At 54.5% G+C, this 129574-nt stretch overlaps 2 protein-coding genes across 5 annotated transcripts; one reads left to right on the top strand and one right to left on the bottom strand.

Annotated features, from left to right (window-relative positions):
• Positions 1 to 21747: 21747 nt before the first annotated feature.
• On the bottom strand, positions 21748 to 34086 carry KLHL36 (kelch like family member 36). Of its 3 annotated transcripts, none has more exons than XM_042920565.1 (5): positions 34011 to 34086; positions 31655 to 31733; positions 26231 to 27304; positions 24534 to 24691; positions 21748 to 22496 (listed from the first exon to the last, which is right to left on the bottom strand). In XM_042920565.1, the coding sequence occupies exons 2-5, from the start codon at positions 31715 to 31717 to the stop codon at positions 21851 to 21853; spliced, it is 1941 nt and encodes a 646-aa protein (XP_042776499.1). In that variant the 5' UTR covers positions 31718 to 31733; positions 34011 to 34086; the 3' UTR covers positions 21748 to 21850. The 3 variants fall into 3 exon arrangements, with proteins under 3 accessions (XP_042776499.1, XP_042776500.1, XP_042776501.1); XM_042920566.1 differs by lacking the exon at positions 34011 to 34086 and adding an exon at positions 33812 to 33929; XM_042920567.1 differs by lacking the exon at positions 34011 to 34086 and adding an exon at positions 33624 to 33675.
• Positions 34087 to 58290: 24204 nt separating this feature from the next.
• Positions 58291 to 93819, top strand: COTL1 (coactosin like F-actin binding protein 1). Of its 2 annotated transcripts, none has more exons than XM_042917861.1 (4): positions 58291 to 58531; positions 58794 to 58876; positions 78862 to 79019; positions 85644 to 88280. In XM_042917861.1, exons 1-4 carry the CDS (start codon positions 58455 to 58457, stop codon positions 85974 to 85976), a joined length of 651 nt encoding a protein of 216 aa, XP_042773795.1. In that variant the 5' UTR covers positions 58291 to 58454; the 3' UTR covers positions 85977 to 88280. The 2 variants fall into 2 exon arrangements, with proteins under 2 accessions (XP_042773795.1, XP_042773796.1); XM_042917862.1 differs by lacking the exon at positions 85644 to 88280 and adding an exon at positions 92658 to 93819 and having other exon boundaries at positions 58307 to 58531.
• The last annotated feature ends 35755 nt before the right edge of the window (positions 93820 to 129574 follow it).

Below are 129574 nucleotides of genomic sequence, written 5' to 3'. Positions count from 1 at the left end.
TTCTGAACTCACAGGATTTCTGGGAAGGTCCTATTAGATGAGTGTGAACAACTTGGCCAACTCTCAAAAGCAAAAAAAAAAAAAAAGAAAAAAAAAAAGTAGCTTCTGTGATTCTTATTCACAACCCTTATCCCTGGTCTCGCTTGTTCCACGAACGTGCACGGAGAGAGCTTGCTATTGCCAGACCTCGTGCCAAGCAGCAGAGGTCAACAGTATGATCCATGGTTACATTTCAAGACCGAGGGCCTCGCCTTCTCAAAAATGGGATGCCATGAAAAATAGATCAGGGAGAGGGAGGAAACTGTTCTAAAATGAAAGAGCTAAAAATATAACCAAATACAGTGGGTGAATCTTGATGGGATCCTGATGTGTTTTTTAAGCCGGTGAATATCTTTTGGCAGAGAAAATTGGAGTATGGCCCGGAGATACAGAGGCGTTCAGTGAATTATTGGTAATGGTCGTGGCATACTAATGATATTATGCTCACGTGAGAGAATGTTCTTATTGTTAGAATATGCCTCTGAAGAATTTAGGGGTCGATGTCATAATGCCTGTGAGTTATTTTTTAATGGTTCAACAAAAAATGGCGTATAAAGACGCACAACTGTACATGGAAGGCAAGCGAGGCGTATGTTAGCAATCGGATCAAAGGGGTACCATCAACTTTGCCGTGCGTTTGAAAAATTATATAACAGAAAGCTGGGGAAGCAATATAATATTGTATCCATGCTATCCAGAAACATAATATATGCGCATGGATAAAGTCAAAGGCATGTGAAAACCCACTGGTGTCTTGGGGTGGTTGAGGTCTGATTTTTATTGGAACGGTGCTTGAACAAAAAATAAAAATTATAATAAATAAGACCTAATCCTAATCTTCAAATCACTCGTAGAGATAATAACACACGGTTTCTCGATACAAAGGAGTAAATAGTAAAAAGAAAATATCGACAATCATCATGGGCCCTATAGTGCTGAGCAGGCTCTGGTCTTTGCAGTGAGTTTAGGGACATTGGAGGAACCCAGAGTCAAGATAAGCCTGAATTAAAATCCTGACTCCCCCAACTCACCGGTTGTGTGAACTTCAGCAGGTTACTTCACCTTTCCGTGAATCTTTTGTCAAAAGGGGTACAGTTGGCAAAATAACGGCAGCCCCCCTCCCATCCCCAAAGTACCCACGTCCTAATTCCTGGACTCTGTGACTACGTGACCTCATGTGACAAAAAGGATGGGATTAAGTTGAGGACCTTGAGAATTAAGGACCTTGAGAGGAAGAGAGCTTTCTGGATGATCTGGGTGGGCCCCTTGTAAGCACAAGGGTCCTTATAAGGAAAAAAGGGAGGCGGCACCAGAAGCAGAGTGGGGAGGGAGAGGGAGATTGCTTTGAAGATGGAGGAAAGGGCCATGAGCCCAGGAATGCACGCAGTCTCTAGAAGCTAGAAAACGGAAAGAAACAGATTTCCTCCTACTTCTCCCAGAAGGAACAGAGCCTTGACCACACCTCGATTTTCGTAAATCTTCTGACCTGCAGAATGGTCAAATAGTCATATGTAAACCAGTAGATTTGTGGTCCTTTTTTACAGCAACAACAGGACGTTAGGTGACACGGGGGATAAAACCGCCACTTTGCAATATCATGCAATATCGCCACTTTGGAATATCGTGCCTGGCACTTTTTAACGGTCGTTAACATTTGGAAGATGTGTATAACTCAGTGAATCGATATTTTCCATATGACCCGTGTGGGATGTTATAAAATCATGCACAAGATAGACTGATGGATTTCAATCTGAGTACAATAACGTTCATTGATATGATTTCACACGCCAATTTGCATTTTCCCTTAAGAAATCTGTCAGCTTTGGGCAGAGCAACGAAGAAAGATAGCCACAATTATCTGCAAACCTCACTTCTTAAAAAAATGAATGGGGGCGCCTGGGAGGCTCAGTCGGTTCAGCCTCCACCCTCAACTCAGGTCACGATCTCGCGGTCCGTGAGTTCGAGCCCCGCGTCGGGCTCTGTGCTGACGGCTCGGAGCCCGGAGCCCGCTTCGGATTCTGCGTCTCCCTCTCTCTCTGCCCCTTCCCCGCTCCTGCTCTGTCTCTCTCTGTCTCAGAAATAAATAAACACTTAAAAAAAAATTTTTTTTTTTTAATGAATGAAGTTAAAAAATAAAAACATCACTCCTTTTGAGGAATATACTTTTTCGGACAATACCCCTCCCTCCCTGCCCCCCCCCCCACATTCCCTGTGCGAGGCTGGATTTTCTCCATACGCTTCAGTGAAAGCAACATATCGCAACAGACTGAATTCGGCAGCAGATACAAGAACCCAGCTATTTTCTTATTAAGCCAGACGTTAAAGAGCTTTACAGAAACCCACCATATACCGCCACTCCCCTCACCCAAATTATTTGCCTTGGAAAAGTTATTTTCCACTTTTAAAAAAAATACGTTATTTTTATGTTGATATACAATGAGTTTATGATTATTACATTATTATACTTATTTTTAAATGTCTCAGTTTTCATTGCCCCCCCCTTTTTTTTTTTTTTTGAGAGACAGAGAGAGAGAGAGAGAGAGAGAGAGAGAGAGAGGGGATCCCAAGCAGGCTGACACAGAGCGAGAGCCCACAAACCATGCGATCATGACCTGAGCCGAAGTCACGAATTGGACGCTCAGCTGACTGAGCCCCCCAGGGACACCTCAGTTTTCATCCCTGAATGATAAATAACAACAGACATAACTTATAAAAACAAAGGCTTTCTGGAGTCCCGAAGGAAAGCAGTTTGAGAATGACAGCCCCAAGGTACCAGGCTGCCTGGAACTTTCTTTCCCCTCACCCACTCGGGTCTCTGATGGCCACTGTCTCTGAGAAGAGGTCATGGCCACTCTGGCCCTCATGGCCACCTTCCGTCCTTCCCTCCTGTTAGCCTGCTTTGTTTTTCTCTACGGAACTTCTCACTCGCTGACAGTCTGTGGGATCCCCATCTCCTCCACTGGACCCTAAGCTACGGGAAGCTGGTGCTCACTGGTATTTTTCCAGCGTGTATAACAGTTCCAGACATTGGACTCAATACATGTTTGTTGAATGAATGAGCGAATGAAAGGCCTCATTTAATTCTCAGAAAACCCAGTGGGGCGGATGCCACGGGCTTCCCCGTTTTAGGGCTGGGCAAACCGAAAGAAGTCAAGCGACTTGCCTACACTTGACCTTCCAATAAATGGGGCACACTGCAACGGAAAACATGGGGTTGCCAGATGCAGAGTTGGGATCTCATCTGGAAATTGAGCCAAGTACCGTAAGGAGACATTTTTGAGACCACCTGGGAGTGTAAGCAAGGTCTGGTGGGCACCCAGGAATCACTTATCACTAAACGTGACCGGTGTGCCAGTGCCCTTGTGGTCGTGTTCGAAAATGCCCCTTCTGGTTTTAGGAGATGTGTGCTCAGGTAGGTAGAGGGGAAACAATGCGATGTATGAGATTTGTTTTAAAATGTTGGAGGAAAGGGGCGCCTGGGGGGTTCAGTCGGCTAAGCGGTTGACTTCGGCTCAGGTCATGATCTCGTGGTCTGTGGGTTCGAGCCCCACGTCGGGCTCTGTGCTGACAGCTCGGAGCCTGGAGCCTGCTTCGGATTCTGTGTCTCTCTCTCTCTCTGTCTCTGGCTCTCCCCCGCTCACACTCTGTCCGTCTCTCCTTCAAAAATAAATAAACATTAAAAAAATATTAAAAAACGGTAAGTTTCCACGGGACCGTTGAGGAGCCCCTGAATCACGTTTGCCCGACAGAAGGGTCCCACGTGTCTCAGGAAAGAAGCCACCTCGTATAACTATCCAAGGGCTGCTATAACAAAGCACGAACCAGAGACTTAAGACCCCGGGAATCTGTCCTCTTACAGTTCTGGGGGCCGGGAGTCTGGGATGAAGGCGTGGACAGGCTGGGCTCCTTCTGGACGCTCCGCGGACCGTCTGCTTCAGGCCTCTCTCCAGCTTCTGGCATTGGCAAGCCTCGGCTTGTGGCCGCGTGGCTCCCCTTTCTGCCTCCGTCGTCACGTGGCCTTCTGCTGTGGGGCTCCTCTGGGCCCCTTAATAAAACCAACGCAGAGGACTTTTCATCCAGAGCCGATTGGAGCCTGAGGTTGTCCACTTGAGCCCCGGCTGCGGCTCGCGGCGCAGGACGCATTACGTGAAACCTGCTTAACGCTACCCATCAAGGCCGCACTCCGGCCCGGCCGGCTGCCCTGGGAGCGCTCGGGGACCCAGACTGCCACCTCCCAGCCCGTGCCCTTGCAGTGGTGCCCATATCTCCTCTCGTTGTCCTGCCGTCGCTCTCGTTTTGGGTTGGCAGTCGTGATCGAGTTGACGTATCCGTGCAAAGCAGCAGCACACCCACCCACTGTCCCTGTCTCCCCCACACCTGGCACCACCCCAGGCAGGGACATCCCCGTCGCCAGGGGAGACACCGGTAAGGAGGGCGGAGACAAGGGGAGAGGCACCAGTGGTCTGGATGGCACTCCCCATTCTGAGCCTGCCTGAGAAGGCACTGAACGCTCGCTCACAGGAGGCTCACTGCCATTCTGATTTTCCACTGATTTTCCGGAACGTCCAGCATATCCTGCCGGCCTCAGGGGACCGGGCCCGGGATCGGCCCAGAGACGGATGTGCCGGCGACTTCAGTCTCATGAAACGAGCCATTAACCACGGCACCTTCGCATTAGCGAGGAGTTCAGGCGGCAACGTTGCCATTTAATGCCCTTCATTTGTCTCCGTCCCGTCGCCCCTGCGAGCCCTTCCTTCCCCACTCGGCCAAGCACAGCTTCGTTTTTCATGGGCTTTTGTCGAACTTAGGTTTTTCTCTTCGGCCAGACAGGCAGCTCGGAGGGGAAAAGAAATAATCTTCAATCTCCTGCAGCCTACAAAAATAAGTACCTTTTCTACCCTAAAGGCAAGATTAATTATTATGACAAAACCAAGAGATTTTGAAAAAAAAATAATAATAATCCGTGACCCCAGCACCCCAGCACAAATACTATGACTTCTCAATTTTTTTTTTTTTTTCTCCCGAAGGCTGTTAACATGGATGGGGCTGGGGGCACCCGGGTGGCTGAGTCGGTTAAGCATCTGACTCTTGGTTTTGGCTCAGGTCACGATCTCACAGTTCGTGGGTTCGAGCCCCACACTGGGCTCTACTCTGACAGTGCAGAGCCTGCTTGGGATTCTGTGTCTCTCCCTCTCTGTCTGCCCCTCCCCTGCTCACCATCTGTCTCTCTCTCTCTCTCAAAAATAAATAAGTGAACATGAAAAAAAAAATTAATAAAAATAAAAATAAATTATGGGGGGCCTGGGCGGCTCAGTTGGTTAAGCGTCCGACTTCGGCTCGGGTCATGATCTCACGGTTCATGGGTTCAAGCCCCGCGTCGGGCTCTGGGCTGACAGCTCGGAGCCTGGAGCCTGCTTCGGATTCTGTCTCCCTCTTTCTCTCTCTGCCCCTTCCCCCGCTCACACTCTGTCTCTCTCTCAAAAATAAACATTTTTAAAAATTTAATTAAATAAATAAATAATAAATAATAATTTAAAAAAAAAAAAAAAAAAAAAACATGGATGGGACAGGAATCTCCAGAGTGGACTTCGGGGTCCGATGGGTCTGACCTCATCTCCTAGGTGTCTGTCCGCTCAGCCGCAGGGGATCCGTGGGCAAGCCCCCTGCTGGAAGTCTCCATTTCTCTTCTCCCAGGGTCGGCAGGGTGCAACAAACATCCTATCCGTCGGCTAGAGTGGGGCGAGCTGAGGATCGCAAAGAGGCGTCAGCCAAGGCGTCCCAAGCAGCCCATACCAACCGACCCTGCGAGGGTTGCGGTGGGGCCTCAGCAGGTGGAGAGCAGCTCGGTCCAGGAAACGCTGGAGGAATCCACGTAGTACCTGGAAAGCCGGGCTGGGCTGGCAGTGAGGCTTGGCAGAGAGGAGGCAGGTCGTATAATGACGTCTACCGTGTACTGAGGGCCGTGTGCTGGGCACTTGGATTACATTGTTTATTTGCCTCAGCCCGCTATTTATTCATTTGGCAAAAGTTCATGGAGCTGCTACCATTCGCAAGTATTAATCTAGAAGCTGGAGACGGGAGGGAAAGTGATGCGAAATGTATCCATTCACTGACTGCACCTACATATACACGCGCGTTCTTAGCTCATGTTGTCGGTGTAGTTTGTTCCCAGAATGTCACCGACGCTGAGGACACTGCCGTGAAAGGAGTGTTTCTTAACGCGTCTCCATCTGACTTTATTTTTGATTATTAATTGAATAAGCAATGACTGGGTGGCCGGCGAGCACAGTTCAGCTGGGGGATCACCCAGGGGTTTCCTGACAGGTGTGACTTCCCATAGAGGAGGCCACGTAGCGCTGAGGACACAGAGCAGGAGACTGATCATCTTTTGTCCCGTCGCACGATGCTCAGCCAAAGCCGCGAGGTTCCCCCATTCTGCCCCGATAATTATGAAGCTGCCCTGGGGAGGTGAGGTCTGAGGTCCACACACGCCTTGCTTTCTATTAGAGCCTCAACTCTAGCATGATCCCTGATCCGTGGTGGGTGTCCCACTAATATCTAATGAATTAATGAACAGTTGGAGCCCCAAGAATATTAGAACCATAAGCTAGAGTGTCCAGACAGGGAGGCAACAGCTTTGAGCCTTCCAAGGCTCACGCTTTCTCCTGAGCAGAGATTCTCTTTCTTCCGAGCCACGACCGATTAGATCTCCCAGACGTGACGAGGTGACCCAGCTAGTTAGCAACGGAAAGATTAGCCCCTCGCACCTTGGCTGGGTGATAGCAATACCCTATAATGCAATACCCCACCACTCCAACCTGCCGCTTCCGTCTAATCCCGAGGCAGCGGCCAGAGAGCCTGGTAAAACTCACACTTGATCCTGTCCCTCCTCTGCCCGGGACTTTCCACGGGCCCCCATCGCTCTGAGTAGAAGTCCACACAGTGACCTACGAGGCCCTCCACGATCTGGTCCTGACCCCCAAATCCTGTGCTCCTTCCCCGACACCCTCTCTTCTCTAGCACACCAGCCTCCCTGCTCTTCCTCCTGCCCCAGGACATTAGCACTTGCTCGGCCATCCGCCTGGAATGTCCTCTCCACATGTCCGTTCTCTCTCACGAGGACCTCCCTGGTTGCCCTTGATAAAGTGGACCCGACCCCCAACACCGTTTATCCTCTTTTTTGTTTCTCTTGTCTCCTTAGAACATGTCCCTGATATGCCATATACTTATTTTCCTTAACACATGTCTTTCTCCCCAAAACGGAAGCTCCATGAAAGCAGAGACGGTTAGGGTGTGTTCATTCTAATATCCTTACAGCCTAGAACAGCGCCCGTCCCATAAGTGTTCAGACACCAAGTTTATGATCAATGTGCTGATTTAATGAGGCGCTTGGCTAATGAATGCAAATGGGGGTCTCCTGAGGGCCAGGACAAGTCACTTTCTTTGGGGACTTCTCTGGAGACATAGGGAGGATGTCCCCAAATCTCTAAGATCTCTTACCTCCGGTGACTTTACCTCCAAACATCAAGATTTTGACTACTCATCCGATGGTTCCAAAACATGGTTTTGTTGGGGTTTTTTTTTTCCCCCATTTGAAATGTGCCCTAAAAGCACGCTGGCCTATATTGCCACCACACCCCAAGTCACCCTGGGGATTTCTTCCTGCGTTAACTCCCCCCAGAGCCATCTGTGTGGAAGATTACAGACGGCTGCCAGCTCTTTGACACTGTGCCCTGACAGACGGAGCCAGCTTCCCTCCCCTGAAATTGCTGGCCCCGTGACTTGCTTGACCAACAGAGCGCGGTACCAGCCCCACTTTGTAAATTCCAAGGCTGAGCCTTTCTCTCAAGTACTTGGAGTGTTTCCTCATGGAAACCGTGAGCCCACAATATCATGACAGATAATTGTCCTAAGCCACTCTATTTCAGGCAATCTGTTACGCGGTCATAAATAATCAAATGCCCCCGGTCTGCTGGGGCTGCGATGACAGAATAAATACGGTAAACTGGACGGCTTGTAAACGGTGGAAAAGCATTTCCCGCAGTTCTGGAGTCTGACACGTCCGAGATGAAGACACTCACGGGTTCAGGGCCGCCTGGGGAGCTCAGTCGGTTAAGGGTCCGACTCTTCATTTCAGCTCAGGTCATGATCTCACGGTTCGTGGGTTCGAGCCCCGTGTCGGGCTCCGTGCCGACAGCTCGGAGCCTGGAACCTGCTTCAGATCCTGTGTCTGCCTCTCCCTCTGCCCCCCCTTCTCGTTTTCTCTCTCTCTCTCTCTCTCTCACACACACACACAAAATAAATAAATAAACATTAAAAAAATAAATAGTAAAAAAATTGAAAAAAAAATTCCAAGGGAAAAAATAGTAATAAATAAATAAAACCTCCTGAGGTGTTTTTGCCTCTTGTTTTTACTTATATTTTTATTTTTTAAGTATTACAACATTTTTTTTTTAATTTTTAAACTTTAAAATTTTTAATTTTTTTTTTTTTTTTTTTTTTTTTTTTTTTTTAATCAGAAGCAGGCCCCAGTCCCTGAGCTGTCAGCACGGAGCCTGACATGGGGCTTGAACTCACGAACCGTGAGATCATGACCTGAGCCGAAATCTACAATCAGGCGCTTAATTCACTGAGCTACCCAGGCGCCCCTACCTGTGTGTTTAAAACAATGATGCCAGATCCCATCCTAGACCGAGTCGGTCAAAGTCTCCAGGCATGGGCTTGGGCACAGGTGTTTTATGAAACTCCCCCCGTCCCACGTTGTTCTAGCAGGCACAGCCTGGGATGAAACCCGCTGCGTGGGCTCTCCGGCCTTGGCCATGGCCTCACTGGCTGGCCAGCCGCTAGAGGCCACACGATCTCTCACAGCTCCATAGCTTAGCAGTGCCCTTCCCTCTGTCTAAAACACCCTTCCCTGTCCCTCCAGGCTAGCAAAGTCCTATTGACTCACTGTGGGCATCCCAGTACCAGCATTATTGGAAACCACACAAGCTTGGGATTCAGGTAGATGTGGGTCTGACGCCACAACAAGCGATTTACTCTTTTTGGAAGCGAGGGAGACAGAGACAGAGGAAGAGAGAGGCCTGATAACTAGAGACAACGCACGTTTCCACGTGAACTGAGACCCTCCCACCCACCCCCCCCCCCCATCTTTAAACGTTCGCTACTTTGTGAGGTCTGTTTCGTTTTCGTTTTTTGAGAGAGAGAGAAAGAATCCTAAGCAAGCACCGCACCCAGCACAGGGCCCAACACGGGGCTCGATCCCACTACCCCGGGATCGTGACCTGAGCCGAAATCAAGAGTCAGACGCTCAACTGAGTGAGCCACCCGGGCGCCTCTAGACTTGGGCTACTTTGGACTGGGACCGTGTCACTGGCCACCAAAGGAGCGCCATGAACACACTGTTGCTATTGTTGTGCACCTATCATTTCAGGAAGTTAAAACCACGACCTCATGTGAATACACCGCGAGCCATGTCAGAGGTTGACTCAGCTCACAAGTGAGGGAAGCGGCAGGATGGGAATTGGGTTCCGGGAAGGACAAGAGGGACTGACATCGATGAGGTTCATGAAAGAAAGAAAAAGCCATCGGTAACTTACCGATACTCGACAAGCCCTGCGAGTAAACAGTAAGTCAAACACAACGACCTTTCCCTAGAGCAGCAAAGCACCGTGGCCCACATGGGTGACCAGATTTTCATTCTAGAAAGATACCTCAGGCATCGACAGGTAAACCATCAGGGGTAGGGGTGGGAAGGCGGTGAGGTTAGAGAAACACAAAAAATGGGAGGACTCGTGGCTAGTTTAGAGCCTGTAACTGAATCCCAAGCTGGAGCCACTTTGTGAACTCCTGGATGCAGCCATGCCTGAAGCTGGCAAGAATTCACAGACTTCCCAATGAAGCCATCCTGAATAGGATACCGGAGAAGAGGTAGGTAACGGGACAGAATTGGAAGATATTGAGCTGATGGGATCCAGCAACTGATGCGCCAGGCGACAGGCAGCCAATGTTATCCTGTAGCCAATGTTGCCATATTTTTGATTTGTTGGACTGGTTATATGGGGCAGCCCGGGAGGAGGTGTTTCACTGCACGTAGACCCTCTCTGATTGCTTCCAATATGCTGGGAGAGAGAAACATCGGCCAAGGGAACGACAGCGCTCTTCAAACACAGTATACACGTCTCGTCTTTCTCTTCACTTCCATCAACACGCTTCGCGAACACCACCGCCGAAGTTAAGAACACCCTTCTACTGGCAACAGCACGGCGGCTGAGATCTCCTCGCTTCTGAGTTAAATGCTCTCAGGCTTCAACCACGCTAGCCCTGCCCCCCAACAAGAATTTTACTCACGGCGGTGAGGAATATGTCTGAGACATCGAATGCAAAGTGCTTTGCACGGTGCCTGGTATGTGCTAAGTGCCTCCTCAGAGGTGGGGGTTTTGATGATCCTTCTGGGGACGCCAAACAGACATTTTTTGACTAACTGGCTTGTGACACGGATTACTTCTTTCCAATTTGAGATGCTTTTTTTTTTTTTTAATGGACGTTGAAAGAAAATAAGGCATAATTTCCATTTCATAGGTAATTTCTATGCGGTGCTTGCTCTAGGATTAAATAAAGGGATTTGCATGTAAGGCAATATTGGTCCTGTTAGCACTACTGATATATCAGCTTTATGATAATACTGACTTTAAGTTCATGGCTAGATTCTGGGGATGGTAGCCTTCCGGGCGGGGGAGAGGGGCGCCCCACCCCCCTCCATCGCTGGCCCCACTAGTGCTGTGACCTCAGAAAAATGGGAAGGAGAATCAGAGGTAGGAGACTGAGGCTCCAATCCTACTTTTAAAAATCCAGTTTCTTGGGGCGCCTGGGTGGCTCCATCAGCGGGGCGTCCGACTCCGGCCCAGGGCATGATCTCGCGGTCCGCGAGTTCGAGCCCCGCGTCGGGCTCTGTGCTACCGAACAGCTCGGAGCCTGGAGCCTGCTTCGGATTCTGTGTCTCCCTCTTTCTCTCTCCCTCTCCCCCTCCCCTGCTCATGCTCTCTCTCTGTCTCTCAAAAATAAATAAATGTTAAAAATAAATAAATAAGGGGCGCCTGGGTGGCTCAGTCGGTTGGGCGTCCGACTTCGGCTCCGGTCACGATCTCACGGTATGTGAGTTCGAGCCCCGCGTCGGGCTCTGTGCTGACTGCTCAGAGCCTGGAGCCTGTTTCAGATTCTGTGTCTCCCCCTCCCCTGCTCACGCTCTGTCTCTTTTTCTCTCTCTCTCTCTCAAAAATAAATGCACACTAAAGATTTTTTTTTAAAAATCTAGTTTGTTCTAATTCTTTCCAATCATCAAGGCAATTCGAGCCCATGCGGTAAAGACAGTAAAGCAAAGTAGAAAAAAGAAAAAAACCTCATTTCTCTTTAAAGACAAATGCGGTCGGCGCTTTGGTATATAACCTCCAAACCTTTAAAAAAAACCAAACAAACGTATTTTTAACATAATAGTGACAACTTCGTTTCGTTCAATGAGGCATATAAAACATCCAATACTGTGCCTGGCATGTAGCTACCACGTGGGAAATAAGAGTTACAGTGATTTTTATTGGATATTGGATTTGTGTGCTGGCATCTCCCATGCAACTATTTGTCCATTTTTTTAAAAAGGAAAAAAAAAAAGCTCCTCAACATTATTATTATTATTTTTTAATCTTTATTTATTTTTGAGAGACAGAGTGCAAGAGGGGGAGGGGCAGAGAGAGAGGGAGACACAGGATCGGAAGCAGGCTCCGGGCTCCGAGCTGTCAGCACAGAGCCCGACGCGGGGCTCGAACCCATGAACCGTGAGACCATAACCTGAGCCGAAGTCGGACGCTCAACCGACGGAGCCCCCCAGGTGCCCCTACATACGTATTATTTCTAAATGTTCACTCTTAGGAACAGTAATGAACATCTTCAAGCTTCACGTCCCTTCTATGTTTCGCGTTATCGCGTTGTATTATTGGTCAGGGTTTTCCAGAGAAAGAGAACCCAAAGGGTTCTCTCGATCGGAAGGAATTGGTTCGTGTGATTATGGAGGCTGGCCAGTCCTGAATCCGCAGGACAGGCTGGTGGGCTGGAGACCTGGGGGAGGGGCTGATGTTGCATTTCAAGCCTGAGGACAGTCTACTGGACAATTCCCTCTTGCTCTAGGAAGGTCAGTCTTTGTTCTCTTAAGGCCTTCACCTGATTGGATGAAGCCCACCCACACAGTGGAGGGCGATCTGCTTTCCTCACTGCCCACCAACTTAAATGTTAATCACACCCGGGGCGCCTGGGTGGCTCTGACTTTGGCTCGGGTCATGATTTCACGGTTCATGGGTTCGAGCCCCGCGTCCGCTCTGTGCTGACAGCTCAGAGCCTGGAGCCCGCTTCGGGTTCTGTGTCTCCCTCTCTCTCTCTCTCTCTGCCCCTCCCCTGCTCAATCTCTCTCTCTCAAAAATAAATAAACATTAATTTTTTAAAAACCCCCAGTAACCGCATCAAGCCACTAGCCTCCGTGGGGAATATATCTTACAAAGGCAGCTGACCGTCTCCCCTGATGTCTCTGTGGCACCTCTCTATGTGGCTGATGAAACGGTCGCCTGATCTTAGACTGTCAGAGGGGATGGGACACAGAAATCGTCCAACTTCCCATTTCCCAGAGGGGGACGTGCTGACACACGGCCTCTGGAGTCGTTGTCACTACTAACAGAGTAGCGAAGGGGGGTCAGGAGCAAACGAGCTTGGGGGATCCTGGTTTAAGCGAAGGTAGATGGGCGTCCTTGGTGGGACTTTTGGAGGCTGTAATACGCACGCGTGTACCCTGCTGTGACTCCCCAGGAGGCGGATCCTGTCTCGGGCATTTCCCAGGCCCCTCCTGACCAGAACTCCCTTAGGCGGCTGCGTAGGGGACGAGGGCTCTCTGCGGGGCGCCCCGCCCGACCCGAATCGTCTCCATCCGTCTCGTGTCACAGCCCAAGAAACGGAGACTTACGAGATGGGGTGCCTCGCCCCGGAGGCACGGGACACAGCCAAAGCGAGAATCCGCGTTCCTGCCCATCACGGAGACGTGGTCTAGGCCCCCGTTCTACCAACAGGAGCCGCTGAGCGAAGCCACCCCCTTGCTGGTCACAGCCACCCGATCTGTCGGAGACTCGCGGCCCAGAAAGGTCTGTGGCTGGAGATAGGACACAGACACCTCCAGAGGGCGGCGGTCCCCGACGGAGCACGGGCTACACTCGCCGGGAGGGCTTGTGACAATACACGTGGCTAGGCCTGATCCGGCAGGCCTGGGGTGGGGCCTGAGAATCTGCGTGCCCGGCGAGTTCCCTGTGATGGTGACGTCGCTGGTCCAGGGGACTATGGTTTGAGGACCAGTGCTCTGGGGCCCCCCCACACACAGAGGTGCTGCCCCACAGGCCTAGAACGAATGCTGCCTCTATTCTCATCGTTTATGTAATTACTTTCAGAGCGAGAGACAGACGGACAGACAGTGTGAGTGGGGGAGGGGCCGAGAGAGTGGGAGACAGAGAATCCCAAGCAGGCTCCACACTGTCCGCACAGAGCCCGACGCGTGGCTTGAACTCACGACACCGTGAGATGGTGACCTGAGCTGAAGTCACTTAACCGACTGAGCCACCCAGCCGCCCCCGTCCCCAGTTTTAAAACCCAGGTAGGGAGCTTTGTCTCCTGGCTCTCAACCTGTGGCCATCTGGGGGACCAAACCCGGAACTCGGAGAGTGGGCTGGATTATTGCTCTGATGCCTTAACCAACTCTATTGAGATGTAACTCACACAACATGCAATTCACCCCGTTGAAGTGTATTCGGCGACTTTTCGAGGTCACGGGGATGTGCGACCGTAACCACGCTCGGTTTGCGGGCATTTTCATCGCCACCAAGAAGAAACATCGCCCCCCTCTCCCCGTCACCCCCACCCCAGCCCTAAGCAACGCTTCATCCACTTGCTGGCTCCGTAGATTTGCGCGTCCTGGCTGTTGGCATGTTAAGTGGGATCCTGCAGCGCAAGCCCCCTGGGTCCCGCCTCTGTGACTCGCCACGGTGGTTACTGGCTTACCCATGACGCAGCCTGGATCACAGCTTCACTCCCGTTCAAGGCCATGTAATATTTCATGGACCAGTTAGAGTCCGTTTAGTTTGTCCGTTCGTCCGTGGTTGGGCTTTAGTTTCTGCAGAAAATGATTGCTTATCTGTTAAAATTCATGGGACTGTGCACACAGGGTACGTCTTACCGTCTGTTGATTTTTGGAAAAAGGACCCCAGCGGCTTCCACTTCCTGTCTCAGAACGGGGTTGGGCTGAGCCCAACAGTTCGGGCGTCTCCGCTCAGAGACCACCTTGCAGGAAAGGCTGGGCCGGCCCAGCTGAGGCCAGCCTCCCCTCTGGAGTGGCTGTGGAGTGAGGCCGGGCCACCAAGAGACACCCCCTCCCCCCAGGGAGCTGCGGGGAACAGTACAACCTCCCAGGTGCCCCGCCCCTCCCCTCGGAGCTGTAAGATACAAGTGGTTATTGTGAAACACCAGGAATACGTGTGGTTTGTTTCAGGGCCTTAGGTACCGGGGCAGCCGTGGCGCCTCCCTGGGGGAGGGGGGGTCTGTCAGGGACGCCTCCCCGGCCAGCAGCCAGCCCTGCCCACCCGCAGACGGCCGTCTCCCTCCTCCTACCTTCCCCAGCCCCCCATGTCCCTCCATTCCACCGCGGCCAAGGCTTTGCTCTGAAGACGGGGGATCAAGTCGCTTCCCTCCTGAGTCCGAGCCCCAGCTCCCGACCCTCACCGCGTCCCACCTCACTCAGAGCTTTCGCTCTTCCTCGCCCGCCATGCAGGAGACATGGGGACACAATCCACGCACGTAAAAATCGACCCCTCTGAAGGGTGCCGTTCGATGGGTTCCAGTACGTCCGTTCATGTGTCGCTAGCTGACCTGCATTTACTGGTCTGTGACTCCCCACCAGGACTGGCACCTCGGGGGTGTGATCAGCACCGTGTCCCCAGCCCCCCCCCCCCCCGCCACCCCCTCCCCCCCCAGCGGTGCCTGGCTGGCACAGTGCAGAAGCCTGGTGAACGCGTGTCACCCTCGTGAGCACAGAGTTGTCTGGGTCCACGGAGAAGGTGACCTCCAGGATTGAGGGCAAGTCCTTGAGACGATGGCACGGCCTCTGCTGACACGCGGTGAGGACCAGGCCTGTGCGGGGCTCTGAAGTGGTAGGTGTGCGTCCCCCACTCTGCCTTCCGCCCAGCCCCTCACGGACTTACCTGTGTCGTGCCTCCTGCCACCTGTGAGTCAGGGCGCATCTCAGAGCCTCTCTGGTTATCCCCTTAGGTCACATGCCTGCATCCTACGGGGACCTTTGGGAGACACGATACCTCGCATGGAGGCTTTGAGTGGCGGTGGTCACTTAAACCAATTTTTTTTCATGTTTATTTTTGCGAGAGAGGGAGGGAGAGAGAGAGACAGAGACAGAGCATGGGCGGGGGAGGGGCAGAGACAGAGCGAGACACAGAATCGGAAGCAGGTTCCAGGCTCCGAGCCGTCAGCGCAGAGACGGACGCGGGGCTCGAACCCGTAGCTGAAGAGAGCCGGGTCTGTGTTAGAAGCTGTGCAGCTGCTAACTTGGGACGTGGGGTCTGGGAGCCTTTGGCGGCCCTGTGAGAAATCTGGATGCGGCCACCATGTGGAGGAACCAGAGAGAGCAAGGGGCCTGGAGGGGTAGGGAGGCAAAAGGAGGAGGAGAGATTGGGAGCGGGGTGCTGGAGGAACCCCACCTCACCGTGAGCCTCGGGGAATGGATACCTGACCCTGACCCTGACCCTGAGTGAGACTCCTGGGGGGGGGGGGGGGGGGAGAGGGCTGCCTAGTGGAGCCCAGTCGACTCTTGGGTTTGTCCCCAAAGTAAATGCTCATTACCGTTTATAAATTTTTTTAATGTTTGTTTTTGAGAGACAGAACGTGAGCAGCGGAGGGACAGAGAGAGAGGGAGGCACAGAATCCAAAGCAGGCTCAGACGCTGAGCTGTCAGCACAGAGCGCGACGCGGGGCTCGAACTCGCGGACCGCGAGATCGTGACCTGAGCCGGAGCCGGACCCTCAACCGATGGAGCCCCCCAGGCGCCCCGATGCTTGTTATCATTTAAAGCCACTACCTGGGAGTGGTTTCTTACTCCGCTGCAGATAAAACTCCTTGTCATCCGCCTTTCTTCCCCGCCCCCCGGTCTCACGCCCGCTTCTTGTGGACCACCTCCCCAGATAAATCACCTGCCTCGCGTAAAGTTCTGGGTTCCAGAGAACCCAGGGCAAGACAAGCACCGAGCAGCTGGGCGGGTAAGGTAATTCACCTTCGGGAAGATGATGCGGCCCAAGCCTTGGGTTCCTCATCCAGGAGATGGAAAGAGCGCCCTTTCTAACCCCAGACTCTTCTCAGGCTGAAGGAAGGGGTCCTGGCGAGCTTGGCATCTGCTGGCCTGGGGCCTGCCTGGGGCAGCTCATTGGCTCAGGGGCAAATTCTAGGCCAGGTTCCAGGTGTGATGGGCACGCGGGTACCTCCCACCGTCCTCCCGATGCCAAACTGCTGAAGGCACAGGGAAAACGTGTTCCCAAGCGTGACTGGGCTTGTCTGATGGCGGCCTCGTGAAACCCCGGCGGGGCAGAGGGGCGACAGTCTTCTTCTCGGGCCCGTGGGACATACAGCAAACTCGGTTCTCACAGAAACGTTCTGCTCTTTTTCTGATAAAGACAACAAACTGCGGGGCGCCTGGGGGGCTCCGTCGGTTGAGCGTCCCAGTTCGCTCAGGTCATGATCTCGCGGTCTGTGAGTTCGAGCCCCGCGTCGGGCTCTGTGCTGACCGCTCGGAGCCTGGAGCCTGCTTCATGTTCTGGGTCTCCCTCTCCCTCTCTCTGTCTCTCAAAAATAAATAAACATTAAAAAAAAAAAAAGATAATAAATTGCTTGCCATAAGCTATGCTCCTTTCCCCTGGTTTCTGTTTTTCTTCTCTAATCAAATTACCCCCACTGACACAAATTTAAGCAAATAGCTTCATTTCAGGTCATAGGACTTCGTGGTGCAATCAAGGATCTGAATGAAATTCCTGGCAAAATATAGTAATTAGGAGCACAATGAGAGCAGCCTCAAAAGGTCCCAGCCCCCCACCGTCCTAAAGGGCAGTCTGGTTAATTTCCAAATTATATTTGGGCTTAACATGCAAGGGGCTCTTTTTCACCCGGGCAGAGAAAACAGGCCTGAAGATCATTACAATAACCACACAAGGCTGGGACTATAATCATAAAATAAACCATACCCTAGCAGGCAAATCATTTTAATGCGTTTTGAGAAGTGAATATTCTGGACGGAATCAAAAACAGACGGGGGAAGAAAATCAACGCGCAGGAAATGAATTAAAAAGAGGTGAGACACAGAAAACCTCCGAGTGTCATAAAATCACAAATACAAAAGCAACGAATCAAAACACACACTCACACACACACATACAGTTACAGATTTTGAGAACATCAGTAGCCAGAACGTACCAGGGAATTACTTAACGGTCAAATATCTTACTGCTTTTCCGAGGGGGCGCTGGTGGTGGTGACGGACTTCAGTCGACCCCAAAGGATTTGGGTCTCCCTTCCAATCAATGCCAAGCGAACCTGTGACGATGACGTCGGGTCACTGAGTTCCTTTTCTCCAAGAAAATGGACACGGGAGGTTTATCCCCTCGGCCCCACTCTACCGCCGAACCTGTACATTCATTCACCTCTTTTAACCAAGGCAACCAAGACTTCTTGAGACCTCGACGCGCCCTCAGAAGCCACGGATTCTATTCGTGTTAAAAAAGAGAGGAAGGGACCTCCGAGCTGAGGGCGGTAATTCTGTCAAGAGCAGGACGGTTCGCTGTTACAGACTTCGCGTTGAAGTGTCTTTAAAAGAAGGGATGGACGGGAGTGGATGGGGGCCCCGGCGAGCAGTGACCCGTGTGAGACAGGTGACAGACGGACTGGACCGGTCCTCGGGGATGGTTTCACCTCTGTGCATGCCACTGAGGTAGGAGCAGCTTCGGAAGAAATACAACGGTATCTTAAGGGAGTGAGGACGTCTTCTTGGCCGATCAGTGCCCTCTAGCTCAGCGGGGGGTGGGGCGGGGGGAGCTAAGGTGGTCACAGCCATGGGTATCAAAAAGTATCAAAACATTTCAAACAACTTGAAAAGCTGCCAGGCTGGGCGGCGGTGCAGGGCCGGACCTCCCAGTACCCTTGGAGCTGCCCTGCGCTCCAGGGGTTTATGCTGGAGGCAGGACACCGCCCCCTCCCCTCCCCTCCCCTCCGGGGACACTCAGAATCCGTGGAGAGGCCAAGGATGAAGGGGCCCCTCCCGGGGGGAGGGGGGGGCAGCGGTCTGAGATTCTAGCCGAAAGCTCAGAGACACAGAAGGGCCGTGAGCTGCTCCTCAGGCAGGTGGTGGCCAAGCCACGCGCCACGAGGACCAGGGTAATGGTGGAAGGTTGACAACTCTACAAGGGGGTGGGGGCGGGCGTCCCTCACTTCCCACGGTGCTGCGAGCCCCTGAAAGGTCGCCCTGGCTCAGGGGCCAGGGACTTTGAACCGCAGGTTAACTCGCTCGAGCAGAGCGGGGACCCCGGACCTCAGAGGACAGACTCCACTCCCTTTGGCATTTGGGTTTGCACCCCGCACTGAAGACCCCTTAGGGCTGGCTTCTGGGGTTTCTACTAAGTCGCCAAGAGGTCACCTTATCAGTAAGCAGCAAGGGGAGGGGCATTCACGATACAGATACACACGCACCGAGGTTTTCTGCTCAGATGGAGACCTACAAAGCCCCATCCGGGCGCCTTTCTAAAATGGGAAAATGTTAACGCTTAACATCTAACGTGAGAAGCACTGAGAGCCGCACACACAAAACAAGTTGCTGAGACGACCTCCGTATGTTCCGACGGCAGGAAGAACACGGTTAAGTCACAGCGCTTTCCACGTTCCTTCCAATTCTGGTGTTACATTTAGGTCTTCAGCAAACAGGGTTCTGACGTCGGGAAAGGGGCAAACTCAAGACGTACGACTGTGAACTTAAAACTCTAGTTCTTTCAAAGTGAGAAAAAAACCAAAACACCAAAAAAAATACCAACCCCAAACCTGCACGGAAGCCCGCCACGCTCATTTCGAAACATCGCCAGAAATGACCCGGGTGCCCTCTGAGACCGAGAGCGGTGCCGCTGTGTCTCAGGAGGGCCGCCAGCCGGAGCCCAGTCTCTGTCGCTGCGCTGGGAAACCACACTCCCATGATTCTGCAGTTCTACCGGCCACCTGCAGGAGTACCTCCCCAAGCTCTGCCCATCCGGGGGGAAAAAGCATTTCCTCCCATTCTCGGCTGGACACGCACAGCAGAGTGACTTCTATCTTAACACCTCGGACAGCTGCCACGGGTCCCATCGCTGCGCGGTCTGGTGCCCAGATGCCGCTCCTCGGTCCCGAGACTCTTTTCCACTGACCCCTAAGAGAGGCTCCAAAACCTTTCGTGGCACAGGGAGACCACCCCCAATTAGGTGACGTTAGTTTACGAGAAGGAACTTCTCAACCTCACCTTTAAGAGAACGCTCCCAACGCTAGTGATGTTAGATTCTAAGCCACGTAAATAACAAAGTGCCTTCAGAGCGGCAAGAGTGACGTCACGAAGCGTGAGGTGCGGGACACTGGACGTAATCCACAAGGCGCAAGAAAATCAGAAGAGTGACCAGTGCTGCGCCCTTATCCGGGGACATGCCCTGGTGGTCAAAAAGAAGAGAGCTGGCTTAAGCTAAAAACTGACGGTTCGCCTCTTCCCAAGGTCAAAGCCATCCTGCTGCCCAAAGCACACGTGGAATCTATGTTGATTCCCCTGGAGTCTGGTTGAACCACCAACCACCTCTCTGTTCACGAGTTAGGCTGAGCTGGGGAGAAAAGACCATGGGTTCCATGCCTTCTAAAGGGTCTTCACGTAATGAAATCTTTCCTGGAATAGGAAGGGGGTAGGCTATCCCAAAGTTGGGCAGAAGTTCTGCAAAACAAATGTTGTGGAGGGCTGTACGAGATAGAAGACACACACACACACACACACACACACAAAGGGTTTCAGGCTCAGTGAAGTTCAGAAACGTGGGGTTGATGGAATGCTAAGTTAATGCAGGACTTCTCAGAGCCTTTAATACAGCAAAGTATTGTGGAGCTCCAAGAAGAGTATAGGGTTTTTGGTTTGATTGTTTGCATGCCTTGCAGAACCTGTCAACAAGCCTCTAGGGACTTCCACGTGCACAGAACTAGCTAAGTCAGCAGACCCCTCACGCCACTAACAACAGAGGGCCACGATTCGGGTACTGAAGCTTTCAACGCCCAAGCTGCTCAAAATCACAATAACCCTTTCTGGGAAAGGAAAAGAAGTACAAAGGAGATAATTTTTCGTTTTAAAGGAAGTTAACTGAGAGTCATATTCTAATGTCAAGGTTAACAATAAATCTTAAGGTGTTCTCGTCACTGCAATCTGATCTTTGTCAAGGCATAGATCACGAACGCCTCCCTTGGCTCGTGATAAAAACCGAGCACGCTCTTATCTTCCCAACGTCCTTGTGTCCACAGCAGCTTGGGCAAGAGTCCCCAGCTCACCTTCGAGGGCACAAACCGTTGGTGACACCTGCAGGAAATCTGCACAGGACGGTCACACATCTCAAGAGGAGGGGTTGAGCACGCATTGCCAGCTTATACAGACTGAAGCAGCCGGGCCCTCGGATTCTGACCTGCCGCTTATATGAGGGATCAGCCAGGGCCTGTTAAAACTTGCCCAGCAGCACAAAACGGCTGAGCAGCGGACTGCTGAGCTGGGGTGGGGGGGGGGCGGGTGGCGGTGTGCAGAGGGGGGTACCTGACAGCCTCCTTTGGGAGCAACGTGTACTCGGCCGGCTCCCAGAGGGGCTCCCGAGGGCTTCTTGGTGCCGAGCCACAGAAAACAATGGCAAGTTCTAGGATGCCCACTCTTTCTTTCCTGAGAAAGGAACATAGATTTTGGGGGCTCAGTACATCAGTAAGTTAACAGTGGGTTCAGGAAAAATAAAGCAAAAAGCACAAATTACAGAAAAATGTTTATAAAAGAGCTTCATGCTTTTTTTTTTTTTTTTTTTTTTTAGTTTTTGGATTACCTAGACCCTTTCAGAATTCGGGAAGAGCTACCCATCAGGAAAATGGGATTACTCAGAAACAAGAGTCACCTGATCAGGAAATCCCGGTGGGAACACCTCCCTGGTGAGAAGTCCCAGGTCCTGCCTGTCTAGTGAGCGTCACTCCGTCACCCACTCACCCTGTCGGGGTCTCTGTGTCCCCACTCACGACACGAGTGCACTTGGCCTTTCCTGCGGTTTGCCAGACGTGGCCAGTGCTCAGTCATTCCGGGAACTGGTTGAAATACAGTCTCCAGGCACCCCCTCCGCCCTCACTCCTGGTACTTTTACAACGGATACTTCTCAAGTGGGGCTCCGGAACCTGAATTTTGCACAAGCTCAGCCAAGTGGAGGGAGGTGCGGACTGGGGGGGGGGGGGGGGGGGGGGGGCGGCACCCTCGGGGATTCGTCACGAGGGAGGAAGGGGCCCTGCACAGAGAGGAGGGTTGTGTCTCCTGCCTGGGCCCAGGTTTAATGACTCGAGCAAGATGATCCGTAAAATGATATAGAATATTTAATCGGTTACTGTGATATCATAGAAACACCAAGCATCATCAAAGTAAAAAAGGCTGCTAGGAGGTACGTGATGGGTCCGGACGCTACGGGGTCGTGGCTGGTCTACGGCCTCCGGCAGGGGGCGGCGGGGCCCGGGGCCCTTCGAGGCCCAGCGGGGGGGGCGGGGCGCGGGGGCGCTGGCCCCGGTCCTGGTGCCTCTTGCCCTTGCCCTTCTTCTTCTTGTCCTCCAGCCGCGGCTTCAGCGCGCACACGCAGGCAGACACGCCGGCGATGGCCTTGGGCAGGTCGGTGCCCCTGCTCCACGCGTCCTTGTCGCGGTCATAGACCTGCACGGTCTTGGAGAAGGCCGTGCTCTCCCAGCTGTAGCCGCCCAGGACGTAGATGCGGCCCTGCCACACGGCCACGCCCGACTCGCTATTGGCGTGCAGCAGGGGGGCCACGCGGGTCCACTGGTTGCACTGCGGGCTGTAGGCCTCCACGCCCAGCACGTCGAAGCGCTCCATGGACTCGATGCTGTCGTCGCTGCCGCCGATGGAGTAGATGCTGTCGCCCAGGCTGCACATGCTGTGCCAGCCGCGCGCCGTGGTCATGGGCCGCCGCTCCTCCCACACGTCCGTCCGGTGGTCGTAGCACAGCAGGTTCTTGCGGTAGGGGCCGATCTGGTAGTCGTGCCCCCCCGAGATGTACACGAAGTCCTTGTAGATGGCGCCCGCGTGGCCGTAGGTGAACCTGCGGAGACAGACGGACGGACGGAGACATAGAGGGGGCTCAGCGCCGCGCCGGGGCCCCGCACTTTCCCTCTTCGCCCGGGGGGGGGGGGGGGGAGGGGGGGGGAAGGGGGCCGCGGGGCCCCGAGGGGATCACGGAGGGCGCGGGCGGCCCCCGCACGCTTTGCAGATGGCAGCTGTCACCGGACAGAAAGCGGCGGAGCCGGGCGGGCAAGTGCGCACGTGGCTCGGCGGCCAGACCGCCCGGCCTGTGCCCGCAGCCCATTTCCCCGTGTCAGGACGGGGATAATGACACGGCAGATCCCTCGCGTAAGAGCTAAAAACAATGGGGCCGTGTGACTGAGGCACTCGTAGGTTCCCTTCAAATTATACAGCAAACGGGAACGAAACAAAGCACAGCCTCAACTCTGCAACATTCCAGAAAAGACTCCAGGGGCAGTGAAAAAAACCCTTGGGCCGTCGGGGACCGGGGCTTGGGTGGGATGAATGTGGGGAGCACAGGAGGCTCACAGGACAGTGAAAACACTCTGTGTGACACGCGCGGGCGGAGGCGCGCCCCTGACATTTGTCCAAACCTACAGCACGGGCGACACAGCGAGCCTTCGCTTAGCGTGGGCCTCGGTGAGTGTCTTGTAGCCATTTGGGTGCGTCAGTTGTAACAAATGTAGGGCAGAGGAAATGAGCTCAGGGGAGAGAGTCTATGGGAACAATCTGTACCTTCTGCTCGATTTTCCGTACACCTAAAACTGCTCTAAAAAGTGCCGTGTGGGGGCGCCTTGGTGGATCCGTCGGTTAAGCGTCCAACCTCGGCTCGGAATGTGATCTCAGTTGGTGGGTTCGAGCCCCGCGTCGGGCTCTGTGCTGACAGCTCAGCACACGCACTGACGATTACAGCATCACGGGCTATGTTTACTCCAACCTCGGACCCCTAAGGCCCATTTAGAAAGAAAAAAATCAGGTTTGTTTTAGCGTTTAGGTACGTGAATCACTCCAGCTGGCCCACAGCGATGGCCGCGGAGGCTCTTATCACTATCGTTGAGCCTCACTCCTCCATCTGTAAAATGGGATGATTAAAAAAAAAAAAAAAAAAAAAAAAAGGTACCTAAACCTAAGAAGATCACAGGTCTTGGTCTGCCTGTGACGGGGTCGGTATTTACAGTTAAGGTTCACTGTCATCCTGGTTTGGATGACAGATTACATGGGCGCCTACCCCCACCCCACCAGGTCCCTGGGTATCAAGGGACTCATCATATCAAGCACTTGGCCCAGAGGTGACACATGGTTATCCCAATTGCCAAAGGCACTGCTCCACCGGCTTCTTACAACCTCCACAGGAAGGTGGTAGTAACTGGGGACCGGAGGACGGTGGGATTCACCATCAAACGCTCACACCGCTCACCCGTCTAGCTCCTGGGGACGCACCCAAGACCGCCAGACGCGTTCCACAGCAAGACTGGTTCGGAACGCGTGCCTGCACGCTCAGCCACGGGGAACTGCTAACGTTAAGTGGCAGGCACCTTCTGCTAAACCCATCAGGGTGACAGGGGCTCCCCGAGTGCACGCCGGCATGCGGGGCAACCGAGGAGGAGGAGCTCCGAGCCCTGGGACACCCCGGGGAGCCCCCGGACGCTGGATGATGTGGACCGGCGGGGGGAAGGCTCCTTGGGAACATCTCGCTCCCAACAGCCCTATTCTGTCACCTCAAGGACCAACCCAGGTCCACGCTCAGGGACGTTTCTCGGGAAAGCCCTCGCTATCTGAACCTAACACTCTCTCCCTGAAGCTCCAGGAGTGAACAGACTTGGAAACTGAGGGACGTCTGTCTTGGCGGCAGAGGGGACACTGCACTTGGATGGTCTGTCCCCTGACTTGTTACCACCACGCCCTCTGCCCCCACAGTCTACCCAGAGTTATCTACAAGCCAGGAGATTTTTCCTGAAATTAGAGGCCAAGACGAGGTGGACAACCGGAGCCCCAGAGTAGAGCCCGCCTGAGGACTCTGCCCCCCCACCCCCACCCCGCCCCGGCCCCCAGTCACCTCGGCAAGCCGGCCACGTAGGACCAGGAGTCGGTCTTGGGGCTGTAAGTCTCCACTGAAGAAAGAGCTCCGTTCTCGTTCCGGCCACCGACGGCCACCAGCATGTCTTCGATGGAGGCCAGGTAGAAGTCCACACGGCGCTGGTTCATGGAGGCCACCTGCGGAGGCGGGACACCTGTACCTTCCCTTCCCCACGCTCGGGACAACGTCAACATCGGGCACTCGGCTCCCAAATGCGTGCTGTGGAACGCACAGCCCAGGAGGGTCAGGCAGTGGCCAAGCGCGTCTGGGGAAGGGAGTCACCCTTGACGAAAGAGGGGCTCTTCGGACAGGACTTCTCAAGAGCTCCCGGAACCCTTGAGACCTTGTCCCCCGAGAAGGGGACAGAGAACACAGTCCCCCAGCCGGCCTGGGCAGTGGCTGACCTTGTGGACTCGAATTCCGCAGAGCATACGGTTCAGAATGACCGGTTTAGTGGTTTCCTGGAACAAAAACTCATCTCTCCTCTTGCTCCTCCCACACCAGACACTTTTAGAATTAATGCTGATTGCTATCGTGTTGACAGACAGAAAGGGGCAATCAGTGGGAAATTAAAAAGCAGAAGTCTCAACTTTTTCTTTTTTTTAAATAATCCAAGTAGAACACAGTCCCAAAGGAGACCGCACCTGCAGGCTGCCCCTGCTACGGATCTCTCGAGGACGGGCTCCAAACAGGGGGCCTCTTTCGAGGGGCAGGACCTACACGCTGCAGGGTGGTTTGCAGACTTTCGAGAATAAAACAGAAAGGTCACCGGAGCCCATTCCGAGTTTCGCGCTCAGATAAAATCACCGAGTTAAGCAAAAGCGCAGAGGCACGGGCAGAAAGGCAGACCGGTTTCTGACGGTCGTGATCTGGGGAGGTGTTTGTGGGAGGAGAGGACTGCCTTCTCTGTGCCAGGGGCTTGCCAACCCCCACGGGCCCCAGCCCCTGACCTCGGGATGTCCACGCCCCCCCCTGCGGACCCCGTTTCCGGAGGCGGAAGCTGGGAATCTGGAGGGCAAGGAAGCAGTCTGAAATCCCCAGCAGCGACTCAGCGCAGCTGGGGTGTGAACTCGGGCCTGACACCGAGACCCAGCCTTGGCCACGGCTGCCACCAGGCGGGAGCCTCCGTGGCCTCCTCAAACGAGCTCCAAACCTTTCCCGAAGGGGGAGCTCTGGGGCGACTCTGGGGGAACACCGTCCGAACCCTGGGTCCAACCTCTAGGCCGGCACCGTCCAGCATGGCAGCCACCAGCCTCGGGCGGGCATTTACACTCGGACAGACGTCAGTTAGTTTAAGTGAAATACAACCCCAAATTCAGTCCTTGGGTCCCACTGGCCGCATTCTGAGCGCTCAGTCACCACACGTGGCTGGTGGCCGGGGTATCAGCACAGGCACAGAACGTCTGTGTCGCCCGCAGAAAGTTCTATCGGAGGGCCCCGCGCTGGACGACGACTGCGACTGCGCCTGCGCGGTGGCCGCTCGGCCCTCCCCCGCCCCTCCCCCGCCCCGGGCAGGGCGCGGGCTCGGGCCGGGCGCGCCCCTGTGTCCTCACGCCTCCTCCGTCAGAACAGAGGCGGGACGGGGGCCGAGGCCCGAGAGCAAGGGGGGCAGTCAAGGCTAGGTTAAGAGAGCAAAAGTCCTCAAGAGTAAAGAAATAATCTGGCTTTAATCTCACCTTGATCCACTGTTTACAGCGGGGGTCATACCTATAAAGAAGATTGGACGCCGCATCCCCTCCGTTGTCCCGGGAGAAGCTGCCGCCGGCGATGAAGATGAACCCCCCCAGCACGGCGACGCAGTGGTGGCTCCGCCGGGCCGGCAGGGGCGTCTCCTTGACCCACTGCTCGCTCTTGGCGTCCAGGTAGCAGGTGTCATCGCTGAGCTCCAGACACCGCTCGGAGACCTCGCCGCCCACGAACAGGAGGCGCTCCTCGTTGGTGCGGAGCGCCGTGCGCTTGGTCTGCATGACCGGCTGGGCCGCCAGGCTGTTGTGGTAGCGCACCGCCTCCTCGATGAAGCCCTCGCAGTTGGCCTCCCGGGGCAGCAGCGAGCACACGGCCGGCTTGACGCGGTGCAGCAGGTCGTTCTTGGGGATGAGCGGGAAGTGGATGTTCTCCAGCACCTGGTAGGCGTGGGCCTCGCGCTCCGGCTGCTGCGTCAGCCACTGCAGGGCGGCCTGCAGCAGGTCGTGCTCGCACTCCCGCTGCACCTGGCTGCTGCTCAGGTAGACGCACAGCTTCTGCATGGAGACGTTCTGCAGGAAGTCGGGCGTGAAGGACAGCGTGCCGAAGTGGCTCAGGATGAAGCCGTCGATGAAGGCGTCGAGCCGCTTGAGGCTGTAGATGGAGGCCAGCTCCTGCAGGTACAGGTAGTTGTCCTCGCTCACCTCCTGCTCCAGGTACTCGCAGCAGAAGTCCACCACCGTCCAGATCTGCAGCAGGTGCGCCGTCTCCAGGATGTAGTCGATGTTGCCGCCGTCCAGCGCCAGCTCCCCGCCGTACAGGAAGTCCACCACGGCCTTGAGCCCGATGTACGAGGCGCCCACGAGCTCCACCTCCTTCTGGAAGGCCTCGCGCATGCCGATGGTGAACATGGAGTTGAAGTAGTCGCTGCACACGGCCAGCAGGTTGCGGTGGGCCGGCACGCGCTGCTCGTCCGCCACCAGGACGATGTCGCAGAAGAGGCCGCGGAGACGCTGCTCGTTCAGCCGCTGCAGCACCGTGGTCGAGTGGTCGGCCCAGTGGTACACCTGCGGCCGAGAGCGCGTGCGCGCGCGTCAGGGCTCGGCCGGCAGCCCCGCCCCCCGGTCCCTGGCCCCGCCCCCCCGCCCCGCCCCGCAGGGTCCCGTGGTCAACCCGGGGCCTCAAGACCCGACCCACACTTAACGAAACGAGAGCAAAACGAGAGCGATTCGGTGCACACCCTGTAGGGTTCCTTCTTTCTTTTCAAATGCCAGCTCCTAAAGGGGCGTCCGGCTGGCTCAGTCGCCGAGCAGGACACTCTTGACCTCGGGGTGTGGCTTTGAGCCCTACAGCGGGGGCAGAGATCACTTACCAAACAATGTGGCCTAGCAAAGGCAATTTCTAAAAACTTACCGTTCTCCTTTCCTTCCTACCTACCGTCTTTCTTTATAAATACAATCCCTAAAAACGTAATCTCTCTTCCTCTTTCGTCTTTCCTTTTTTTTTTCTTTCTAAACACAGTTCCTCAAAGTTGTATTTTTTCTCTCCCTGCCCCCTTTCTTTCTTACTGTGGGTCCGGAGCAGATAGGTTTAAAAATGGCCGTCCCGTAGGGGCAGCCCAGTTGCTCAGGTATAGCCTGTAAACACGGACAGAAGCTGGGTTTGAATCCCAGGTCTGCTACATACTAGCTGTGTGATCTTGAGAAAGCCCTGAGAAGCCTCTGAGCCCCCTTTTCCTGGTCTCACAAGTGCGGAGGAGGGCGTTTACCGCTCGGCATGGGACGTTAAGAGGACGGGGCGCCGCTCCAGGAGACCCAGGGTTCCCACGGAGGCCTCCCACCAAAGAAGACTGCTCGCTCTGTGTTGTAGAAAATGCTTAGCGCCCAGCCATGCAAGGGGCTCCCACTTCTATCGATGGGTCCAGGGATGGGGCGGGTCCCAGAGACTCCGCGATGCATCCCGACTAAAGTGCTCTGGGGAAAAAGTGCAGGAGCGTGGCCTCTTCCCCAGGGCGGGGCTTATACGAATCTCGCACGGTGCGCTGGGTATGTGCTGTCTCATTCGCGGGTCACAATGACCCTCCTCCAAGGGAAGATCTGTAATCATGCCCATTTCCCAGATGAGGAGAAACTGAGGTTCAGAGACTAGGAAACTTGCCCAAAGTCCCACAGTGGCTGAGAGGCAGGGCTGGGATTTGCGGCTAGGTCTGATTCCGGAGCCCGAACGTTTAATCACCACACGGCACCGGAATCAACAAATCAGTTCACGTGAACAACGAAAATGGGTCAATTCAAGCAATCCAGGTCGGGAGACGTTTGCGGAGTCCTGTCTGCCTGCCACGTGCTTTGGAGGGTACGAGGCCACGTCAGACCCAGGCAGCAGCGTCTCCATCCTTGGAAGGCCAATCAGGCTCCGGGGGCTCGGGATCCACACACCGCCCGGTTTATTTACATCAGAAACACCACGAAATTCAGTACAGGGAGGCACAGGCCGTCCAGGCACATGGGTGACGTAGCTGGTCTATTTGAGGGTGTCGGCAGACAGGGCTGGCCGGGCACCGAGCCTCAAAGGGGAAGTGGTGCGGGTGAGGGGAGGTGGGCTAAGGGCTCAGCAGGTGTGAGCAGCTGGGGGGGGGGGGGGCCGCCAGGTCCCCGCAGGCCACTTTGCAACCTGTGTCCTGCCGTGGTGTCATCGCCTTCTTCCCTTCCTCCCAACACACCCGTGACGGGGGTAATAACTGTTTCCCCACGGTCCCTCCTCACCCGGCCACTCCCAACACCCACCGCTCCCTCTAGGTTACAGGTGCGGGCAACGTTCTCGGACTTGTGACGTGGACGCCTAACAGGTACTGCCCGAAGCTGCCTTCCCATCCAAGTGCGGAGAGCCAGGCTGTGTTGTTCTCACATCACAGGACGGTTTCTCGGAGGTTCCATACGTGGATCTCCCTGCCTATTCTGGTTACCGGCAGAGAGAGCCCGGCTGGCCCGGTCTGGGCTGCAACACACCCCGGCTCGGGGCCCCTCTCGGGTGCGGACTCGAGGAAGGAAGCGTCCAAGCACCACACCGGCAGCCCCTCTCGTGACCGCGAAGGCTCAAAGCCCCCGGAAGCGAGGGGCGTCAGGTGGGCTGTGTGCCCCCCCCCCAGGCCCCCGGTTGTCTGTAAGCTGGTGGGGATGTGGGGCCAGCACACTTCAATGGGTGCACACAGGACCCCCAGCTGCGGCGTAAAAAGAAAAACCAGCCCCCTGGAGGGGGTGGGGGATGGGGACAGCCCCAGATGACAGCTGCGGAGAGGACCATCTGCTCCAGTGAGCCAGGGCAGGGAAAAGGGCAGCCACTGTTTCTAAAACTGGGTCTCCATGCTAAGTAGGCATGCTTCATTCTTCACCTGGGTCTCAGTGACAACCCATTTCTGGATATTTCAGTGCAGCGGCAGAGGTGAAGACTTTCAAAAGAAAAAAACCCCCAAAAACCAAAAAACACCAAACACGACCTCCCGGTTTCAAAGGGACCTCAGCAACAGAGTCGCAGCGTTTCCTAAAACCTAGAAGCTTCGACCCCCACACTCTTCGATGGTGCTAACTCTTACTCGTTCATTTATTCCCTATTTTAGTGCCTCTACCCGCGGCAAGGCGACGTGAGAGAAGAAACACAGGCCCTCAGCAGCCAACCCCAGCCAGAATGCAGCACGTACGGAGTGTTTTACATGCAAACGGGATTCATCATCAGAACGGATCAACACATTTCAGAGCAGATGAACCAGCAGCGGCCGTCACACAATGGAAGACTCCATCGCGCCCGGAAGGTGAACAGCCTACCGCTCACAGGCAGCAACAGGGCCAGACCTCAGAGGCGTAGGAACCGGCGAAAGGAGCCTTTACTCGCCTTGAGTTCAAGGGCAGACAACACTCCAGTCGCGGAAGCTGGCGACTGGGACTGGAGGGTCCGGTAATCTCTGCTGTAATCTGGGGGCTGGCTACCTGGGTGTGTTTGACGTCTAGAAAATCCAGGCTACGGTTACCCTCCGGGCCCTCTTTAAGTACAGTGAGTCAGAAACACGGATACCATGTCACCACGGGATAGATTCCGACAGAAACGAACCCGGAACGCGCCTTTCGGGGACAAAGATTTCCAGCACTATCACCACGCTCAGAAAGCCGCACTGTCTCTGCAGCCAGGCTCTGAAACAAAGCCTCTTTGAGACAGCCGCGAGACCTTTCTGGGTTTTCGCGGCAGATAAAGCCGGGCTTGGCAAGAGCCTTCTCGGTAACTCAGATGGAAATAAGAGCCCGTTTCTCCGGAGAACCCACCTCTCCTGAAAATTCTACCCCGTTTTCCTTCTATGCACATCTGCAGAACCTCTGTTTTGCCCTCAAATCTACACGCTGCTCACAGGTCCCTTTATCTGAAGTGGTTACCTCCGTCTTTTTTCAGCCTTCTTTTGACATATTTTTTCCTAACGGCGCCCGTGAGATTCTAACGCCACACATATCCTGTGTATCTGTACGTGAACTGTACGTATAGCTGTGCTCTCTGATCGCAAAAAAGAGAATTCTTTTTATACCCTCCCCTCTCCCAAGAACCAACTGTGGGGGCAATATTGGCTCCAGTGAAAATGCACGATCTGAGGTAACCAGAACATTTAAATCTCCAAAAGGGCCACTTTTAAAGAAAAGTGGTGATGAAAAAAATTTAAAAAAAAAAAAATATTTTTTTTTTAAAGAAAAAAAGAGGTGTTACTGATATTTATAGAGGAACAGGTGTGAACGGAGACTGGCCTGAAAATTGGTCCCCCGATCCTTATTTATAGTAGCCTCGGGTCTGCTGAAAGTATAGATTCCCAGGTCCTGCTCTCAGATTGTAAGTCAGCAGGTCTGGGGTGGGGCCCGGCATATGCATTCTGAATTGGATACGTTCCCCCCTGCCAGGGTGATCCTGATGTGGCCAGCATGACAGAGGTTGGTAGGCTGGCCATAGGGAACCCACCCTCACTCGCTCCTAGGGTCCCAGAAAGGCAGACTGGGGGAAAGACTCCGGGCCCTTAATACCCAGGTACGCAACACGTGACCCCGACCGCTAGGTCAGGTGCTGGCTTGTCAATGGACGTGTCCTTGGAGTTTTGGGGCCCCCAAGTGGGGACACACATCCCATGGCTTTTTCCTTCTGTCCCATCCACATCTTTGAGTTGAGGCAAAGAACAAGCGAGTCAAGGTGTATCTCTATTGTCCCTCACGCTCCTGCTCTGAGTTTCGGATGTTTTCTACCCCGTGCCCGAGCTACCTGTCTACTCATTGTTAAGGAGGCTAACACCACCACCGGGAACAGAAAATCTGTCTGGCCTTTAGGACTGATCTCATCAGAAAAATACCACACTTCGTAGGCAACTTGCACAGGGTGGCGAGCGGCCATTCACAGACCTTTGAAGATTCGCTGATCTTGTACGGCCGTGACACTCGCGTCTGCCGGCTTCCCTCCATCATAGAAGAGATCCCAGCCCTAGGACAAGAACAGGGATTTTTGAGTGTGCAGTAATAAACCCCAGGTCATTCAGTAATCGCAGGCTGCTGGCAGATATCGAGGACGAGGAGGGTGAAACCAGTTACACGGAGGAAAGACGGAGAGAAGACAGTACAGAAATGAGAACTCTTTTACGCTGAGTTGAAAAACTCAGGTGATTAGAATCAGACAGTGGACTTAACGTTGTTCCTTTAGTCACTAAAATCTGACAGTATCCTGTCTTTTACAGCCCACCTCCTACAAATACCTGCCTTCTGATGCTTGATCTCAACTAGGCCTTCGGCTAGATCAAGATATAATGACCGCAGACCCCGGCTAAGGGATTTACCTGGGCTGTCTCGTGTAAGCCCCGCAACTACTCGGCCAGGCTAATGTCGCATCCCATTTTACAGATGAGGACGCTGAGCTCCAGTCACCAAGCTCGTAAACGGCTGGGAATCAAACCCGGGTCCGTCCGGCCCCCAAAAGTGGCCAGACATGGGCCCTTCACCGCAAAGCTCTGCTGGACGTGGCCCAGTCTGTGAGAACAGCTTAACTTTTGAAAGATCATGACGAAGGCAGGGCTGTGACCCAGTGATGACTGCCACGTATAAAATACGTTCACGGTCTCGACACAGGTACTTTTCCTTTAAGTGCCTTCCTGTGTCTTCACGGATTTAATCCTCGGAAAAACCCCGTGAGTCCAAGGCTACTGCCCAGCATCACACAGCCAGGAAGGAGCTGCGGGGTTGGGCCTCCCACCCAGGGGGGCCTCCTTGCTCTCAACCCCAAGCTACCCTGCCTGGCCATTCAAAACAGAAAAAAAAAAAAAAAAAAAAAAAAAAAATTGCCCACAGGCAGGAAACCTCTACTAAGGCCTAGGCCCTGCCTGGACCACCCAGTGTAAAACCAAACGCTCACGTTCACCTCCAGACGTCGTAATCACGTCTCCGGGATGGGCGGGTGAATCAGACACCTTAAAGTTTCTTCCAGCCAAGTAACTCACTAACAATAGCACAGAGGTAGGCTTTAGGGGATCTGGAGGGCATGGGGGCACCGAGAAGGGACTTAAGCAAGTCACACCCTGGGCTTAACGAGGAATTTCTTCCCCTTGCTAAGTTGCTACCTACTGAACCAACAGCCTAGGCTAATAAAGAAAAATGTCACAAAATGTAAGCACAGTGTCAAGATAATGGGGGACATACATTCGGGCACAATCCATCCTGTCCAGCTCCCTGGGGAAGGAAAGGACAGCTAGATTTCCCCTGACAAACTAGCAACTTTGTGACAAAGGCCAGCTGTCCCCACCCCCCTGTCCCCTTTGACTGCCCCTGGGCTGCTGGGGGGGGTTCATGAGGGAAAGGAAGGAAATCAATATTCGGCCGGGCCTGCTGGATGTTTTACCTTCACCCTCTGAGACTCTGACGCTCAGGTGGTGGAGGGGGCCGTCCAAGGTCACACCCGAGAAAGCAGCAGGTCCCTCTCTCCACAACCCTCCCCCGCCCCCCCCCCCCCCCCCCCCCGCAACCAGCCAGAGCTCAGGTTTGCTCTCAGCGCTCAAAGCGTTCTTTTCTAGGCCAAGATTTCTTAAGAGAGTTCCCCTTGGTGGAGGCTCCCTTTTGTCTCGGGGCAAGCGGTTTGGGGCCAATGTGTACAGGAGCGCTGGGTGTCAGCCGCCTCGCGTGCTTTAAGGGGTCAAGGCCATCCGCACGGGCAGCGGCGATCCCCAGTTCCGCGTTACAAGATCTCTTAGTAAACATGGGACCAGAGGCCACGTCCGGACGGAGGGTCCCCAGGGAGCCTGCTCTCCGAGCTGCCTCCGGGTTTCTACCCTGAACCTGCCGGACCTCGGCGATCGGGACATGGCCTCGGACACCCGCCGCTACTCACCAGCCCCGGGTCTCGAGGGCTGGGTCTCGGGGCCGCCGCGGTCGCTGGCTCGCACCCACACCCCCCCCACACCCCCGCCGGCGGAACTGGCGGCCCAACGGCCGCCGGGCCAGCTCGAGCGGGCGGCGAGCAGGCGGAGTCGGGACGCGGCCGGGCCGGCGCCCGCGGCGGGACGCGGGGACACTCACCTGGGCCGCGCAGGCCGCACCTGTCTCACCTGCGGCGGCGGCCGCTGCCCCTCCGTGTTCCCCTTCCCGCCGCGCCCCCCCCCCCCAGCACCGCGGGACGCCGGGAGGGGGAGGGGGCGGAGCGGCCGGGGGTCGCCGCTCGCGGGGCGGGGGCCCTCCCCACTCCCCGGATCCCCCGACGGCGCGCGCGGAGGCCCACCTGGAGGGCGCGCTACGGGAGCGGCGCGGGGACCCCCGGCGGCGGCGGGACCGGACGGGCGCGGCGGCGGGGCCGGGTCGCCGGAGCCCCGGGACCGGCCGGCTGCGCAGCCATGGCTCCGCCAGGAAGTGCGAGGCCGAGGGCGGAGGCGGCGCGCGCGGCCAATGGCGGCGGCCACGAGGAGGTGGGCTCAGGCGGCGCCGAGGCGGGGCCTGCGCCGGGGAGGGAGGAGGGCGCGCGCGGCCGGGGGAGGGAGGGAGGCGCGCGAGGCGGGGGGGGGCGGGGGGAGGCGCGCGCGGCAGGAGGGGGGCGGTGAAGGGAGGCGCGCGCGGCCGGGGGCGGGAGGCGGTGGTGCGCGCGGCCGGGGGAAGAGGGGGCGGTGCGCGCGGCCGGGGGAGGGAGGCCGTGGTGCGCGCGGCCGGGCGAGTTGGGGGCGGTGCGCGCGGCCGGAGGAGGGGGAGCGGTGAGCGCGGCCGCGGGAGGGGGCGGGGCCGGAGCGCCCACCCTCGGCCGCAGCCCCACCCCCGCCACCGGACTCGCCCCCGCGCGCGCGGCCCCCAGGTTGGCCCTGCGAAGCGCGCGCTGGGGTCCGCCAGAGTCCCTGGCGCGGCCCCTAGGGACAGACCTGAGCGCTGCAAGGGGTCCTCAGCCCGCTGCGCTCACCCTAAAGTGAGGCGTCCGTTGGCCCCTCTAGGTATGGTCGCCTTCCCCCTCTGTCGCCGCTTGCAGCTTTGCGCTTCACCTGGCTCTTGGCGCCGTTGAATGTGCCAAATCCCTTTCTTACTCATTGGGTTTAGGGTCTCTCTCCCCCACTAGAAACCCTCCGGGACAGAGTTTACGGTCGGTTTTATTCCTGGCCGGGCCCTCAGGACTGGCATGCAGTAGGCGCTCCGTAATCTGGTTAACACTGTGGGATGAGTGAATTTGACTATCACCCACCCGTCTATCCGTTGTCCAGCTTACCTCCTGCTACAGCTTGGTTGAACCTGGACACCATTACGCTGAGTGAAGGAAGTCAGACACCAGAAGGACACACAGGGTATGATTTTAGTTACATGAAGTGTCCCGAACAGGGGAACCCATGGAGACAAAGTAGGTTGGTGGTTGGCTGGGTCTGGGGGGGCTGGGAGGAAATGGGGGCGGCCGTACAAGGGATTTCTCCTTGGGGTGACAAAAATGTTCTGGAATTGGGTAATAGTGATGATTGCACAACTCTGAATATACCAAAAGCCATTGAATTGTACCACTTAAAAAGGCAAATTTATGGTATGCGAATTACCTCTCAGTAAAGCTGTTACAAAAAGAAAATCAAACAAAAGGCTCTCTCTCCTTGTTTTTCTACTCCCTGTCTTCTCTGGGAAGGATTCAGCGCGTCTTTCAGGGCCCCGTAAAGCAGGGGCTGGTTGCAGCCCTGAAGATGGGCCAGAAAAGAATAGAAAACAGGGATGGGGAGTCAGCATGGCCGGGGAAATCCTGGAGGCTGGTCTTTGCCCTTTCCGTGCTAGACACAACACTCGTGGGCCTTTTTCAAAGATGACTTGGGACGATTGGGATTTGTATTAAATATCTTTAACTGGTGGAGAAACAAAAGTATAGAAAGTATCTTTTTAATTTAAAGGGACTTAGGGTAGGGGGCGCCCGGGTGGCTCAGTCGGTTGAGCCTCTGACTTCGGCTCAGGTCATAATCTGAGGGTTTGTGAGTTGGAGCCCCGCGCTGGGCTCTGTGCTGACAGCTCGGAGCCTGGAGCCTGCTTCAGATTCTGTGTCTCCCTCTCTCTCTCTGCCCCTCCCCTGCTCTCGCACTCTCTCTCTCTCTCTCTCTCTCTTTCAAAATTAAATGAACGTTAAAAAACTAACATAAAATAAAATAAAGGGACTTAGGGCAAAACTAACGTTGGAACCACCTTCAGGCCTTCAGTCAAGGATCATCTTTACTCGGAAGCCTTCCTTCCTCATCTTTGACCCTCCCTCGATCTATGTCTACCCCCCGAAAAAAGCTAATCCCACATCTTGTTCTACGTCTGTATCTTGCCATGTGAATGTCTGCTATTCCTTGAACTCACGCCCGCCTTCATTCATTAGTTCATTCAGCAGACTTGGAGGGAGTTTCTTTTTTTTTTTTTTTTTTTTTTTTAACGTTTATTTATTTTCGAGACAGAGAGAGACAGAGCATGAACAGGGGAGGGGCCGAGAGAGAGGGAGACACAGAATCGGAAGCAGGCTCCAGGCTCTGAGCCATCAGCCCAGAGCCCGACGCGGGGCTCGAACCCACGGACCGCAAGATCGTGACCTGAGCCAAAGTCGGACGCCCAACCGACTGAGCCACCCAGGCGCCCCGGGAGTTTCTACAATGCTCCAGGCACTGTGGTACGTGCCTGGGATAGAAGACATTTTCAGGAATTTTAGGCAGGGAGGCAAGCAAGTGAGTGAGCAATTACCATATCATGGTCAGTCTCCTGTTAGGGTTCTTTTTCGGCGCTGTGGGCGGGAGTATTCTTTTTTATAGTTGTAGTTAACGATTCCTTCTCTGTATATATACATATTATATATATAGTAGATAGACGGATGGATATAGTATAGTAAATGATATATGTATGAATCTATGTGTATATGGCTATATATCTATTGGAAAGATTTAGCTATAGATACTTGATTGCGAGAGCCTCTAATTCAGCACTGGCATCTGTCCACCAGATGTTGGATCCTTTATGAAGGAGAACTCGGACCACAACCGGATGAGGAGGCCTAGAATAAGGGCCTGGGACAAGCTCAAGAATCCACTGGTGACCTTGACCGGAAGAGCATGCAGACTTCATGCTGTTTTCCTGTGGAACCTGACTTCATCCTGTTTTCCCCGACACTTTCACTTTTATTTCGCCTTTAATTACTATTTTCTTTCCAATTGTAAAAGGAGTGCATGCTTCAAGGGAAATGCAGAGAAGTCCAAGAGGAAAAGTAAACCACTCACTTCCGCACCATCCAGAAGTAACGATTGCTAATATTGTTGCGTCTTTGGGTTTTTCTCTTATATAATTTCTTTACAAGACTAACATCAATGCCGTACGCAGCTGGCTATGAGCTAGCCATTGGTCTGAGCCCCTTGCACCTCTTAACTCATTTCATCTCCGTGCCTCTTTGAGGGAGGTGGTATTACTCGCCCGGCTCACAGACGGGGAGACTGGGGCCCAGAGAAGTTCAATCGCTTGCCCAAGGTCACAGAGCTTGGCCAGAGCAGAACCGAGCTTTGAGCCCAGGCAGTCAAGCCTCACAGTCTGCAGGTCTGAACTAAGCCTGCCCCCTGCACCGTGGCTCCTCTGTGCAATGGCAGAAGTGATGTGCGCCCCGTGTGTGGAAGTTGAAAACACGCACCTACAAAAGGGGAAAAAAAATCGCCCACCTAAGGAGAGCAGCTGTCAGTACTTAAGTGTAAGTCAGCCCGGTATATGTTGCCCACACAGCTATGCAAATGAAGTCACGTGGTACAGGCCCTCTGCTGACTGCCTTTTTTCCTCTTTTGCAAATATCATGAGTTTTTCTCACGCCCTAAGTTCTCCTCCAAGACATGCTTCTCCAGGGGCATCTGATCCCTCCCCCCCCCCATCTTGATTGTACGCTTGACCGCCTCCCCCATTGTTGGGCCGCTTTCCCTGTTATAAATAACGCTGGCCCAGAGGAGTGCATATTTGTGAGGCTCTAAATAACCCCCCGAAAGGCTGCTCCGGTGGGAACCCCTGGCAGTGGCTCAGTGCCCTGACACTTCTGAGATTCGGGCACCAGACGGAACCACGGCCAGCCACGTAATTTGCAGGGTCCAGGGCAAAGTGAAAATGTGGGGCCCCTAAAGCAAGAAGAACGTGATTTCCTTTCTTCGGCAATCTCTCTTGATCTGTCGTGGTGCCGGCTTGTGCCGTGTGCCTGGAGCATGGAGATACTTGTGGGACACATGCAGACCCTCACGGCACCCCAGGCCGTGGAATTTGGTGGGCAGCGTCCAGAGGTTTGGCCCTAAGCCTCCCTGCACCTGTCTGTGCCCAAGCCCCCACGGAGCGACAGTGATGTAAACCTGTGAGCCACGCCCACCAACCCACTCATACAAATCCAACGAATGGAATTATTAAGAATTCCAAGACAACAATCTCAGAGCGTTAAATCCCAAGCCTGAGTGTCGAGCTCTGTGAGGCTGCCGGCCTTAGATGGGGCAGGTGGAACTGTCACCAGAGAGGGACACGCGAGGCTGTTATTTCTATGCTCGATACTTCAGGAACACGCACAGCTGACTCTCCCTCGTAAAGAACACGTCATCTGGATACACAGAATGGCAAAAAATAAAAATAGGAAAAAAAAAAAAAGAAAGAAAAAGGCACGGGGCGGGGAGGAGGAAGGTGTAGGCAAGTGAGGCCTAGTTAATGGCAGGTAATACACGGGCCCTCACGGTAGCCTTCGGGCCCCATGCTGCCGTCACCCCACTTTACAGATGAGGAAACAGAGGCTCTGGGAGTGGAGGATGCATCCCGTACCACACAGATGGGTGAGCGCAGGAACCAGGATGAGGAACCCACGCCACCGTGCGCCAGCGCCCAAAGTTAACCAGCGCGCTAGAAGCTTCTCTGAAAGGGCTGCAAGCTGCTTTTCCTTCAGGCTACTGAGTTGGCCCTGACCTCCCTGTGCCCAGGAGGTTGCAGCCGGTAGGAAGGGGAGGCAGAGAAAGGTGTCCCGGCGAGCGAGCGTGAGTGCGAAAGGCCAGCCAGACTTGCAGAGAGCAGCTGGGCTTGGCAGGGGCGGGCCCTGAGAACTTGCACTTGGAGCTGGCCCCGCCCCCCCTGCGGGGCGTTTGCAGGCTCCCCTGTCTCCTGGAGGAGGAGGGAGGGAGAAGGAGGTGGGCCTGTTCTCTAAACAGTCTGTTCTTCTCACCAAGTGTTTGTCCTTGGCCTAGCTTCCCTCCCAAAAGCTGAGTAATCTAGAAAAATCGCAGCCGGGCACAGAGGGGCAGGCCCAGGGGCCCGACCTGGATCACGGCCCCAAGCGCAGTTCTTGGCAGGCTCACTCTTGTAAGTTTGTAACTGTTTAGACCAGAGGACAGGAAGCACCAGATGCCTCTAGAGGATCAGGCCAGCCAATGGGCAGAGCCACACTGGGGGTCTGGGCGGCTCAGTCGGTTGAGTGTCTGACTTCTGCTCAGGTCACGATCTTGCGGTTCGTGGGTTCCAGCCCCGTGTCGGGCTCTGTGCTGACAGCTCGGATCCTGGAGCCTGCTTCGGAATCTGTGTCTCCCTCTGTCTCTGCCCCTACCCCGCTCACGTTCTGTCTCTCTCTGTCTCAAAAATAAATAAACATTTAAAAAATAATAATAAATCACTGATTTGCCCTATGACCAGCACTCCCGGCGGCACCTGCCACGGACAGCTGAATATGTGTGAGCTTTTGCTGATGATGCCTGACGCTCGGCCAGCCGGAGAGCGGTTCCCAGCTGAAGCCCCTTCTTCCTGTCAAAAGAGAAATTGTCGGGCAGTGGACGCTCTGCCTCCCGGTCGTTTATACCTTAGCGTTTCCATCAGCTTCTGGCACTTTCTCAGGAGGATGCCGTGACTGGAAGGAAGGAAAGACGGCCGCCCCCGGCCAGAGGTAGGGACAAGGTGACCGGGGAAGCAGGTGCCACGTGTAAGATGTACAGGAGGCTCCCTGCCCGTCACGGTTTCACCTGCCGCTGATTCTGTCTTGGGTCCTGCCGCTTACACCGAGGCCCCTAACTAAGCTCGCATCACCCGCGGCCTGACTCCCCCGGGGCACGCCAGGCGGACCACGTGTTTCTCTTTTCGTCAACTGTTACAATGAAACACTTGGGAGGGACTTCAGGGTCTGGGTCCAAGGCCAGCAGGTAACCCCGAGTGGGCCATATCCTCCTCTAGAGTCTTCCGACCTCTCGTGTAAGGTTAGACAACGCGGAAAAAAGCCTTCCCAGAACTGTTGCAGCCGGCAGAACACAAACACAGTTGTTCGTGGTAAGTCTACTCCTTGGTTACACCCCTGCCCTCCCCGACGGAACTGCAACCGAGCACGTCTCAGGGTATCCGTGTGCATCGGTGGAGACCGGGAACGTCTCAGGGTACCCGTGTGCATCAGAACCACATTCTGAATCTGGCGTCTGGTATCGGTTTGGGGGGGGAGTCAAACCCCCCAGGCTCTAGAGCGATGCTGGGCAAAGTGGTCACCAACGGCCCCCGGTGGCCATTTCAATGTCAATTAGCCAAGACCACCTAAGACTCAAAATTCGTCGCTCGAGCCTCATGTCGAGCATTCACAGCCACGTGCGCTAGGGACTGTTGCCCTGGACGGCAGAGGTTACAGGACGGTGCCATCATCACAAGGTTGTACAAGAGACGCTGTCCCACAGCGGTGCTTCCTGCTAGCTGCAGGCCTGGGAGCAAGTCACTTACGCCTCTGGGCCTCAGTGTCGTCATCTGCAAAATGAGAGTTAATCTAGTCAACAGCAGATGCTTCGTGGAGGCCCTGCCAGGTACTCTTCGAGGGGCTGGGGATACAGCAGTAAGCAACACAGGGAGATAAAATCATGGCCCTCGTGGAACGGACCTTCTAAAGGAGGGGCCGCCCTTATCTCCTGGAGCTGGTTTGAGAATGAAATGAAATAGGGCAGGAAAAGCACTTTTTGTGGTTTCTGGCACGTTCCAAGAGCTCAGTAGATGGTAGCTGCTGGTGTTACTAGTTATCAGCTCCCTTCTCCCACGCCCCGCTAACTGGGATGGTAAACACGTAACCGTCCTGCCCATCCTTCTCATCCTATACCCGTGGCAGACATTGCTAATCGATTACAGCACACTCTCCACTGAGCCCAGAAGTGGTGCCTGAAGGATTCTAGGAATAGAGCATCAGGCAGCACTCCTGCCCCCACTTGGGAGAAAGTATTTTTTTTCAAATACTGAAGTGTCTGGTCAGTACCTGGTCAGCTGAGCAGCTGGTCTGCTCTGACCTGCCAGGGACTGGCTTCTTGCGTCACTGCCCCCCGGAGTAGGCTCTGGCTTTGTTCCCACCAGGGCTCCTGGGGTCTCGAATCCTGTCCCTCTTTTTTGTTCCAGAAAAGTGGATTGTTTCTAGGCAGGGCAAATAAGTCCTGGCCAAAAAGGTCTGAGTGAAACCCAGCGCGCGTCCCCTGTGAACACACAGTTGCGACACAGAGAGGATAAGGGGTGGGCGGAGGAGGCCCTGTGCCCCGGGGACCCCAGGGAGGCCGGGACACCGGGTCCCTGGAAGTCGGCTTCACAGACGAGATGCATGTCCTGCACTGCAGCCTCCAGCCAGAACCCTTGCACTGCCTGCCCGAGCCTCTCTGTCCTCCACTGCGGGGACTCACCCGGAGGGCTGTCCTCTCTCCGGATCTTGCGTCACTTTGTGTATGCCGGTCCCTCCAATCGTTCCTTCGGCACGGCAGGTAGTAACGACACCCGGGGTCGTTGTCGGGAGTTCAGCTCTCCCGTCTACCATTTACCAGCTGTGTGACCTCGGGCAAGTTACCGAGACTCTCTGTGCCTTGCTTTTCTCCTCTGTGAAACGGGGTTTACAACCGAGCCTACAGGGAGCGTCTGGGTCACAGGGAGAATTTAGTGAGTCATTGCAGAGGGCTTAGCAGGGTGCCTGGGGTGCTGTACTCAGTCCACAACACAGGTTCACTGCCGCGGTCAGTGTTTTCTTTTTTTACTCTGTTGGCGTGGTAAATTTCATGAACTACCTTTTTTTTTTTTTTCAAATACTGAAGTTTTCTGGCACCCCTGGGATAAAGCTTACCCGCTTTTGACATAGAGACTGACATCTGAGCTTTTCACAGGGGTACGTGGGGGATCAGTAGGCAGGTGAAGGAGGAAAGGGCATGAAAGGCAGAGGAAGCAGTGGGTACGAAGGCCGGGGTAAGAGGCAGCAGGTGAGTCCAGGGAGGGCCCAACCTGGCTTCAACCAGGGGAGCTTGCGGGGAACAGCGGGAAACACCGACTCCAGGAACATAGAAACCCGTCAGCACTGAGCTGCGCGTCTGGCACTGGGTGATTGAGCACCTTTATTAAAAAAAATTTTTTTTGATGTTTATTTTTGAGAGAGACAGAGACAGAGTGTGAGCAGGGGAGGGGCAGAGAGAGAGAGGGAGACACAGAATCCGAAGCGGGCTCCAGGCTCCGAGCGGTCAGCAAAGAGCCCGACGCGGGGCTCTAACCCACCAAGCGTGAGATCGTGACCTGAGCCGAAGTCAGCTGCTTAACCCATTGAGTCACCCAGGTGCCCCAAGGCAGCTTTATGTTAAGTTCTACAAGTGCACCATAAACTTGGAGAAGGCAAAGCGCCTGTATCCTATTTTTTTTTTTTTTTTTTTTTGTCACATTCAGTATATATTTGTTGTCTGTGTCCAGTTTTAGCAGCTTTGAGGCTCCTTTTCCTACCAGCTGCAATCCACCAGTAGAAGATGCAGGCCGGCCTCCCCCAGATCCCATCCGTTGTGAATAGTTGTGAATGTCCGAGTTGTGAATACCCAGAATATTCCGCCTGGAGGCTTTCAACCTCCTCCCCTTGAGGGCAGCCTGCAGCCTCTGGTTGACCAGTATCAGAGTGTGGCCCCCTTGCCTCAAGGTGGAGGGGATAATTTTGCGTTTCTAGTCAAGCTCCAGAGCTCTTTCTGGGAACGAGCTGAGCTCCCCCTTGGCTGGGCTTCCTCCTGCCCTGTCCTACTTCCTCTGTTCCTTACAGATTTCTCCTGAGGGCTCTCCCGTCGCAAACCAGGGCAGAGAATCCAGGTCTGGAGATCTGCTTCTTCGACGCCTTACCTAAAGCTCTGTAGATGGACAGGTAAGTGAGAAAGCAGGGCTGTGGGTGCCAACGGTTATTTTGCCCTTCTTGCGCAGGGACAGCCCTGCCCCCTACCCGATCGCCGGGGTTCCCCAGGCGCAGGCCTTGAGGCTAAGATCCAAGTTCAAGGAGCTGATTTGGAACGTGCAGAAACGCTGACTGGGAGGAAGGAGCAAGGGAGCAAAAGGGAAGGGGTCCCCGCGGCGCGAATGAAGCCAGCCCCACTTCCGGAGGTGGCCGGAGCTTTACGCGCAGGGAACTCTCGGAAATAGTGGAGAACACACCCTTTGGAGCTTTCCCACCCCAGGGGTGGGGCGGCCCGGGTACTTACACAACACTCCTGGCGCGTATGGGCTGACAGCTGCTGGCAGGGCTAACCGGCCTGCGTTTCCAGCCTGCCCGGCCAGGGGACAGAATCGAAGGCCTCACATCCAGGCCTGCAGGTCCTGGCAGCTGCAGAAGGGAGGCCGGAGGAATACGGACGGAACACCAACAGCATGGGCTGCATCGTCCTTTGGGAAACGATTCCTCCCCAAAGTCCCTTCCGGGAGCTTCTCTTGAAGTTGCCGATCTGAGAAGCCCACCCAGGGGCCTGGGCGTATAACGCATATTTAGCCAATCACAGCAGCCCACTTCCTTGGTGACAAGTGATTGGCTCAAAGGGTAGACACGTCCTCCAGGCTGGGCCAATCAGAATCGTGCCCTGGCATTTTTATACAGTTGTCCGGAGAGAGAGAGAGACGTCCTCTCTTCTTTATCGCTGAGGGAGGATGTAAGCCGGAAATTCTCTGCATGGAAGGAAGTGAATTACACTGCAAGAGAAGTGAATTACATCCCCCCTCTTTTTTTTCTCCCCAAACTATTGGCTTATGTCAGTACGGTTTCTGTTTCTCTCACTTGCAACAGCGGAGTCCGAACTCATATGGGGTCTAGCCTTCTTGTACTCCCTCCGACTCACGAGTGGCAGCATTCTGGAGACGAAGACCTATTTGTTGACTGAGAATCTTGGATTATGAGTCTGTGTACTCAAGGCCAGGCCATTCCCATGTGGTTTGTTCCCGGAAGGCTGAGCTCAACTGGAAAGCTTCGTATTTTTCTCTTCCAAGTTGCATAACACATGTGATTCCAGGAAGTAGGAATGCGGGTTGGGGGTGTGGAACAGGGAATCAGAGGGATATACCATGGAGTTGTCCAATGCCCTGCCCCCAGGCAGGGGCGACTTCATGGTGGATCTCATGGGACCTCTGGGGAGCCTGTGTAATCCAGCTCAGAACTGTCCTTCCAGGAGACAAAACGGGGACACATTTGTGTGTGAGTTCCTGCGCCCCGCTGCTCAAGGGGAGGCCGTGGGAGTTAACCCCATGGCCAAATTCTGGGCTGTGCATGTGTGAGTCCCCAAAGGGCTCTGCAATATTGCACGCCATGGTGTCTGAGAAGTCTGAGGGCAAAGGCAAGATGTACCTGGCCTTGGCTGGGTCTCCCCATCACTTTGCTTTTGACAAAGCAGCTCTGTGCATCGGACAGGCCCGTGCAGTGACGTGGGTCGGGCAGGGAGAGGGGATGGGAAGGGTGTGTACGTCTCCAAGTGACCGTTTCTCATCTGGCAGATTGGGGGCCAAAGTCCACCCGTGCTGGGATTTTTTGGATTGGGACGATAACTGTGGAGTCATGTCTGTCTGCCACACCTCTTCTCTGCCTTGTTGACCTCCAATCTCGTGCAAAGTCCTTTTTCTGGTCACCTCCCGGGCCTCCAAAGACTTGGCTGGCCTGGTCTGTGTGTCGATCCCCTGTCCCCTGCCTGCTTCCCCTGACGCCGTTGATGGGCTGGCACCAATCCTTCCCTGGCTTCCATGTTCTCCTCCTGGCCCTGCCCCTTCTTCTTGTGTTCATCTCACCGACTTCTGGACATTGTAAAGGAAAAAGGAATTCTGATCCCATCAATTATGCCACCCATCGGCAAGCAGGGTGGGCTGATTGTTCCCCATTGGCTCGCCCCCCACACCTCTCCCCAATTCATTCTCCAGGTTCTCCAGATCCTAGAAGTTTGACATTGACGGACATCACCTGGGCCCCCTCCCTGTGGACGTCCTGTTGGCTTCAGCCAATGGAAGGCACGAGGAGATTGGAGGGCGGGAAGGGAGAGGTTGGGACATTTCTTTTCCTGCACGCTCCCTGCTCTGGGTTGATGTTCCGTCAGTGGCTGCTCCCTTCCATGACCCTGGCTCCTGTCAGGCCACCCTATTAAAAAAGAAATTATTCTGACAGTCGTTAAAGATGCAAGTAGACTTGTTTTAAGACCATGGCAATAGGAGAGAGGCTCTGAGCTCACCTCTGAATACAGCAGAGACAGCTGGGGGTTTACAGCTGGATGGGGGGATGGCGAGCCCTGGATGGAACCTTACAGGGACGAGTCATGGTGGGGGGCACAGTTCTTGCTGAAGACAGGCCAAAGGTGGGAGATGAGGAATTTGATCAGATACCAAGGGTCAGGGGATTCTCCCTGAACTGACTTTGCAGGATTCTTTGCCCAAACTGGGCTTGGCAGGTCCAAGAGGATGGGAGCCAAGGTCAAGGCCTCATCAAGGAGAGGGCTCAGAGGAGCCTGACTAACATCCGGTCAAGGAAGGAGGAACTTTAGCAACCCCCATCCGAGGCTCCCATCCCCCAGGCTGCGGGAACACTCCTTCCTGTCTCCCCATCCCCAGGCTCAGGGGACTGACAGCTTCATTCTTGCTGGCTCGGGGTGCCTCAGTAGCCCTTGTTGGTTCTAACTCAGAAATTCTCTTCAGCATTCTATCAGACGTGCCTTGGGTCCGCGGTCCTCACCGTGGCTCTCTCCCCTGGGAAAATGTGCCTTTCTGTCCATGTCTCTGTCATTTTCCAAAGTGGCTTTTGGAGTTGTCTCCTTTCTGTCTCACACTGCCACCACGGAGGATTTGAACTTTGGTCCCGGGGGAAGATGAATCGGAACCCACAGCATTGCATAGAGGAAGCACCCGAGGGTCTGGGTTCCAGGCTGGCCACTTTTTACTTGCCATGTGTGTGCCGATGGACAGGTGGCTGGGCCCCAGACTCCCCTTCAATAAAAAAGGACATAGTAACAGGCCAATTAGCCTGCCGTAAGCACCACGTCGAGTATTATCAGGTCACGGAAGGAATCTTTATTGAACGAAAAAGTAAATGGATGACCAAACAAAATGAGCTAATGCATAAAGTCATCCCTAACTTCTAATGTCTAATTAAACTTTAATTTTTTTTTTTTTTTGAGAGAGAGAGAGAGAGAGAGAGCCAGCCTGTGGGGAAGGAGCAGAGGGAGAGAAAGAATACCAACCAGACTCTTCCCTGTTGGCACAGAGCCCGATGTGGGGCTCGATTCCACAAACCATGAGACTATGACCTGAGCTAAAATCAAGAGTAAGACACTTGACTGACCGAGCCACCCAGGCGCCCCCAAATTTTAATTTATAAACATTTATCTTTTAAGATGACTCTCTTAGCCAACTTCCACCTGATTTTTTTTTCAACCTGGTTTTCGTTTGTTAATAATCAATTCACAAATTAGTGGGTTAAAATTTCCCCTGCAATTAACTCCATTTACAAATTTCGTTCTTTAAAAAAATTTTTTTCAACGTTTATTCATCTAGGAGAGACAGAGAGACAGAGCAGGAGTGGGGAAGGGGCAGAGAGAGGGAGACACAGAATCTGAAGCAGGCTCTAAGCTCTGAGCTGTCAGCACAGAACCTGACTTGGGGTCCGAACTCACGAATCGTGAGATTACGACCTGAGCCGAAGTGACTGAGCTACCCAGGTGCCCCAAATTTAGTTATTTTAAGTTCCCTTAAGTGTTCCAAACTACATTCAAAATTTTTAAATGTCTCAATCTTAGACACCTTAAAAAACAACTAAATGTGCTTTTTTTATATAGTGGTAAAAAATACATAACATAAAGCTTAGCATTTTTACCATTAAATTTTTAAAAATTAATTAGTTAATTTCTTAATTTACATCCAAGTTAGCATATAGTGCAACAATGATTTCAGGGGTAGATTCCTTAAGCCCCTTCCCCATTTAGCCCATCGCCCCTCCCACCACCCCTCCAGCAGCCCTCTGTTCTCTATATTTAAGAGTCTCTTATGTTTTGCCCCCCTCCCTGTTTTTATATTATTTTTGTTTCCCTTCCCTTATGTTCATCTGTTTTGCGTCTTAAAGTCCTCATGTGAGTGAAGTCATGATTTTTGTCTTTCTCTGACTAATTTCACTTAGCATAATACCCTCCAGTTCCATCCACGTAGTTGCGAATGGCAAGATTTCATTCTTTTTGATCACCGAGTAATACTCCATTGTCTATATATACCACGTCTTCTTTGTCCATTCGTCCATCGAGGGACATTCGGGCTCTTTCCATACTTTGGCTATTGTCGATGATCCTGCTATAAACATGGGGGTGCACGTGTCCCTTCGAAACAGCACTCCTGTATCCCTTGGGTAAATACCTTAGTAGTGCAATTGCTGGGCCGTAGGGTAGTTCTACCCTAGTTCAATTTTTTGAGGAACCTCCATACTGTTTTCCAGAGTGGCTGCACCAGTTTGCATTCCCACCAACAACGCAAAAGAGATCCTCTTTTGCCACATCCTCGCCAACATCTGTTGTTGCCTGAGTTGTTGATGTTAGCCATTCTGACGGGGGGGAGGGTGTATCTCATTGCGGTTTTGATTTGTATTTCCCTGATGAGGAGTGACGTGGAACATTTTCTCATGTGTCGGTCGGTCATCTGGGTGTCTTCTTTGGAGAAGTGTCTGTTCATGTCTTTGGCCCATTCCTTCACTGCATTATGTGTTTTTTGGGTGTTGAGTTTGAGAAGTTCTTTACAGATTTTTGGATACTAACCCTTTATCTGATATGTCGTTTGCAAATATCTTCTCCCAATCTGTCAGTTGCCTTTTAGTTTCGCCGATTGTTTCCTTCGCTGTGCAGAAGCTTTTTATTTTCATGAGGTCCCAGTAGTTCATTCTTGCTTTTGTTTCCCTTGCCTCTGGAGACGTGTTGAGTAAGAAGTTGCTGCGGCCAAGATCAAAGAGGTTTTTGCCTGCTTTCTCCTCGAGGATTTTGATGGCTTCCTGTCTTACATTGAGGTCTTTCGTCCGTTTTGAGTTTATTTTTGTGTCTGGTGTAAGAAAGTGGTCCAGGTTCATTCTTCTGCCTGTCGCTGTCCAGTTTTCCCAGCCCCATTTGCTGAAGAGACTGTCTTTATTCCATGGATGTTCTTTCCTGCTTTGTCAAAGCAATGTTGGCCATGCATTGGTGGGTCCATTTCTGGGTTCTCTATTCTGTTCCGTTGGTCTGACTGTCTTTTTGTGCCAGTACCATACTGTCTTGATGATGACAGCTCTGTACTACGGCTTGAAGTCGGATTGGGATGCTTCCTGTTTTGGTTTTCTTTTTCAAGATTGCTTTGGCCATGCATGCGGGATCTTTTCTGGTTCCATACAAATTTCAGGATTGTTTGCTCTAGCTCTGTGAAGAATGCTGGTGTTATTTTGATAGGGACTGCCCAACTGACTCCCTCGGTTAGCAGACGGGTCCTGTTTCTTCTGTGAAACACGGTAGCACGCTCAACCCTGCACCTGTGGACTCCTTCCCCTACCAATTGGTCTCAATGCTTATCTGGGGTTGGGTGCGTTTGTGCCCAAACTTGTTCCTGGCAGTTGTGTTTGTCATTGTCATTAACTGATTTAATTAAGCATTGCATACACCGTGGGAATCTGAGGGTGACAAGAACGAGCGAACGTTGTCTCTAGGAACTCTAGGAAGGGGTGGATTCCAGGCTAAGGGAACTGATATTGACTTTGCTGATTGACCAGAGTCCTGATTTCTAGAATAAGAAAGCCTCCTTGTCTTTCCGAACTTCTCTGTCTTCCCTTTTTCCTGCCCTTCCGGTTTTCTCTGCTAGTTTGTCTTCCCTTTTTCTCTGCCTATTAAATGTCCAAACAGGGAACTGGTTTTTAAATGGATTTCATTTTAATTCTATTGAATATTTGATTTCTGATGTATTGCATTCCTTGAACCACATGGAATATTTCCCGTTAATTAACTCGAACAGTCTGTCTTTACTCTCGGCGTGTCACTGCTATGGTTGCTTCAAGCCAAAGGGATCCTCACTTTCGCTGTGTCCTGTAGACAGTCGTGGCTTCTGATTTGCATATTGTCCACATGAACTTCTTCCTCCCCGTGGGGCCTCCCCATTGTAATGGTTTCCCTTTTCCGGCGTGAAATAAATGGTTCCGAAAACATCTCCTGTGAACCTGAAAGTATTCAACGTTCAAATTACTGTTGGAAAAACTTTTGCGTCAGATTTGCAGGCTTGTCTGATTTCAGCAAAACCGGAAAACCCAGGTTTTCATATACTGTGTTTGCCTAAAGTCAGGCAGCTCTACAGACACATTCCTGCCTCTGAGGAATTTATACCCTGCTCAGGGGAGAGAAGACAGAAAATGTGAAAATTTAGCTGATGATATAAGAGTCGCTGTGTCGCTTAAACTTTTCTTTTCTTGTCTTTGTTTTTTTTTTTTTTTTAGAAGATATATATATATATATATATATTTTTTTTTTTTTTTTTTTTTTTTTTTTTTTTTTTAGAGGTAGAGCGTGAGTAGGGGAGAGGGGCAGAGGGAGGGAGAGAGAGAGAATCTTTTTTTTATTAAAACATTTTTTTAATGTTTATTTTTGAGAGAGACAGAGCACAAGCGGGGGAGGGGCAGAGAGAGAGGGAGACACAGAATCCGAAGCAGCTCCAGGCTCCCAGCTGTCAGCACAGAGCCCGATGCGGGGCTCGAACCCGGGAGCTGTGAGATCATGACCTGAGCCGAAGTCGGACGCCCGACTGAGCCACCCAGGCGTCCTGAAAGAGAGAGAGAGAGAGAGAGAGAGAGAGAGAGAGAATCTTAAGCAGGCTCCATGCTCAGTGTGGAGGCCGACGTGGGGCTCAATCCCAGGACCCTGGGATCATGATCTGGGGTGAAATCAAGAGTCAGATGCTAGACCGACTGAGCCACCCAGGTGCCCCTGAAACTTCTCTGACATGGCAAAAGTAAAAACTAGTTCAGAATAGCAACAATCACTAGACCAAGAGTTAACTTTCGTGTTTCTTTTGCCACGACGGGGAACTCACTACCTCACAGAGGATCCCATTCTGTCTGCATCAGAAAGAGCTTCTTTATCCCGACTCCAGTCTGTCTTCCGGTAACTGTTTTTCATCTGCTTTCCCTCCGGAAAAGCACGAAGCATGAACCCTTCGTTCATGCACGAAGACGGCCAGTTGCCAAATGGAGAGGCAGTTCTCCCGTCCTCCGTGAGGACTGCCCTCCTGAAGGATATACTGCATCTGAGGCCTCTCTCCCCGCTCTGTCCTGAGCACTGCCCTGTGTCAGCCGGGCTCCTCCTCTAAGCGTGGTCCCCCCATCAGCACGCAATTCTCAAACTGTGGTCTGACCGCTCACCGTAAAGCACGACCCCCTCTTCCCGTGTTCGGGGCAGGAGTGCTCCTCCAGAGCCAGTTAGGTCTGAGCCTCCCCCTTGCTCTGCTCTGCATCACTGTGGGGGTGGGAGAAGGGCCTCCCCCACCCCGGCTGTATTTCCCAGGCTCCCTGGTCAGTGGCTTCCTGCTGGGACTGGCCAATGGGGGACACTGGTAGAGACTGGACGGCAGGAGGGGGGAAAAGGCTGGGGTGTTTCTACTCCTTTTTGGAGCAAATCTCTAGCAGCCATACCTCCTCCACGCGTCAGCTTTCCCTGGGTGACCCCAGCCCCAGGGCTCTCTGTCCCTCCAGCCCAGGGCTGGTTGCCAGTCTCCGTGCTGTGCTTACTCTCTGGGGGCACTTCGCCAACTTGCGTGGCTTCTCAGATCTCCCAGCCCTGGTGCAGTCAATACCCTGCATTCAATTCTTCCTGCTTATATACTTGATACATATATGGAGAGAGAGAGAGAGAGATTGTGTGTGTGTGTGTGTGTGTGTGTGTGTGTGTATATAATATATATATAATATATATATATATACACGTGACCCTTGACCAATGAGGGGTTAGGGCAGCTGAACCCCTGCACAGTTGAAGACCTGCATATAACTTGTGACTCCCCCAAATCTTCACTAGTAATAGCTGACTGTTGACTGGAAGCCTTACCAATAATGTAAACAACCAATGCACACATATTTTGTATATGTAGTAGGCACTGTGTGCTTACAATACATGATGCTGGAGGAAACAAGATATTAAGAAAATCGCAAGGAAGAGAAAATACGTTTATAGTGCTGTACCGTAAAACACCCACGTGGACTTGCACAGTTCAAAGCCACGCTGTTCAAAGGTCAGCTGTGTGTGTATATAGTTTATGCTTCCCTGTGGACTCTAGTGCAGCGTGTGACTTCTAAGTAGTTTAAGGTTGCAAACAGATGTGGGGGCTGGCACGTAAAATACCAGCCGCTGTTATATCTTTCACACGCATTTTCCACATGTGATGCTCGAAGAATTCCTCAGTGGGAGATACCCATTTTGTGGAAGAGGAAACTAAGGCTGAGGAAAGGTATGGCAGAGCCCAGATTTGGGTGAGTGGCTGCCCAAACCCTTAACTATTAGACCGCTTTCCTACTCACCAGCAGCTAAGACCCCAGGTCACGTTGCCTTTCCAGTGTCTTCCGGCTGGATGTCTGGAACCCGAGCGGCGTTGTCTCTGAGCGACTCAGTTCCTGAAAAAGACCATTCAAGAGCCCTGTTTTACACTCCCTCAGTCACTGGCCCAGCATCTTCATTTTCCAAACGTTCCTGGGAACCTCTTTTCAGAGATTTGACAATGGGTGAGCTCAGCACCGATTCTATAAATGTCATTTGCTATAAATATCTGTTCCGTGTAAGGCACCTGCTTCAGAATGACAACCACCTTGCTGAGAACAGCAAGTTTCAGGGTTGTGTTTTATTCCCATCTCTAATTACAGCTGAGGTGGGATTTCTTTCTTTCTTTCTTTCTTTCTTTCTTTTTTTCTTTCAACTGGTAGCTCCAAGGAAAATGTGGAAACCAGGACGCTGACCTTACAAAGTCTGTAAGCTTTTGCAGTGAAAGAAATAAAACCCATGCCCAAGTGAATGGTCTATGAAAGGCCAGCACAGATTTTTCTGGTTGTCTCAGGGCATGTATAGCTGAGCTACCTCGGATCGATGTCAAGGTCTCCAAACTCTGCTTCTTGGTGGGGAGGCTCAGACCCCTGAGGGCAGACTGCCTGGGTTCAATTCGTATCTCCGCTATGTTCTAGCTGTGCAACCTTGGGGGATGAATTCAGCTCCCTCATCTATGTCCGGGTGTTAGTGACAGGGTCGCCCCAGCGGACGTGAGAATTAGCTGAGAAGGTAGTTGCAAAGCACTTAACACGGCGCCTGGCACACACTCATTAGGAAGACGTTACTATGGCTAATATTGCATAATATAATCACCATATAATGTATGCGCCACATAATTACTATTACTGATACTCCCTACTGTCATCACGCATTTATATATATTGTATAACTCGTCCACCTGGCATGGCGGTTGGGCCCGAAAGAGGCAATGCTGTGAAACACGCACTGTGGGGCTCACACACACTAGTTTCTGTCCGTTTTCCGTTCCTGGGTCAATAACAGATTAAAACCTTTGTGTACTGTCTTACATCCCGCCCCCCTGGCTGAACCCCTCTCTCTCCCCTGCTTAATATCACAGGGATGGGTCCCAGCTTGTCCAATGCTGGTCACTCCCCTCTTCCTGAAATGCCCCCTCTCCCGCTGGAAAATCCTTCTCAGTCTGCTTCACTGGCTCCTTTTCCCTTAGGAAAAGGATCCTAGGGGGCTGGGGATCCTTGGGGCTTCTGGGCTCTGCCCTAGACCTTCTTCTACCTCGAGCATCCCGGCCCATCTCACACATCCCTGGCCTGATCGCCCCCACCCTACACACCCATAGCTTCTAGATCTGCATGTCTGGCCCACTCTCTGTCCCGTTGCAGCCCTGTGGTTCTGCTGGCTGTCCCCACTTTGATGTCCCACGGGCAGCTCAAATGCCACTTGTCCCAAACTGGACTCATTCCCTCCGCCTACCCAGATATTCAGGCCCAAGCTCGAGAATGTTCCTTCATTCTTTTTTCTTTTTTTGAGAGAGAGAGAGAGAGAGAGAGAGCACACGCAAGGTGGGGGGGGGGGGGGGGGAGAGGCAGAGAGAGAGAGACTATTTTTATCAATTTTTTTAAAAAGTTTATTTTGAGGGGTGCCTGGGTGGCTCAGTCGGTTAAGCGTCCGACTTCGGCTCCGGTCACGATCTCGCGGTCCGTGAGTTCGAGCCCCGCGTCGGGCTCTGGGCTGATGGCTCAGAGCCTGGAGCCTGCTTCCGATTCTGTGTCTCCCTCGCTCTCTGACCCTCCCCTGTTCATGCTCTGTCTCTCTCTGTCTCAAAAATAAATAAACTTAAAAAAAAAATTAAAAAAAAATTAAAAAGTTTATTTTGAGAGAGATTGACAGCATGAATGGGAGAGGAGCAGAGAGAGAGAGACAGAGAGAGAGAGAGAGAGAGAGAGAGAGAATCCCAAGCAGGCTCCACGCTGTCAGCACAGACCCCGATGTGGGTCTTGAACTGACGAACCTCGAGATCACGACCTGAGTTGAAACCAAGAGTCAGACGCTCAACCAACGGAGCCTCCCTGGCACCCCTTCCTTGACTCTTTTAAAAAACTTCATTAAACCTTTTGTTAAGTGTACAATTCAGTGATTTTTCATATATTCACAAGTTGTGCACCCAAGAAGCAGAAACCTAAATGTCCACCAACTAATTAATGGACGCCCGAAATATGGTCTCTGCATACAATGAGATATTTATTCAGCCACAGAAAGGAAAGAGGTACAGATTCGTCCTACAACCTGGGGGAACCTCGAAAACGTTACACGACACGGGAGGAGCTTGCCACAAAAGATCACATGGCGGGAATCCATCCGTACGAAGCATCAGGAAGAGGCAAATCCATGAGAGGCAGAAGGTAGGCTCATGACTGCCAGGGGCTGGGCCAGGAGTGAGGGGCCAGGAGAGTGACTGCCGATGAGTGCCGAGTTTCTTTTGGGGGAGACGGAAATTCTGGAACGTTGGCCATTGTGAACAACACTGCTGTGGACACTCACATGCTAGTTTTTATGTAGATGTATGTTTTCATTTCTCTTGGGTGTATTCCTGGGGCTGGAATTGCTGGGTCATGTGCCAACTCCATGTTCAACATTTTGATGAACTGCCAAGCTCTTTTCCAAAGTAGACACAGCATTTCACACGCCCACCAGCGGGGTGTGAGGGGGCCCTATCCCGCCACCGTGAGATCATGCCCTGAGCCGAAATCAAGAGTGGGACGCTTAACCGACTGAGCCACCCAAGTGCCCCCCTTTTCCTCTATTTAAATGGGGCTACTTGGGGCGCCTGGGTGGCTCAGCCGGTTAAGCGTCCGACTTCAGCTCAGGTCACGATCTCGCGGTCCGTGAGTTTGAGCCCCGCGTCAGGCTCTGGGCTGATGGCCCAGAGCCTGGAGCCTGCTTCCGGTTCTGTGTCTCCCTCTCTCTCTGCCCCTCCCCCGTTCATGCTCTGTCTCTCTCTGTCTCAAAAATAAATAAAGGTTAAAAAAATTAAAAAAAAAATAAATGGGGCTACTTGTCTTTGTTTGTTTGAGTCGTAAGTGTTCTTTATCTATCCTGGATACAAGAGCCCTATCAGATATATGATTTGCACGTACTTTCTATAGAGAGTGACCAGCGGACGTTCTAGAAGGGGCTCTTTCTATTGGGACGCTGGGGAAGGCCTCTCCGAGGGGCACGCCTGACATCTGCATGAGGGGTCCGCTGCCGTAAGTTGACACACCTGAAGCCCCCTTAGCTCTGGGCTTTCCTGTCATCGAGCCATTACTTGCCCTCCACTGTGGAAGTCTATTCGAGTAGAACCTTCTGTGGTCAGCAGCCAACAGCGTTCACCCCAAAATGACTGCTTGCTCCCCTGCTAGACTGTAAGCCCCACGAGGCCAGGAGAGTATTTGTCCAGCTCAGATTTGCACCCAGGCAACTCTTTTTTTTTTTTTTTTTTTTTTTTTTTAATTTTTTCATTTATTTATTGTCGAGAGACAGAGAGAGCACAATTGCGGAGGGGCAGAGAGAGGAGGAGACAGAACCTAAGGCAGGCTCCAGGCTCCAAGCTGTCGGCCCAGAGCCCGACGCGGGGCACGAACGCCCAAACCGTGAGATCATGATCTGAGCCCAAGTCGGACGCTTGACCGACTGAGCGCCCCTGCACCCAGGCAACTCTTAAAGGGAACATCTTTGCCAAAGTTTAAGGATCAAGAGCTTTCACAGAGAGGTCCGGGTATTCTGCTCTGCTTTCCCTAGACGACTGGAAGGCTTGGCACCCGCCATGCCAAGGTTCCTGCAGTGGGAATGCCAGTGAGGGCAAAGCGGAGAACCAGTGGTTCCCTTTGGATGTCAGCTCTGAAGCCGAAAGTGACCGCCAGGGGAGGGCGCAACAGAGAGGATCACCTTTCGCAGAAACACTTCTCTTGCAGATTGCAGGACGATCTTAGCTCATTTATATTCCGTGCCTGCCCCCTGCAGGCGAGTGAGTTTGCGATCCCTTTGGAACCATAATGGGCCCAGGGCCAGGAATGAATGAATGCATGCCTGCATTTATACCACTCCCTCAATTCTTGACGCAGTACATTAAACAAGGTGTCAAATATTGTCATTTGATTTCTAAAGAAACATGAATTAGCTTGCTGGGTATAGGGTGCGGATTTCAGTTTAAACAAATTTAGTTCCGGCGTGCCGTTTTCCTTTGCCGCCTTTGCTGGGCAGAGTTGACCTCGCGGTGCTCAGAATCGCGGTTCCCTTGAAAACCAGCCCTTTACGCTTTCCGTCCAATAGGGGGCGACAGCAACAACGAATAGAAGGAGAACAATAGTTAAAGGCGAAATACAGTCAAGGTGCTTCCTACAGGGATGCTGAGCCCGTGGAGTCATATTCTGGATGGGAGCCACTTTTGCGGGGGGGCGGGGGGGATTACTTAATATATAATGCATTCAGATGGTTCAATCCCCATCCGCTGGTATCTGGCCTCCCACTCATTTCCATCACAGGTATGACTTCTTTGACCCTTGTGCGCTCTCCCAAAGGCTTTTAAGCGTGTCTGAACAAATAGAAATATCTATTTACACCCCCAACCTTACCCCAAAAGGGAGCAACACCGTTCTGGACCTTGCTTTGTGTGCTCATGACGTATCGGGTAGAATGTTCCATATCAGTCCATACAGAAGGTCTCTCCCCACCCCAGACTCCCCTCCCTCACCTCTTTCACGGCTGCATTGGTTCTCCTTGGCAGACCTGTGTCATACTCTATTCACCCAGTCCCCTACCGATGGGCATTTTAGGTCGCTCCTAACCTTTTGCGGCTGGAAATAAAGTTCAATGAATAACCTTGAATAGATTTACACACACGTGAGCCTGGCTATAGCAGCGGCTGTAGCCCCACCTGCACAGGAGAATCACCTAGGGGGACTTTAAGCATCCCGGCCCCCTGGCTGGACCTGAGATCAATCGCATCAGCATCTCCGAGTGTGGGGTCAGGGCACCACGCTAACTCCAGGGTCCAGCCAGCCCTGGGCACCACTGACCTCTTGGGGAACTTGACTGGTCAAGAGCACGTAGGCTTGTAAATCTGCTAGACATTGCCAAGTGGCCTCTGTTGGGCGTGATGCCCACGTGCACCCCCACCAGTGTGACAGGGGCTGGGTCTCCCTAGCCTCACCACAGAGCAGGCTTGTCCAACTTTGATCTTTGCTGACCTGCTAGTTTATTTTGAAGGGATCTCTGTCCTGCCTTAATTTGGGCTGAAAGGGAGCATATGTTTGAGAGCCATTTAGTCTATCTGGTCGTGGCCTGGGCCGGTTTCTGCTTTCGTTTTTTACTCAGATTGGCTTCTGTATACATCAGCAAGATGAATTCTTTGTGATGTGAGTTGCAAATACTGTTCCCTGCTTTGTCTTTTGTTTTCACACTTTGCACGAGGCACTATGTGTTGTTTATGTTGTTTCTCCTCGGAAGAGCACTCTTTATCCATATAAATGTGTCCTTGTTTTGTTCTAGGTTTGGATTTTGAGTCAAGCCTGAAAGACCTCTCTCATTTCAGACTTCTTCCCGGGTTTGCTTCGGAAACTTCTGCGGTCTCCTTCATTTACACTTAAAGCCGTGATGCTTTCGGATTGCCCCCGATCAGTGGTGCGAGGTCTGCATCGTTTTTTTGTTTCTTTCCAACGGTCAATTGTATCAGTACCTTTATCAAGGAGTAAGATAGGAACTGCTTTGGGCTGCCTCGGACTGGAATTTGTTTTTGACTTTTTATTTATGGCAACACCTGCTCCTGTTTTTCTTTTTTACCTGCCTTGACACGGTTACTAGTCTTTGTGGTCTGGCAGGATAAGGAATGAATGAGTGAGTCAGCCAGGGAGGGAGGAAGATCGAATGAGTCAGCTTTTGCACTCAGAGGAACCCAAAGGGGGAGATAACCAGAATACAAATAACCAGAGTACAAAGTAAACAGTGATCCCACCAGCGTTCTGGAAGCAATCCACTTTCTATCCCCTCCTATTTGAAATGCTTCCTTCTTTCCAGTCCCTCCGCACCTAGAACCCAGGGTCAAACACGGGGTGGGGTCAGTTCCTTTGGTCTGCTCCATTAAGTCACCCGCTTGGAGGTCCCCTTTGGAGGCTAGGAGGTCTGCAGTTCTGCAGCCTGGGCGGGGGGTGGGGGGTGGGGAGGAGGAATAAGGAAGAGGGAGAGGCAAGGAGTGGGAGGGAGGAGGAGGGCAGAAGACAAGGGAGGAGGGGGAAGGGAGGAGGAGGAGAGAATAGGGAGAAAGGAGAAGGGGTAAGTGGTGGAGATAACGGGGAGAGTTAAAAAGGAAGAGAGAAGGGGGAAGAAAGGAAGGGAGGGGAGGTAAGAGAAGACGCGGAGGAGGGGTTGGGAAGTGGGAGGAGCAAGGAGGGGGAGGGGAGGAGGGGAGCAGGGAGGGAATAAGGAGGGCTTCCACAAGGAAGGGGAGGAGGGAGGAGGGAGAGGGAGTAGGGAAGGGTGAGGGAAAGGAGAAAGAGGGGTTGGGGAGGAGGAAGTGGGGAGGAGGAGGGGGGGAGTGGGAGAACGAGAAGGGGGTTGGGAGGGAGGAGGGGGAGGGAGGAGCAGAAAGCCCCTCCTCCAGCCCCTGCCACGGAGTTGCGCAACCCGCCCGGACTGGGATTGGTCGTAGGCGAATCAAGAGGCCCCGCCCCCACGGCCCAGCGGCCAATGGCCGGAGGGGGGCGTGGCGGCGCGGCCTGGATCCCAGCGCGCGCCCTGTGCGCCCTCGGAGCCGCCGCCGCGCTCGCAGCTCGCAGCTCGCCCCTCGCAGCCCGCGCCGCTGTCGCCGCTGCCACCACCGCCGCCCGCCCTCCGCGCGTCCCCGCCGCGCTCCTTTCCCTGCGGCCGGCCCGGGGAGCGCTCGGTCGCTCCGGGCAGAGTGTCCCTGCTGCGGCCCTGCGGCGATGGCCACCAAGATCGACAAAGAGGCTTGCCGGGCGGCGTACAACCTGGTGCGCGACGACTGCTCGGCCGTCATCTGGTGAGGAACTTTCCATTGCTCTCCAAGCCCCGCTCCCCGGGCTCGCGAGGGGCCTGGTGCACTGAGCCGGCTTCCAAACGGGACGGATTAAGGGTCATGCCGTGCTGTCTCCCGCAGCCTTAACCCAGGACAGCGTGGAAAGCCAGCGCTGGCTTCTCCCTATTCAGAGCATCCTTTAGATTGTCCTGCTGGAAGCTTGGCACCTGGCTGCTACCATCGCTGATGTGTGTATGTGTGTGTTTTTTCTTCTCCCAATCCAAAGGGTGACTTTTAAATATGACGGCTCCACCATCGTCCCCGGCGAGCAGGGATCACAGTATCAGGACTTCATCCAACAGTGCACAGGTAGGGAAACGCGCCTTCGAGGGGGTTGGGGGTGGGGGGGAGAGATTGCTGATCTTTGGGGGAAATTGTCCACGCGGGAAAGAGGAGCTTCTGCGGAGGCCAAGCTGCGAGGAGCCTGGCCACCCCCACCGCGCCTCTGGCGCTGGGGGAACCAGATTTGAGGATTTTAAAGCCTCGTGAAACGTGCTCCCTCTGGACATCCAGAGCAACCAGGGGGGACTGCCTGGCTCCCTTGCTGCCACAGTACCCTCTCCAGAAGAGATGGCTCCTTTGGCTCCTCTGCCCCCTGCGGGTCACTGGTTTTCCAAGGGTCAACTCAGTGTGGTTCCGAACTCGTCTTCCGCCCTCCCCACCTTCACCAGTCAGTGAGCCAAAATAAAAACAATCCTGGAACTTGCAGGAGAAAGAAACTCAGCTATATCCTCCCTTCTCCCGAGATCATTGTCAGTGTTTTGGTTATATGTGTTTTTTCCTTGTAGAAAATAGAGTCAGATAGGACAGAGTACACGCCATATGACGAGTACAATTTCATTGCTGTGAAATTGTAGAAAAGGCAAATCTGATGTGTGGTGTGAAAAGTCAGAAGAGTGATCTCCTTTTGGGGCAGATAGCCTTTGACTTGGGAGGGGCACACGGAAGGCCGCGGGCTTTTGGAAATGTCTCCTCTTTCCATCTGGGAGGCGATTACACAGGTGTGTACCTAGGTAAGAAATCATTGAGCAAAATACTTCTGATGTGTAAACTTTGTGCACTTCCCTGGGGGTGTGTGAAACCATTGAAAGGAAAGAATGCATGCTGTGTATAACCACAGACCCCTCGGTAGAGGCAAAAAGCCCAGCCCCTTTGGGAATGGGACCCATTCCAGGTCTCTGGTCTCTAGCTTTGAAACAGATGTGCAAACAAAGGCTGTGTGGCCTGGAGGTTAGAGCAGGAACTCTGGGCCAGCTCCGCAGACTGGGTGTGAATCACCAACTGGCCACTTCCTGGCTGTGTGACTGGGGGCAAGTTACTTAACCTCTCGGGGCCCTGGTTTCCTTACCTGTAGTCTCAGAGGACTGCTGTGAGGGTAACTGAGTCAACGTGTGTAAAATGCTCGGGGCAGTGCCTGCACAAAACTACACGGCCAACTGTGAAATGAAGAAAACGTACGAAATTGTGCCACGGGATCACGTGGCCGCGCCTTTCCTTCACTGTTTCCTTATCCAAATGGTATTTTGCCTTTGGTTTAATTGAAAGAATATTTCTGAAGAGTCTGCTGTGGGCTGGGCGGTCCTAAGGCGTACAGATTGCTTAAAAATTAAGCCTAAAATATCAGAGGTGTGAAATGCTGTAACAGCTCCCGTTGAATAAGGCACCGAGGGTGTCTCGTGGAGAGCCGCTGGGGCGGGATTTGAACCCAGGCCCCTGACTCAGGATCCCTGCCTCTGTACCACCACTACCCTTCCTCCGCTGTGGTGGATGCTTTTGCAAGTAGCCTAAGTACAGACTCTTGGCTTTCCCCCCAATCTGGTGGACAACCAGGAGATTTAGCAGTATTTTTTGCCTGGTCGGATCTGAGGCTTTGTCCGACCGGCCGGCTTCCCTCCTCGCTGAATTCAGGAACAGAAAACTAGCAGTTTCTTTCCTCCCTTTGACCATCCATCACTTCCCACCCAACCCCCTCCCCCCCACCGCCGCCGCCATCAGACTGGGTCTTGCTTCTGAAGCTATTGTCCGCTCCAGCAAGTAGGAGAAGGTGACCCAGGGACGAAAGTGCATCCTGTCAATAGAAGAGACTCTGAACAGATGCTCGCGGCCATTGGAAGGGCTTGGTGCGGTCAGAGAATACTTCCTTCCTCCCCTGGGGCCTTGCAGGCGGTTTACTCTGACCCTTCCCCCAGTGGCAGGGATGGGAGTGGGGAGTGCCTGGCGGGGGAACTAAAAATGCTTTCCCTGCTGCTCGTTGATCTTATGAATGGGCTGTGGGATCCGAAGCTCCGTCTGCTTTGGCTGGAAATCTGCCTGCCTTCCCCAGCCATCTGTTGGACAAATGTATAGACGAGTTACGGTTGCTGTGTCTGCACTGGTTCCCCTCGGAAAACCACGGCCGTGTCCTCGTGACCCAGTGACAAAGGACTCAGAACGCACCCACTGGCCGGTAGCTTTGTACTCGCAAGTCGCTGCACTTGGCGTGCCTTGTCCCCATGACTGAGATAGTTCCCCTTCCACAGGTGAGTAGCCCGAGGCCCAGCGCAGTTAAGCAACTTGCCCGCCATCACGTACGTAGTTAGGACGTGGCAGAGCTGGGACTTGAACCCAGGCAGGCTGGCTCCAAGTGCCATGTTCGTGGCCTCGTCTCTCTAAGGAAGTGGGTTTAGATTTTTTTTTTTTAAGTTTTATTTATTTAAGTAATCTCCACACCCCACGTGGGGCTTGAACTCCCGACCCCGAGATCAAGGGTGGCTCACTCTTCCGACCCAGCCTGCCAGGTACCCCGGAAGTGGTTTAGATTCTCATTTTCAAGCCAGGAGGCTTCTTTAGTGCTACAGTAGGTTCCAGTTTGTTTGCAGGATACACCACTCATGTGATGCGGGGAGGGCTCTCTGTGGCCCTAATTCCCAGGCAGGTGTCCTGCAAGCCTGAGGGGCCCAGGCCGTGGGGACAGGCTCTCGCTCTGGCCCAGCCTTCCCCTTTCCAAACATCGAACAAGGTGCAAAGGGGACTTAGAAGCCACAAGCCATCGCTCCATCTCTCCCTCCAAAGGTGCTGGGGTGGGGTGGGGGAGGGGCGGTGGGGCGGGGCGTTTCCTCCCAGGCTTTCTCTCCTCCCTGACAGCCCGTTTCTGGCATTCTCTCCGAACCAGCCCTTCTTTCCCAGCCCCGTGCCCTCTGGCTGCTGCCTCTCATCTCTCCTCGCCCCCAGGCCTGGCCTCTCCTTGGCTGCGGCTGTTTTCTGGAAGGTTGCTCATCCTCCTGTTTCTGCTGGCAGGGTTTGGAGCCCTCTGTGTTCTGTACTGGCTCTTTTGGTGCTGGATGCACCTGCCCCCCCTCCCCCCCCCAACTGCTTTACTGCCTCCACTCTTGGCTTTTTGCCCCACACCTCAGTCCACGAGAGATGGTCCGAGAGCTCGCATAGTGGGATGTGTTTTTTTATTTCCACAGCCCGGAGTTAGAAAATCTCTAGAGTCACATCCCAGCTGTGTCTCTTGCTTGCTGTGTGGCCTGGGGCAAGGACATCCCCTTCTCTGTGCCTCAGTGTTCTAGTCTGTGAAATGGGCGTCCTGGCGGTGCTCACCTCTGACAGTGACTGGGAGGGTTGGCCGAAAGAACACATTTAAAAGGAGAGCGCAGGCCCCCGATGGCACGTCGACTGTTGGTACTTTTTATGGGGTTTACTCTCGTACCTCTTACGAGGACGTTGTGTTTTCTGTTCTGAAGGTCCCGGCACGTGCCTCAGCGCCGTGCCCAGGGGGCCCAGAGCTCCAGATTAGCCCCAGTAGCCACTCGACCCCAGGGCGGCGTGGCACGCCTCGGACCTTTCGCCTGGGTCTGTGCGCAGTAACGCTCAGTCCATAAGCACCGACTGCGGAAGAGACGGTTGGCACAGCGGTTCAAGGTTTAGGCTGCATCGGGCCGGCCTGGCTTCCGGGTCGGGCCAGTCACGTGACCTGGGGCAGTTGCATGACCTGCCTGCGCATCCTTTGCTACAGTGTGGTCATTAGGAGGGTTAAGGAAGCAACTCACCGTGCTGAGGAGGTCCTAAGCGCTCCTTAAATGTTAATGACTGTGATTGTCATGGTCTTCATCTCCTTGGTGGAACTTAATTGGTGTGGCAGGAGCCTGTGTGGTCTGAGAGCACCAGAGAGGTGGGAGGGTCAAGAAGCGATGGGGAGGAAAGGGGTAGCCAGCTGTGCTGCAGGGCGGGGGGTGCCCCCGACAGAGCCTGGGGGAGCCGAGGGGAGCCACTTGCCAGGCTGAGTGGATATGTGATCCCTCTGATTGCGGTAGAGAGGGCCTGCGGATCATGGGTACGCGACGATCAGTGGCTCAAGCTGTCTATGAAATCACGTTTTGTTTTTGTACTTGATAAGTATTGTGTGTCCCTGGTGGAATATTGAGAAAGCCAGACTAAGCAAAAAGAAGAGAATAGAAGCTGGATATAGTTCAGATACACTTTTATTACTCAGAAATGAGTTCGTTAATTCGTGTGTCCTTCCTTCCTTCCTTCCTTCCTTCCTTCCTTCCTTCCTCCTTCCTTCCTTCCTTCCTTCCTTCCTTCCTTCCTTCCTTCCTCCTTCCTCCTTCCTTCCCTTCATGCCTCCCTCCCTTCCTCCCTCCACATATTTCTTCCTTCCACGTATGTGAGTGGCTCTTCTGCAGGGTCCTGTTCTGGGCACTGAGGATAAATATAGAAACAGAGAAGGTCCCTGTCCTCAGAGAGCTCATGTTCTATTGTCATTGCCCAGCCTTTAAAATGGCTACGTAATGTTCTCTCATATACGTGTAGCATTGTTTAACCAATTCTTTGTTGATGGACCCCAAAGTACTCTGTCGCAAGCCCGTTTTATTTTGGAAAGGATCCAAGCACCTGGGAATGAATCCACTTTTCTGTGGGTCCATATTTTAGAGCCGATCGGGTACGAGCATCGATGGTCAAGCCAGGGTATCTTGCCTGGACTTGTAGCCTTGAGGTGCCGTGTGACCTTGGGCAAGACTCCCGCATTTTGTTTCCCCCTCTGTAAGATGGGGATAATGACTGCACCGCTTTGTTGTGAGAATACATTGACATGATATATACAAAGCGGCACTTGGTATGGCCTCAGGGCTCAAAACTATGGTTGTTGCTAATGCAGAACCTTCTTGGAAGGTGTCGCACATCAATGGATAGGTTGAAATAAACTTGGAGGTCAGTGTCCGCGTGAAGCTTGATTGGGGTAGATGCCCTGTGATGTTGGCTAGATGAGGGTCTGGGTGCGGATAATATTCCCACGATGCTTTGTTGAGCCTGGAGTCTTCAGCTCAAAACCTCACTCACAGGGAAAAGCGGGGTTTGATATTTTTGTCCATCCTTGGACGTCCCATCCTTGGGGTGGGGGGCTTTTCTCATTTCAGAGTAATCCCCGCTCTGCCAGTGTAGTTCCAGGGAAGCTGACTTAACTCCGTACAGCCCCATTGGGAGTAAGCGGTGTCCTCTGTTGACTGATTGGTTCGGGGTTGGGCCCTCGTGACTCAAGTCGAGCCAATCGGCTGCATCCCTGATACTTTGGACAGAGTTGCTGGGCGAGCCCTTTTTGCTCTGGGATTAAGACCTGTTAGCATAGTGAAGGCCTGGAGCTTTCGGGACCCTTGCACCCTGTGGGGACTCGGGAGCAGAGCCAGAGATGGGGAGCGGGACCTAGAGGGCATGGCTTAAAGTCTCAGGTGCAGCCACGCCTGGAGCTCTCTCCTGAGGCTGTTTGCTTCCATGGGCCAGTTCAATTTCTTTTCCTCAAGCCAACTTGAGTAGGCTCTTTATCATTTCCATCGAAAAGAGCCCGAGGCCATAGCCCCCAGGGTAGATGGCTGGGCGGGGCTGAGGGAGGAGAATCTAGGCTGGCCCAGGAATTCAAAAGCTCTCCTATGAGGATTAGTTGAGGTATCCGGGCAGTTTTAGCTCAGAGAGGCATCTCAGGGGACTTGAGTGTTGTCCTTGGTGTTTGAGGGGCTGCCCTGTGCCATGTGCCCACTTTACTTCTTCACACCCCAACCCCACGTGGTAGAAGGACCAGACAGTAGGAATTTCAGGGGTAGATTGTAGGTTCACCTGAGGAAGGACTGTCCTTGGGTTAGAATGGGCTGTCACTGAAGGCAGTGAGACCGCCATCGTGGGAGGTATGTCGGGAGTGGTTGCCTGACCACTTAGCACAGATGTTTAAGAAAGCGTTTGAAAGGGGCCATCCGTGACCATGCACTCTCCTCTTCTGGTCTGTTCTACTCCCAGGAAGAGAAACAGAATGCATTAGTATAGGCCCGGGATGGGGTCAGCCCTACCAGGGGCTGACAGCGGCAGTCGGGTGGTTTCTAAGGAAAATGGGTGCGTTTATAGTTAGAGAAAATACTATTTATTCTGACACTTGCCCAAGAACAGTAAGGCAGGCTTTATTCAGGGGGACTGTGTGACAGGTGTAGGGACCATTACCGTGTGGGTTTGCAACGGGGGAGGGGGATCAGGCTCAGTTCTGAATACGACAAGAAAAAGTCCGAATTTATAGTCAAGAAGCAAGGTGGGGGCCAGTGGGTGGGGAGTGGCCAAGAGGAAGCGTCAGGGCTGAGGGCGATTCTGGCCGAACTGCTAAACTTAGCAGGATTCTTGCTGAACGCGAGTAACACACAGATGAACACAGAAGTCCGAAAGTTGAGACCTAGGTGAAGAAGCGTTCAGAAGGCCAGATTAGAATTTGGTCAAGGACGGAACTTTTGCTGCTACCAAAAGAAAGCGGATGGGGCGCGAATAAGACAAATGCCCTCGTCTGGGGCCTCTGTGTGTGCAGCTGCACAACGCACGTACAATCGGCGGTCAGTTTATCGTGCTGTTCTGCACTTGGCTGTTTCCCGACCCCCTTGTGGCCCATACATGTACAGACTCCAGAAATTTCAGCCAAAAGGTCAGGAGAGAAACGTCTAGTGAGACTAAGGGAATAGGAGGTCGAAAGGAAGCTTTAAATCTACAACAGTGCTGTGAATGTGGCAAAGCGCTAATCAGTCTGTCCGCCCATTGAACGAACGGGGACGGAGCACCTCCTTTGTTCCAGAGACAGTGTTGGGTTTGTGATTTTTAGGTGACACTCTGAAGGCTAGTGACCCACTACCTGCACGGCTTTCTGCGATATACAGTGTCTCGTTGCTTTCTTTTCCCGCACGTGTGTCGCCGAGGGGTTTTGAGCTGCACTGCCTTGCTTCCTTGTGTCCTAAGATGCATGGGCACACTTGAGATGTCTCGTCTGGATTGCCTCTGGGGTGATAGTGGTGCCTGCTTTTGACTTTGTGGTCTTTCCCCTTCCATGGGGAAGGCTGCTACCTGTCCATCTGCCTGGTAAGTAGTGTGTCCTTGTTCAGAAAGAGTCTTCGATGAATTGAATTGAATTGAATTGAATTGAATTGAATTGAATTGAGTTTTTGCTCCTTGAAGATCGCTGGGAGTTGGTGCAGACTTTTAAAGTTTTGCTTGTGGAGCGACTAGGTGTTCCCTCCGCCCCCTCATCTTCCATCATTTCTCCACCTGTTACATTCTGGGGACTGTCCCCTCACCCCTAGAGCACGGCACCCCACGCGTAGGTCTTTGGTAATCTGGTCACCAAAATTAGTGGCTGTTTCTTTGTCCTGATTCCACTCTGTGTTCTCCCAGCTTTTGTTGGTGAGCACGACTCACTGAAAAAACACGTTTCCTTCCCTCTGCTTCCCCCTGCAAACACACATACTTCTCCTTTTATGTCTCTTACCTCCTGTTCTCATTTCCTGCTCCCGCTTCTCTTTTCCCTTCTTGCCCCACAAGAGTGGGCGTTTCCCACCCTTGATCTTGGCTTTTCCTTCTGCAGGGAATGGGGTGAGCGCCTGCTGGGGGTGCCACGCCCTTTGCCTGGTGACCGCGTAGCCCAGGGCCAGGTGGCGTCAACTCCTCTCCCCTTTGGAACATCTGGTGGCTTTTGCCCATAAGGTCCAAATGCTTAGCGATAACACAGAATGCCCCTTACGAGCCCTCCCATTGCTCGTCCCCAACACAGAGGATTCTGACCCCTTGGTTGCTCAAAGGCCAGGCTCCGTGCAGACGCTTTGCACACATTGGCACAGATACTGTTTCGTATCCGTGAAGGATGTGTGCGTGATGAGTAAGTAGCAGTTTTCCCGTTTCACTGATGAGGAGTCTGACCATTTCCTTGAAGAGTCGAAAGTTGCTTGCTTGAGATGGGAGAGTGGGTGGCCTTGGACCCCAGATCTGTGTCCAAGGAACTTTGTCCTCCTGGAGGACTTCTATACACCTGTCAAGGCCCAGTGGAAATGTCCCCTCCGTGCAGATGGCCTCCTTGCCTCTGTGATGCTCACCACATTGTGCGGGGTGAGGGGTGCCTGTTTCTTCAGCGCTGCAGCAAGGGCCTGGAGAGAGCCACTCGGGCCGGGGTGGTGGCCTCCTTGGTGGCGAACCCCTGCCCCCCGCAGTTAGCCGGTCCCGATCTCTTTTCCTTACGTGGGCCCAAGTCGCAGGCTGCAGCACCCAGCAGCGCCTCACGTCGTACCCACGTCGTACCCACGTACCCACGTACCCACGTCTGTCGTCTGACTTTCCCTGCTGGAGGCTGAGCTCCCCCCCGGGGCGGAATCCTGGTTGCTGTCCCGTCAGCACCTGGAACACCACCTGGCATTCTCATCTGCTGCTTGTTGAGTAGAGGAATGACAGTCCCCTGAGATGTTTGAGAGCTGCGCTACCCCCCACCCCCCTGCGAAGGCACGCTGTGCCCCTGCTGAGGTTGCAACCCAGTGGCCCGTATGGACATCTGCAGGTGCCAAGGCTCCCTGGCCGCTGCCTCTGCCCCCACTGGCTTCTGGCTCTGGTTTCCTGCCCCAGGGCCCTTGCATGGCTGCGTTCCTCGCCCACCTGATTTTGTGTGCTTGGCTTTTCAGATTCAGCTCAGTCAGTGGCCTCAGCAGGGGCAGGTCCCCTGAGGCCTGTGTCTGACCTGCTGGCGGGGCTATGCCCTCAGCATTTTGTCTTTTGTCTCACCAGCACATTTTGAAATCAGCCTGCCTTACGTCCTGAGTTGGTCCTGGGCTGCGTTTATCCTCCTCTATCTCATTTTTCCTGTGCCTTCTGGAACAAATTCCCACAAACCGAGTGGCTTGAAGTAACGCGATTTTATCATCTGACAGTTCTGGAGGTCAGAAGTCCAAAATCTGTGGCACCGGGCTAAACTCCAGGTGTAGGCAGGGGTGTGGTCTTTCTGGAGGCCCCAGGGGAGAGTCCATTTCCTGGCCTTTTCCAGCTCCCGGAGGCGCCTGCGTCCCTCGACTCAGGGCCCCTCCTCCACCTTCGAGGCCAGCGAGAGCGGGTCGCGTCCTTGTCAAGCTGCTGTGTCTCTGGTTCTGATTCTTTTGCTCCTGATGACGTTGGGCCCACCTGCATCATCCAGGATGCTCTCTCCTATCCAGATCCTTAACAATCACCTCTGCAAAGGCCCTTCTGGGTCAGGTGCTATAGTCGTGGGTTCTGGAGATTCCGACGCGGACATCGTGGCCAGCCGTCTTGCCAGCCGCTGTGATCTAATGATTTCATCTCATCTATACCGTGGCCCAGTGTGGTAGGTCCCGCTGTAAGTCCCACTCCGTAGGTGGCAAAACTGAGGCTCAGAGATGGGAAGGCCCTGGCCCAAGGTTGCACAGAGGCCCCGCTCTGTTCCTTCCCTGGCGCCTGGGTTCCTGGCCACCCCCCCAACACCCCGCTGCTTCCCTACGCTTGCAACTGAAATTCTTTTCAAACAAGCTCTTTTGGGGGCGCCTGGGCGGCTCCGTCGGTGAAGCGTCCGACTTCGGCTCAGGTCGTGATCTCGCGGTCCGTGAGTTCGAGCCCCGCGTCGGGCTCTGCGCTGACAGCTCGGAGCCTGGAGCCTGCTTCCGATTCGGTGTCGCCCTCTCCCTTTGTTCCTCCCCTCCTTACGCGTGCATGCTCTCTCTCTTGAAAAAAACATTAAAAAAAAAATCTCTCTTAAAAAAAAACAAAAAAGCTTTTTCCTTCCCCCACCCCCCAGTTTTACTGAGAGATATTTGACAGACGTCATTAGCAGCGTAAGGCACAATGGTTTGCTTTCTACGTGCTGCGGAATGATCACCACGGGAGGTTCTGTGGATATCTGTCATCTGATGGGGGTGCAATAAAGCGAAAGAGAAAGCATTTCTCTTTGTGATCAGAGCTCTTAGGACCCACGCTCATAATAGCTTTCCGCAAGGTCTTTTCTGGAACGCTCAGGGGCAGACCTAAGGCCTGTGTCCCTGGCTGGTGGCACACGTTAGTGGGACTCACAGCTCAGAGGTGATTTTTCTGGAAGAAGTGGAAAACCTGCGATGGTCTTTGAAGGACACCTCTGTGATTCAAATGCCTCTGTCCTTCCCAGGGGACAATTCTGACTTTGCTACTTTTGCCTGAAAGGACGTTCCGGGAGGTCGTCTGATCTGACCCGGAGGTAGTTTTCGTCCCTTTTGGGGGGCTCTAATTCTACCCCGACTGTAGACTGGAGCGTGTTGTTCCTGGTTTCAGATAAAAGCCAGTTGCCGCCTCGGGCAGGCCAGGGTTCCCTCTGGGTCACGCTGGGCTCCTGGGGAAAACTGAGAAGAGCCGGGTCCTGGGCTGCGAGCCCCCCTCCGCCCCCCACCCCCCAACAGAGGAGGGCCCGTGTTCACTCCCGCGAGCCCCGCAGCCCTGAAGACGATGCCCCTCACCCCGTTCTCGATTTAGCAAAACGCGCTGCCACGTGTCCGATTCTGAGAAAATAGCTTACTCTCTCCCTCAGCGTGACTTCTCTTCACTCCCATCCAACAAATACAAATCAAGGACCTGCTGCATGCCAGCCCCTTTGGCCGCAAGGGACATAAGTCACAGAGCTCGCGTTGTTTTGGGGGCGCAGGGACCGATCACAGACAAGCTGGCAAATTGGGTCACTCCCGAATGCCCCAAAGAGGATGAAAAGAAGCCACGGCCTGGAGTTGGCCCGCAGCGGGGCCACCGTCAGCCAGGGTTTGGTCACGGGAGGCCTAAAGAGGAGGGGACGCTGAGGCAAGCCTGAACGCGAAGGAGGTGGACACTCGGGTGCCTGGGAGTGGAGTGGGCCCGGCACAAAGGAAGGCCCTCAACAATAAACAAAAAAGAAAATGGGCGAGGGGTTTGAACAGGCATCTCTCCCAGGAGCCTGGCAATCCCACTCCTTAGTATCTACCCGAGAGAAACGCAGTCACGGGTCTACGCGAAAACTTGCACGCGAATGTTCACAAGCATCGTTCACGAGAGCCGGGGAGCGGAGACCGCCCGGCTGACCGTCGTCGGATGCAGGATAGACAAAACGCGTCTCTCCACGTGGTGGGATGTTACCCAGCCGTAGCAAGGGAGGAAATCGCGATTTGTCGACGCCGTGACGCTGGCGAGCCTTGAGAACATGATGCCAAGTGAAAGAAGCCAGACGCGAAAGGCCACGCGTTGTGCGATCCCATGTATTTGAAGGTTCCAGAACGAGGCGCTAGAGAGCTGGGGAGTAGTTGCCGGGGTGGGGGGCAGGGGATGAAGGAAGATAGACCACCGGCGGGTAGGAGGTCTCCTTTTGGGGCTAACGGAATGTTTTGGAATTAGACCTAACGGCCAATGAATTGTGCGTTTAAAAGGGGTGAATTTTGGGGCGCCTGGGTGGCTCGGTCGTATGAGTGTCCGACTTGGGCTCAGGTCATGATCTCACGGTCCGTGAATTCAAGCCCCATGTCGGGCTCTGTGCTGACAGCTCAGAGCCTGGAGCCTGCTTCAGAATCTGTGTCTCCCTCTCTCTGACCCTCCCCCATTCATGCTCTTTCTCTATCTCAAAAATAAATAAAAGTTGAAAAAAAAAGGTGAATTTTATGATACGTGAATGATGTCTCAGTTTTTGCAATGTGTAGAGGCAAGGGGGTCCGGGGGGCCCCGTGGGCCGCGGCGACGACTCTGGGTTTTACTTGAGCGTTTTCTTCCTATGCCTTTGTTCTACAGCCTTCTGGAAGTTTGCCTCGGTCCTTCTCGTGGAGAATCCCCTGCTCAGCATGTTTCGCTCTTGTCACTGTTCCGTCTGTTGCAGACCTGCCCGTCCCCACGGCGACCCTCCACCCCCGTGGGCCCCTCGGATGCACTCAGCGCTGCCCTCCCCGCCCCCCCCCCGCCCCGCCCCCCCTGCACGTGCCGTGTGCACTTGATGTCCTGGATTTCCATTCTCCTCGCCATTTCCATCGGCTCCGTGATAGTTGACCTCTTGTCATCACTGTCTAGCGTTTTTTCACCGCTGGCTCTGTGCCAAGGCTCGCTTCTGAGGCTTTCGCTCTCCATTCTGGGGAGGATTGATATCCAGGGACATAGGTCCCGTGGCTGTGTTCTCGTCTTCCCGAGCCCACGCCCAGGACGGAGCCGGTGCCCAGGGCGTGTGTATCTCATTGCCGTCAGCCCTGGTATCAGAAATGAGCATTTAAAGAAAAGTAGGCGGTCCGTCTCGGGTATTCATAGGGGTTAATAAATTAGTGAGTCGGTAAAAGTGAAATGAGTCAGCTGTGAACGTGTGGGCGAACTTGAGGGCTGGAAGGTTACCAGCCGTGGGGATCGGTGGGGGTGGAAACGTTTTGTGAGTTCTGTGCCCGGCACCCAGGGGCGCCGGAGTTGAAAGAGCCACACGCCGCAGCCCGGAGAGCTGGGGATCGGAGTGAGAAGCCACTGGGCCGCAGTCACCCCGTGGAAAGAGCCAGAGCCGGGACGCAAGCCTGGGGCTCCTGGCTCCCTCAGGCTGCTGGGGTCTAGGATTTGCTTGGCTCCCCGAGACCCAGTTGAAACGTCACTTCCTCTTGGAAGCTCGCCCTGATCGCCACTCCCCAGGCAGAATGAATCTCCTGCTTTCTTTGACGTTCCCATCCGCCCTGTGGAAACTTGTTGCTGTGGCATTAACTGCTCTGTGTCACACGCTCTGTTTTTGTTTGCCGGGCTAGAGTGTACGTCCTTTGAGGGCAGGGATGGTGTCTTCTTCTTTTTTCAAAAAAATTTTTTCTTTAATGTTTATTTCTTTTTGAGACAGAGAGAGACAGAGCGTGAACAGGGGAGGGGCAGAGAGAGAGGGAGACACAGGATCCACAGCAGGCTCCGGGCTCCGAGCCGTCAGCGCAGAGCCCGACGCGGGGGTCGAACTCACGAACCGTGAGATCATGAGCTGAGCCGAAGTCGGACGCTTAACCGACTGAGCCCCCCCCACCAGGCGCCCGAGGGACTGTGTCTTCTTGAGCAAAGTCCCTCTTCACAGATTGTTAATACGTGTCCACGACGACCGACAGCAAAAACAGATGCAAGAATGCAGAGCGGGGCACAACAGGGGACTGTGGTGCTGGGACAGTCAGACACTTCAGCGTCCCCACGGTGTCTCGCTGCAGGTGCTGTAGGAGTGGGTTCTGCCTCCGGGACCTGGTTGTGGCCTCTGTTCTCAAAGTCAGAAGGTCCCGTCGGGTTTAGCATGCTGACTTCCATTTAAGGAAGTAAAACTAACCATCAAAAAAAAAAAAAAAAGACAGCAAGAAAGTTCCGGTGCCTTGTCATCTGGGGAGAACCTTCAGCTACCCTGACAATTTGGGTATCCAGATCAGCCCGCTCCCGGAGGGTTCTACCGAAGTAATCACCTTGCCTTCCCTCTGGCTGTCGTGTACTCCATTTTCTCCTGTTTTCTGCCAGAGTGGGAAAGCTGGGTCACTCGCGTGTAATGGAACCTCAGTGAGTCAGGAGTCCCTGGAGAAGTCTACCGCCTTGAGGGGCGCCTGGGGGGCTCCGTGGGTGGAGCGTCCGACTTCGGCTCAGGTCAGGATCTCGCGGTTCGTGGGTTCGAGCCCCGCATCAGGCCCTCGTGTTGACAGCTCAGAGCCTGGAGCCTGCTGCGGATCCTGTGTCCCCTTCGCTGTCTCTGCCCCTCCCCTGCCTATGCGCTGTCTCTCTCTCAAAAATACACATCAGAAAACAGTTTTTAAAAAGCCTCCCTTTGACGAATGGGGGAGCAGATCTCAGACGGCAGGTGTGGACCCTCTATATACAGACCCACAGCACAGAGCACGTAATCAAATCCAGTCTCCATGCCTGCTCTGTGACGAATGAACCAAGATGTGAACAGGGGCCTTATTCCTAGGGTAATGGGCTTTCTTTCTCTCTTTCTTTCTTTCTTCTTTTTTTTTTTTTTTTGTGCTTAGTATTTCCCCCAAATTTTTTGAGTGGGACAGGAGGGTTTTTGTTGTGTGTTTAACCAATCAGGGCAAACAGTTAAGAACCACCTTGAAAAAGAGAGTGTGAGTCACATGGGGCTTTTCAGTAATGACAGGTCTCTCCTGTCAAGGGAGGAACTCGTTCCTATCAGCCTCAGGCCTCAGTCCCCTCCCGGGGGCAGCCACCAAGCCCCCTGTCCTCTGACTCCTAGAGAGGACGTTCTCCACCTCCCAGGTCCTCGTCCGTTACTGCCTGGGCTCCCCTCCCCCGACTATGCCTGTCCCCCCACCCCCCACCCCTGTGAGCAGCCCCGTGGAAGGGAGTGGGAGGGCTGCTGTCGTCCCTGTCCAGCTGTCCCCCGGCCCCAGGCAGCAGGATGTTCGAATTCTTTCCCATTTCCTCCCGCACCCACTCCAGGGAGCTCTCTTGGTGGAAGCTGACAGCTCAGCTTTTTGGTGTGTGGGTTGTTTTCTTCCTTACATGAACCTTGTTTGCATAACTTCTTAGGGAGTCTATATAAGGTAAGGTCAGCTTTAGAGCAAGCTGCAATCATGTCGCGCTCTGGGGCAATTTCCTCCCCGCTTCTCCTTCCCTTTTCTTTTGACTCGCTCTTGAGAGCGAGTTCACTGTTGGATGGAGGTTACGAAATGATGCGTGTGCTCTCTCTGTCCCTCTGCTGGCCAGCAGATGTGTATCAGTGCCCACGAAGTGCCTCGTGCCGTGGGAGATAACACCGAGTGGACAGATGTGAAAGTAGCTAAATAGATAAACCGGGCACATGCCAGAGCGTCTACTTAGGGGGTTACGTAGGTGGTGAGACCCTTATCGTTGGCTTATTCGTACTTCTCATGATCGTCCGCTTTGTGTTTTGTGTGAAATGGAAAATAATTGTTCAAAGCATTTGCAAACGATCCTCAGTCTCCTCTGGGTTCTGTCCCTTTCCAGCCAGGGCTGGCTTCAAGGAGAGGCAGAGGGGAAGACTAGGGTCCCTTCTGGGAGAAGGTGGGGGCCCTTGGTCAGTGTGGACCCCGTGTTGGGGTCCCCCTGCTGAGAATGCTGGGTGGGGTGGTCAGAATCTGCCTCTCAGGATTACCTGAGCTGAAGCGGGGGGGGGGGGGGGGCGCGGATTTCAAATCAGTGGGGAGAGGGCAGGAGAGTCCCTGAGAGCTTGGTGGAGATTCTGTGCCATTCACAGTTTTTGGGAAAATACGGAATGGCTCATCCTGGTGGCCGTGGCGATGCCAGCGAAGTCTGACTCCTCCTTCCTTCCTCCCTCTGTTCCTGTGCCCTGTGTGGTCATCTCCTCTCGTTGTGTTTCCTTCCACAGCCACCCTGTCCTAAGTGCTTAGCATCATGCCCCCTGTCCTCTTGCCATGTCTACTCTCGCTCCTGAATCCTTCCTGCCAGTCCAGCCCCAGACAGAGAGAGTGAGAGAAGGAAATACAGGGGCAGGTGGTGAGGGGTGAAGGTGGTCATATGGGAGAGAAAGGAGGGAAATGCAAGGCCCAGAAGGGGGTGAGAGAGGAGAGCCCAAGGCAACGAGGGGGATGGAGAAGAGAGCCCAAGGTGACGACAGCGGCATTTCTGGGCGCTTACTCTGCACCAGGCCGTGCCCACGAACTTGGCAATGGCAGCCTCACGTTGTGTATTAACTTGCTAAGTACATGAAAGCAAAGACCTTGAAGAGAGAACTGGAACATGGAACCGGGTGGACCCTGCCCGGTGTTGCTCTGCCCTGAGCTGGTGGGGCCTTAGGGCTGGTGGGATCTCTTTCACACTGTGAGGCTCTGTAGGCCACCCAGAAGGTTAAGTTCTTTTGAGTGTGGGGTTTATTCACACCATGGGAGGGCCGTCTTTTCATGGCCAAGGTTCTCGCTGGGTGAGAAGGAGTGGGTGTTCACAGCCCCAAATTGGGAATGATGCCTGAGGCACAGTCAGTCTGTAAATTATGATGATGCGAAGCCAGGCCATACAGGAAGCTCCTTTTCACGATCACTTCCTCAAAACCAGAGAAGTGTGGGTGGGAAGGGAGGGGGTGGGCTGGGCTCGGGGCACTGAAGCTTTTCTGCCCTTGAAACCTCCTGCCACGCCTTTACCACCAGCGCTGGCACGAATGCTCCTCCCCTCCCCCACCCTCCCTAGGTCAGTGGTTCTCAAGCTTTGGAAGCACCCAGATCCCCCAGGGGCTTGGCTGCCACTCCCCATTCCCAGAGCTTGTGAGTCAGTAGGTCTGGGGTGGACCCGGGCAACCACGTGCTCATGGTTTCCTGGAGGGGCGGGGGGGGGGGGGTGCTGACTGGACTGGTCCGGGGGCCCCCGCTCCGAGAACCGTCCTCCGCTTAACCAGTGCTCCCACGGGCAGGGCCAGCGTTGTCTGGCTTCTTACCACTTTAGCTCTCTGAGCCTCAGTGTCTTCGGCTGTAAAATGGGCCCGGGAGCAGTGGAGACCTCACAGAGAGCTCGGCACGAAGCGATGTGCCAATACGCGTAAGCTTAGGACGGTACCCGGCCCGTCGTCGGTGCCCAGCAGACGGCTCCTGTTATCCTCAGGACCCTCGTTCGTCTTATCTGCGCCCCCCGTGCTTAGCACTGTGCCTGGCACATAGTAGGCCCTCCGGAAATGCCCGTTGGAACTGGAAAGGTAGGGATAGAAAAAGAGCGGTCGCCCCACGAGCCGCGCCCGTCACGTGCCCTCTGTTTCCTGCAGCCCCCTCAGCCGCCTCATGACTGTGCGCGTGCGGAAACTGAGGCTTAGGGGCATTCGTGCGTCTGGTCCAGGTCACAGACCTGGTACGAAGTCGGGGGAGCTTCTGTTGGATTCCGGAACTTGGACTCTTCGCCTGGGTGCCGGGCCGGGGAGCAGAAGGCTGAACGTGAGCGGCCGGTGTAGACGGCTGGGCTGAGGCCTCTGGGAGAGGGAGCGTGGGGGTCCGCGTGCTGTGGGAGTGTCTGGGCCCGGCTTCCCCCCCTGGGCTTGCCCACACCCTCGGCTCCCCAGTCTCAGGCCCCAGAGGTGTGCCCCTGGCCCCCTGGGGACCGGCTGGCACCATGAGAGGGACGGCAACGTCGAGTAGTAACGTTCTCCCGGCCAGTGTCCTTCTTGGTCCACACACGTGTGCCCCCACACACACACCACACACATTTACGATGAGGCTTAGCGCTGCCTTTCTGTGGAGGCACCCACGTTTTCCTGTGTGTGAGCGGGTGCCAGCGGGACAGAAGTGAGGGGTGTGGCGTTTTCCACGCCCCTGCGGTGCTGTGGCCGCGTGCGTGTGTGTGTGTGTGTGTGTGTGTGTGTGTCTCAGGTCGGCCCCGTGTGTCTGGAGGAGAGGAGGTGGCCCGGCCCAGACTACGAACGACCGCCTCCCCCTGCACAAACCAGTCTGCGGTCAAGATGGGCTTAGAGCAGGGGGAGAGAGGCTTCGCGTCTGCGTGGGCAGCTGCGAAAACGTCGCCCCGACCAACCGCGTTTTCCCCGCGCAGGCTCAGCTGACTTCCCGGTGTCACGCCCGATCGGGAGCAGCAAACATTTGCAGGCGTAACGGGACTCTCGCATTTTCAAAGACGTCAGCAGTCTTGTTGGCCAGACCGGTGTCAGATAAGCCAGCGCCCAGCGGCCACCCGGGCAAACAGTCCCCCGCTGCCACGATGATGTAAATGACATTGGCCTGCGCTTCTGGAAGGTCCGCAAAGGCCGGGCTCCCCACGCCCTTGGTGACTGACTGCTCGTGGGCCTGTCTCACGCCAGGCCCCGGGCTGGCACTTGGGACAGGCAACTTTCCCACGTGGAGGCTCTGGCCGGCGACGGGGGGGTGGGGATCCAGCTGGAGCCACGGGAACCCAGACATCCCACGTGGCTGCGTCCACTCGGGTCCTCAGACCCGCCGCCTCGTTCCCGCACTCCGTCCTGTGGCCACAGCTTCAGGGAAAGGCTTCCGCTGTGGCGGGCCGGGCGGGCCCCCGTGGTATTTAATCCCCGTGGGCGACTAGTGATGTGGTCCCCTGTTTGGAAGGATCCCACACGTGGCTCAGCAGCTGGATGTGGGAGGAGCAGACCTTGGCCGTGGAAGGGACCCATCGGGCCACCGCAGGGGCTGAACTTGCTGAGGGAGAGAAGCCGGGCCCCAGAGGCCGTGGGCGGTGTGATTCCATCTACGTGAAATGCCCCGAACAAGCAGATCCGGAGACAGAAAGCGGCTTAGTGTTGCTTAGGGCCGGGCGGACGGGGGCCGGGGAGCGACTGTCGTGGGCGAAAGGGTTTCCTTTTGGGGAAGAGCCATGTGTTCTGGAACAAGGTAGGGGCTGTGATTGCACAATGCTGTGAACGTACTAAATGCCACTGAACGTACGCTTTAAAATAGTTGACGTGGTGACTTTTATCTTTCACTGTGGCTTTTTCTTTTTTTTCTTAAAAATAAAAAGGGGGGGCGGGGGCAGGCAGTACCCAAAACAAAAAACTCACCGCGTTTTACGGAGGAGGGAGCGGAGGCTCAGTGTTTGGGGATTAAGTCAGGGTCCGTGAGGGTACGAGATAGAGGTCTCACCCCCACGTGGGAGCCCCTGGACTCCTTCCTTTCCTCCCGTGGCCAGTCTGTCACCAAGCCCTGTCGATCTGACCATGCGGTGTCCCTGAGACTGTCCTTCTCTGTCCCCCTGGACCCCCGTGGGTGGGTCCCCCAGTGGGTGTCCGCCAGACTCCCGTGGCCGGTGGGGGCAGTTCCCCAAAGGAAGGGGGCTGGGCAGGCACGCCCAAGCCACCCAGGCCTCGGCCTGCAGCCCCCTTGGCCAGGATGCGTTACCTTGGGCACATTAGCAGGATCCCCGAGCGATTCAGATACACACGGATATGTCAGAAGCACAGCTCCCCGCTGTCGTTGGGAACCTGAGGAATCCTACAGCCGGCAGCCAAAAGCCCTGCATGGATGGAAAAGCTGATCGAGCAGCTAGTAGGAGAGGAGCCCCCCTGCCCAGAACAGTCCCATGCGGGCGTCTCCAGCCAGGGATTGAGATGAGCTCTCCGCCATCATCGCGATTAAAATATGAACCGTTTGGGAACCCAGCTGAGTAAGGGTCTATGATTTCCTCAGTGAAAAACACAGAATTTCGGTGGAAAACACAAAGAGGGGCTTCATCAAATGGGGACCCCGACTGTCTAGAAGGTCATCGTCAGCCAGGGGCGGTTCCGCCCCCCAGGGGACGGTTGTTGTCCCGGGGGCGGAGGGGTGATCCTGCATCTAGCGAGTGGAGGCCAGGGATTCTGCTCAGGACGGTCCCCACCGTAAAGAGCGAGTTCCAGCCGTGAGCTAGACGTGGCCCGCGGTCCTGGAGCCGTATCCCACAGCAAGATCGGGGCCACGCGATCCCCCCCAGCTCCCACCCCGCAGCTCAGTTCCTATTCCGAGCAGGGCCTCCGGGGCTCGGAAGACTTGAGGAAGGTCTCCCTACATAAGATCCAGAATTTGAGCCCTTCCCTGCGCGCGTGAGGGATGGGCGGGGGGTGGGGGGTGGAGGTTGCAGGGGTCGTGGCCACAGAGGCCTGGGTTCAGATCCCAGCATGGCCTCGAACTGCCCATGTGGCCATGGGAATATCACGTGTTCCTTCTGAACCCCCGTTTCCCAGCTGTGAATTGGGTCTCGGAGGCTGTGGTGGCAATGCTGGATTAAACGAGGGAATGTCGGGGGCGCCCGGTGGCTCAGTCGGTTAAGCATCGGACCCTTGGTTTCAGTTCTGGTCATGATCTCCCGATCCGTGAGATCGAGCCCCGCATCGGGCTCCGTGCTGACAATGCTGAACCTGCTTGGGATTCTCTCCCTCTCTGCCCCTCCCCTGCTCGTGCCCTCTCCTCTCTCTCTCTCTCTCTCTCTCTCAAAATAAATATTTTTTTTTAAATGAGGGAATGTTGGCCGAGGTCCGTGTTGAGCGCCTGCCACGTTGCCCTGGGTGCCTTCCGGCTCGTGGCTGCTCCCCGGGGACACCGTCTTGGGACGTTTTAACTGAGCCCCGTGCCCTCTCCTTGCTGTCCCGGCAGATGACGTCCGATTGTTTGCCTTCGTGCGTTTCACCACCGGGGATGCCATGAGCAAGAGGTCCAAGTTTGCCCTCATCACGTGGATTGGTGAGAACGTCAGCGGGCTGCAGCGAGCCAAAACGGGCACGGACAAGACCCTGGTGAAGGAGGTGGTGCAGGTAATTGGCTTTGTGCTCTTTCCGAGGCTGGGCGGGTCACGCCCCACTCAGGGTCGCCGTCCCCAGGGACAGAGCAGGCCGGGGTTGGCGCCTGTGACTGAAAGCAGGCTGGGCCACATCTCTGTGCCGCCAGAGCCACCGGCGAAATGTCACCGCAGTTGTATGCAGGGTGCGGGCTCAGGACTTGACCACCACGTCATGGAAACATGGCAGCTGGGGGCCCACCTTTGAGGTGGGGCAGGCGGTTCATGAGGAAGGGAGCTGGAAGGATGAAGAAGGGGGCTGGAAGGACGACCAAAATGGGGACCTCTACCTGCTTGGATCGCGGGTGATCATGGTTGGCTCCCAGTGATGGCCATGATGACCCAATGGGCACCTTCATGCATGGCCTCCCTGAACGGTGCCTGGCATACAGTAGGTACTCAATAACACTTATCCCCCAGTCCTTGCTAGATCAGCAGGAAGAGGGGGAGGTGGGAATACCCTTGGTTTTGTCTCCGAGCTCCTGACACTTCCCCTAGAGGGTTTCTGTTTCCAAGCGGACATATCACAGATCAGTACTGCCGGAAGCTTTCGAGGTGGTTCGTTTGGGGCTAAGGCTTGGGGTCACACTGAGAAGAGAAAATCTGAATTCCAGAAAGAGAATCTAGGGGAAGGGAGGCGAAGGAGTGCTCTCTCCTTCCCAGAGTGTTCTCCGTCTCACAAAAGGGTTTCTCAAAGCCCACGATCGGGACATGATGGCGGACGGACGGGTATGGGCTTTCCTTCGGAGGGGATGAAAATATCCTTGAACTGACTGGCGTGATGCTTGCACGTATCCACGAATGTGTGAAAAGCCACTGCATTGTAAAAACCCAAACCAGCAACACGCACCAAAACAGGCCGCACGGAACGCGGTATCGTGGATCGGATCCTGGCACGGAAAAGCCAGTGGCATCAGAACGGGGTCAGGGGTTTCATTAATGGTAACGCGTCAGTGTGGGCTTCTCAGTTGCGAGAAGCAGCAATGTACCGCAGCAACGGAAGACCGTAAGCCTCATGAAAACAGAGTGTGGGGTGTGTGGGAGCTCTCGTACTGTCTCCTGCAGCTTGTCTGTGAATCTAAAATCATCCCTCGCGGAAAACGTTGATTTAGCAAATTCTATTAGGAAAGAGAAAAAGAAGTCCTTCCGTTGCATGATCGTGGCCCATTTTTTCCCACCGAGCTCTGTGCATACCCGCGGTCACAGCCTGCAAATCGCACGCGAGGGGGCATCTCCTAAATGATGTGGCTGCCGGCTCCGGGATGCGCGTTTTTCTGGTGGCTGAGTGTTCCTTTGCCAAGTGCATCGTCATGGGCCAAATGTTCCCCTGGTGTTGGCCCATCGAGTTGCTTCCAGTTTTTATTTTCACAGATAACGTTCCAACCACCCTTTTCATACACACGGCTCCTCTGCCTCCCCCGCTGACTTATGTCTTTAGGGTACATGTTCAGGAGGCGGGGTTCCAGACTTTATAATAGACACGAAAATCATTTCAAAAAGGTGCGAGGTGTCAGATTACCTTCCAGAAACGGGTTAGCACCGTGTCTGGGACATAGTCTGTGCTTAATGCATGTCGTTGATTTCACATTCTGATCCGCGTTACTGGTTAACATCACTGGCTGCACCCTGTCCGGCATGGACCCTCGCTTTGGAAAGCCACCTGCTCAAACCAGGGCCGTTTTAATGGTCAACCGGCCATCAGGGGTCTCCTTTATGGAGGCAGCCTGTTCCGTGGCCAAAGGTCTCCCGCCGAATTCCTCCTTGCACGCTTATTCCTCTCCCCTCGGCGGCCCGGGAGAGAGCGCCTTGCCTGGGTGACGTCCAGTGGGGCAATCTTCTGAATCTCGCAGGGCTCCGTGTTCCTTTCCACTTAAAATAATTGGGGTAAAAATTCAATAACATCAAATTGCTCATTTTGCCCATTTTAGTTTATTTTTTTTTTTAAAGAAATCTATTTATTTTTTAATGTGTATTCACTTTTGAGAGACAGACAGAACACGAGTAGGGGAGAGGCAGAGAGAGAGGGGGACACAGAATCCGAAGCAGGCTCCGGGCTCCGAGCTGTCAGCACAGAGCCCGACACGGGGCTCGAACTCACGGGCTGTGAGACCATGACCTGAGCGGAAGTCAGACGCTCAACCGACTGAGCCACCCAGGCACCCCTCATTTTACCCATTTTATTTTATTAAAAAAAAATTTTTTTTAACGTTTGTGTATTTTTGAGACAGAGAGAGACAGAGCATGAACGGGGGAGGGTCAGAGAGAGGGAAACACAGAGTCTGAAACAGGCTCCAGGCTCTCTGAGCTGTCAGCACAGAGCCCGACGCGGGGCTCGAACTCACGGACCACGAAATCATGACCTGAGCCGAAGTCGGCCGCTTAACCGACTGAGCCACCCAGGCGCCCCTCATTTTACCCATTTTAAAGCCTATGACTCAGTGGCCTGGAAGCACATTTCCAGCGTTGAGCAGCCATCACCCCTGTCTAGTTCCAGAACTTTTCCATCACCTCCAAGGGAATCTCCGTCTCCGTGAGCAGAGCTCCGGGAGAGTTCCTTTTGGGTCTAGTGCTCATCCCAGTTTGGCTCAGTGAGCCAGTGACCGAGGGTGATTTGGGGAAATAGAATTCTTTGGTGGGGAGTTTCACTTGGGACTCTTGGCCATCATCCATTGGTTGGTGAGCTCAAAGACGTGAAAGCGAAAAAGGGAATTGCCTGACTCTCTAAACTGGGAAGTGCAGGGTTACTGGGCTTTAGGTGTGGCTGGGTTCTGGGCTCAAGCAATAGCTTCCCCTCATCTGTCTTTTCTCTTGAGTTTAGCCTTCGGCGGCCTCTGTACAGCAGAAGTGGTCCAGGCTCTGGTGGTTCTTCTGGGTGTTGAGCCCAAGGGAAGATAGAGCCCTCGGTGTCAATCATTCCCTTATAAAGGACCCTGATTGGCTCAGCTCAGGTCACATGCACATCCTATGGGCAGGGAGGCGGGGCTTCGTGTTAAAGGGATGCCGATGAACGTCACTTGGGTGGGGGAGCTGGGACGCCATCTTGGCCTGCAGGTGCCATGTTGCATCTTGACCGTTGCCCTTTGTGTGTTCCACTCTTGCATTTAAAAGGGTTTAGTATCTGAAGCTATCGCGATACCTCGCGCTTATCCGACAGTTGCAAATACAGCCATGTAAGTCCCAAAGGGTCAGTCATGCGGGCCTCATGGTGTCTTTCGACAGCCGCTAAAATCGTGCCGATCCTGGTGCGGGTACCAGCGTCCCCTCTGTCTAATAGAGACTCAGACTGCGATGCTGAGGGGCCTTCCAGACGGGACACTCTGGATTCTGCGTCTTGTGGACGGTGTTACTTCCCCAACTGCCTCTTGCCATGATTTCCAGGGGAAGACTGAGCGTACTGACTCTAGGACTTAAGATTTTCGGTACACCCTTGGCTTTTATTGCAATGGAAGTAACATCCCCACGGCCTTGCACTTGGCGCGAAACGCAGGCCGTGTGAACTGACACCGAGGCACCAGAATCGAGAAAGGTGGGTCCTTATGCTGCCTGCCTGGCCTAGGCCTTCCCGGGCCACAACTTCCCCACTGATAAAACGAAGGGTTGAGTGGGTTGATTTGCTGGGTCATATTCTGCTTGGACGTATCCCGAAGTGTTTTCATTTTATTTTATTATTTTTTTTAATTTTTATTGTTTTTAGTGTTTTCCTTTTAAAAATGTGCTACTTGGTCGATGGCATCATACCTTTACAGGAACCTCATTTTGCCTTGTCCGGCGAACGGGTGGAGCTTTTTGAGCGAGGCGCTGTGGGTTCAGATTTCAGCTCTGGGCGGCCTTGGGCACGTTGCTTGCTTTCTCTGGGCCTCCCGGTCCCCTGAAGTCCAAGAACGGGAGTAAAGTGGTATCTGCCTCTCAGACCACGGTCTCCGCCATCAACGACGCCGGAATGTCCTGGCGCTGGGGCGCCTGCGTGGCTAAGACGAGCTTCCGGGCGGGTCGGGCCGGACAGTAGCGACGCCCGGGCTTGAGTCCGGGGGCTGCGCGGAGGGGACAGCACGCGTGGCTGCCTCGCCGCGGCTGTCGTCTGCCACACAGGAGCGCCCGTTGTTCTGGCGCCTGTGGGGGATTACGGGGACAATGCAGCCACCATTGTCCAGGGCCCGCTGTCCGTGCTGGGCCAGGCTGTCTTGACTGGGATCAGACTCTGTCACTGATGTGTCGTGCTTGCCTTGCAGAATGTCTCTATTCACGTGATCCTTTTATTTATTTTTTGATGTCCTCTGAACGTTCCGGAGTGGGAACAGCCAGAGGGCGCGTCTCCGCTCTCAGCCTGGGCAGAGGAGAGCGGTGTTGTTTCCCCCAAGGGGCAGGGGAGGCAGGAAGGACCGACGTTTCAGGGACTCTGCAACCATCAGCTTAATGTGTACTCTGATGGCTCCTGAGCCCCGGGAGTGGGGTCGGCTTAAATTCTGGACCCCTTCCCACCCCCCAGATATACCTAACACCCAGACAGGAGGGAAAAGTCCCATATCGCAATCGTGTATTCTTTGCCGGACAGGCCACTTCTATCACTGTCCCCATTTTATAGACAAGGGGCCTGGGGCCCAAGGAGGCTGAGTAATTTGCTCAGGTTCCCAGCGCCTGGACGCGGTGGCACTCCGTCCAGCGCCCAGACTGCCTGGCCCCAGAGCCCCGACGCTGGCACCTTGCCCTCCTGCACGTTTCCAAAGTCCTCAGCCCCAAGGAAATGTTCTGAGGCCACATGCGGGTCGGAAGCCCTACCTTTGCAGGATCACACGGCACATTAAACGCTCTGAGAAGTTGTGCAGGCAATAAACCTCTTAGATTTATTTTCAGACATACTTCATCTTCTTGATGGTAGAGCCTTAAAAAAAATTCTGGAAATGGAATATCATGACTCCGCAAATTGCGCCTGGGTGGCTCGGTCGGTGGAGCGGCCGACTTCGGCGCAGGTCACGATCTCACGGTTCGTGGGTTCGAGCCCCGCGTCGGGCTCTGTGCCGACGGCTCGGAGCCTGGAGCCTGCTTGGGATTCTGCGTCTCCCTCTCTCTGACCCTTTCCCACTCACGCTGTCTCTCTCTCTCAAGATAAACATGTTTAAAAAATAAATACATAAATAAAAATGTTGCTGTGTCCAACGGAAAAGGTCATGGGCTGAAGGGGGAGGGAGACCCAAGGTGATACTCTAGCTCCATAACTCTTTGCTTTAGGACCTCGGGCAAGTAACTTTATCTTTACAACCTGTGAAAAAGGTGTTATGAAAAAGAGAACGCAAATGCCCACAGAGCTGTTGCAAAGGATCCGGAAATGCAAAGGATGTAAAAAAAGTTTTCTGTTTTGGTGACTGGTGAACTTCTATTCGTCCTTCAAAACCCTCATTCTTTACTCCATTCTCCTACCAGCCTCAGGCAGAATTTCTCCTTCACGTGTTTCTGCTATGATCCCATGAATTTCATGGGTCCCATTTAAGTATAATTAAAGGACCCTCGAAAGGAATCTCGAGGGCAGGGACCAGGCCTGCTTTATTACAGAACAGTCCTCGTACCTGGAAACGCACCAAAACGGGTGCAAAAAAGTAAAGAGACACATCTGTTCACACGGGCTGGCTTCGGACTGTGTCTTACTCTGCGTATCCCTAGGACAGAAGAACATTCCTACATGTTCCATAACCGGTGTCAGGATCGGATTACATTGTGGAAGCCAGTTACCCTCAGGGAGGGCTTTGGCGGCGGGGCTGGAGTTTCCAGAGGCTCTGCTTTCGTTGCAATAGCGAAGCTGGCTGGGTCGCCCGGGAGAAAGCCGCGCTCCTCCGTGGGACGAGATTCGTGGGGTCCCCGCTCTGCCTTCAGAGCCTCGGTGCCGCCCAGCACTCGGGGGACGGGCTCTGGCTGCTTCGTGGCCCTCCAGAGGATTTCGGCTGTTCGTTTTCACCGGGAAATGTGTACGCTTCTTCACGCTCGGGGTTTATGGAAAGGCCCTTTATTCTCGGAGCCGGAGAGGGCCTTCTGGGCCCCGTGCGTTTCACCTGGGCCTGGGCTCGGGCAAAGGGGCTTTCTGTGGCCTGTGGCCTATGTCTGAGACCCAAACGACCTGATCGGAAATCCAACGCCCCGGCAGCCCGTGAAGGGGGGTGGGTGGTATCGCGGAGGGCGCCCCGAAGCTGTCTCTGCTCCTGGCATCTTGTGTATGTCGTTTGGATCTTTCCTCCCTGTTTCTTGTCCCTTCCCTGTACCTCTCCTCACTTTTGTATTTATCTTGTCATTTTCTGTCCCTGGATATGCCGCCTTTCAGACTCCCTTCTGGAACAAGCCCCAGGCACCCTGGTTTCTCCCCCATGGTGGTGCATCCCAGGGCCTTGTGGTTGTTAAAAACGGTTCAGAGGCGCCTGGGTGGCTCAGTCGGTGAAGCGTCCGACTTCGGCTCAGGTCATGATCTCGCGGTCCGTGAGTTCGAGCCCCGCGTCGGGCTCTGTGCTGACCGCTCGGAGCCTGGAGCCTGCTTCCGATTCTGTGTCTCCCTCTCTGTCTGCCACGCTCTCTCTCTCTCTTAAAAAATAAATAAACATAAAAAAAATTTTTTTTAAAGTGGCTCAGACAAAACGAAGGCACAAAAGAACGATCAGCCGCGATCCCTCACCTCACGCAGAGATGTCTGATTCCTGCGGCTTCCTGTGGAGCCCTTGCCAATGGAATGTGTTTTACGAAGGTGATTAGTCATAGCAGAGGTACCTGTGTCCTCTTAACACTTTGTAAGTGTGCTTTCATCATTTTAGCGTCTGCGTGCTGTTGTGTTCAGCGTAGTGCCCGTGTGCGACACGGGCACGCTCTCCCGGCAAGGATCTCAGCACGGGGTGAGTCGTGGCTCCCAGGCCCAGCCCAGCACTCGGCAGGTGCGACCTCTATCGGGCTACTTCCCTAACCTGAGTTTGAGCCTCCTCCTCTGAAAGTTCGGGACGAGCATCTCTGGCTGACGCGTGGAGTCGCAAAAATTAAAGAAAATACCCTATCAAAGTGCCTGATGTGTATGAAGGGTTTGACGGCGATGCTGTTTACTTATTCAGCTTTTGTCGAAAAGTGAAAACAGTCTGGTGTTTACGGACAACGAACATCTGTGCGTATATATTATAATTAGGAAAAAAAAATCTGCTGAATTATTTCCCGGGCAGCCTTCCCCCAAGTGGGCGTGGCTGGGGAACAAGAAATGACGGGCACGATTTTGACCGGGCGGAAATTGAACACCCCGGCCCGGATTGCACTGTGCTTGCCAGTTGGTCGACAGCTGGGGCTCTGGGTTAAGGAGGCTTCTGATGCGAAGTCCGGACTCGTGAGGAAAGTGGCACGATTGGTTATGTCTGCCGTGGATGCGGGAGGAGTGACGTGTGTTTCCCACATTCCTGATCTGGACGTAGGCGTAGTCAGACATCAGGCAGAGGGGAGTCGGGCTTCTGTAAGTGTCCACGGTCAGGAAAGCGGGGGTCAGAACCTAGGCAGTCACCCAAGTTTTAAAGAGGTGGGTGGCCCTGCCGGGGTCAGGATTCGAGGCATATGGACAACTGTCCCTATTAGGTTTTGGCCCAGACCTACCCACCATGTGTTCTAGGATGTCATGCCTCCTTGCCATCCATCTGCGTTGGACGATTCCCTGAATCGTGCCCACCTGAAACCTGACTGCGTGCCTCTCTCATGGCCTTTGTTTTCTCTCCCCCGCGAAGGAGGGTCACATCATTCACGAGATGCTCAGGTGACGTATGTGCCTTTGTTCCCGAACCTGCCGAACACTAGACTGTACCCTTTTGGTGTTTGTTTTTTTCTTGTTTCTCTGATGACTCATGGCTGTTATAAGAACCTGTTCTTTTTGAGTAAATTACACTTTGCTGGAAGGATTTTGAGAAGCTGGGTCTTTGAAGCTCTTTAGAATGGTTGTAGGAGGGCAAGCGTGGGGGGCCCAGGAGGGGTTGCAGCTGAATGCCCAGCGGGTTCGATGCCGTGCATTTTCATCTGGCACATGGTCCTTGGAGGGTGTCCTTTCTCCTAGCAAGATTCAGGCGGCAGGGTACCAACTGCTTTCCTTCAGCACACTGAGGTCTTTGGTTTCTAGTTAATCTCCACCCACTTGGGGGAAAGATACATGATTGTGGCCAGCGTGTGTCTTGTCTTGTGTCTCACACACATAGGAGGAGAGAGCCTATTCCCCACACGTCTATGCAAGGGTTTGGGACGGGCCACGTCGGGCCTTCCTTTTGAAGACGGGCCTTCCTTTTGAAGGCCAGGCTCTAATCCCATAGATGACTTTTCTGTGCCAGTTTTTTTTTCCCTATTGCCCATCAGATTCTGGCATCTGAGGTGGAATTTTGTCCCATGCGCTCCGATGGCTTAAGTGCAAACCCAGGATGGCTGGTGGGAAGGTGCCAGAGAGCCTGTTGCCTAGCCCTCTTCTTTCACGCAGCTAGAAACCAGGGCCCAGAGCCATTGGCTGCTTCCCTTAGGGCATTTTCGAGTCCTCTGCTTCTCCTTTTATGCTCAGACTCTCAGAGAGAGCCCTAGGTACCAGAATTTTGACTTCCCGGGACCTGGGAGAATGTCTGCTATGCAATAGGTGCTTCGTAAGCATGTGTTTGTTGCGTGAGTTGCATTAGCTCTCCTTATCTTTGGATACAATGAAGGTCACCTCTCTTACCATGCCCTGCTCTGTAGGAACGTGCATTGCTGACATCACAAACCTCACCGTTAAAGACTCCACGTTCCTCTTCTCTTCCCAGACCCTCCTCTGCACCCACATTGTCTGCATGGGTTAGCAACCCACCTTAGTCCTAATGTTCTGGGTACGAGACCTGACACTTCTACCCTGACAGGCCGTCCTCCCACGGCTAACCCCGTGTCCCACCCCAGCTTTTGGGTGTGCAGCTGGATTTGCTATCTTCTCTCTCCAAGGGCGAGGTGATGCCAGAGTCACTGCCTTGGTTATTCTCAGGAATTCCCCGGACTTTCCTCCACTAAAATAAGGGTGGAGGTGAAGGAATCATCGTGGGTGAGAGAAGAGGAACGAGCCAGCTCCCTATGCCTTCAGACTCGAGTGTTTCAGGAAACTTTGGATCTCAGAGTCCCCTGGCAATCTTGCAAACAAAGGTGAACCCAGCCAGGATCACCCAAACTATCACCTAACGATTCTTGGGTACCCTCATGGAGTGTCTAAGCCCTTTGCACCCTCGTCGGATCCACCCGACCAGGAGATGGAATCTTGGGGGGACAGGGAAGTGGGGGGTGGGGAGTGGTAGTTCGGGATGGGGGAGGGGGGGTAAGTCCCTGGGGAGGGCCGGCTGCTGGAGATTCAAATGGACAACTGCCCCTTGTTTGTGTTCGGTCCAAACCTGCGGCACCCAGCATGCTTCAGGATTGACGCAGGGGTTTAAAGCCAGCCAGTTGGGAGCTGTTTGAAAATGACATGGTTTAAAACCAAAGATCGGAAAATGTTTTAGTGTTTTTTAATGTTTATTTATTTTTGAGAGAGAGAGAGAGAGAGAGAGAGAGAGAGCAGGGGAGGGGGAGAGAGAGAGGGAGACACAGAATCTGAAGCAGGCTCCAGGCTCCCAGCTGTCAGCACAGAGCCCGATGCGAAGCTCGAACCCTCGAACCGCGAGACCATGACCTGAGCCGAAGTCAGACGGTTAACTGACCGAGCCACCCAGGCACCCCAGCGCTTTTTAAACCAGCTTTGCAAATAGATTCTTGGCTGTGTACAGAGCCTGGTTCCTAACCTGTCCTCTAGAGTTGCCTTCCTTGGAACAGACCATTGGAAGCTTCCGCTGGAAAGAATGTCTGTCTTACATCTTTGAAATATGAACACATATGCACTTGAGAAAAGTCTCAGGGACAAATGTGTCCTCAACTTGGTCATTGGTTTCTAAGCCATCCTGGAGTCAGATTTAGATGGATGGGCCTCTTCCTTGGAAAAGTCCTGCCATGGCAAAAAAAAAAAAAAAAAAAAAAAAAAAAAGGTGGGGTGGAGTGGGGGGAGTGACCCTTTCTGGAAGCTATCAGACAGGGACAGAGTGTTCTTAGATGTGACAAAGAAGATCTTTCTAGAACCATAGGTAACCCTACCTGTAGACCGGCACCTTTTTGCTTTGAAGTCTATGACATGTAGCTTTGGCAGCCTTGAGGGTATGACAGAGGCTGTCGTGGGGCGGGCAGTCTGGAGCAGAGGAAGGGAGAGGACAGGACAGACTAGGGTCAGGACCTGCCCCCAGGACCCCTGCCATGAGGCTGCTGTGTGCCCGGGGATGAATAGCTTCCCCTCTCTGGGTCTCATGCTGCTTTTCAATCAAAGGACGGGGTGAATGTCAGAGTTAAGGTTTCTTTTTTCTTTTCTTTCTTTTTTTTTTTCAACTCCAGATCAAGACGAACATTTCCAGGCCTCCAGTCAGCTCAGCTCAGCTATTTTATGATTAATGTTTCTCCTTGACTGAACACATTATTCTTTCAGACTCTTTCCTGTTCTAGCTAGACCTGCCCCGCCACCAACCACACGTGGCTGCTGAGCTCTTGAGGTTTGGCACATCTGTACCGCTTTGGGCCGTAGGTGGGCCATGTGCACCGGGTTCCTGAAACTTAATACGGAGAAAAGAACGTAGAAGGTCCCATGAGTGATTCTGTATGTCCGTAACCTGTTCAAATGGCAGTATTTGGGATATATAAAGTTAGATACAATCCTATGAAAGTATCACCTGTTTTTTGTTTGTTTGTTTGTTTTTTACTCTTTTCACCGTGGATGCTAGAAAATGAAAAATTCCCTATGTGTTAGCATTGCTCTGGGCCCTGTGTCCTTCCTAATGAGGACATGCCTCTGTCTCTTGCAGCTTCTGCCCCATGGGCATATGGTTTTGCTGTTTCTGCCTCTTTTTGAAATGTCACAATGAAGCCCACCCCCCCCAGGGGCGCTGGTGTCCCCCCTCTCCAGTGGAAGGCCTATCCTGAGGACTGCTGGAAAGGGACAGAGGTGGGGGGGGAGGGGGTTGATGCAGGTTGGGTTTTGGATTGACTCAGACCTTCAGGGACTTTTTGTAGAGTCCACACCCTCAGGGGAAGTGTCAGCTCCCCTCTGAAGCCTCTGGGGGTGATGAGCATCCTGTGTGGGGGAGGCCTGTGAGGCCTGGTGGGGCCCCCTCCATGTGGCTCCACCCCCTCCCTCTCCTTTGGCCCCCTGGAGGGCAGGTGCTGTTCCCATAGTGGGAGCCGATGGGGCTGTTCCTCTATGTACTTTTGTTGGGTATAATCATCGTTCTTACTAGCCTTTTGGTTTTTAAATCATGTCTCTGGTATGTAGCGTAGGGTTTCGGGGGGTGGTTTTGGTAGTCTAAGACATAGCTGTGTTGGGGGAGGGTAATTTTGCTCATTTACATTTATTGTTATGTCGTGTTTTTACTGGGTTCCATTATTCTGGATCGTTCCTCATTTTGGCCGTGATTTGCTTTGCCATATGCCTGTGGTCTTAAGTTGGACTATGCATAGCTCCATTTACACTTTTACTGTAGATTTCTTAGGCTCTTATCAAACTTTTCTTAATCTAAATCTTCTAATGGCTAACAGACACAAACAGGAGTGTTCGTATTTCTTTAGATTGCCATATATAGCTATCATGAGGCAGGGGAACTTCGGACTTCCTGCTAGAGGCCTCTCGAGATGTTGGCTTCCTCCTCCTGGGTCTGCTCTCTGCCTCTTCCCCCCCCCCCCCCCCCCCCCCCCCGCCGTGCCGCTTGGGCTCAGGTTGAGAAACACGTTAATTCTCAGTTCCCCTTTCTGCCCCAACTCGTGTTCCCTCACTGTAGTGAGGACAGACGGCACAGGATGACGGAATGGGACTAGAGAGTGTCAGAAGGACGTCTAGTCCTTCTGGGCTACACAATCTCTCCAAACCCAACCCGTGGGTCTTATCTTAAAGGAACACAGCTAATCTACTGAGGGAGGATTAAGTGAGAAAATGCGTGAGCCTACACCTGGCACATATTAGTTGCTTGATAAATATTAACCTTCCCCTCTCGCCTCCCAGTTAGTAGTCTTAGTTCCTTGGCCTGGCAAATGGTTTATCTTTATACTGTGAGGCTCAACCTTGAGTGTTCCCCTGGTTTAGTCATTGTTCTTGGAGGCATGGTGACCTTTTTTTTTTTTTTTTTTTTCCAATAGAGGTGAAATTCACATAACCTAAAACTAACTGTTTTAAAACATAGAGTTCGTTGGTACTTCTTCACAGTGTTGTGCAACCACAATCCCTGTCTAGTTCCAAGGCATCTTCATCCCCCCGGAAGAAACCCCGTCCCCAATACCAGTCACCCCATTCCACCCCCAGTCCTTGGAAACTGCCAATCTACTTCCTGTCTGTGTGGATTTGCTTTTCTGGACATTTCGTATGAAAGGGATCATAGAGGAGGCGATCTTTCACATCTGGTGTCTTTCACTCAGCGTGACGGTTTTGAGACTCATCCATGACGTTCGTTCCTTTTTGTGGCTGAATAATATTCCATTGTGTGGATAGACCGCAGTTTTTCGGAGGACATCTGGGTGGTTTCCACTTTGGGGCTGTTACGAGTGATGCTGCTATGAATATTCGTGTACAAGTATTTGTGGGACCGTGTGCTTTATTTCCTCGTGTAGAGCTCTGGGGGTGAACTGGCTGGGTCACACTGAAGTGTTTTAAGTTTGCCAACGCGTGACTGCGTCTGGTACCCGTAGGTGCTTAATAATGGCGGTAATTGTTAACACAATTTCCTTGTGGATTTCTTTTTTTTTTTTTTTTTTTTAATGGGGATGATTTTTCTGACCTTCAGGCTTGTTACTTGTACCTTGGTAACCGTCTCTTACACCATCCTGAAATTTTCCTTGTTTATCGAAGTCTTGTGACCCACATACCACAACAGCCGTTGATTCGTTGATTCTTCATGGCTCGGAGTTATCGGATAAGCCCGGTCACCCGCTCCACGCATTCATGCCACGGGCATTTACGGAGTGCCCCACGTGTGCCTGGCCTGTGGGATGTTATGGTTGAAGCCTGTGTCCTCTGGGGGCGGGGGGGGGGGTGCTGGGACAGTGGCCGTACCCATTTAGCTCTTTGCTGTGGCTGAAACCGGCCGTTGTGGGAATATTCACACCATGGAAATGAGCAAAAGCTACTCACCGCTTGTCTTTCTTCCTGTCTCTTTTTTGTTCTGGAAAGCCTGATGTTCCAGCCGGGCTTTCCAGCCTCCTCTCCTGCTGTTCTTCTGACAGGTTGGTCTTTCACAGACAGGGCAACTGAGGCCCGGGGAGTTGAAGGAGCTTGCCCAAGGTCATGCAGCCAGAAAATGGCAGAGCCAGAATTCAAACCGGGGCTGACTTTGGCCCCACGTCCTTGGCCTCGGGCCTACACCGTACCCTGATGTCACACGTTTTGTGATCTCCGGTCACGGTTTTTCTTTCTCTCGCCAAACCACGCAACCACGCGATTGTCGTTTTGATCATTTCTTAGCGTTTTAGGTGCCAGGACTCGCTCGTGTGTCGTCTGAGCAGCATGTAGATCCTGTCCCTTCTTCGCGGGAACTCTGTGTTTTATTTTGTTCTTTTCTTGCAGAATTTTGCTAAAGAGTTTGTGATCAGCGATCGGAAGGAGCTGGAGGAAGATTTCATCAAGAGCGAGCTCAAGAAGGCGGGGGGAGCCAATTACGACGCCCAGACGGAGTAACCCCAGCCCTTCCCCTGCCCCTTGCAAAGTCATCTGCCTGCCCCCCCGGGGGAGGGGACCGCGGCCTCAGCCACCAGCCCACCAGCCCGCCAGGGACGGGAGACGCAGTGAGAGGCACGCGCCTCCCTGTCTGCCGCCTGCCTCCCCTTCCCCGCTGCCCTCCCAAGCCCGGTTGCGCCCTATCTCCCGAAGCTCGCGGAACATGTTTCTTTTATCTCCTCTTCCTTTCCCCGCTCTTTCTCGTTCTAAGGAAAAATCATTTTGATCCCAAGGCCACGCACATCATCAGATCTGAGGCTCCCCCTGCGGTGACCCCCCTTTCCTGGCATTCTCTTACACCGTAGCCCGCCTGGCTTCTCCACCACCACCTTGCGTGGCTTGGGGGCCGCGCCCGTCGGGGGGCCGTCTTGGGAGCACCCTCGTTCATCCCATGCGTCAGGCTCGGACCACCCCCCCCCAAAGCGTGCTCCGGGGGTCCCTCACCCCTGCATTCAGAGTTGCCTAAGCTACCCATGCCCGGCAGTGACACATCGAAGCCTGACTCCGACCGAAGAGAAGAGAGAAAATTTGCCTTAACAGTTGCCCAGCAGCGGCTCGTTCCTACCCTTTTGCTCGGAACCCCACTGCGCGGCGCGGAGTGGGGACACGGGTCCGAGTCCAGCTGTGACCTGGCATCTCTCAGGGTTCGCTTCAGGGGCTCCCAAGGTGATGAGGACGCCAGGGAGGGAGGCCGGGGTGCCGAGTGGGGATTCGGGCAGAACCCGATTCCTCGCTTTCGGGGGGCCCCGCCGAGCCGCCGGTGGAACGGACCCCCGCCCGCGTGGCCCCAGAAAGTCAGTGGTGTTCATCCCAGGTCCACACCACACGTCCAAACGCAGTTTTGTTTTCAAAGGAAGATGAGATTGGCTTGTTTCTTCATGCGTCCCGTTCTTTCTCTTTCTTTCCTTGCTCATTTCATTTGGGGGTAGGAAGTCTGTGCTGTATCGGGGCTGTGAACATCTGCCCTCAAACAGTTTACAGAAATAAATGTGGTTTTTTTGTTTTTCAAAAAGAAACGAGTTTGCCTGATTTGTCTTAGGAAGCGTCTTCCTTCCCTGTAACAACGGAGGCAGTTGTCCTATTCGGACCTAAGAGGCATTTATGGGGCTACTGGAGGCACATTCACATTCAGTAGCTTAATTTTTAAAAATTTTTTAAGAATTATTTATGTATTTATTTAAATTTAATTAATTATTTTTAAAAGAGACAGAGCGTGAGTGGGGGAGGGGCAGAGAGAGAGGGAGACACAGAATCCGAAGCAGGCTCCAGGCTCCGAGCCGTCGGCACAGAGCCCGACGCGGGGCTTGAACTCACAGACCGAGAGATCATGCCCTGGGCTGTAGTCGGCCGCCCGACCGACCGAGCCACCCAGGCGCCCCAGTAGCTTAATTTTTAACCACAGCCTGAAGAACTAGATGCCATTTGTGTCCCTTTCATGGAAACTGAGGCTCAGAGAGACTGAGTGGGTCACCTGCGGCCGCCCAGCTAGAAAGCGGAGCTGGGATTCGAACCTCCGTCTCCCAGGGCCCCAGGCGCCGCATCTGGGAGGGTGGCGGAGAGGCCCTGCGTTTGAGAGGGTGACGACGCATCAGGGTTGTGACATTTGCCGAGTGGCCAGGACCGTCCACGCTGGCTTTTCAGGAAAGGCTGACGGAGAGCGCCCTCCTCGGCTGGGCTGCGACAGCCTTTCGGAGGTTGTCCTCGAGCCAAAGAACCGTACTTCCGGGACGCCAGCCCCGGGGGGGACTCAGAATCAGGCCGGAGGAGTTTAAGTCAGACACACAGACGGCGGGCTCAGAGGAGCTGAGTGTTGGGCCGGGCAGGGCAGCACCCAAGACCGGCGCAGGGCTGAAGGCAGCCTGCCGCACCTCCCCCCCCCCCCACCCTGCCCCAGCCGCGACGGGGTTCGAATGCCTGCCCGTCTCCCTAAAGCTCAGTGGCTTTAGGCAAGTTACTGAACCTCTCTGGGCCCCAGTTTCCTCATCTGCAAAACCAGGAATACCTACCACCCGCCGGGAGGGGTCGGAAGGCAGAAGGGGCGGGAAGGATTCTGCCGGTGTCCCCGCCGGGGCTCCGCTCTCATGACGCCAGGCCCACCGCTAGGTCTGGTTAGCTCTGCGTGTCCCAGATTTTTCCCCCACCCGGAACGGAGCGAGCCGAACTAGGTCTCCGGCTTCGCGGCACATGGGTTTTAACTCTGGTGAGAGAGCTGGGGACACTTACAGGTAAGGACAGGCCCCCTCTGGAAGAAAAGCCGGGCTCCAGGAGGGCAAGTTACGAGGGCCCTGGGCTTGGTCAGAGGCATCAAGGAGGGCTTCCCTGAGGAGGTGACGCCTGAAACCTGAAGGAGAGGAGCAGTGAGGTGGGTGAAGGGGGTCGGGGGACAGAGGCTCCGTGGGGATGTGTGCCCGGGGCAAGAAGCAAAGGGCGAAGCTGGGTTTGTGTGTCAAGGAGCTTGGGTTTAATCTACAGTGGCGGCTCTGGCCTTTGCTGGGATTTCAGAGGGCACCTGAGGGGATCGTGAGGTCTCGAGGGCAGAGAGAGGCTTTGCCTCTGCGTCTCTTTATCCCCTGTAACCAGCGCCTGGCAGGGGGCCAGTGACATTGCCGGGGACGACCTCTGGCAGCTCCCGTCTCGGCAGAGGGCCCTGAGCCCCGCCTCCCTGATCCCCCCCTCGGTCAGGGCCTGGCAGGGGGTAGGGATGGGGTTCTAGCTACTCAAGTCTCCGCCTCGATGCGCTCTGAAACCCTTCGCTTGGTCATTCGACAGCTGTTCCGGGTCCCCCCGAATCGCACGGTGAAAAACAGCCACCGTTTATTTTGCCCTTGATTTTGTGAGCCGGGGATCCCGGAAGGGCTCAGCCGGGCGGTTCTCACCAGCAGGGTGTCAACGCGGTGGCGGTCAGATCCGCCCGGCCGGTCGTGCTAGCCGGCCACAGGCCCCTCTCCTGTGGCCCCTGTCCTGTGGCCGGCGGCCGACACGGGCGGCCATCCGGGAGCTCGGCGGGGCGTGGATGTGAGCACCCAGCGTGGCCCCCCCACCCTGGCCTGGCGGGGTCAGCGTTCTGGACTTCTTCCCCCAGAACGAGCGTCCCTGAGGACCAGGGGGAGGCTGGGTGGCCCTCGGAAGTCACGTGGCAGCCTATCCATTGGATTCTATTGGGGCAGCGGTCGTGAGCCCGCCCCCCCCCCAAGTTCAAGGGGAGGGGACGTGGACCTCACCTTTCAGTGGGGGGCGTGCCAAGGCCTGTGTGACCCTGTTAGCGGCCAGGCATCTGCTAGGGCAGGGGCAGCCTCCCGCTCAAAGACGGTCGCGGTGGCAGTGGGGGTGGGGGTGGCGGTGGGGGTGGGGCAGAGGCGATCCGCAGTCAAACAAGTCACTTGTTGCCCTGGTGTTTCTGGGCCCTCGGGGAGCACGGAGCTCGCGGCTCCTGGCTGATTGATCCTCGGGGGAGGCTCCTGTTTCTCTACTTCACCCAGGGCTCCTGATCAACGTGGACTCTGGGGGCCCAGCCCCGGGGTGCCCCAGCTGGGGCCGGGCCTCCTGCGGCCCCTCCCCCGCCCAGGAGGGGCTGTCCTCATTACTGTCACTCCACTGCTTCCCGGCCCCCCGCTTCTCAGTGAGCTGCAGAAGAGAGGCAAGAAACGGTGCCAAAGGGGCAGCTGTGAGGAGGTGACCGCTGGGGACAGGAGACACCTCTGCACTCGGGCCGAGCCAGGTTAGAGGCGGCCGGTGCCTTCACCTCTCCGAGCCTCAGTTTCCTCCTCTCTACAGCAGGACCGTGGGGCGTCTGACTCTCAAGTTTGGCTCGGGTCACGATCTCAGGGTTCGTGGGATCGAGCCCCATGCTGGGCTCTGGGCTGACAGTGCAGAAGCTTGGGCTTTTTTTCTCTTTCTCTCTCTCTCTCTCTCTCTGTCCCTCCTGCCCCCTCACCAAAATAAATAAATAAGACTTTAAAAAATAAATAAATAAGAAATCAGGACCGTGCACTTACCTGTCTTCGTCAGCTGAACTCCTACGCAAAATACCACGGACCCGGAGGGCTTATAAAGAGCAGAGATTGATTTCTTACAGCCTGGAGGCCGCAAGTCCAAGGTCAGGGCACCGGCGTGGGCGTGGTCGGGTGAGGGCTCTCTCCTGGTTCTCACTGTGTCGTCACAGGGAAGGGGTGAGGGAGGGAGCTCCATGGGGTCTCCTGCGTGAGGTCTAGCCCCACCTCACGACCCTGTCTCCTCCCCAAGGTGCCACCTTCTAACAGGGGCTTGGGAGGGGCTCTCAGCCATCCCGATGGGGAGGGGGGCCGGTGGTGGGAGCGGGCACGGGGTGAGGTGGGAGGGTTCCCATCCCAGCTCTACAGCTTACAGCCTCTGTGACCTCAGGGAGGACACTTCACCTCCCTTTGGGGTAGCCAGGGCAAGGCATATGGCCAGGCTGGAGTCCAGTGGGGCAGGGATATGTCCCCAAATATTTGTGAACAGAAATACAGCCAGGCAGGATTTGAACCCAGGCCCATGCCGTGGGTCTGCCACAGGAATGGACTGAGCACCAACGTCCCGCCCAACAGGAAGAGGCTGCGTGGCCTCACGTGGGTCCCCAGCTGCCTGTTGGCCGGGACAGGGCCCCTTAGCAGGTGGTCCTTCCGGGCAGGGTGTAGCAGGAATTCTGGCAGCTGGGCTCCCACTCAACGAAAGAGAGACGGGGTGCCTGGGTGGCTCAGTCACGTAAGTGTCCGACTCTTGATCTCGGCTCGGGTCACGATCTCACAGTCCCGAGATCGTTGGGCTCCACACCGAGTGTGGAGCCTGCTTGGGATTCTCGATCTCCCTCTCTCTCTCTCTCTGCCCTCCCCCCACGTGCGCTCTCTCGCTCTCTCTCAAATGAACTTTCTTTTTTTTTTTTTTTTAAAGAAAGAGGGATAAATGCCAGGCATTCGAACTCCAATATGGCGCCATGAGGCCATGGGGCCATGACAGCGTGAGAACCATTGCCACTTTTTCCCTCTAGTTCAAGATAAGAGCAAAGAAAAACTGAAGGTGTCTTGGGGGAGACCGCATGACGCTCTACCTGGCGGGCCTCTTTGATGTGCCAGAGGACCCTTGAAGGCAGACCCAGAAGCATCTTCCAACGGGGACAATCGTCCGAGCCTGGATTCTGCTTGTCTTGGTCAGGATGGGTCGAGTCATAGCCTTTTATTTTTTTTTTCAACGTTTTTTATTTACTTTTGGGACAGAGAGAGACAGAGCATGAACGGGGGAGGGGCAGAGAGAGAGGGAGACACAGAATCGGAAACAGGCCCCAGGCTCCGAGCCATCAGCCCAGAGCCTGATGCGGGGCTCGAACTCACGGACCGCGAGATCGTGACCTGGCTGAAGTCGGACGCTTAACCGACTGCGCCACCCAGGCGCCCCGAGTCATAGCCTTTTAAACCGTAACCTCAGAGGGGAGCCTGGGGGGCCCGGTTGGTTAACCATCTGACTTCGGCTCCGGTCATGATCTCACGGCTCGTGGGTTCGAGCCCCGCGTCGGGCTCTGTGCTGACAGCTCGGAGCCTGGAGCCTGCTTCCGATTCTGTGTCTCCCTCTCTCTGCCCCTCCCCAGCTCCCTCTCTCGCTCCAAATAACTTAAAAAAAAAAGAAAGAAAAGCTCCTCCTAAATTTAGAAGAGAGTTTCCCTCCCCAGACTACAGCTCCTTATCAGCCCTTTGCTAAAAGCCCCCTGGGAGGGGGGCTTCATTGCCCTGGGATCAAGTTTAAGTTTCCCACCGGGGGAATAGCAGGCCTTGTTTGTCTCTCCGGCCAGGACTCTGTGCACTTCCCTCCTTGGACCGCTGATCCGGCCGTCCTCCCCTCACTTTCCTGAAGGCCCCACCCCCTCCCCCTGGACAAGAGACTGGTCTCCGCCCTGATCTGCTTCTTCTAGAAGGTCCTCTGTAGTGGGGTGAATAGCAGTCCCCGAAGGAGGTGTCCGTGCCCTGGAACCTACGCACGTGATCGAATTTGGCCATAAGGCCTTTGAGATGTAATTACATTAAGGATCTTCAGATGGGATCATCCTGGATTTAGGAGGGGCTCCGAATCCAATGGCAGGTGGTCCTTATAAGAGAAAGCGGAGGAGACTTGAGACAGAGCCACAGAGGGGGAGGCCAGGTGAAGACAGAGGCAGGGATTGGAGCGACGTGGCCACGGGACGAGGGACGCCTGGAGCCACAGCAGCTGGAAGACGCAGGCAGTGTCCTCCCCAGGGCCTCCAGCATCTGGAGGTCCCCCCACCCTGCCACACCTTGATTTCAGCCCTCTGGCCTTCAGAACCGTAAGAGAAGACATTTCTGTTGTTTTAAGTCCCCAGGCGGTGGTCAAAGTCACAGGAGCCCCAGGACCCGTCCCTACCTCTTTTGCATCTGCCCCCTCCCCCATTAACTGTCACCCTCTCCAGGGCAGGGACAGCGTCCCCAGAGCCTCTCACATAGGAGGTGCTCAGGCGACAGTCCGTGGACGGGGCTGCACTGCCTTCCAGGCCATACACAGGACCCACTGCTGCTCCCACCTGTTCTGTGCTGAGCCAGGCAAAGCGGCGGGGAGTGGGGGGCGCTTCCCAGCTTCCTCACCTGGATGCTGGCTCCCACCTCTGGCTGTGTCCCCAGATGGCCCCTGGAGGCCGAGCACAGGCCTTATGTGTCCGTCCACCTATCTGGTGCACCTGTCCAGCTTCTCTACCTCCAGGAGCTTCCCACCATTACCCAGACTGCACCTCCCTTCTGATTGTCCCTGGGGGGGCCTTAAGGTTCCTCTGGGGAGGCGCCCAGGGCTGGGAGGCTGGCTCCCACCCAGGTGGGGGAGGAGGGGCAGGAGGGGGCCGGTGTTGCCCTGAGCCCCAGAGCCACACCAGTGAGTCTGGGGAGACTTGGAGACCAGGTGTATGGGGAGGGGGCTTGCAGCCTGCACGGGGGGACCCCATCCCTGGTCTGGGGGAGCTGCCCAGCAGCTGGGGGACAAGGGAGAGAAGAGGGCTCTTTGAACCGAGAGCTAATTCTGGCACGGGTTGTTTTGGCAAATTGGAGAGAGCTGGGGCAGACCGCGACGTGTTCTTGGTTGGCTCGTCCCCAGCAGTCCCCGAGTCTGATGTCACCGGCGAGGGCACGCAAAAGCTGCGACGGCGTGCACGGGCGACATGGAATGTGATTCCACTGGTAAACCCCAGAGCATAAAGCGTAAAGGCGGGCGTAAAAGGCAACTCGCAAAATGATAAGGATATAGAATGATTACACCCGAGCTACCTTCTTAAAGAGAATAATATACCGGTTGTGAATATATACGTATCGGCAAAACTGTATCAGACGCTGGGAGAATGAATAGTGAGCCCTGGGGTGGGGGGCGGGGAGGGAAGGAGGGAGCTGGGTCACAGAAGGACTCCAGCTGTATCCCTTTGGTTTCATTTATTTTTAAAAGAGCTACAGACAATATATACAATAAAAGGTCAGCATCTGTGTGGTGGACAGCTGGGGGTTTGGTAGATTATTTGCCCTCTTTTCCTGTCTGTTTGGAATACAGATGTTTAGAAAAAGTTTAAAAATTATTTTAATGTTTTTATTTATATTTGAGAGAGAGAGAGAGAGAGAGAGAGAGAGAGAGAGGGCGCGCTTGAGCGGGGGAGGGGCAGAGAGACAGAGGCAGAATCCGAAGCAGCCTCCAGGCTCTGAGCCATCAGTACAGAGCCCGATGCGGGGCCTGATCCACGAACTGTGAGATCGTGACCGGACCCGAAGTCGGACGCCCAGCCGACTGAGCCACCCAGGCGCCCCCAGCCTTTCAGACTTTTTCACACAGAGCACACATTTTTATTTTCCAAAACAGAGCTTACGCTCTGTTTATGTTTTTGTAACCTGCTCTTTCCACTTATTAGGACATGGCGAATGCTTTTTCCCATCAGTGAAAACTGCCAGCGTCATTGTTGCTGTCTTCTGGACGGTTGTATAGTCATTAGCAGGTGACCGCCGAGTGATGCAGTGCGCCACCTGCACACCAGTCCTCAGAAGCCCCACTCCAAATGTTGAACCGGTTGCCAATTTTTTTAAGATGGAAAGATTTCACAGGCAAACCCAGCTCTCAACAATTCTTGACAAACCCAAAAAAGATCTGTAACGCCGGGATTACATTCTTGCAGAGCAAGGAGGGGCTGGGCCTGAGACGGCTGCCCGTACAGATGGGAGTGGGGGAGGTGCACTTGGCAGGGCCCTACAGGCCCCGACTTTTGGTTAATCCCCTGCCGTCCTTTTACAAAAAGTCCTTTCTGTTAACCGTCGGACCCCCATAAGCCTCTCAGTTGGCCACCCTGGATGACACTTGTAGATAGGTGTTGAATGAAGGGTTCACACTTCAAAGCCACGATAGGCCGGAAGCCAAAGATGCTTCCTATATTTCATTTAAATAGCCCAGATGGGGAGTTGCTATGGCAACTGCGGGACCGTATTACGATCGCTTCAAGAGTGATCACAGAGGGTCCTCCAAGAAGCAGCACCCCCCATCCCTCCCCCCACCCCCTGAGCCTTCACCTCCAGGGTGGCTAAGATCCCAGGTACTGGTTCACAGGGGAAGGAGGCTTGCTTTTAGAACAGAATGTTCTCTCTGGAAGGGAGCCCCGGGCCCCGCAGAGTACTGCAGATTCTGGCTCCTCCCCCCGCAGGAAGGATTCCTTTTATGATTTACCGCCCCGGGCATCCCAGGCTTTGAACATTTGTCTGCCAAACAGGCTGCATTTAGGAAGCACAGAGTTGTTCTCTCACTTAACGAGAAAATGAGGGGCGCCTGGGTGGCTCGGTCAGTGAAACCTCTCACTCGTGATTTTGGCTCAGGTCGTGATCTCCTGGTTTGTGCGATCAAACCCAGAGTCGGGCTCTGCAGGGCCAGCGTGGAGCCTGCTTGGGGTTCTCTCTCCTCCTCTCTGTGCCTACCCTGCACACACGTGTGCCTGCGCTCTCTCTCTCTCTCTCTCTCTCAAAATAAAAAGAAAAAGAAAAAAACAGAAAATCAAAGATGAATTGTGGTAGCCGAATTGTGGTTGTCATACTGTTACTTAAATACCATGTAGTTAAATAGGTGGGGTTCTAATCCTGGCTCTGCCATTCACTTGCTGTGTGACCTTGGGCAAGTTACACAACTCCTCTGGGCCTCTGTTTTGTCACTATTTATTTATTTATTGAAGGTTTATTTATTGAGAGAGAGAGAGAGAGAGAGAGAGAGGGAATCCCAAGCAGACTCCATGCTGTCCGTGGAGAGCCCGACTTGAGGCTCGATCTCACAAACTGTGAGATCATGACCTGAGCCGAAACCACGGGTCAGACGCTTAACCGACTGAGCCACCCAGGCGCCCCAAGCGCAGTCCCCATCTTAGGAGGTTGCTGCAAACTGTCCGATATATGGCAAGGCCTTTAGCCCTGAACACAGTGCTTGGCTGATAATGGCAGCCACTCAGTCGTGGCCACCACAACTTAGATGACTCAGAACAATCAGAGTGTGAGTTGAGCGAGAGTTTATCTGCGCAGCCGCGGTGAGCGTAAAGCAGAGAAACCCGGCCCCCATTACTATACCTAAGGACCACTGGAGTCATCCAAGAACCCTAAACTGGGCGCCATGGCAAAGTGTTTGCCGCTGGGGCCGCGAACATGGTGTTGGGCCTTCGAACTGGATTCTGCCCTGACTCTCCGCCCCGCCCCCCGCCCCCCCCCCCCCCCCCCCCCCGGGTCCCTGACCTCCTGGGGCGTACTGCCCCCTCCTGGGTAACCAACCACCCTTGGACCCAGCACCCGTTCTAACTTCCTTGAAAAGTTAAAAATGAATTCCCCGGGGCGCCTGGTGGGCTCAGTGGGTACAGCACGCAACTCATGATCTCAGGGTTGTATGTTGTAACCCCACGTTGGGCACAGAGATTTCTTAAAAATAAAATCTTACAAAAAGAAAGAGAGAGAGAAAAGAATTCCCCAAGCTCTCGGCCAGGGCTCTCTGGGTGGGAATGTGGTGGTGTCCATTGGATGCACTCGTGTGAGGTTCGGAAGGCACGGGCGGGGGAGACGGAAGCTGTCTGTGGCCTGTTTCCCCCTGACGCGCATGGCGGTTGCTGACGTCCGGTCTCCAGTTTTGTGGGTGTCTCGAGGCAGGTGCAGGGCAGCCGTGGGGGCTGATAGCCTGGACGGCAGCTCAGAAGGCGTGTTCTTGACTCAGTGGTCTCCTGCACTGCTTTCTGGTTCTTGGTCCTCCTGAGGGCGGCGGTTCCCCTGGCGGGTCAGTTCGGTGGCATCTGGGGGTCATTACGGCGGCTGGGTCCGGAGCTGCTTCTCCGCCAGCCATCGCTTCTGTAAGCACCTAATACCCTGTACTAAGTTGCTTTCTGCTAGAAATACTTTGAATCGTTTCTGCTTTCTGTACAGAGCCTGACTCAGGCCACCTGCCTGGGTCCCCACCCCTGCTGGCCCCTGGTGTGTGTGCCCCTCCCGACCTTCCATTAGCGGCTGGGTCTTGATTCTGAGCCTGGCTCTGATCTCAGGCTGCTGCTTACCTCCAGTGTAGACAACCCACTTCAGACTGTGACCTGCCTGCACACAGGCATTCGGTCCCTGCTCCTCGAGAAAAACACGGTACCGGGGGAGTGGTTCCAGGTTCTTGCTACGCTCTGATTTCTGGAATCTCTCACTTAGCGGTGAGTAAGTTCAGGAGTCACTAAGGAACATTTCAAAACTACAAAGAACGAGCCTGGCTTGGAAATTACACCCAGTGTCATCACATCAAAGGGCCTGTGGGGTGGACCGGTTTTCCTTTACGTGCCTTAAAAAATGGGGAGATTAAATTAGTGATTACATCGTGACCTTTTTCTTAGTAGTGTTTCAATCTTTTTAAACTACAGAAGTAATAGATTTCCGATGTAACTAATTCTGGTAGTTTCGGAGGATATAAAAGAAAAAGTCTGGAAGAACACAGACCAAAGTACAAACTGTGGGCGCCTCAATCCTCTGTATTCTTGCGGCTTTGTGATGTGCACACACACACACACACACACACACACACACACAGACACACACACAGACACAGGCGTGCATAGATAGAATTTTTTTGATAAAATGAAATTACATGTAAGTGGGTGCTTGGGTGGCTCCGTCGGTTAAGCATCTGACTCTTGACCTCGGCTCAGGTCACGATCTCACGGTTGGTGGGATCGAGCCCCGCGTCACGCTCTGTGCTGACAGCACAGAGGCTGCTTGGGATTCTCTGTCCCTCTCTCTCTCTGTCCCTCCCCTGCCCCCCCCTTAAAATAAATAAACTTACAAAAATAAAAGAAATTATGTTAAGTGACATTGTACACATACGTGAAGTCTTATTTTTACGTATATATGTGTATAGTTTTGCAATGTGCTATTTTCAGTTAATGCATCAAAGAAAATGTTCGTCGTCAGTTCGCATAGACAGATCTCCTTTTACTTAAATTCTCCTTCCCTTTCGAGATCATGGAGGTATCCCTACTTGACTGATCCCCCGCGATGGACACTGTGGCAGGCAGAATTCTGTGACGACCCCTCAGTGACCCACACCATGCGTATCCCCCGGGCTTGGGTGCGGAGGACCCATAAAGACGAAGGGGCGTCGCTCCTGTGGCTGGGGCGTGTTCCACGGCACCGCTGATTTTAAGAAAGGGCGATTCTCCCCGGTGGGCCTGACCTAAAAGGGTGAGTCCTCTCTGGCGGGGAAGTCCAAAGTGTCCGAGGGTTTGGTGCGACAGGGATACTCCATTGCTGGGGGCGGGTGGCTGAGAGAGACTCCTGGCCGATGGTCAGCGGGAAAACGGGGATCTCGGGTACAAAGCCACGAGGAAGCACATTCCGCCACCAAGCTGAACGCGCTTGGAACCGGCCCTGAGCCCCAGGCGACTGCACCTTGCTGGCCTTGGGGTTTCGATGCCCCGAGGACCCGGCCGTGGTGCTCGGTGCCACTGACCTGCGCGGCTGTGGGGGCGTCCGTGGGTGGCAAGGGCTCGGGAGGGTCTGGTTTCAAGGTGGCGGAAATTTGTTCCCCAGCCGTAGAAAAGGAATATGGCATTTAGGTTGTCCCCAGCTTTTGCTCCTTTGTCTTTAATTGGCCTCTTTGTCTTGAACTCCTTTGCTTACACGTTTTCACTCCAGAGTTTCTGCAGGGTTTTTAAGCTGAACCTTTAGATGATGACAGGAACCAGCAGTCCGGAAGCCCTGGGTTTGTGTGCGCCCCACCCGCTTCCCCACGCCCTCACCTGCACTGGGTCTTATGGTTTTTTCTGTTTTTTGTTTTGGTGGTAAAATACACATAACATCTACCACTTTAACCATTTTATTTAGTTAAAAAAATTTTTTTTAAGTTTATTTATTTGGGGGGAGAGAGAGAGAGAGAGAGAGGGAGAGAGAGAGAGAATATCCCAAGCAGACCGCACCGTCAGCCCAGAGCCCATCACGGGGCTCAAACCGAGGACTTGATCGACTGAGCCACCCAGGTGCCCCCATGTTAACCATTTTAAAGTGAATTATTCGGCGGCATCACACACATTCATCATGTGGCTCAGCCATCACTGCTGTCTGGTTCCGGAACTTTCCATCACCCCAAAAGAACACCTGCTACCCATTAAGCAGCCCCTCTCTACCTCTACCCCCACCGCCCCAGCCCAGACCAGCCAACTGTGCTTTCTGTCTCAAAAAACAAACAGGGATGGACACATCCCTGCCCCTCCGGTCCCCCCCATCCCCCCTACCCCCCACCCCCGCCCCCACCTTCCTTGTTCTGCAGCCTGCTGATCCCAAGTGGGAGAGCCGCCTGTATCTTGTCTGGCCCGGACCTCCTCAGGCCCTCCCCTCTCTGGGCGGGGGGCAGAGTGGCGAGGGGACAGCATGGAGGGGTGGGGACTGCGGCCAGGGAAGAGGTCCTGCCCTGTTTCAGAGGGCGGCTCTCACCCCACATCACAGTGGCCGTTGTGTTCTCGGATCTCATGATGTTCAAAAGAGGGCCCGGATCGGGATATTTATGGAACAGGGGCTGGCATCTCATGCAGAAAGCACGTTCTAGTTGTTCCGGACGACGTGGAGAAGCGGGGGTGGTCGGGAGCTGGGAGCCATTCTGCCCCACGGGCTGGCTCCCTTGCCAAGGGAATGAACGAGAGGTGCGGGAACAGCGGGTCCCAGGTTGCTGGAGGCTGGAAAGCCCCAGACAGACACCCCCGGCTCGGTCTCCAGGCCCAGCTCGTTCCTGCCAGGCTCTTTAAAGATTCTAGAACATTCTCTTCAGCTGCCTGTGTGACTGGCTGTTTCCATAGCACTGTGGAGCATCTGAGGGAAAGCAAGCCTGGGTGTGTTGCTTTCCTGGAGTATCTTAAGGCCCCCTTTGGGCCGAGCACCCCCTCCCCATGAGAACTGGAGATGTCCCCCGGAGGGGGTTGTTGGCTGGATTTATGCTCGCCCTCAGCAGATGCTGTGGGAGGGCTCTGACCTCCCCAGCCGGGTGCATTGTGCTGAGTTGGCCTTGGGGGCTGGGGCTGTTCCTGGGCTGAAAGAGGGAGAGAGGAAACCCCACCCCTGCAGCCTGCAGCCCGCGCGCGCGGGCCTCTGGGAGGAGGCTGGGGGCACACCAGCTGTCGGGGGCGGGGGGCTGGAGAGCTCTGGGGGTGCAAGCAGGCCTCCCTAGGGCTGCCTGGCTGAGGGGGGACGTGCCGGTTTTAACAAGCCCACAGGGGCCTGAAAACCTGGCTCCCACTTGGAAGTTTTCCTAAAAGGCTCTTCTAGACCAAGGCCGTTACACCCGAAGGTCTGCAGTCACATTAACTTAGGATCTCAGGTTTCATTTATGTGTGGGAAAGCCGTGGCTCTGGGCCTCCCATGCAGCCCCCCGCCAGCGCCCCGGTGCCGACATGAGAGAGTGAGGGGTGTTTTGGGGAAGGGGGGTGGGGGCCCTCCCTGCACAGGAGGGGCCGCCGTTGTCACTGAGGGCACACCCCGCGCTCGTCTCTGAGGGATGCGGTATGGTTAAACCATTTTACAGGCGAGGAAACTGAGGCCCAGAGAGCCGAAGCTCTTTGCCTGAGATGACAAAGCTAAGCGGTGAAGCTGGGACTTGAACCCAAGCCCGTCGGCTCAAAAGGTTGCGCTCACGTCTTTCTTTCTCTCCCCGCCCGGAACCCATCGTAAAGACAGGACGCGATAGCTATTTAATTATTCATGATGCACACTTTCAGTTAAAAAAAAAGAAAAAAAAAAAAAAAAAAAGAACAGCTCCAGAGGCCATTTTCTTTTCTTTTCTTTTTTTTTTCTTTTAATATTTTTTTAAAGGCTTACGTTTGAGAGAGACAGAGAGTGAGTGGGGGAGGGGCAGAGAGCGGGAGGCACAAAATCCAACCCAAGCTCCAGGCTCCCAGCTGTCAGCACAGAGCCCATCGCGGGGCTCGAACTCACGAACCCGTGCTTAACCGACTGAGCCACCCGGGCGCCCCCAGAGGCCATTTTCATGGCACCCTGGGGTTCCACTTTGAAAGGCTGCTCTGGGCCTTGGTTTCAGGAGATTCTGATTTCCACCCTGGGCTGACCCCAGGGCCCTTTCCCTCAGGGCCCAGGCTGGCTGAGCGAGAAGGGCCCTCCTGTCTGCATGTGCCCCGCATGCGGGGACCTCCAGCCTCCCTGCAGAGGCTACACAGCCAGGAGAGTAGAAACCACATCTGAAGAGCAATCTGACCCCCAGATGTAGGCTTTCTCATGCAAAATCGTGTGCCCTTGACCCAGGGGGGGCTTTGAAACCAAGAAAACTCAGGATAGGATCACTGGTCGGGAGGTCCTTGGGCAGAGACAGCAGGCCGGGGAGTGGGGGCCCTCGCTCTGATTCTGGTTCTGCCCCGGGGAAAGCTGTGTGGCCCCCCGGACTGACGGTCCCTCTGCTTCCCTGGCTCTCAGTGTCCCCTGGTCAGTCTTCCTTAACGCGATGGATAAGAGACTGGAGATTTTGCGGGGGTGACGTTAGGGCTCGTGTTAATTGCTGTGTAATCACTGGAATGTTAAAACATCCACGGGGAAGCTCACTCTTCCATGGGGGGTCCTGACGCTTGAGCAGGAGCAGAACCACCGGCAGGACATGTTACAATGCAGACGGCTGGGCCCACCCCTAGCATTTCTGATCCAGCGGCTTCGATTTTTTTTTTTTTTTTAGAGTGACAGAGAGAGCGAGCAGGGGAGGGGCAGAGAGAGAGAGAGAGAGAGAGAGAGAGAGAGAGAGAGAATCCCAAGCGGCCTCCACACTGTCAGCGCAGAGCCCGACATAGGGCTCGAACCCAGGAAACTGGGACATCAGGACCCGAGTGGAAACTGAGAGTCAGACGCTTAACTGACTCAGCCCCCCAGGCGCCCCGTGGCTTTGACTTTGGAGCAAGGATGCCATTGGGTCTGCGCTGACCAAGCAGAGGCTGCTTGGGATTCTCTCTCTGCCCCTCCCGTGCTCTCTCTCTCTCTCTCCGGTGCCTCTTAGGGGTCAGAAGGGCCGGGAGGGGATTTTAACCTTGGGCTAAAAATGTGGGTTGTTTTTTTTTTTTTTTTTGATGAGGGTGGGCGCACAGTCTCAACTTGACCTCTGGAGGGGCTGGAGGCTGAGATCGGCCGCGCAGGTGGTCCGCCACGTCCTCAGTGAGCGAGCCCCGGGAAAACTAGACATCAAGGCTCCGGTGAGCCGCTCATTTTGGCGATACTCCGAGCACATCAGTGCTGCGGGAATAAGCACCCCTTTGGGACACCTGGAAGCTTGTGCTCCGTGTTTCCAGAACTCTGCCCTATACACCTCTTCCCTTTGCTGATTTCAGTCTGTGTCAACGGTAATGGCATGGGTCCAATGGCTTTTCTGAGTCCTCCTGGTAAGGTGTCAAATCTGAGTGTGATCTCGGGTGCCCCCAAACTTGCCGTCGGTGTCAGAAGTGAGGCGGTCTTGGGACTCCCAAACTTGGCGAGCAGCCATTGGAAACCACGATGCCATGCAAAGGCCCTGTGGTATGAAGGCATGTATGCACGGGGACTTTCGCTAGGCCGGTGTAGCTAGGATAGATGGTGAGGAGGGTGGGGTGTCAGCCATGGAGACATAGGCACAGTGCCTGGGCTTGCTTGTCACCCCACACCGATGTGCGGTTTCCCAGCAGCTGTCCCCTGCTGGAGATAGACAGCTCGGGCCTCCAGAGCCGAGCTATTACGCACAGATCCCCCACCTCTGCCTGGCTGTTTTCCTGAGAGCCAGGAGCTGTTCTGGAATGTTCCCTGGGCTCCTGTCCGAACTCTGCTTATACACTGGTCCCCGGGAAGTATTCACAGAGTCAACCTCAGCTTGTCCTCCGGGCGTGTTCACCGTGAAGGAGAACTGGCTCCGTCTGGTGGATGCGCGTTAGCCCCTCGGGCACCAGGCAGCGTGAGTCCGAGCCCCCAGGCACCTGCCCTTCGGTTGACAGTCTCGCTGTGAGACCGCGGGGGTCCTCGGGTCTGGGTAGAGGAGATGCCCGCGGGATCAGCAAGGACCCCACAAGGTGCCACGTACGGGGATGCTCGCCTGCGCTGTGAGTGTTCCTGCATTAACTCCCTCGTCCTCCCAACCACGTTTCGGGGCAAGTGGTGATTACGCCCATTTCACAGATGAGGGGCCTGCGGCCCAGAGGGGCGGTAAGTGACCCCTGTAAGTGACACAGATGTTCTGAAATCGGGTCTGACTCCAGAGCTGGGCCCTGGGCCCCACTTCAGCCAGCAGGAAGGCTTACCTAACATACCCCTTTGGCTGATTTGCTCAAAGATGCTTTCTTGAGTGCTCCCCAGGCCAGCCTGTGCTGGGGATTTCGTGGCTGACTTAATTCGGGTCCCAAACCAACAGAACCCAAGGCAAGGTCATTTGGGAAGTGGTCTAAGATATGGGAGCAGGAGGGTCGAGGTGAGACAGGAGGGAAGAAATAATGGGAGGGTTGTGATCATACGAGGCAGCAGGGACTCGGTCCCCCCGGGGCACCCTGGAGGCTGTTGTGTTCCCTCTAAGGTCAAGGCAGCTGGTACTTGCCCTCCCCTCCCTCACACTGGCCCAGGACATCAGGCCTCTGCACTTCCTTCCCTTACAGGTGGGCAGAGTGGTCCTGGCCAAAGACAGCAGCCACTGGGCAGAGAAATGCAGGTGTGGGTGGTGGAAGGCAGGTGGGCACATCACATAAGGGCAAAGGGGTGAGGGGCCAGAGTGGCAAAAGAGATAGAGGGCATATGGTCCATATATGATTATATTATTTTTTTAGTATTTATTTATTTTGAGAGAGAGAACGAGTGTGAGTGGGGGAGGGATAGAGAGAGGGGGAGAGAGAATCCCAAGCCGGTTCCATACCGTCAGCACAGAGCCTGACTCGGGGCTCGATCCCACACCCTGAGATCATGCGTGGTCAGCATATTATTAACATATAATTCACAAGGGGTCTCAGACTCCAATTCCAGCGCCAGACAAGGACCACGAGCGAGCACAAGGTCTGGGTGGGGACAAGGGTGGCCAACTGCCCAGGTTTGGCCTCAGAACTGTCTGGTTTTAAACCCGAAAGACCCACGTCCCAGGCAACTCAGAATGGTTGGTGGTCCCCGTGTAGACCCTACAGCCGTGCAGAGCAGGTGTCCCCCCCCCCCACTTCTGAAAGCAGCAGTGACCGCCTAGCTCAGTGAACTTGTCATCAGCTAACAGTTCAAGAAGCGTCAGAAACCTGGATTCTATGTGAAATTTACCAATTCTCATTGGAATGAATCCACATTTAAAAAGCTCTAGGTGCGTCTGGCACTTTCTGTTTCTTTTCTTTTCTTTTTTTAAAAGTGTATTTATTTATGTTGAGGGGGGTGGGCAGAGAGAGAGAGAGGGAATCCCAGGCAGGCTCCCAGCCGTCAGCACAGAGCCCCAGGTGGGGCTTGGCCTCGCCACACGGGGCTGGATTTCAGGAACCACAAGACTATGACCTGAGCAGAAATCAAGGCAGAGCCACCCAAGCGCCCCAGGGTCTGTTTCTTTGTAAATGGAAGCGCCTCAGACAGAAAAGTAACAAGATCCTTTGGCGGCTGGGAAGGGCCAAGGTACACGCGCGCCGCTCTGTTCGGTTAGAGAGATCTGCCCAACTAAAGTCGCTGGGTTTTTGTGTTTTGTTTTGTTTGTTTTAAAGGAGGCTATTAAGCATTGTCTTTAGAAGGAGAGACAAACAGGCCCCTTCCTCGTCTATTTTTTTGAGAATCCTGTTTCCCAAAGAAGCCCGACCTCTTCTGATGTTGCTTTGACACGGTTACCTCGAATGACAGAAGTTGGCGTGTTTCTGCAGCCTAGACCGTTAGTTCTGAATCCTTCCGAATGCCGCCCCCTCCCCCAAATAAAATCTTAATAAACAAGCAAGCAAGCAAGGATTCAGCTGAGTCAAACAGTCTCCGGGCAGATGAGGCTGCGCACAACCTCTTGGCTGGGTAGGTCTTTTTTTTTTTTTTTTTTTTTTTTTTAAGTTTATTTATTTTTGAGACAGAGAGAGACAGAGCATGAACGGGGGAGGGGCAGAGAGAGGGAGACACAGAATCGGAAACAGGCTCCAGGCTCCGAGCCGTCAGCCCAGAGCCCGATGCGGGGCTCGAACTCACAGACTGCGAGATCATGACCCGAGCTGAAGTCAGACGCTTAACCGACTGAGCCACCCAGGCGCCCCTCGGCTGGGTAGGTCTTGACCCCTGTTATCCCGAAAAGCTTCTGAGTAGCCTCGTTGGTGCTTTATCTTCTTAAATGTTTCTACCTTTTCTCATTATGAGAGAACTATAACTGTATTATAGAAAATTCAGAAAATGGAGGAAAGAAAAAAAGCAGCCCGAAGCGATCAGCCCCCCAGAGCGAGGCCAGTGGGATCTTCGTTTATTGCGTCTAATGCTCCCCCACCATCCGGGTATTTGTACCTGTTTCTTCGCACGTATCTGTGATGCTGCTGAAAGTAAATTACTTATCCTGCCTTTTGACTTAATCCCGGAGCATTTGCGTGTTACTACACAGTGTTGATCTCTAGCTACGGCTGGTTTTAGCTTCATTTGATTTTTCTGGTGGAGGGGCTTTCTGTCCTGTAGTAATAAGACACAGAGGAAAGTGGTTTTAAGCGGCCACGACACCTTGGGTTCAGAATCCAGCTGTGCAGATTCCCCACGGCGTGACCTCTCCAGGCCTCAGTTTGCCTCGCCTGGAAAATGGGGATAATGAATAGCACCGCCTCTGAGGTTGCTGAGAGGATGAGCGCTTCTGTAATATGCGTGTGTGTATCCCCGGGACTCGAGATCTCGCACAACATATGGGCTGTTTCGTAAACCGTTTCTCTGCGATGCCGCCATTTCTCTGTGTCATTTTGGGGGGGACCCTTCTCCATGGCCGTCTCAGGTTTCTGCCTGTCTTGTAAGCAGAAGCATTGACTGTCTGTAAGGCTGTTTAAGTAGCAGGAGGCCTTGTTGGTTGGACGTGTTCCCCCGAGCCAAAGGCAGCTTTGATTCTCTGCCCGCTAAGACACGGAGTCTTGCCTCAGGACAATGGCCAGGCAGGCTTCCAGCCCAGCAGAAGAGGTTTGGATTTCCTGAGCTCAGGGTTCCTCCGTGGGGAGGAACATGCTGGGCCACGGCTCATCGCCCCCGAGGGACCTGGGACACAGGGAGCAGAGGCAGACCTAAGCTCACATTGCTGCCATGCTGTGGGTAACGAAGCCCTTCTCTGACCCAGGGAGCTCGTGTCTTCCTTCAGCCTTGGAGCTGGTAGGCCACTCGTGGGCTGTGTGCAGGGAACGATGTCTGCTCACCGCAGTCCCCGGGTCGCTCGGTGGTCCTCTCGGCGTATGTACTGCTCATCCACGGTCCCGGGCCACTCAGTGGTCCTCCCCAGCATGCGTCCTGCTCATCCACGGTCCTGAGCACTCGGTGGTCCTCCCGGTGTATATCCTGCTCGTCCACAGTTCTAAACCACTCGGTGGTCCTCCCCAGCATGCGTCCTGCTCATCCATGGTCCTGAGCCACTCAGTGGTCCTCCCGGTGTATGTACTGCTCGTCCACAGTCCTGAACCGCCCGGTGGTCCTCCCCAGCCTGTGTCCTGCTTGTCCACGGTCCTGGGCCACTCAGTGGTCCTCCCCAGCACCACTCCAGCGGGTGCACAGCTTTCCCTCATTTCTCTTTCCTGTCCCTCTTTGGACCAATCTCCCGCTGTCGGAAACATAGGTTATTTCCAATGTTTTCACTATTTATACAACGCTGCAGTGAGCAGTCTTGTAGCTAAGCTTTGCTCTCATGTGACTCTTTCCAAACCATGAGTCAGAAGGAAGCTGAGTGACGGGCCCCTGCGATTGGCTTATTATGGCTCTTGAGCCCCTTGTAGATTGATGCCTAAATGATCTGAGCTGCTGGGGTGTTGCTCGCCCCGTTCCCCGCTGGCCTATCTCCTTGGGCCTGTAAAACCATTCCAGCCTTCCTGTCCTCCGGAATCCCCCTGGGGAGCATTTCACACGCTGAACACTAAAGGAAGGGCCATCGGGTGCCTGGGTGGCTCAGTTGGTTGAGCAACCGACTTCGGCTCAGGTCATGATCTCATGGTTTGTGAGTTCGAGCCCCACGTCGGGCTCTGTGCTGACAGCTCGGAACCCGGAGCCTGCTTCGGATTCTGTGTCTCCCTCTCTCTCTGCCCCTCCCCCACTCATGCTCTGTCTCTGTCTCAGAAATAAATAAATGTAAAAAAAAAAAAATTTCTTTTTTAAGGGAAGGGCCATCCCTCTGACTCTGGCACCAGACCCCGAGCTCTTCAAGAGAGAGATACCCTTAACCTTGTGTCCCCAGTTACCTGGCACATAGTAGGTGCTCATCCAATGCTGGCTGAACCCCTCCGGTCAGGAGCCATAAATCAAACCAGGAGGATATCAAGACATCGTACTTCACAGTATTTAACCCACTGGCTCTCTCTCACTGAGTCCCCCGCATGGTAAACATCATCCTAACTTCTAACAGCATGGATTTGTTGTCCTGCTTTTGTGCGCGAACCACACACACACACACCGCATGCTCTTTTCACGTCTGGTTCCTCTGACTTGGCGTCACATTCGTGAGACCCGGCCCCGCCGCCACAGGCAGTCGTAACTCATTCTTTGTTCTGCGTGGGTCTCTGTCCTGTGGATAGACCACCCTTCCCCCCACACCCTTCTACCGTCGATGGGCATTCGCGTCATTGCCAGCGTGAGTAGTGCTGCTAAGAACATTCTAGCACAAGGTCTTACACGTGCCCTGGTCCTGTGGGCGTGTTCTGAGGAGTAGAGTGGCTGCGTGCGTCTAAGTTCGGCATTCGTAGATACTCTCAAGTGGTCAGAAACCGTTTATCCGGTGAATGACGTTCTCGCATCTAAGAATCGGGGGGATGGATACATCGAAAGAGTAACTACGGTCAGGGCTGGTCTCCGGGGCGTTTGGGCCGTGAAGTCACACAGGGCCCCCTGATTGGGTGGGCCACGCTTGGGATTTAATTCTCCGTGGTAGCTGGTTTGAAATTCTTAATAATTATCTTTGCATTTGCATTGTTTTAATCTGCTTTTTTAAAGTTCATTTGTCCATTAAAAACATTTCTTCAGGTTTATTTTTGGCGGGGGGAGGGGTCGAGAGAGAGGGAGACACAGGATCCAAAGCAGGCTCCAGGCTCCGAGCGGTCAGCACAGGGCCCGACGTGGGGCTCGAACCCACGAACTGTGCGATCATGACCTGAGCTGAAGTTGGGTGCTTAACCGACTGAGCCACCCAGATGCCCCCATGTATCCATTTTTGAGAGAGAGAGAGAGAGAGAATGCACAAGCAGGGGAGAGGCAGAGAAAGAGAGGGGAGGAGAATCCCAAGCAGACTCCGAACTGTCAGCGTGGAGCCTGATGCGGGGCTCGAACCCACGAGCTGCGAGATCATGACCTGAGCCGAAGTTTGACACTTACCCAGCTGAGCCACCCAGGCACCCCTGCATTTGCGTTTTGTAAGTCAGGTGCGATGGGACAGTGGAGCACGCGTGGGGGCCTTGCTGGTGCCTCCCGCTGCCACCTCCCTGCCTCCCAGAACCCATCACAGCCGCCGGCTCCCTTCCCTCCCCAGGAACCACTGCGGCTCTCCACCCACTTGTCCGAGAGCGTCCTGTGCCCCAGGGGGTGTGTCCTCAAATAATGCATTAAAAACGGCAGGACGAGTAGGGTTGGGGGAAGGGGGTGGCGGGGTGGGGGAGGGGAGGGTGGCCAGAAGAAAGGAGAAAGGTCTTTCCTGTCCTTTGAGCCAGGAGGCGCACCTTCTCACCTCCCCCCTGCTGGGGCTTATCCCGCTCTGGCTGTGGCCCCTGCCCTCTGCCAGCACGGCACACACACGTGACCACGTGTAGCCTCTCACCGCCCCTGTGAGCTCAGCCTTGCTGTCACCATCCCCCGTGGGCAGACAAGGAGGCGGAGGCAGGGAGCTCGGGAGCCCCCCCCCCCCCCAGTGGTGGCTGGGAAGCGGGTGCTGGGCGGATTGGAAGGCCGCCGTGTCAGCCCCTAAAGCCTGCGCTCATCGTCCCCTTGGGGCACCAGGCCTTCCTGCAGGTCAGGGTCCCCTCAGGGCAATCATCTAGAGGAAGCCTTCCGGGGGGCCTGGATGACAGCCAGGGTGACATCAGCAGAAGGCTTGGCTGCATTTATGGCTGGGGGGTGGGGCGGGGGTGGGGTTGGCAGGCCCCCAGGGCTAGAGAGGGGGACATTTGGAGGGGGGGGGACAGCGGTCTGGAGAGGCCCAGCGGTCTCCTGCAGCCCGAGGGCGGGGAGTGGCCGTTTCAGAGCCTGGCAAGCTTTATGAAATGATCATGAGGTCACGGCTCATAATGTAGAAGAGGTCGGGTGGAGGCGCCTGGCTGGACAGAGGGCCTTTGTTCCCCCGGCAGGGACTGCGGGGGGCACTTTGCCCAGAATCGTCTCAGAGAGGAAGGAAGCCGAAGATTTATCTCCCCGAGTCTAATCAACTTCCTTTGGAGAGGCCGCTCTCTGTCCCACACAGAACCCTGAGTGGCCCCCCGAGGACGCTGTGCCACACATCCCTAAAGGCCCCGACTTCGAAGGGCCAAGGACACACGGTTCGCCTGGGGAGGCTTAGAAAGGCACACGCGCGCGTACGTGAGGCTTCTGTGCCAACCAGGCACGGTCACAGCAACCCGTATCGGTCCCCCTCCCGGCCTGCTTGTCAAGTTTTGTTTATCGTGGTCGGCTCGCGTTGAAACGAGAGGAGCAAGAAAATGGCCAGAAGCCGGAGAATCTCCCCCAGATCGATAGCTCGGCTGGAAATGGACTGGAGGCCGAAGGTCGGCTCATCGATCACCAGATACCCTCGGAGGACCTGCTCCCAGAAGGGCAGTTCGCGGGCGAGTGAGCAAGGAAATGGTTAAGCCGCGCACGCACGGGGGCTGCGGCGGCCAGGGGGCCGTGGAATGTGTTCTACAGCAAGTTGCAAGATACGCTTGTTTTCTGCCAACTGCTGACAGCGGTTTCTGCTTCCACACGGAAGCGTGTCGCTCCCGCGGGCCCCTGACCCCTTGGCCGGCAGCGGCCACCCCAGGACTGGATGCCTGACCCCAGCGGGGCCAGTCAGCGTCTCTGTCCCGTGAAATGGCCGTCGAGACGGGTCCTGGGACACGGGACGTGCGCTCTTGGGTGAGGCCAGCCTCTGGGTGTCTCCCTCGAGGACCGGGTAGGGGCCTCCTGGGCATCTCCTGGTTTCGGGGCTCCTGGGTGGCTCAGCCAGTTAAGTGTCCAACTCTGGCTCAGGTCACGATCTCACGGTCTGTGAGTTCGAGCCCCACATCCGGCTCGGGGCGGACAGCTGGGAGCCTGGAGCCTGCTTCGGATTCTGTGTCTCCCTCTCTCCCTGCCCTTCGCTTATTCATGCTCTGTCTCTCTCTGTCTCTCAAAAATGAATAAGTGTTAAAAAAAAATTAAAAGAAAAAGAATTCCAAGCAGAGCCTGTGGGCATCCAGGTTACGCCCTCATGGACCCGGTGCTGGGTTTACGTTACCTGCAACCAAAGGAACTCAAGTGAGCAAGACAGACCTGGCTGGAAAGGTGGTCTTTCCACTCAAAGGAAAGGGCTTTCCGATCCTCCTAGAACTTCATTCAAGGGGGGGCCACCACTGGTGGGGGGAACCGTAGAGGACAAAGTCCAGGATGATTATTTGAGAGAAAAGGTAGCCCCAGGGCAGATGTCTGGTGGAGACCCCACGCTTGCGGGGCAGGGGTCCATGGGAATTGGGAGCAAACTCCGGTAAATTCCGTGTTACTAGGGCGAGTGTAGACAGAGCCGAGCCCTCCAGGGCAGAGCAGGGCAGCTCAAGAACCCCAAAGGGGACCTCTGCACGCGCCTGACCGGGCAGAAGTCGGGTCTGGACCGGATTAGAGCAAAGAGAACCTTCTCCTTGCCCAGTGCAGCCAAGGGGCCCCCTCCGCACACCTGCCCTTTGGTGTCGATTGTCGTGTTTAAGAAACCGTGGAATCGGCTGAATCTTGTTCTCATTCTCCATCGTGAGTTCGTGTATGTCCAGCCCACCTAAGCCCCCAGAGGCTCCCCATTTCCCAATGCCATCACATTGGGGCTTAGAGCCTCAACATACGAGTTTCGAGGGGACACAAACATTCAGTTGGAAAGGCTCTACCTGGGGGTTTTTCCTTAGGATCTGGCTGCGTATCCTGACCCCATTGCTCTAAATAGATCTCAGCCATGAACACAACCACGTGTGCAAATAGGAGTCCTTCTAGTGAGTCTCTGAATGTGGCATGGTCTTGGTGACTCCCGACACACCGTGTGTGTGTGGGGGGGGGGGGGCTTCTTGCTTTTTGTGTCCGGAAGGTCTTTATATTTCTTTGATAAGGAACGACTAAATGTGCCTTAAAATGGTCGAACGAATGCGCCACCGTGATATTTCAGCAATGAGATCACGTTCTTGGGGTGGCAGCCACAGGGGCCTTTCCAGCAGCCGCTCTGCTGTGTGGCTTCCTGCTCCTGGCCCTCGGGCTCCAATGTCCTTCCCGATGACGAGATTGGCAGAACCCTCCCAGCCTCCCTCCTGCAGGCAGGAAGCGGCCAGGGTGTCCCCGGGAGGGAACTCGTGCGAAACAAGAAATCAGGACTCCGGGGGCGGCTGGCTGGCTGGCTGGCTCAGCCGGTTAAGTGGCTGATTCTTGATTTCGGCTCAGGTCATGATCTCACGGTTCCGTGAGTTCGAGCCCCGGGTCGGGCTCTGCGCTGGCAGCCTGGAGCCTGCTTGGGTTTCTGTGTCTCCCTCTCTCTCTGCTCCTCCCCCGTTCACGCTCACTCTCTCTCTCAAAAATAAATAAATAAACATGAAAGAAAGAAAGAAAGAAAGAAAGAAAGAAAGAAAGAAAGAAAGAAAGAAAGAAAGAAAGAAATCAGGACTCCCAAATAAGAGATGAGATCTGAGCCACCGAGGAAGGAGCTTCCAGGGACGCTCCCAAGGTCCTCAGGCGCGTCTGGGGAACCCCTCTCAGGAAGACGGAGCCATCTGGCCACTCTATTCTGGAAGGGTCACTGCATCCACATTCACTGTCCCAGCCACCGCCCTCGTTACCCGTGTGAATGAGAGAATCAGAATGACGTGATTGCAGAGGACTGGGCAAAAGGACACAGCGTTAAAATATGCAAGCCCGGCATTCCCCAACTGCCCATAAATTTGCAAGTTGGTAACATTTTTGGGTTTCTTTGTTTCGGTCCTGGCTGGTCTGGCTTGGAGGGTGTTTGTCCAGACTTCCCAGAGTGGCCCCGGAGTGGGGGGGGGTGGGGGGGGCAGGGCCACCTCCCCAACCTGCAGGTGTCTCTGGAGGACGGGAGCAGGGAGGGCACCAAACCTGGGGTCCCAAAGGGCGCAGGCTGAGGGACATGGGGAGGAGGGCGTGGTGATCATAACAAGGGCTGTGGCATCAGACGGCGTCCCCCGGCCTGCCTCAGCCTCGGCAAACGTGGGCAAGTCACAGGACCTCTCTGAGCATCTGTTTGCTCGTCTGTCACATGGGACAATAGTTTCCACCCCAGAGGGGCCCCCGGGAGGATGAGACCTTGTGCTTATGAGGTACAGACACCAGCCTCCGCCCAGGGTCACCACGACTGCAGGTGACGGACAAGGTGGAGTTTCTACCTTCCTTTGGGCAGAAAAGAAGGTCAAGGGGAAGGAGCTAACCTGTATCTAAGTCAATAATGTACAGGAGCCTTACAATTTATTTGCTCCAAACGAGACTCTGCGAGGCAGGGTAGGACTTTTCAAAAATGTAACGTGCCTGCAAATTCCCCAGAGGATCTCCAGCAAAATTAGCTTCTGATTCGGCAGCTCTGGGGGTGGTGGCCGAGGGTCTGCGTTTCTAACGGATCTCAGCCTTTGCTGGTGCTGCTGGTCCCTGACGCCACCCTGAGTGACACGAATGGAGGCAACTCTCACTGTGCCCATTTTATAGAGGAGGAAACAGGCTCCGAGAGGAAGCCTAGTTTTCCATCTGCCAGAATCCGTGTTCGGGGCTTTGGTGTGGAAATGAGAGAACTGACCCACAGATACAGCTGCAACCCTTTTATGACCTTGAAAAAAGTCCTGGTCACCGGGGCGCCTGGGGGGGCTCCGTCGGTGAAGCGTCCGACTTCGGCTCAGGTCATGATCTCGCGGTCTGTGAGTTCGAGCCCCGCGTCGGGCTTTGTGCCGACGGCTCGGAGCCTGGAGCCTGCTTGGGATTCTGGGTCCCCCTCTCTCTCTGCCCTTCTCCTGCTTGCACTCTGTCTCTCTGTCTCTCAAAAAGAAACATTAAAAAAAATGTTTTTTTAAAAGTCACAGGCACACATCCTAAGCCGCTGTGATCCCCACGCGGTTGTCACAAAGTCGGCCTGGACAGATTCTGAGGTAGGGGGCTGCGTTATCCCCGCAGATTCACGCCATTCCAGACCGCGGTGCGTGGGAGCGCTGGTGGTTTGTTGGGCGTGTGGAATCGAGCAGAAAAACAGGAATAACGAAAGCCAACCTCTGTTGGCCACTGGGGAGCCGGGCGCTATTTTGCGAGTTTTCCTTAATGCCTAGAATAGGAGGTGGGTGCGATCACCGCCCATTTTACAGACGGGGAAACTGAGCCAGGCAGAGAAGTGGCCCGGTCACACAGCTAGTGGGTCTGCCCTGCCCCCTTTCTTGATGTACTGCCCACAACGAGCCCCTGAGGCTGCAGGCTAAGGGCATTTCTGCCCTTAAATTCTGTGGGTTTGGGTCCTGTTCCTGAGCTGAGCTGGCTTCTCCTCTCTTCGTGCGTCCTTTCTTTTCTTTGCAGCAAAGGGCAGTGGTTGAGTTCACAGATTCCAGAAGCAAATCCCAGCTCAGACATTCTCATGGGATTTTGAGCAGGTCAGTTAAGCTTTCTTGGCCTCCGTGTCCTCAGGGCAGTAACGCTTGGTTAATGCCTGAACTTGCCTCGTGGCCCGAGGGATAATTAAACGGTTCTGAGCCGCGAAGGGCTTGGAACATGGCTGGGCACCTAGTGTGATTTGCCTGCTTGGTATTGTTACATTTTCAAATAACAACGTCCGTTTTTACTCAAAGAACAGAACTTGGTTGGAAAATTCTTTTTTTTTTAATTTTTAACGTTTATTTATTTTTGAGAGAGAGTGCGTATGTGCACAAGCAGGGAAGGGGCAGAGAGAGGGGGAGACACAGAATCCGAAGCAGGACCTTCCTGAGGCGCCTCTGGGCAAATGGTCAGCAATCCCCAGGACCTTCATGTTTCTCTACAAGTAAGGGACGCTTAGTTGTCACACGGAAAGTGAGTCGTTAAGGTAAGGGTTCTAACTACGAAGTCGGTGTCCATGGGACAGGGGAAAACATTAACCAAAAAGCATGCACGGGCCGCCCGGCTGGCTCAGTCAGAGGAGCGTGTGACTCTTGATCTCAGGGTCGTGAGCTCGAGCCCCATGTCCTCCCACGAAGCCCCGGCCGGCACGGCAACAGCTTCCGGTTACACACCCGTGGTTCTCGATGCTGCTGTGCACGGGAACCCCCGATGCCTGAACCCCGTCTCCCAGAGCTGCTGACTCCCTTGGTGTAGACGCAACCTGGGCATCCGGGCTTGTATGAACTCCCCACGGGATCCCGCAGACCGTCTGTGCCGTCCGAGAGCGTGTGTCCGGGCGTGCGTCCCACCTCCGGTGGCCTCCCGCATGTGACCGTGGAGGACTCGGGACACTCATCCGTGGGGCTCATCAAACCGGCTCCCGATCCTGTGGCGTTGTGAGGTGTTTCCCTAAGCACCGCCAGATGAACGCCCTTTTATCTGGGGCCCGTCCTTCCCTGTCGGCCTCCCCTGGATGTTGGGGCCCCGGTTTGCGCCATGAAATCAGCAGGCTGCTGGGTGGGGCCAGGCCTCACAGCCACCTGGCTGCGTGTCTGTGGCCCTCGGTGTCCCGGTGGGTGTAAGAGCCATGGGCTGTGGTCAGGGCGGTGCACAACGCAACCGGAGTGAGCGCGGCCCCCGCCAGCTTCCGGAGGACTGACATCTCAGAGGGCACAGCCTCTCTTCCTCCCGGATGAGAGGGGGTGTGACAAGCATAAGCTCCTCAGAGAGGAGCGAACTGCAGGCCGAGCTGTGGTGGCTTGAACGGTGGCCCCCCCGCCACCCCTCCCCCCAGAAGATGTGTCTGCCCGGCACCTGTACACGGGATCTTGTTTGGAAATGGAGGTTTTGCAGATGTAATGAAGATTCGAGATGAGCTCATCCTGGATCAGGACAGGCCCTGAATCCAATGACTGGTGGCCTTATGGGAGACAGAAGAGAAGTCACAGACACGGACGAGGCCGTGTGACAATGGCAGCAGAGGCGAGTGATGCGTCTGTAAGTTCCGTGGCACCGAGGACCGATGGGAGCCACCAGAAATCAGGAGAAACTCAAAAGGGATGCCCCTCCCCCAGGGAAACAACTCTGCCCCTACCTTCATTTTTTTTTTTTTTTTTATTCTTGAGAGAGAGACAGACAGACAGAGCAGGAGCGGGGGAGGAGCAGAGAGAGAGGAGAACACAGAATCCGAAGCAGGCTCCAGGCTCCGAGCTGTCAGCCCAGAGCCCGACACGGGGCTCGAACCCACGCACCGTGAGATCATGACCTGAGCCCAAGTCGGACACTTAACCGATTGAGCCACCCGGCCACCCCATGACCATGGAATTTAAAGTATGTAGGACCGTATGGGTTTCTGGGACGGTCAGAGCCCAGAAGACCGTGGCCCCTGAGGGAGTCGGGGGTCCCTTCCTTATTGACGCAAGGAAAAAAGATGGGGAGACTGAGTCTCAGAAAGATGAAGCATCTTTCTCAGTGTCCCGCAAACAGACTCTGCAGAATCAGACCCCAGCCAGCTGTCCGACCACACACCCTGCCCCCCCCCCCAAGTTCACGCTAACTGTACCCCTTCGCTGGGTCTTAGCGGGTGTCGGCAAAGCCCTCTTTAGCCCAGGGCTTCTCGAACTTTCACGTGCCCGTGAATCACGTGGGAAAAAACGCAGGTTCTGGCACCCGGCGATGCCCCCATTTGCCCGCAGATCTGCAAGGGTTAGGAACCAGCTGCAGGGTCCAGGGTGAAGACATTCCAGGCCTGTAGTCGCACCAGAAAAGCGAGCGTCCTACAAAACAACGCGCTCTGTTAATGGCTCTTTAAAAAAAAATCTCATCTTCCCGAGACTCGGGTGTGGAAACGATTTTACTCGATGCAATAGAAGTTATGCGAGTATTCTCATTTTTCAACGTCCTTTTCGCTTTGTATCAGCCCCTCGACGTTTTAACTGGCTCGTGAAATCCACACATCTGGCCGCTCGACATCGGGCCCTTTGTGTAAAAATGTACAAGACCGCGAAATGCAGGCTTGCGCGTAAAGGGCAAAGATGGGGAACAAGCGACATGCTGGTCCGTAAGGGACGGGCTCAGTTATCTGTCCTCAGATGGCGGCACGTTATAAAAACAGACGGTCGTATGAGCTCCAGGGTGGATGGTACACGGAGGAAAGAGACCAGGTATGACGCTGGCTTCCGGTGTGTGTGTTGAAGGGGCTGTGGATGCACTCGGGTGTGGATTCACAGACTGGCTCCGGGCAAAGCCCCCGGAAGCTTCTGGTCGTGGCTGCCTTGGGGGAGCGGGACTGGGGACCGCGTGTCAGGATTTCCCTTGTATTCTATCCTCTCTCTCTCCGACTGTTTGAAATTGTTACCGTGTTGGCTGGCCGTGTGGATGATTCACCACACAAGTTAATAGAGTGAACGTCCGGGAGCCATCAGTTGAATGGAGATGCCAGTTTGGGGGTCTGGGAAGGAGATACCCAGCCTGCGGCTATTGATGGGGGATTTTGCTGCTTTCCACCTCAATGGAGAGAGTGTGGGTGCTCTTAAGGTCCCCACGGGCTGGCATGGATGGAGGTTGTCAGAACACATCCAGAGTTCAGGCCCGTGCTTTTCTTTTCTTTTTTTTTTTAATTAAAAAAAATTTTAATGTTTATGTATTTTTGAAAGAGGGAGACAGAGCACGAGCAGGGGAGGGGCAGAGAGAGAGGGAGACGCAGAATCCACAGCAGGCTCCAGGCTCCGAGCTGTCAGTACAGAGCCAGACATGGGGCTCGAACCCACGAATCGCGAGATCATGACCTGAGCTCAAGTCAGGCGCTTAACTGACTGAGCCCCCCCAAGGCGCCCCGGCCCCTGTTTCTTTAAGGCTCTGCTCCTCAGGCTCGGGAGTGCATCAGAATTGCAGGGAGGGTTCCTTAAAACATAGCTTGTTGGGCGCCCCCAGCCTCTTGATTCTGGACATCTTTGGGGGGGGGGGTACCTGCACCTGCGTTTCCCACAAGCTCCCAGGTGATGTGGATGCTGCAGGCCCAGGACCACACGTTGAGGGCCACAGCTCTGAGGGTCCCCACCCTGAGGTTGGGTATTTCTCTCCCCAGATAACCTGCCAGCCCTTCTTCGCAAAGCCCCCCGCAGCAGGTGGCGGACCCCCCCTCCCCGGCCCACTTTGTCAAGGTTAACTGGGAAAGCAGGCAGGCTGCAGCTGAGAATTGCCAGCGGCGTGAGGGACAGTCTAAGCCGCACCCAGACGGGCTCTGTCAGAACCTTCCAGCATGGGCTCAGCCTTGGGTCGTTGAAAAAAAACCCTGCAGGCGAGGTTTAGAGTATGGGCTGCGCATGGTGTCCCGGGGCCGCTGTGGCTCGGGACCCCAAGCTCTGGCTGAAACGGCGCAAGCGTCCTCTCTCTCCGCTCTGGAGGCCTGGGCTCCAGAATCACGGTGGCGTCAGCAGCGCTGGTCCCTCTGAGGCCGTGAGGATCTCTGTTTCAGGCGCCCCTCAGCCTGTGGACGGCCGCCCTTTTCCCCGTCTCCTCGCGTCGTCCTCCCCGTGTGCGTCTGTCTGTCTGTCTGTGTCCAAATTTTAAAACGACGCCAGTCACGCTGGATTAGGGGCCCACCCTGCTCCGGAATGACGTCGTCTGAACTGATGACGTCTGCACTGACCCTATTTCCAACTAAGGCCACATTCTGAGTCCTGGGGTTGGGGCTTCGGCCTATGAATCGGGAGGCGTAGAATTCAGCCCCCAACAGACCGGGTGTCGAGTTTGTTTTCCGGACTGTAATGTGCACGCAGGTTAGTTGGGGACCTTCTTGCGATGCGGATTCTGGTTCAGTAGGTCTGGGGCAAGACCCCAGAGCCCGCATTTCTAACCGGAGCCCCCGGATGGAGGGTCAGACGATATTCAGGATTTTTTGTTAACGGTATCGTGGTTGGGTGACAAGTGTCCTATTTCACAGGGACGGAGATGGGCCTATTTAGGGCTGAGGGTCAGGACGACTCCGGTCTCCTTTCAGATACCGGCAGCCGTAGGAAATAGGGCAAAATGTTAACAGTTGCTAGATCTAGGCGGTGGGTAGAGGAGGGTTTGTTTTATTCTGCTTTGTTCCTCTTAGGTTAAAGAATTTTCATAATCTTTCCAGGGAGTCCAAGGGGCAGTGGGGGCTAAGTACCTCTGGGATGGATGGAAGGACAGATGGGTGGGCGGGGGGGGGGGGGGGCTGGGGGACACTCAGGAGTGGGGCGTTGGGCTGCAGGGGTGCCCCTGAGTGCTCTGACTGGGGACAGCAGTTTCGCACGCCAGCACCTTCTCCGTGTGGTCCTGATTCTTGCCCCCCGACCCTGCCTCCGGTTTGTTTGCGGGTGGGCTCAGGGAGGGGTCAGGAGTGGGGCGGCATTCTGGGATCCCCGGGGCCTGCTTCGCGGGCCCCGGGGGCAGGGACACTTTACGTTTCTGAGCCACGCAGGCCTCGCTTCTGTGTCCCCGGGCCCTTAGCACGGTGTCTAGCACTCAGCAGGGGCGCAGGAGACGGGCTGAGCGAGTGAATGATGTGACAAACTTACCCTAAGGGACTGGTCTCCTCCAGGGAAGCCAGGCTCAGGATGCCGTTTCCCATACAGGAAGCCCTCCTCGGGGTTCTAGAAAATGCAACTTACTGAGAGAGTTGACGGTTAAAACCGTCTTCTCACACCATTTTAAAAATTAGGAAAAGACCCCACCCCATCGCTGAAGTCTGGTATCTTTCACAGGCACCACACATCCCGTTGGCAGCAGCCCCTGAACCTGTGCCCCGCGGCCCTGGGCGTGGTTGTGGCCAATGTCGCCTCGTCCCCGCCGCACAGCGTTCTTGGGGGTGGGTTCCTGGAGGCCTGTTCTGTACCCCCCCCCCCCTTTTTGTTTTAGCTGCCGGACAGGAAGTCTCTTTGACACCTAATTCCTGGTTACCATAGATACACGGTCCCTTTGGGGAAGGTAGTGAGCAGACTGCAGGCTTGGAGGCCAGACCTTCTGCAAAAAATCCGTGCAAAGCCTCTTTTGAAACTGAGGGCTTCCTTTATGAGCCCTGCTGCCCTCCCGGCCCCGGGGCTGCTTTTCACCATATAAGGCAGTCCCCGCGGTGGCCCCACGCAGGTGAGCGGGCTGAGACACAGGCCTTGCTCAGCTCAGCTGTAGAGACACTGCCATCTGGGCCTGTGCACAGAGGATTTTAGCAACGAGGAGGTTTTGGCACCTCTCATGGTCTTAGAGGAAGAAAAAGGCCTGTGGACCACAAAAGCAGAAATGCAGCTTTGTCGTGGTGAGACATGGTGGGTTGTGAATCTAGGATGTCACCAACTCTGCGAGGCTCACGAAACACTGTGAAGAGGCCATGTGTGTCCCGTGTCACCCAGAGTGGGATGGCATGCGTGTGTGTGTGTGGGGGGGGGGAACGGCCAAACCCAGGGTGTGAAGAGTCGTGGGGTCCGCTCAGGAGGGCGGAGGTCACTGAAGGGTTTTTAAGCAGGTGACAGGTGTGAGGGCACAGGTGTGGGGTCGCTGCTCCCAGGGCAGGGGCAGGGCGCCCCTGGGGCCTTCTCACACTGCTGGTCTCTCGCTGTCCTCTCCTGCCTTCTCCTTCCTATGACCCCTTTGAGGATACTGATGAAGTTTAAAAAAAAAATTTTTTTTTAATTTTTTTTAACGTTTATTTTTATTTTTGAGAGAGAGAAACTGAGTGCGAGCGGGGCAGGGGCGGGGCGGGGGGAGAGACACAGAATCCGAAGCGGGCTCCAGGCTCTGAGCTGTCAGCCCAGTTCCTGATGCGGGGCTCAAAGTCATGAACCGCAAGATCATGACCTGAGCCGAAGTTGGACGCTCAACGGACTGAGCCACCCAGGCGCCCCGACGAAGTTTTATTTGGATAATTGGAGAGGCAGGAAGAGACTAGAGCCCCAAGTAAATGTCCCATGCGCAAACCTTTGAAAAACACACGATTCAAAGAGCACGGTATGAAAAGAGGAAGGAGAGAGACTGGGTGATAGCGAAACCCAGGTCAACACTGGATGGTGGTGGGCCAAGGTCAACACCAACCGAGATAAGTCACAGTGATGGCATGTGTCCCTGATACGATGGACGAGCAGACGTTTTACACCCCTCAAAGGGGTGTAAATCTTCACCCCCTCAAACCCACAACCCTAGTCTAGTCATGAGGAAAACACCAGGCAAATCCCAATAAAGGGGAACCCGACAGAACACCTGACCAGCATGCCTCCAACTGTCCCGGTCATAAAAACCGAGGAGAGTCTGAGCAAACATCCCCGTCTGGAGAGCTGCATGTAACGAGGGATCAATATTGCTTCACTAATGGTGACAAATGTGCCATACTAATGTAAGATGTTAATCATAGGGGACACTGGCTGTAGGTTGCACAGGAAAGCTTATTTATGTATTTTGAGAGAGAGAGAGAGAGAGAGAGAGAGCCCACGTGCATGTGTGGGGAAGGGACAGAGAAAGGAGAGACAGAATTCCAGGCAGGCTCCACACCGTCAGCGTAGAGCCCGACATGGGTCTTGAACTCATGAACTGTGAGATCATGACCAGAGCCAAGATCAAGCTGGCTTAACCGACTGAGCCACCCAGGTGCCCGGTGTACTATACTTTGTAAATCAAGAGTCCGATGACCAACCGACTGAGCCACCCAGGCACCCCTAAAGAGTTTATTTTTAAGTAATCTCTACCCCCAACCTGGGGCTCAAACTTACAACCCTGAGATCAAGAGTCACGTGTTCCACCTACGGCCAGCCAGGCGCCCCTGAAAACACACAGGACTGTAGCAAAGTATCTTACAGTGATCGTGGGCGCCACCTTGTGGGCACATGGCCTCATTCGCTGTGACAGGTCTGGGTTTGGAAAATGAAGGAGCCAGTTTTCTTCCCTGCAGTGACTCTAACCCAGCAGGGGTGAGGGGTGGGGCCAGACCAGATGCGAAGCAAACACAGGACCCTTCATCGTGGCTGCTTCTGTTTGCCCCTTGACCTTGAGCTGGCGATGGAGCTTTCTGTCCCACTGTCACCGGTCCAAGATAGCCTTGCAGGTGCAACCATGATAGCCTTTTTATTTCCTGCCGCCCCTCGAACCCGCTCGACCCTGGATGAAAAGTCCAGAACTTCCCCATGATTTTTTTTTTTCTCCATTCTTGGGAAACTAAGTCTCGGGTCACTTTTAGATTGCTGGTGGTCTCAGTTTAGCTCTGAAAAATGTCCAGTCCCGACTGATAACGCTTGGACCTTCATTCAACATTAAATCTTCCCCTCTCCCTTCTAGAGCCTGCTGTGGACATTTGGGGGGGTGGGGGAGTGTGGTGTTTGTCTTCCTTGCTCCCTTCTTCCCTTACAGCTGCTGTTGTCACTAGCGTTGCCGGATAAAACCGGGATGCCCAATAACATTTGTATCAATAATTTCTTTTTAGTGTACGTAGTAGGTCCCATGCAACATTGGGGACTCTACCAAAAACAGTGACTGTTGATCTGAAATTCAAATTTAACTGGGCATCTTGTATCTTGATTTGCTACCTCTGGCCCCCCTGCTTTCTGACCCCTGCAGGCTCCCAGCTGAGGGACGGAGGTAGGAGAGGTTATCCGTGCTCCCCCCACCCCCCATGGCTGCTGGAGCAAACTACCCCACCTTTAGTGGCTTAAGAGAGCAGTAACTCACTCCCTTACGGTTCAGGAGGTCACGTGTCTGAGACCAAGATGTCAGCACGTCTGTGTTCTTGCTGGAGGCTCCAGAGAATTTCTCCCCTGCCTTTTCTGGCTTCTGGAAATCCTTCCTCCACCTTCAAGCCAGTAACACAGCTTCTGTTCCCTCCCTGCCCCCCTCTCCTTCTATCCCCGTGTCCCCGTGTCTGGCTCTGACCCTCCCCTCTGTGGCCAGCTGGCTTTGGGCCATCTGGGCCCAGCCCGTGTTCACAGCTGATCTTGATCTCAGGTCCACTTCGGTGCATCCTTGGAAGCCTTCCTGGCCCGCTGCAACTCCCCCCGACTGGGCATTGCCCGGCCTTTGGCTGGTGGCTCCCAGTCTGCCCGGGTCGGGCTCACGCCCCTGCAGTCTGTCCTTGCTGGGCCCCGGTGACCCCAGGTGGCCGTGCCCACTTTGCATTCTGAATCCTGGCCCAGATCCTGCACGTCTGATGAGCAGCGGGGTGGCGGGACGGTCACTGCCAGGAGCAGACCCTTCTCTGCCGGGCCTACACCTCTGGTAATGCACGTGTGACGTGGGCATTGGCTGGAGCCCGTGGGGGGACCGCCACTCCCCTAGCCCCGGTCCTGAGGTGAGAGGCTGGCTCCCCACTTACTCCTGGGGAAACGGCCTCAGCCCCCAGCGAGTCCCTTCAGATTTCCCCTCATCTCCACAGCCCTTAAGATCCCCCCTTCTGGGAGGGATTAACTCTCCCTGGAGTGGAGATGTGAGCTCACAGGAGGGAAGGTAGTCCAAGGGTGTGCCAGGCACTGGAACAGAGAGGCCCTCTGGTCAGAAGGGCCCGTGCCACCAACCCAACTCATCGCGGTTGATGTTGACCTTGATCACGTGGCCGAGGCCGTTTTGGTGAGACTTCTCCACGGCAGGGTTAACCCGGCTCCCACGTTCATCCTGTCCCCTTTGGAAGGAAGTCCGTGTGCAGGCAAGTTAGGCTCCACCTCCTTGACTACAGAGCATCTACATAAATTATTGGGATTTTTTGGTTTTTGGGGTTGTTTTGAAGGGGAGATTCGCCTCTTCTCCTACACGTATTATTGAGTCAATCGTATGTATGTAGTTGTTGTATTCCTAAATTTCTTTCGTGACACGTAGCTCCACAAATAGGGCAAGCTTTAGACG

This window comes from Panthera leo, chromosome E2 (genome assembly GCF_018350215.1).
Source record: "Panthera leo isolate Ple1 chromosome E2, P.leo_Ple1_pat1.1, whole genome shotgun sequence".
Taxonomy (NCBI): Eukaryota; Metazoa; Chordata; class Mammalia; order Carnivora; family Felidae; genus Panthera; species Panthera leo.
Note: the sequence above shows the minus strand (reverse complement) of the source record. Positions and strands in the feature narration are given on the sequence as shown.

Coding starts and splice junctions, on each gene's coding strand:
- COTL1 (XM_042917861.1), top strand. CDS start 58,455: ATGGCCACCAAGATCGACAAAGAGGCTTGCCGGGCGGCGTACAACCTG. Junction 58,532..58,793: donor GACTGCTCGGCCGTCATCTG/GTGAGGAACTTT, acceptor CCCAATCCAAAG/GGTGACTTTTAAATATGACG. Junction 58,877..78,861: donor CTTCATCCAACAGTGCACAG/GTAGGGAAACGC, acceptor CTGTCCCGGCAG/ATGACGTCCGATTGTTTGCC.
- KLHL36 (XM_042920565.1), bottom strand. CDS start 31,717: ATGATGGAGGGAAGCCGGCAGACGCGAGTGTCACGGCCGTACAAGATC. Junction 24,692..26,230: donor GCTGTAAACAGTGGATCAAG/GTGAGATTAAAG, acceptor CCGCCTCCGCAG/GTGGCCTCCATGAACCAGCG. Junction 22,497..24,533: donor TACGTGGCCGGCTTGCCGAG/GTGACTGGGGGC, acceptor CTGTCTCCGCAG/GTTCACCTACGGCCACGCGG.